Source organism: Suncus etruscus, chromosome 9 (genome assembly GCF_024139225.1).
Source record: "Suncus etruscus isolate mSunEtr1 chromosome 9, mSunEtr1.pri.cur, whole genome shotgun sequence".
NCBI classification, from domain to species: Eukaryota; Metazoa; Chordata; class Mammalia; order Eulipotyphla; family Soricidae; genus Suncus; species Suncus etruscus.
In genome coordinates, this window is record NC_064856.1 from 30,799,644 (window position 1) to 30,919,297 (window position 119,654).

Sequence of the window (119,654 nt, forward strand, 5' to 3'; positions counted from 1 at the left end):
TAAAAGTACAAATCTGAAAGAGTTCTTTTGCTGCTCCTGCCTCTTAGATATTTCCTTGGAAGTTCTCACTCTTTAGGCCTTTTGTTTGTCCCCTCTCCACTCTCTAGTCTCAGTCACCTAAGTTCCAATCACAGGAATTTCTTGGTTATCCACCAAACAGTGAAACCGGCTCCGCCCTGGGGCACCAGCATGTGCTGCCTGGAATGCTGATCCATTAGTTAAAAAGTGGGACAACCCTTTCCACTCCCTTGTATCTGCTTAAATAGAACATCCCTGAAAAGTTCTTCCTATACCATCAAAGAAAATAGCGATTCCCCCAATCTCCCACCCACCAAATCTACATCTTTCTATTTTTCTCCATATCACCTATCACCCTCTAATACAAAATTTGTATTCATGGTCTATATTTCCCATTATAATATGAGCCCCTTGAAGCAAGAGTTTTGTCTATTGTTGTTTCTGGGTTTGTTTTCTTTTGTTTGTTTGTTTTTTTTGGGTCACACCCGGCAGCGCTCAGGGGTTCCTTCTGGCTCTTCGCTCAGAAATTGCTCCTGGTAGGCTCAGGGACCATATGGGATGCCAGAATTCAAACCACGTCCTTCTGCATGCAAGGCAAATGCCCTACCTCCATGTTATCTCTCTGGCCCCTGGGTTTTGTTTTGTTTTTATCACTGGGATCTTTCCTAGAACTTTCCTGGAACATAAGTGCTTGTGAATGAAGGAATGAGTATATGATGGCCAGGGGAAATCCAAGCAGTTTCAGGTTCCCCTTCACTCCCCTTCAGATCCTATTGATTCAAGACCACTTCTTTCCAGTGGTTCGGAAGTCTGGAATGAGAAGTCTCATTAGTTACCTCAGCTCATCTACTTCTCCCTGAAGTACTGTCCCCCAGAGAAAGAAAACACACTGATTGGCCAGCCCTAGGTAACATGCTCAAATTTAAGGGCAGAACTTGCTTCTGGCCACTGGCCAGGCACAAAATGAGCTGAGTAGAGGCCCCAAGTAATAGTACAACACTTAGGGCTTTTACCTTGCATGCGGATGATCTAGTTCAATCCTTGGCATCCCAGATGGCTCCCCAAGCCAACCAGGAGTAATCCCTGAGCACAGGGCCAAGAGTGACCCTGAGCACTACCAAGTGTGGTACAAAAACAGAGTAAGCTGTGAGGCAGCTGATGGTGAGCTGCTAGTAAGGTGGCACTGTTATCGAAAAAGGAAAGTAGATGCAGAAACAATAGCCATCCAGTGCAGACAGGCAATCATTCCCCTGTGTGTCCTATAAGGAGGAGCTTTATTGGATTAGTGTATTTAAGTGGGGTGAGTGGAAGAAACTTCATTAGGACCAAAGATATTGGACCGGAGCGATAGCACAGCAAGTAGTGCACTTGCCTTGCACTAGACCAACTCGGGTTTAATCCTTGGCATCCCCTATGGCCCCCTGAGCCCAACAGGAGTGACCCTTAAGCTCAGAGCCAGGAGTAACCCCTGAGCACTATCAGATGTTGCCTACAAACCAAAACAAATGACCAGAGAGATCCTGAGTATAAGGAACGATAATTCAAGCGATCCCCTGACATTAATTGATCTGTGGCACTAATCTCATCATAGCACTGAAACATTGCTGAAAGAGATGAGAAGTCTGGAGCCAAAAGAAATCTTCGTTTTCTACATGCAACTTCTTACATAATCAGCAAAATATTAATCTCTCTTTTGACACCCTAGAGAAGAAATGTAAAAATAAATCCTGTTGGCTCTAACCTAATCCTGTTGATTAGTTTGAGGTCCCACATGCGCTGACTGCATGACACAACCATAAGGCATCCCACAAACCCCCAGATCAACCAAGGGGGGGCGCCTGAAGTTGGCAGCCATGGTCAGCTGAAATTCTGAAACCATATGGCATAGTGCTGCTATTGGGAATGAGTAATTTCTTTTCCTCCACAATCTAAGTTCAAAATTCTTGAATAATGCATCCTATTGGGAAAGGGAGAGATGCCCCCCAAGATATCCATCACCCTCCTGCGATAACCCAAGTTCCTGAAAAGCTCAGGGGTACTTAGAATATAGACTACATCCCCCAGCCTCCTTTGCAGCAGGACAGCCACGTGATCGGGTGTGGCCAATAGAGTGCGATAAATTACAGGTTCTCAAACAAGGTGGTCACCTCTTGGACGAGGAATGGGGATGACATGCTAATAGGGATGGAGCGACAAGTCAGGAGCCCAACTTCATAGTGTGTGACAATGACCCCCAACTCAGGTTTCCTTATGAAAGAGAAAGGTCTTGCCCATTTCAATCTCATATCTTTGGCATGTGTCATACAACAGAATTTGTATCATAAATAAAACACTTCCAAAGAAGTTGATCTGCCATAAAACAGTAAGCAATGAACAATGCTGGGTGTGGCCAAAAAATAAACAAAAAGAAAATTTATACATGGAATAAATCCTTCTTTTAGTCTGCTGGACTTTTTGTTTGGGGGTTACAGACAAACGTGTTGGGAGCTATTCCCAGTTCTATGCTCAAGAACTGTTCCCTACAGTGCTGAGGGATGGAGCCAGAGTAATTCATATGCGTGGCAAGGGCCTTAACCTTTAGACTAGCTCTCTACCCCCCTCCTTTTCCCTTGAACATAAAAAATACATAATTTGACTTATTAATATCATAGGAATGTCTTATTTTTCTTATCTTTCTTTTTTTTTTTTTGAGCCACACCTAGTGATACTCAGTGGTTACTCCTGGTTCTGCACCCAGGAATCATTCCTGGAAGTGTTGGAGGACATTTCAGATCCCAGTGACCAAACCTGGGTCTACTTGTGCAAGGCATATGCGCTACTCACTGTACTATGGCTCAGGCATCGTGACTTATTTTTCTTGTCAATAAAGACTATCTGGAGGAAGTTCGTCTCCTAGGGTGCTCTTTATTAGCTTTACCAAAGCATTTGTTGGGCCGGGAAGATAGCTCAAATAGTAGAAGCATGTTCTTTGCATGCAGGAGCCTGGAGTTTGATCCTCAGTACTGCAAGATCCCCCAAACACCACAAGATGTGACCCTTGAGCATCAAGCTTAGAGTAGCTCCTAAACACCTCTAGGTGTAGCTAAAAGAACAGAATAAATAAGAAAATAAGTAATAAATACTTGTTGGCATCTTGAAGTCTTCTGAGCCTTGAGTCGCTAAGGTGATTAACTTTCCTGGGCCTGGGTCAGTTCCCTTGAAGAAGCAGAATATTACCAACTTGTCCAATAAAAAACTCTCCCATCTAGCCAGCCCTGTACGACCTTAGGCAAACCTGTGTTTTCCTGTGTTGCACCCTCTGATGAGGAAAGGAGATCCAGCCATGACACTGACCACCCAAGGCTGATATGAGAGTGTAAGTTTATGTTTAATATGCCAGCGCCCAGAACTACCTGGAGAAGCTGCAGTCTCTGGGGGTGCATTGCATCTCCGAGTGGAAATATGTATCAGTGCCGACATGCTGAAGGATGATCCCCCACCCCCCAATATCCCACATGCTAAGAGTCCTCCCTGATTCAACAGCAAGTGGGTCAGACACTTGGCAGCGAGGTACACACAAAGGTCCTTAGCACCACAAGCTCCACCAGCATCATGAGCACCTACCCTGAGCCAGGCTGGGCAGTACCAAACCCCTAAATCCCAGGCACCTCACAAGACAAAGATCTCTGCTTTCAGGTGCAAGTTGAGCTCCTCGGCTTCTTGCTAGGTTGTCTGGGACAGGATGAGTTGAGGCTGGGCAGGAAAGGACAGAGGGGATAAGGACAGAGGGGTTTATTCAGGGGTGGCCCTGGAAGTGACTTTCACCACCAGAGGGGCAGAAATGAACCTCCCAAGTTCTATTCTAGCTTCAAAGCAGGCTGGGAAAGGCAGAGAATCATAGCCCTTGAGTGGCTAACATCTCTGTTATGTTCAGGGGACTAATGAACAAGTTTTCTCCCTTCATAAACTTCCCCTGTAAAATCCACATTCTGAGCCAGAGCTCCGAGCAGATGTCATTTTTCCCTTGCATAAGAGTTACCCAAGTCTTTACTTTCCAGAGTTAGGACCACGGTATTAAAGGGCATCTGTCAACTTGATGGATCTGGTCCAATTCCTAGAATTGGGCACTGTCCACTAATAGGCAATGAGATGGTGTGGCCAGCAGCCTTGTCAGCAGGGAGTTGGAGATGTTGGGATTTTTGCCAATCTGATAGGTAAGCATAGAACAGAAGTAAGCACTGCCAGATGTGGCCTACATAAACCAAAATAAATAAATAAAGGCATGCTTGTGGCATAGCCAGCCTTATTGAATTAAATGCTTAAAAACTAATTGGAGGGGGGGCAAAGAGTGATAGCACAGCTGTAGGGCGTTTGCCTTGCATGCAACTGAGCCAGGACAGACCCGTGTTCAATCCCTTGACATCCCATATGGTCCCCTGAACCTGCCAGGAGTAATTTTTGAGTGCAGAGCCAAGAGTAACCCCTGAGCAACACTGGGTGTGGCCCAAACCCCCCAAAATAAATAAAACACAAATCGAGTTAATATGTGTTGTTAGGGTCCAGAATCAAAGACGATACCACACAAAAGCAAAGCAAAACTTTAATTCATCTATCGCCAGCTCCAAACTGGCTGGGCAGGGTTGTCTCTTGCAGGAGATGAACCCTGCCCAAGGTCACAAGTCAGTTTATATAGGGAGGGGATGAGGAGGTTCTAGTGTCTGAAGATCTTTAAGACTTTTTAAGATCTTTAAGGCTGTTGTCTAGGGTACCTTCCTACCTCTCCCTCGTGTCCTTTCTTTTTGTTTTTTGTTTTTTGTTTTGGGGCCACACCCGGAGGTGCTCAGGGGTCACTCCTGGCTATCTGCTCAAAAATTGCTCCTGGCAGGCATGGGGGACCAAATGGGACACCGGGATTCAAACCAACCACTTAGGTTCTCGGTCAGCTGCTTGCAAGGCGAACACCACTGTGCTGTCTCTCCAGCCCTTCCCTCATGTCCTTTCCAGATAGGCTACCTGGTATGGCCAGGTATCTCAGGGAGGTGTGAATGGAAACTTAGACTTACTAAAGAGAAGCCTAAGAGGTTTACAACATGTGGTCCTTTACAAAATGGTGTCTCTCCTTGTTCAGAATCTATAGCCCTACATTATTAACCATGCAAAAAACTTTATATGTTTATCTAATATATAAAGAGTTCTGACAAATCAATTTTAAAAGATCAGCAAATGGGGCCAGAGAGATAGCATGGAGGTAAGGCGTTTGCCTTGCATGCAGAAGGACAGTGGTTCGAATCCCGGCATCCCATATGGTCCCCCAAGCCTGCCGAGTGATTTCTGAGTGTAGAGCCAGGAGTAACCCCTGAGTGCTGCTGGGTGTGACCCCCCCCCCAAAAAAAAAAAGATCAGCAACTTAGCAGGATACAGCAGAAACATAAGAACATACTTTCAAACATTTAAAAAAATACTTGCATACTCTTTTGGTTTTCAGATAGTATAAATCTTTTGCCTTTTACTAAAATAAATAAATAGACTAAATAAAAATTAAATTAAATTAAAAAATGCTGGAGTGAGAAAATGGAGGGTAGAACATTTTCATTGCACAGGGCCAACCCAGGTTGTGTCCCTGGCAACACATATGGTCCCATGAGCACTACTAAGAGTAATTCCTGAGTGCAGAGCCAGGAATAAGCCCAAGTATCTCTGGGAGTGACCCATCCCCCAACAAAAAATGCTTGATTTCACATATATAAGAAATAATAGACCATCTTCTTCCACCATATTATCCCATATTGATAAGGAAATCCCAGTGTGACAACTTGCTGTATTAGAAAAAAATCTGAGAAAATAAGCATGTGTGCATAAAACGATACAAAGTCACATAAAGATTTCAGCAGAATTCATTCCATTTAAATGGCCCATACCTGTTACCCCCATGAGTCTTTCAGAACTTGATTCATTCACATGCTGAATCATGTAAGCACAGTTAGTCTTGACCACATTCTTTTTAATAGGCAAAAATAGGAACAATGCCTTTGAATAAAGGGCTGGCTAAACTACAGTCCATTCACACAATGAAAGTAGCATTCAACAGTATAAAAGAGGAAGCAGCTATGTATCAGCTGCTAAGGAATACTTGGGCCAAGATGGCAAAAGCTAAAGAAAATTCTGTGCAGAAAGCATGCATGTAGTGTGTACTTACAGGCAAGGAGTGGAGAGGAAGAAAACACAGCTCCCTTCTTGCTTCTCTATACAGAAAGTCCTGGGAATGCTGTTGAAGGATAGAGAATGTGCATAGGGCTCCAAGGTAGAGAGAGGGTAGTATGTTCCAAGAACAAGGAAGGGGTTTGCTGGGAAGGCTGACTGTGGCAGGTGGTGGCCAGATGCTTTTGGAACCTTGGAGACCATTAAGGAATCAGGTCTTGAGTCCAAAAGACATTCCAAAAACGAACATGATATAATCCATATTTTAAGAATATCTTGCTGCCATTTGGCAAACCTCCTTGAAGAAGAAAGCAGAATAGAAGCAGGGAGACCCACTGGGACACTAGCTAGTTGTCAGGGGGGTATTGGTGGGGAGGCGTCTGGGCTGGAAGATGCAAAGTTGTTGAGATTCTCACTAGCATTGGCACTTAGAGGGGTCATGGAAGTGAAGGGAAGGATGGAGGCTGAGGCCAATCACAAGCCATGGGGTGGAGGTTAGAAGTGACCCCTTAAAGACAGGCTTGTTGAGGCTGAGAAATTGGTAAAGTCACAGTGCTAGAGTGATAACACAGTGGGGAGGGTGCTTGTCTTATGTGCAGTCAACTGAGGCTCAATCCCTGGCACTCCATGTGGTCTCCTAAGAACCATCAAGAGTGATTCCTGAGTGCAGATTCAGGAGTAATCTCTAAGTATTGCCCAATGTGACCCAAAAACTAAAAATAAAGAAATCACAAAGTCTCTGCAGCACCATCAAGCTACAGAAGGATGCTTGACCATAGAGGTAGGGTGGTGAGAGAATAAGAACTGAGATGACACATCCTGAAAGATCAGGACAGACCTTCTGTTGTCCCTGGAGAAAATAGGACACATGTCCACCCAGGTCCCATTCCAAAATGTTCATAGCAGCTTTATTCATAATAGCCCAAACAGGTAATAGTCCAAACAGTCAACAGCAGAGAGAATAAATATGGTGTGCAATTGGGGTAGGGTTTAATGCTAAAAGAGCAAAAGATTAAAAAATGAAAGTGCAGCATGAAGGAATATCACAAGCATGATCTGAGCAAAAGCAGGAACAAGCAGAGGTTAGAGTGATCGTACAAGGAGGATGTTTGCCAACTGGGGTTTCATCCCTGGCATCCCATATAATCCCTTTAGTCCACCAGGATTGAGGGAAGAAAAAAAGGCAGAGGCCAAGATCATGTCCTGAGAATCCCACCCCCCCCCTTTTTTTTTGGTTTCTGGGCCACACCAGCAGTGCTCGAGAATTACTCCTCTATTGCTCCAGGACCCAGATTTCTTTTTCTTTTTTTTTTTTTGGTTTTTGGTTTTTGGGTCACACCCAGCAGCGCTCAGGGGTTACTCCTGGCTCTATTATCAGAAATCGCTCCTGGCAGGCTCGGGGGACCATATGAGATGCTGGGATTCAAACCGCCATCCTTCTGATTGTATGGCGAATGCCCTGCCTCCATACTAGATTTTAATTTTAATTACCCTACCCCAGATTTTAATTTTAATGTTTTAATAAAGAGGTGAATTTCATCATCTTAACAAAATCACCACACTCATATGAAAGCAGATATAAATAGCTGAAAAATTATGCTTCTAGCAGCTTGTTTTCACAATTTTTTCTTACTTTTAGAAAAAGGTTGGAGGGCCGGAGAGATAGCATGGAGGTAAGACGCTTGCCTTTCATGCAGAAGGTTGGTGGTTCAAATCCCGGCATCCCATATGGTCCCCTGAGCCTGCCAGGAGTGATTTCTGAGCATAGAGCCAGGAGTAACCCCTGAGCGCTGCCGGGTGTGACCCAAAAATCAAACAAACAAACAAACAAACAAACAAACAAAAAGGTTGGAAACTAATTGTTCTAGGAGTAAAAGTTTTTTGGGGGGAGGCACACCCAGTGGTATTCAGGGGTTACTCTGTACTCAGAAATCACTCCTGGCAAGCTCAGGAGGCCATATGGGATGCTAGGGATTGAACCTAGGTAGCCATGTGCAAGGCAAATGACCCGCCACTGCACTATCACTCTGAATGAAATTATATTTTAGGGGCCGGAGAGATAGCATGGAGGTAGGGTATTTGCCTTGCATGCAGAAGGATGGTGGTTCGAATCCCGGCATTCCATATGGACCCCTGAGCCATATAAAAAGACTATATCTTAAATTTGACATTTAAAAATGACTTCTGTTTCATTTTGGGGCTGGAAGCACACTTGGCTGTGTCAGAGGTTACTCCAAGCTATGTGCTCAGGGATCCTTCCTGGTAGTGCAGGGGATCCAGCAATGCACATGGCACCAGCCCTATAAGATATTTCTCAGCCATTATTTTATGCTTATTTATTTTTTCCTAGTAGATGTTTATTTTATTTATTTCTACATTTACTTATTTAGGCTTTGGGACCACACCCAGCAGTGTTTAGGACTTACTACTGACCCTGTGCTCGGAGATCACTTATTGGCGATCTTATTGGTGTATCCAGGAAACCAGTTGAAATGTAGGGGATGAAACCAAGGTTGGCCACATGCAAGACAAGCACCTTAATCACTTCCTAGCTCTCTGAATCCTGCACAAAAATTTAAATGTCAACATTTTATTCATCACATCATACTGCCAGCTTCGTGGAGGCTAGAGTAATGACAGCAGGTACAGCAATACAGCAGTACAGCAGGTAAGGTACTTGCCTTACACATGGGTTCAATCCCCAGCATCCAATATGGTCCCTGAGCATGGCCAGGAATTATTGCTGAGTGCAGAGCCAGGGTAAACCCTGAGCATGGCTGGGTGTGTCCAATAACCAAACAAACCAACCCAGCCTCAGGCCAGGAGAAGGTTGCTCAGTGGTACAGCCCAAGTCTTGCATGCGTAAGACCCCAGGTTTGCCTGTCACCGCAAAAAAAGCTTTGTGATACCAGATAGTGGCCTGAGAAAGCAACTTTCCCCACCTGAATCAGTCAGTCTGTGTGGTCAGTTAGTCAGTCCCTCACCTTGGCAGGACTGTGGAGCTGTTTGAAGTCAGAGAAGACAGATAATGGGGAAGACAGACATTGCAGAGAGCAAACAAAGGTGATGCAAAGAGCTCAAATCACAATGGTCAGATCGATTTCTTTCCCCTGGCTCAGCGTCCAGGACATGGGCAGTCTGGCCAGGTAGGACCCTGGAGAATCTCCCTGGGAAGTGACCTGCTCAGCTTAAGTCCTGAGTGATGGGGAAGTGTGGAAGCCCGGCCCCCTTTGATCAGCCCCATCGCAGGGAAAACACATACAGAGCCCCAGCCTCTCAAACAGAACATGGAGCCAATGAACTGTGGCAACAGCAAAACTCTGCCAGCAGGAAAGGCAAACTGGCAAGGACAACCGTAGCTGGGATAGGCAGGGAGCAGATTAAAAGGCATCTGGGCAGGAGCATGCAGAAAAGGATCTGCATCCTGGTCTGTCTCTGGGCCGCCATATGAATTGGTGTAAACTTGTGAACTGTGCAACTCCAGCTGGCGCCCTTGACAATAAAGCCTGGGTAAGGGGTGCCCTGGGCTTGGAAGGCTCATGAGACCAGCCCACTGGGTGTCCTGGAGTCACAGCAAGAGAGCACAGAGTGGCCTGAGTTCAGGGCCCACAGCAACCACGTTCAGAAGCCCCAGACCTAAGGTTCCCTGGACTCTCAGTAACTAAGGACTCAGTAAATGGCTGGTAAGTGAGTAAGTAAGCAGAACACCTATGTTCCCCAGGTGCTCAGGGAGACCAAAGCCCTTTTCAGCCCACCTGGGATCAAATCTACTGGAGCATACTCTACAGGGGGTTTCCACTTTAATCTCAGTCACACAACCTCCCAAGACTCTGACCCCTCACCTGGCACAGGGCTGCTTAAACTCACTCCTCCAAACCCCCTTTTTTCTCCAGAGTAATATGGTGCTGTAAGTGCTGTCCTGGGCACCTCAGATTCAGTAGGTGTCAGAAACATTTACTGTTGTCAAATTTTTGGCAACCCTCACATTCAGTTACATATGGTTCCCCTAGCACTGCAAGGAATGACCTCTAAAGTGTAGAGCCAGGGCTAATCCCTGAGCACCACTGGGTGTAGTCCAAAAACCAAAAAATATATCTAGGGGCCAGAGAGATAGCACAGTGGCGTTTGCCTTGCAGGCAGCCATCCCAGGACCAAAGGTGGTTGGTTCAAATCCCTGAGACTCCCGGCGTCCCATATGGTCCCCCGTGCCTGCCAGGAGCTATTCCTGAGCAGATAGCCAGGAGTAACCCCTGAGCACCGCCAGATGTGGCCCAGAAAAAAAATTATATATATATATATATATATATATATATATATATATATATATATATATATATATATATATAGTTTTGGGAAGAGAATGAATATGGGAGGCCCTGGTTCAATGTCTAACACTACTTGGTCCTTGAAGGGCCTGGTGCTTGAAGCACCATCAGGTATGGCCCCAAAACAAAACAAAAGAAATTACTACCTATAAAATAGAAATGAGTGGCTCAAGAGAGATAATCTAGCAGGAAAGGTGTTTGCTTTGCATGTGACTGGCTCAGTTTGATCCTTCAGGCACAGAGCCAGGAGTAAAGCTGGGTATGAATATGGTCCCAAAATAAAACAAAATAAAATGATAATGATGAGGGCTGCCTCAAACAATTGCTTGAAGATAAATTAAGATGTACAATAATCCCATAACTGGCCAACTAAAAATAGATTTGGCACTATAGAACAGAAAATCCATTTGAAATAACTCAAATAAGATAGAGCTCACAGGAGCTGGAGTGAGATAGCACAGGGGTAGGCCATTTGCCTTGCATGCTGCCAACCGGAACTGACATGAGTTTAATTTCCCACATCCCATATGGTCCCCCACGCATGCCAGGAGTGATTTCTGAGCACAGAGTCAGAAGTAATCCCTGAATGCTGTGGGTTTGGGCCCCCAAAAAAGATAGCGCTTACTCTCACTCACACAGTCTCACTCACTCTTACTCTCCCCTTCTACCTCTTGTTCTCCCTCCCCCTGCACACCCAATTAAAATGTGACATCTAGAGTAGATGACATCTAGGGTAGATTGAGGAATACATCGTTATCAAGATACCACACTCTTATCTTTTTGTTGTATCAGGTTCAAGATTACTTCATAAATCAAAATAGCTGAAAGAGTGCCAGCCATCACACCCAAATTCCAGGCAGAAAGAAGGAGGAAGTGAGAGGGGCAAAAAGTATGCATCTACCAACTATTAGTCCCACCCGGTAGTTGCAGGAGAGCACCTCGCTGCTCGGGACAGATTCAGAATCAAGTTTGAAGGATCAGTTATTAGGATGGAAGAAGGCAAGTCCTCTCTGTCGAACTAGGACTTGACATGAGCTATGCCTAATATTGCTGTCATCCTCTTATGTGTTAGGAGAAAAGACACCTTTGGAGAAAATGGGAGAATTTGGCCACATTTTTTTATTCCACTCATGCAAAAAACATCAGTATTGTACTTACTATGTGCTGGTACCTTCAACTAGATATGCTGGCTAAAGACATGAAAGACTTTTCCCGTCTTTCCAGATGGCATGATGAGAACTCTGGGAGAACAAATTACCAGACTAATCACCCATAGTATAGACTAGAGTATGCAATATGAGTGAGTGCAAGAGGTACAGGAACAGGAGAACTTCCTGGAAGAGGTAGCAAGCCTCCTGGTGGGGCTCACTCATTATTACTGACTCCCTAGGGCTGAGCACGAGCTAAATGACTATGATAAACTGAGGGTAGGGCCTATTCCCGTGAGCAGTCACATCACTACCAGAGCCCACGTCCTATCATCAGGCTCACTGTGCTCAAATACACATGGTGGCCCTTATCCACAGGCTATTGGGAAATAAAATGATCTCCAAAGGGACCAACCTCCAGTATTTATCAGAGAACAGGACCGGAAACAAGAACTCTCACTGTTCCTCAGACTCTCAGCCAGAAACTGACCTTGGGGGTGACCAATTTGTCCCTTGAAGAGAGCTGGACTTTCAAAATTGCCATCTGAGTTTTATCTCCCACCCTTAGCTGGCGTTTGTGCCTCAATAATGAGAAAGATGAAGCAAAGTTGGTGTTCTCTTCTTCCTCCCTCCCTCTTTCTCTTCCTTCCATCCTTCCTTTTCTTCTTTCTTTGTCTTTCCTTCCTTCTTTCTTTTTTCTTCCTTCCTTCCTTTCTTTTTTTTTGTTTTTTGTTTTTTGTTTTTTGTTTTTGGGTCAGAAATCGCCCCTGGCAGGCATGGGGCATCCTATGGGATGCCGGGATTCGAACCACCGTCCTTCTGCATGCAAGGCAAACACTCTACCTCCAAGTTATCTCTCCGGGCCCTTTTCTCTCTCTCTCTTTCTCTCATCTTTCTTTCTTTCTTTCTTTCTTTCTTTCTTTCTTTCTTTCTTTCTTTCTTTCTTTCTTTCTTTCTTTCTTTCTTCTTTCTTTCTTTCTTTCTTTCTTCTTCCCTCCCTCCTTCCTCCCTTCCTCCCTCCCTCCCTTTCTTCCTCCTTCCTTCCTTTCTTCCTCCTTCCTTCTTCCTTCCTCCTTCCTTCCTTCCTCCATCCTTCCTTCCTTCCTCCTTCCTTCCTCCCTCCCTTCCTTCATCCTTCCTTCCTCCATCCTTCCTTCCTTCCTTCTTTTCTTCCTCCCTTCCTTCTCTCCCTCTCTCCCCCTTCCTCCTTCCCTCCCTCCCTCCCTTCCTCCCTCCCTTCCTTTCTTCCTCCCTTCCTTCCTTCATTTTGTATTTATTTCTGTATTTCCTTCCTTCCTTTATTTCTTTTAACATGGAAATGGTCTGGTTCTTCTGCAAAGGCCAGAAGAGCTAAAACTCAAATAACGCCCCCAACCACCACCACCCCAAAAAACACCCAAGTTTTCTGGTGTGTTGGAGCTATTTGAAGCCAATTCCAATGAGGGCCACCAAGTGCCCTTTGAAAAATAGCATGGGTCCCCTGAAATTTTGGGGAGTGTCCCGAGCAAAGCAGGGCAGCACCCAAGGGAGGGTGCAGGCACCCGTGGAGTAATGCCTGAGAAATGCACCGGCAGCCTCCCTTGACCCGAGCCCCACCCATCCCCCAGGCTGTGTCAGCAATTGTACAGAAGGCGCAGAGATAAAGGGAGATATTTAGACACCCGGAAACTATCTTCTAATTTAGGAACTGCAAGATATCTTTCACCCTTTAACAGCTCAAACTGGGAGTTCAGATTTTGAATCTTCACTTTTGCCAAGCAGCTCAAACATTTTCATGTATAAATAGAAGCACCAGGCAGGCAGGTTTCGGGGAAGGAGGGCAGCTTGGCACCGATTATCTGGGGTCGTGATATTAGCAGCCTCATTACCTCACAGACAGCTCTGTTTACTCCAGGCTGGCTTTGCTCTGGGCTTATCAGAACCTCAAGCATGCTGCTATTGTTGCGGTAATTATTAAGCACTTTGGTATTGCACAAGGCATGTGCAATCCTTTCATTACGTTTCTCCCTGCATCATTGTCGGGAGTTGAGCTGGAATTGCTCTCCCTGTTTTGCACAAAAGAAAATGAAGGCCTGGATGAGTGAGCAAGTACAGGGTCAAAAATTAGTCAGCACGAGGGAGCTGGCAGGACTGAGGTGGGAAGCACCCTAGTCCTGGCTGCAGCAGGGACTGAAAAATGTTGGAAAAAACTCTAAATTCCAGCCGTGTGCTCCATTCTTGAAGAAACTCTGGCATAATCCCTATTTTAAAAAGTTGTGTTTATACCCCCAGAAGGGTTCAAGAGATAATACAGGGATTCAGGGGTCTCAAACTCTCGGCCCGCGGGCCGTTTGCGGCCCTCCGTACAACATTTTGTGGCCTTGCCCTAGAGGAATCTTTTTTGTTTGGTGTTTTTTTTTTTTAGTTGTTTGGGTCACACCCCGCAATGTTCAAGGCTTACTACTGACTTTGCACTCAAGGATCACCCTGACTTTGCCTCCTGCGGCCCCCAAGTATTGAGTTTGATTTACCCTGCCAATCCTATCTGTTCCTGACACCACATGTAGTTCTCTGAGTACCACCAGGGGTCACTCCTGAGCACAGGAATAATCCCTGATCACCTTCAAGTGTGACAGACACCCCCCCACCACCACCACCAGTTGATCTGGTTACCAGGTTTGGTTTTGGTTTAATTTGGGGGAGTTTGTTTTTTATTTTGTCTTGTTTTGTTTTTTGCCTATGGGCCACATCCTGCAATGTTCAGGGTTTCTCCTGGTTCCTGCACTTAGAAATCACTCCTGAGGGCCTTATGGGTTACTGGGGGTTGAGCCCTGTTCATCGCATGCAAGGTCCCTGGTAACTAGATTTGTGTTGCGATTGCTTTTTTCAATTTTGTTGTTGGGTCACACCTAGCCATGCTCAAGACTTTATTCTGGCTTTTTGCTCAGGAATTCTTTCTAGCAGGTCTTGGAGGACCCTATGGGATGCCGGGTACTGTAGCTGTGAAACATCCAAGGCAAATGCCCTACACACTGTACTATAGCTCTCAACCCTGGTTGACAGTTTTTGCAGATGGGAGGTTGTTGAAGCTGGAGCGATAGCACAGCAGATAGTCCATTTGCCCTACATGAAACAGGGACCCTTGTTTGATCCCCAGCATCTCATATGGTCCCCTAATCCCAACAGGAGTAATTCCTGAGCACAGAACCTGGAATAAACCCTGAGCCTTGCCAAGTGTGGCCTGAAAACAAAACAAAAATGAGGTTGCATATAAAATTCTGGATTTCCAGATTTTTCTGAAATAATTAATCCAAAGTTCAATTCCAATCTCAGTGCCCTTGAGAAAAGTGGGGAAACTCTTCATGGCTGTAATCCCCGCCTGCCCCTATTACTCCTGCACTAAACTGACACTATTCCTATCTTTGGAGCTAAGGCTGCTTACTTGCTACTGCCGTGTGTCATCTCCACCATTTTCCTTTTCATGGGAACCTCCAGGTCCTCACAATTCTAGCTTCTCTTGATTCTAAGTTCCTCCAGTGTTCTCCGTCAAAAGTGATTTTGTCCCCCAGAGACGTTGGGTCACCACTGGGAGGGAGCACCACTGCCCTCTAGTGGGCATAGTCAGGGCTGCAGAGTCAGGGATGCCCCAGAGAACTGTTGGGAGAGGGAACAATTCTTGTGCGTAAACGTTGATGGGGACTGTGTGACTCGTCCCTCTCTGCAGTCCAAACACAATGACCAGGGTTCAAAGCAGGCATTACGGGGTCCTGGCTCCTTTCAGTCCTGCCGCTCCCGCCTCCTGGACCTGGACCTGAGACTTGCCAGCCTCTCTCCGACCTCAGACCAAGAAACCAAGATTGCGGGGCCGGGCGGTGGCGCTGGAGGTAAGGTGCCTGCCTTGCCTGCGCTAGCCTAGGACGGACCGCGGTTCGATCCCCGGCGTCCCATATGGTCCCCCAAGCCAGGAGCGACTTCTGAGCGCATAGCCAGGAGTAACCCCTGAGCGTCACCGGGTGTGGCCCAAAAACCAAAAAAAAAAAAAAAAAAAAAGAAACCAAGATTGCCCACTGTGCCTCTAATGGAGAAGATTTGAAACTCTGAGTTTGCAAAGGAGGGAAAGAGCAGTGAGAAGTAACTGAACATTCTGCTGCAGTGTAGAATGGGAGAGACAGACAGAAGGAATTGACCAGGCAGGAGATTTGGGAAGTAGAACAGAAGGCTCACAGACTACAGTTGCTTGGAACTGATCACCCGATTCCCACATTTAGGAGTAGGGACGTAGAGACAGCTAAGTGTCTGTCGTGCCTTGTTCAACAAGAGTTGAGGAGGCAGGATTAGAAGCTATGAAATCAGGTGGCAGAATAGATTTTTGTGTTTATTTTTTATTTTAATTTTTTGATTCTTGTGTAATACCCATCAGTGCTCAGAAATGACTCCTGGCTCTGCATTGAGGAATCACTCCTGGAGGGACTCAGAGGATCATATGGAATACCAGGGATTGAACCCAGGCTGGTCGCGTGAAAAGCAAACACCCTAACTATCGCTCTGGCCTCAGAACAGGTTTATATTTGGATGAGAACTCTTACTTTGAAAATCAAGTTCTCTCCAAAGAATTTTATCCAAATGGAAGTGGCGATCTTTCTTTAAAGGCCACTGAAATCTGATGGAAATGTGGCAAGGATGTGTTCAAGTTGAACACAGATGAAGGCAGCAGGAAGAGACAGGAGAAAGCAGAACGTTTCTCTACCTTTTCCATTCTAGGGTAGGTGCACATGAGGGAGACACAGTTATCAAAGAGGATATTTGGAAGCTAGAATGATAGTACAGAGGGTTTGGCTCTTGCTTTGTTTGTAGATGACATGATTTAGATCCCTGGTATCCCATATGGTCCCCCAAGCCCACCAGAAATATTACCTGAGTCTGAGTGCAAAGTTATAAGCCTTGAACACCAAAAGGAATGGCCAAAAAGGTGTGGCCCCAAACAAACAAAAAATATGGAGGCTAGAGAGAGAGTACAGCAGAGAGGGCACTAGCCTTGCATATAGTCAAACTTAGTTCCATCCCTGGCATCCCATATGGTTCCCTAAGTACTGCCTAAAGTAATTCCTTAGTGCAGAGCCAGGAGTAAGATCTGAGCACTACCAGGTATGGCATATATGGATGGATGGATAGATGGATGGATGGATGGATAGATTAGGGGGAGGGGAGAGAGTAAAATGAAAACAGGAGAGGGGCCATAGCAATATAGTGGTAGGGCCTTTGACTTGCACACAGCTGAATCAGGACAGACCATGGTTCAATCCCTGGCATCCCATATGGTCCCCAGAGCTTGCCAGGAGTGATTTCTGAGCTCAAAGCCAGGAGTAATCCCCGAGTACCACTGGGTGTGGCCAAAAAATAAACAAACAAATAAATAAATAAAGTTAAAAATAAAAGGAAGCAGGAGAGATAGTACAGGGCTTAAGAGTTTGCTTGTAAAAAAAAAAAAAAAGAGTTTGCTTGTACACAACTGACCCCAGTCTGAGCAACTCTTGAATATTGAGCAGGGAGTAACACCTTCAAGTACCACTAGGGATCGCTTCTCGGCCTTTTGGCTAAGATCAAGTGTGGTATCCAAGTACCACTAGGGGTATTCTTCCTCAAAAGAAAGGTGACAGCAAATAAAAGTTGTTTTATAGTTCAGTCAAGGGTGGATTTGAGATGTTTCAGTGGGTTAAGTGAACATTCTGTCGACATGCCTGCTGCTTCAATGTTTAATTGTAATCTTTGTTGTTTTTTAGAGGAGGTTGGGGCCACACCTGATGGTGCTCAGGGGTTACTCCTAACTTCCCGCTCATATATCACTCCTGGCAGGCTTGGGGGACCATATAGGACCACTGTGCTATCGCACTGACCCCTATTTGTGATGTGTTATGGACATACTTGAAGTTTAAGAGAACACTTTTAAAGTAAAATTTCTTCCTTCCTTCCTACCTTCTTTCTTCCTTTTTCTCGTTCTCTTTCTAGTTCTTTCTTCTCATTCTTTCTCTTTTTCTTTCTTCTTTCATTGTTTCATTTCTTTCTTTCTTCCTTCCTTCCTCTTTCTTTCTTTCTTTCTTTCTTTCTTCTTTTTTTATTTTTTAAGTAAAAAATGGGTTTTATTTAGATATTCTGAGTAAGGGGAAGAAGAGGGGAAGGGAGAAAGTGAGAGAGACGGGGCTGGAGAGATAGAACAGTGGTAGGGCATTTGCCTTGCACACACCTAACCCAGGATGAACAATGGTTTGAATACCGGCATCCCATATGGTCTTTCTTTCTTTCTTTCTTTCTTTCTTTCTTTCTTTCTTTCTTTCTTTCTTTCTTTCTTTCTTTCTTTCTTTCTTTCTTTCTTTCTTTCTTTCTTCCTTCCTTCCTTCCTTCCTTCCTTCCTTCTTCCTTCCTTCCTTCCTTCCTTCCTTCCTTCCTTCCTTCCTTCCTCCTTCCTTCCTTCCTTCCTTCCTTCCTTCCTTCCTTCCACCCCCCCTCCCCCCCCCCCTTCCCCCTTCCTGCCTCCCTCCCACCCCCCCCCCATCCTTCCTTCCTTTATTACTTTTTTTTTTTTTTTTTTTTTTTGGTTTTTGGGCCACACCCTGTGCCGCTCAGGGGTTACTCCTGGCTATGCGCTCAGAAGTTGCTCCTGGCTTCTTGGGGGACCATATGGGACACCGGGGGATCGAACCGCGGTCCGTCCTAGGCTAGCGCAGGCAAGGCAGGCACCTTACCTCCAGCGCCACCGCCCGGCCCCCCCTTCCTTCCTTCCTTCCTTCCTTCCTTCCTTCCTTCCTTCCTTCCTTCCTTCCTTCCTTCCTTCCTTCTTTCTTTCTTTCTTTCTTTTTTTTGTTTTTTTTGGGGGGGCCACACCCGGTAACGCTCAGGGGTTACTCCTGGCTATGTGCTCAGAAGTTGCTCCTGGCTTGGGGGACCATATGGGACACCGGGGGATCGAACCTTGGTCCCTCCAAGGCTAGCGCAGGCAAGGCATGCACCTTACCTTTAGCGCCACCGCCCGGCCCCTTTCTTTCTTTCTTTCTTTCTTCTGTCTTGGGGCAACAGTGCTCAGAGCTTATTCCTGGGTTAATACTCAGGGATCTCTCTTGGAGGGGTTCAGGGCCCCTATATATGGAAATAAAACATAAAATTTCTTGTGAAGAAAACAGAAGAAAATGTAATATTCTCAGACCACATCAGGAACCACCTCACTTGTCCCTGATTATGCTGACTTCCAGCCTGTTTTATTTTTACTTTAATTGAGGTTTAATTGACATAGAATATTCTATCTGTTTCAAGTGTACAACATAATGATTCAGTCCTGGTATATATCATGACATGCTCCCAGAGCTAGACCTGGCCAAATTCTGTCAGCACATATACTCCCTTTTTCTCTACAGATAAGAAGGGAACTTTTGTCATGAGGAAGGCTTTGATGGTCCCATTTAGCCACTTCCACATATGCCACCAATCTCATGAGCCAGATTCCCCTGCTGTAATGCTATTCCAGTGATTCATCGTTTCATTCTGGAACTTTCTACCTTGTGACTCCTTTACCCATTTTCCTTCCCACTTCCTCCTCAGCCTCTGGCAACCCCCAATCTGTGCTCCATAACTATTTCAGAGAATAGAGAAGGGTTTTGCTTAGTTCCCATGCAAAAATGATGATTGAGCACATCTCTACAACATTTATAAGTAGAGAGATTGACTCAAATAAATAAATATTTGCTTAAGCCACTAAGATGTCTTCAGCCAAGTGCAATTTCTTAGTAATTTCTTTTTGTTTTCCACTGCTCAGAACTTGGTTTTTTTTTCCCCTAATTTTTATTATAACACCATGATTTACCAAGTTTCATAATACAGTCACTTTAAGCATTAAATATTCAAACATCGGGCCCAGAGAGATAGCACAGCGGCACTTGCCTTGCAAGCAGCCGATCCAGGACCAAAGGTGGTTGGTTCGAATCCCGGTGTCCCATAGGGTCCCCCGTGCCTGCCAGGAGCTATTTCTGAGCAGACAGCCAGGAGTAACCCCTGAGCAACACCAGTGTGGCCCAAAAACAAAAAACAAAAAAAAATTCAAACATCAATCCCACCACCACCAGTGTGACCTTACCTTCACTAGTGTCCCCAATTTCCCACCCACCACCCTAACTTGCCTTCAAGCAGGTACGAACAATTTTTTTTTTTGAATCATACCCAGTGATTCTCAGGGGTTACTCCTGACTCTTAATTCAGAAATCACTCTTGGCATTGCACAGGGGACCATATAAAATGGTGCACGGAGACCATATGAGTTTGTGCATACAGGCAAGAACCCTACCCACCGTACTATCTCTCTAGTCCAGGCACAAACAAATTGACTTCCTAATGCTTGTTACAACACAAAGACAAATGGAATGATCAAAATTTAGATTGAAAGGGTCAATTTGAAATGATTGCTATATCCCTTCATGGTGTTACAAAAGTCAGTATCTAAGGATTTCCTGGGCTGTGGTTGGTGCTACTTGAGCCTTCTGTGTTACTGTTTAGGCTCAATGAGCTTGGTATTACCATAATACTTTCCCATCACATTTCCTATGACACTACTGGGCTGACACTACTATAAAATATTGAGGGGTCCAAGATTTATATAGCTGAAGCCAATTAGGTGACTTGGAAGTTTGATAAAGTTAAGTTGTGGAGCAGGGCTATTTTTGTCTGAAGATGGAAGATCCTCAGATCTGTTGGGCTGCTGTAGTTTTATGCAGAAAGGGGACTCTACCCCCCACCTCCTTTCTGAGAAGGCCACAGAGAGATCAGGCAGGAGAGGGCTATCTGGGAAATGCAATATAATTTTTTCTTTTGGAGCTTGGTGGAGGAACCTGGCTGTTTCTCTGCTGTGAAGATGGTAGCAGTGCAATTTCTTACTAATTTCTGTCTTTTCCTTATTCTCTACCCAGCAGGGAAAGGGAAAAGAAATTAAGGCGTCTCCTGTTTCAAGAAAGTAGTGAGCCAGAGAGAGAGAGAGATGAGGGAAAGGGGCTATCTTGCACCTGGCCAATTCTGGTTCCATCCTTGGCACCACATTGGGTTCTGAGTCCATCAGAAGTGAGCACTAAACCAGGAGTAAGACTCAGCAACTCTGCGAGTGACTTTTTGTTTTGTTTTGTTTTGTTTATTTGGCCACACCCGGTGACACTCAGGAGTTACTCTTGGCTATGCGCTCAGGAATCACTCCTGGCTTGGGGGACCATATGAGACTCTGGGGGATCAAATCGCAATCTGTCCTAGGTCAGCGCTTGCAAGGCAAACACACAACTGCTTGCTTGTGCCACCATTCTGACCCCTGCAAGTGACTTTTCAAAAATATGTGAAGAGAAGCAACAGAGAAGGAACCATATTTCTTATCTGGCCATGACCCCTTCTGTGTGTTCTTTCTCCTTAGCCCCTGTAGGTCTGAGGGCTCCTGTGCTAGGTCCAGTAACCTCTTATTGAGGAGGCAGAGACAGATGCCTTTGAGTTCAGCAATGACCTGGGGACAGTCACCTATAGTTCCTTTCTTTGCAAAGAAATGCTGGACTTGGGGGTGCAAGAACAGTCATGGAGACACACGACCTGGGTTCAAATAACAGATACCTAGTCTACTTGTCTGGACTTGACTTGTTTATTTTAGGGATTAAGGCAAGAAGGGCCTTTTTGGCAGGAACAAGAACCTGTTTCAGGGACACAGTGGCCATGGGAACCAGTACACCTGCTCTGTTCCCTGCTTCCTTCCAGTCTGCTGACAGGATCTCAGACCCAACTAGAAGCCAGAAAGCCAAAAAGAATTTGCAGCCTTCTGTGACAACCAACATCCAGCCTGAATATTCAGAAAGAACCATAGTGCCTGCCCCCACCACATCCACACTTCCCATGGCAAGAAAGAATATTGATGTGATGGCAGGCACAAAGCAGCCCCTTTAGACAACATCTGGGAGTCACACTGAGTATTGCGAAGGCTGACAAGAAATTCTGGGTCTAAATCCCAGAAATGGTGGGGCACTATGGTTCACAGCATGAGTCTTTTGTGAGTAAGACCAAACTTATTTTGTTCAAGTCAGTTTTTATTTTTAGAATTTTTGTTTTTGTTTTGGTCCATACCTGGCAATGCTTGGGGGTTACTTCTGGCTCTGTGCTCAGGATTTATTCATGGGAGAACTCAGAGGACCAAATAGGATGCCAGGATTAAACCCAGGTTGGCTGAGTGCAAGGCAAACACCCTTCCCGCTGTGCTATCACTCCAATCACTTTTTAAAGGTTTTTTTTTTTTGTTTTGTTTTGTTTTTGTTTTTGTTTTACTACTGTGGGTGATAAGATCTCCTGACCAAAACAAAATTTCAATCTGATATTTACTCCATTTTGGGAACTCTTAGGGTTGAAATTTTAGAAATAAGTGAAAAGTGAGTGAAGCTACAAACTACTGAGGAATCTGCTCTACAAAAGCTTCTGCATAATAGCAAGGAGCAGTGTTCAATATAAAAAATAAACCAACAGGGGCCTGAGCATAGTACATCCAGGATGCCACTTGCCTTGCACACAGACTATCCAGGTCCTGAGCACACACAGGTATGGCCCCAAAACAAATATAAATAACAAACCAACTAAACCAAAAACAGGACAGAGGAACAGCACAAAACTGAGGGTGCTTGTCTTGCCTTGCATCCGGTCACCCCTGGTTTGATATCCAGCCCCAAAGATTGCTCCCCAAGTACTGACAAGAGTGATTCCAGAGCATCATCATCACTCCTGTGCATTGCAGGGTATGCCCCCCAAGTGAAAACAAAAAACACAAAATAAATAAAGTCAACCTCCCAAACACCATCCGGCACCACATTAATTCAGACGGGTCTGGTGAGAGCATTTCTTCTCTCTGCATCATCCCAGAAGCAATCACTGTGACCTCTACACGCCAGGCTTTCTGATTGGCTGGCATCAAGTCCTTTGTCGACCTCACAAGAACACAGAATTCCCAGAAAGGGTGTGTCTAAGGGAAGTGCCGAGTACTTGGTTCAGAAGAGATTGTCCTAGATGCAGGAGAACCTCAATTCAACAGTCTTGAAACCCAGCGGTATGAAGACAAAGAAATCTGAGAAAATGATCAAGTAGGTCCTGGGGTGAAGTTACTGTAGGTCCCAATCAAATTCCTTTTAGGCTAATGGCGGCATTGACTCTTCCCTGCCAAAGTTCAACAAGGGAAACCAGCCCAGGAAAGTGGCGAACTTTAAATCACAGCAAGAGACGCCCCCAGCTGGAGATCCAAGGAATCTCTCCAGAGCTATGGACAAGAACAACTTCTATTTCAGGAACTTTCTGTGAAATTCAGCAAAGGGCTCATGTGAAATAGAGTGGACGATGATGTTCCGAAGAGGGGGGTCTGAAGCTTCTCACTGCAAGGAGAAAGAGGAGGGCCCCGAAAACAGAAACTCTTCTTCCACTCTGGCTTATTATGGGAGCACTAGTCAACTTAAGAGCTGAAAGCTCCACCCTGCTCTTTGAGGGAAATTGAAAGCAAGACTGTTTGCACTGAATAATTGATCATTCTGTTTTGGAAATCCCCAATAGCAGACTTTGTATCTTAGCTTGGGTTTCCCCAGAAGCAGACCAGTAACCAAAGATTGAAAGACAGATAGTTTATTTGGAAGGTAAAGAAATCATCAAGAGGGAAACAAAAAGTGAGCCTGGAAAGGGTGAACAACTAGAAGGAAGCAAGTTAAAAACAAAAACAAACAAACAAACAAAAATAGTACCAAGGACACAGGAATTTAACCCCACTAGCGCCAGCTCTTCCTATCGAAGGGGCTGGGAAGCTGGGGGGGATTCACCTTTGCCTATTTCCCTACATTGCTCAACGGCTCCTTCGGGGAAGGAGGAAACACACACACCCCAATCTCCCTGCCTGACCAGAAGAGCCAAGGAGGAAATCAATGCAAAAGAGATGCAGTTCTTAGGAGTCCGAGTGATGGTACAGCCGGTAAACCCTTTGCCTTGCAAATGGCCTACCCAGGTTCAATCCCCCACATCCCATAGTGAATCCCCTGAGCCTGCCAGGAGTGATTTTTGAGCACAGAGCCAGGAGTAACCCCTGAGTACCACCAGGTGTGACCAAAAGTCAAAAGAGAGAGAGAGAGAGATAGTGAAAGAGAAATAGAAGAGAGAGACAGAGAGGAGAGACACAGAGAGAAATAGAAGAGAGAGACAGAGAGAGGAGACAGAGAGGAGAGACACAGAGAGAGGAGAGAGAAAGGGAGAGAGATGCAGAAGATACTAGAAGTGGGGAGAGTGGTCAGATCTGAAAAACACAGACCAGGGCTGGTGCAATAGTAGGGGATTTGCCTTGCATGCCATGCTGCAGTTCCAGAACAGACCCAGGTTCAATCCCTGGCATCGCATATGGTCCCTGAGCCTGCCAGGAGCAATTTCTGAGCATAGAACCAGGAGTAACCTCTGAGCACCACAGCGTGTGGCCAACCCCACCCCCCAAATAATAAAATAAGTAAAAGACACAGACCGCCATTGGGAGAAACTCCAGGAGAATCAAGAGAGTGGGAAGGGCAGGTACTGAAGGGAAGTCAAAAAAGGGTGTGTAAGGGGGACCAGAGTAATAAATAGCACAGCGGGGAGGGCATTTGCCTCTCAGGCAGTTGACCCGAGTTCCATCCCAGGCACCAGTATGGGTCCCTGAGCGTCACCAAGAGTGATTTCTGAGTGCAGAGCTAGGAAAGTTACCCCCCAGGATTGCTGAGTGTATCCAAAAACAAAACAAACAAATGAACAAAAAATAGATGTGTAAGGAGCTGCTTACCTGGAACTTGGAGGGAATTGGAGCTCCAGCCCAGTGGAGGTCCCTAAGAGATAATCTAGAATAGCTTCCAAATTCTCCCAGTGGCTGATGTTATGCTGGGTACAGCAAGCATCCTGCCCTAGAGTGAGATAAGATGCTGACAGAACTAGGCTGCAAGCACAGCAGTGGGTACGAATATTTCCAGGAAACCCATGAGGAAGATCACAGAGAGAGAAAGGCACAGAATCTGCCAAGAACTTGACATCTATGAGTGCATTTACTCTTGTACCTGTTAATTCCCATCATACAGCTGAGCAAACTGGGGTTCAAGTAGTGGGGGGTGCATTTGCTCTTATTTACTTGGCAACTGAGTGGCTCTACTAGACATTCAGCTGTAATTAACTCAAGACTCCCATCTCCCTCTTTCAGTCTCCCTCTCTCCTTTCCCCTTCTCTGTCTCATTTACAAACATTTTTAAGTGAGTGATGATGTTTGATTCATACTCACTGGTGTTTAGTTAGGGCTGAGTTCTGGTTTTGTGCTCAGAGGTCACTTCCAACAGTGGTCAGGTGCCAGGGAATCAAACCCGGTTAAGCCGTGTGCAATCCTTAACTCCTGCCCTCTCTCCCACCTTCACATACATTTAATTTCCCCCAAGTGTTCAGCAAATCATCAAGAGATATCTCCTGCTGTCCTCAAAATTTAAAAGGTGCTTGATAAAAGATGGTTTTTATTTTTTTCCTATCTTTCAGCACAGTTACTATATGCAATAAGGAACTAGAAAGACACAAAAGCTTTTTCCCATGGTGTTTCTGTCAGGCGATAGAGAATCTAGGGAAGAGAAGGCTGGAGGGAGAGCAGCAATAGAGCAAGAGTATTTGCGGCATAGAGAGATAGGAGTACAGCTGTTTAAATATTGTTTAAATGTCTACTCTTAGCAAGTCTCCAAAGGGATGACACAGAGAGATTTAGATTTAGATAATTTCTGGGAAATTAGTTGTCCCTTCCAAACCCCAAAGTGAATCAGGATTTTATCCTTTCCAATTATCCCATAAACAATAAGGACTAAGAGGTCAATAACTCTGGCAATTTCCAGGCTGTGGTTTTCATCTGATGGCTGCAGGGGACTTCCACAGAACTCACAGTGTCAATTCAGGAACAGGCTGTAAAATAATGGGCAGCAAGGTGGCAGAGCCCGAGACCAATGTTCGTATGTATTTACACTAGTGCAAACAAGTCACATGCTGGCACAAGTTGTGTACCATGGCCACCCTTGGGCCCTGGTTTGTCCCTTTTGTTTGTTTTGTTTTGTTTTGGGCCACACCCGGTGATGCTCAGGGGTTACTTCTGGTTATGCGCTCAGAAACTGCTCCTGGCTTGGGGGACCATATAGGACACCGGGGGATTAAATAACGGTTCATCCTAGGTTAGCCATGTGCAAGGCAAACACCTTACCACTGTTGCTCCGGCCCTTGGCTTTGCCTTTTATGACTGTGTGCCCGAAGGAAGTTCCTTCACCCCTCTGGGTACCAACTTCCTCATTCTAATTGGAAGCAGTTATAGTCCTTGACTTAGAGGGTTGTTATGAGAATTTAGTCTTCTTTTTTTTTTTTCTTTTTGTTTTTGGTTTTGGTTTTGGTTTTGGGTCACACCCAGCAGCACTCAGGGGCTACTCCTGGCTCTATGCTCAGAAATTACTCCTGGCAGGCTCGGGGGGCCATATGAGATGCCGGGATTTGAACCACTGGCCTGATGAGTCTAAGGCAATGCCTGTGCTATCTCTCCAGCCCCTGTTATGAGAATTTAAAAAGAGATCTTGTAAATTGCTCAATAAAGACATTTATCATTTCCTAGGGTTGTCAGATTCTTACAAATGTAGTGGCTTAAGGGGGCAAGAGTGATAGCATAGCAGATAGGACACTTGCCTTGCACGTAACCTACCAGGGTTCTATACCCAGTATCCCATATGGTCCCTTGAGCCTGCCAGGAGTGATTCCTATGCATAGTGCCAGGAGTAACCCCTGAGTGCTGCCAGGTGTGGCCCCCAAACAAATAAAAAAAAAAGTAATAGCTTAAAAGGCAGCAGCTTTATCAGCTATAACCAATCTGGGGACCGTGGTACAGTGGGTAGGGTGCTTGCTTTGTACTCATATAGTCCCCAAGCACCACCAGGAGTGATTCCTGAATGCAGAGCCAAGAATTATCACTGAGTGATCAGAGCCATACTTCAGCAAATAAGGAGTTTACCTTGTATCCAGGTTGAATTCTCTGCATCCCATATGGTCCCCTGAGTACCATCAAGAGTAAATTCAGAGTGCAGAACTAGGAGTAAAACTGAGCATCAGTAGGTATGATACAAATAAAGGAACAAACCATTTTTTCTTAAGTACAGGATATCAGAAAGCAAATGCTGGGTCTTGGTCATGGAGAGGCTCAGAGTGCAAGATCTGCCAATAAAGTTTGATCCCCAGCAATACACAATCCCCCAAGCCACAAGCTGCAAGTAGCCCTTGAATTTTATGGGGGTAATGCCTTCCTTGCCAAGCAAAAATAATCAAGTTGGAGTTTCTGGCGCAACTGCCAGACATTGGCAGAGCCACGTTCTTATGCATGACTCTACCATGATGTGAATTCTGCCATCTTCCCTCTGATGTTCTTGCATTCCCATCATCACCTGACTATCCACCAGTATAGTACAGGATAACCTCCCCACCTCAAAACCCCACTGTTTCCTACCTGCCAATCCCCATTTGACACATGGTAACATACGGTTCAGGGCATGTCTTGGGGGATAGCTCTTTATTTTACCCATCGTTAAGTAGCTATTTATTGCACTACTAGTGAATTTTTCTGGTTCTGAAAGCTATGGCTTGTGGAACAATGATGATGATAGAATGGTGAAGAAATTCCACTTTCTGTGTTTCTGTGGAAAGCTTACACAGGAAAGAAGGGTGAATATATTTCAAAAGCTAATTGTGGGGGCCAAAGCTATCGCACAGTGTGAGGGCATTTGCTTTGCATGCAGCCAACCCAGATTCCATCCCTGGCATCCCATATGATCCCCTGTGCATGCCAAGAGTAATTTCTGAGTGCAGAACCAGGAGTAACCCTTGGGTGTGGCCCAAAAACAAACAACAGAAAGAAAAAAAAAAAACAATTGTGGGCTAGAAAGATTGTACAGCAGGTAGGGTGCTTGTCTTGCTTGTGACTGACTCAGATTTGGTCCGATTTACCCCATACGGTTCCAAGAGCCACACCAGGAGTGATCATTGAGCATAGAGCTAAGAGTAAGTGTCACTAGGTGTAGCACCAAAACAAACAAAAGTTGATTGTGATTGATGTTGAATCTATGTAAGTGTGGCCAGAACTATAATACAGCTGGTAGGGAGTTTGCCTCCTCCGCAGGGCTGACCCATATTTGATCTCCGACATCCCATACAGTGTCCTGAGCCTGCCAAGAGTGATTTCTAAGCACAGAGCCAGAAGTAAGTCCTGAGCACAACCAGGTTGACCAAAAAAATACAATAGAAAAAAGCAAATAGTATTTTCCCTCCATTTCTATAGCACTTTAAAATTACTTTTTAAATAATTTAAAAAGTAATAAATTGGGGGGGTCACACCCAGTAGTGCTTATTGACTGCTTCCTGGCTCTATGCTTGGGGTACTTTTACTCAGAGAACTGTAATGCTGAGGATAAAAGCAGGATCATCTGCATTTAAGGCAAGTGATGAAGCCCTATGCTGTCTATCCAGTCTAACAATAATACTTTTTAATAAAAATATGAATAAGGTCAGGGTTGTGTCTCAGCAACAGAGCCTTTCTTGTATGTCACTCACTCTGGGTTCAATTATCAACACTGCCCTTCCTGATAATAGTAAATCAGAAAACAGAAATACCTTAATGATATATGACATAGTTATACTGTTCCCTGGCTAGTAATTGAAAACCATATAGCACAGTGAGTAGGGTGTTTACCTTGCATGTGCCCAATCAGGTTTGATTCTCGGCATCCGTACGGTTCCCCCAACCTGCCAGGAGTGATTTCTGAGTACAGAGCCCCGAGTAACCTCTGAGCACCACTGGGTGTGGCCCCAAAACCAAAAACCAAAGGGAAAAACCCCCCAAAACCCCAAAACATTGGTTATAAAAGAATTTGCTAAAGTTACAACAATTAGGACATTTTTAACAATTAAAATTTAAATATGCTACACAAATCACAGCTCTGTGGGGTGACTCAGAAGATGTTCTGTTTTTGCTTTTCTTTGGGGCCACACCCAATGACACTCAGGGGTTACTCCTGGCTCTGCACCCAGGGAACAATATAGGACATTGAGAATCAAACCCAGATGAGCCACATGCTAAGTAAGCACCCTTCCTACTGTGCTCTCTCTGGTCCAAGAGGCCAAGATTTTTTTGCCTTCTGATTCACAAGCAGTTTTTAGGTCATAACTCCTGGGGTTGATACCATCTTGACTTGAACTAAACATCCAAAAGGGCTTCTCATGAGCTACCAGTGTAGATGTCTGAATTTCTTCCAAGTTGGCTTAGAGCTACATGAGGCAGGAGGCTCGGAATAGACCCAGCATCACTTTCATCATGCTCTATTGTCAAAAGAGATACAAGATTAAGACAATTCTAGATGCAAAGGAGTGAAGGAGACCCTTCTCTCAAGGACAAGAAGAGATTGATAACAACCATCTTTTCAGGGTGATGATGCTAGGGAAGAACCCAGGTCCTCCCCCAAGGCAAATACTCTGCTACTGAACCAAAACCTGACCTAACAGCCATGTTTGTAGTCAAGCTATCCTTCCTCTTTCTATGATTCCTTCACATCAACCTCAGATGCTTTCCACTTCCCTCTATCATTCTGGAATAGTATTGACAAAACTTATCACATTTTTGGGAGTTGCAGTTAGGACATAAAATGTGTTGCCATAAGAGTTAATTTTTTTGAGAAACTGAGGTGGGTTTGTTAGGCTCAGCTTGTGTTCACATCTTTCCCACTCAGCAGCATCCAATCTCTCTGTGGGGGGTACTCCTGGTCAACCATGGTGCTTTAAATTCTCTTCAGCCTATGAGTGGGCAAGAGAGACAGGCCAAGTCAAACAAACTTGGAAATTCGAATCTCCAGAGGAATCTGGGGAAAGTAAAGTTTGCTAAGAGCACTCTGAGTGACTCCCTAACATCTCGTAAATGCTAAGGAAGGTCTGATCAACCTGAAGTTTAAACCAAAGTGTCTTGACTTGGAAATAGGTCATTTTCTGGAGTATAAAGTAGTTCTGGGCATGATAGGATATTGTGCTGCATGCCTGACATGCCACTCTTGATGACTCCATACCTTCCTCATTGCTATAGCCCAAAATACCTACCAACATTGTCAAATGTCCTCTGGAGTCTATGTATGTCTGTGCTTTTTACTGGTGATTGGTTTCATTTGGCCAATGACACAGCAAGATAGTCTCTGTAGGTTTTTGGCAGCAAAACTTGCTCACTTTTTAAGAGTTCTGGGCAAACCACTCTCTCTCTCTCCCTTCACCCACCGGATGGCAGCAATTTTATAGTGTGATTTCTATTGGCAGCCAGTCTGAAGCCACAGAGGAAACCAGCTTTCAAATGAAGCCCACATGTGAATGGCAGAGGAGAAAAAGAGACAACTGGGTTCTCCATTACATTCTTGAACCCCTGAGTCAACCAAGCTTGGAGCTGTCAGAACAACCAAATCCCTTACCACTGACTCTAGTTTCAGTAGCTTTTTCTTGTAGCCAAAGATCTAAAGGGATGTATCATGAAAGATGAAGAGAACTTCACTGGCCAGTTTATGTAGCCAAGATCCTTCAGATATCCAGTTTCCCTCCCAACCAAACCTGCTTCTGGAGATTTCTCTCACCATGTCTATAGTGTCCATCTGTTGCCACAAATGTTTCTTCTTTTCCTATTGGCCAAAACCAATTTTTGCGATGTACAGTGGGTGAATTGTCTTACCTCAGCTGACCTCTCGCTTCAAGAAAAGACCCTCATTGCTAGAAACCATCCAGAACCCCAGGCTCCCTTTGCATCTGGCTTCGGACTCTGAACCACTCACCAACTATCCCCCAACCACATTTTAGAAAGACCACAAGGAGGATAAGCTGTGCACACAACTCAGTGGGAAAACCAGCACTGACAACATTCCAGTAAGTTCCAAAATCAGCAATGCGTGGGATGAGAGGTAGCCTCATGGGGTAATGCTAGGGTGGGCTAGTTCCTACAGGAGATGAGAACTAGGAAAAGAAGGACTGTGGTCAGAGAAGGCTTGCTGCCCACACCTTACTCCATAACCCTGAGGGAGTTACTTCTCCCTGGGAGACTCAGATGCTCCATCTGTGAAATGGGCATTTTCCTACTGACTTCTTTATAGGCTAAGTCAAGATGATGCATGTCTAGCTGGCTCCATGATCTGTCCCAACTTGTCGAAGTGCAATGCTGAAATCATTGTATTTTTATACTAATGACTACCATGTAGTCATTGTAGAATTCTGCATTTCTCTTCTGGGTAATTAAAATTATAAAATGGTAGTGTTGGCCATTGAGATAGGAGGACACATAGCACCGAGCTTTCCCATAGTGCTCCCCGAGTTTCTCCCAACTCCAAGATGGCTGCTATTATTCTCATGGGACAGAAACAAGAAGTGAAGCCATTTGTCTAAAAGTTCTGCCATATTGGGGGCTGAAGTGATAGCATAGCTATAGATATGTAGTAGACCCAAGTTTGTTTTTGTTGTTGTTGTTGTTGTTGTTGTTTTTTATTTAAGCACCATGATTACAACATGATTATGGTTGGGTTTCAGTCACAAACAGAACACCCCCTTCACCAGTGCAACATTTCCACCCCCAATGCCCCCCTCCCTCCTTCCCATCCCCTGCCTGTATTCCAGACAGGCATTCTACTAGTTATTTTTTTTAAGTTCAATAAGCTGTTTTTTTCTTTCTTAAAGGATGTGTTTAGGGAGCCGGGCGGTGGCACTAAAGGTAAGGTGCCTGCCTTGCCTGCGCTAGCCTTGGATGGACCTGGGTTCGATCCCCCGGTGTCCCATATGGTCCCCCAAGCCAGGAGCAACTTCTGAGCACATAGCCAGGAGTGACCCCTGAGCGTTACCGGGTGTGGCCCAAAAATCAAAAAAAAAAAAAAAGGATAAGTGTTTAAAAAATATACAGTAGTAAAGGTGTGAAAGTGGCAATCGCTGTTGTTTGCATAGGCCCAGCAAAGTATGGGGAAAACAAGAAAAAAAATCCTTGGTCTGATTATAAGAAGGCCTCACCCCTGAAGTTTATTAGCATAAGACTGACTCTGGGCTCCAGGCATACCAGTCTGTCCAACCCCTGAGTCATTTCCATGGTCCCGGTGAAACTTTTTCACACTTTAGCTGTTGTTGGTGTCAGGTTCCTGTATTTAGAGATTCTGGCTTCTGTGCATTTCCTTCATCGAAGTCAGGCTGATGTGGAGCATCCTCTAGTTTCACCTCACCATTAGATGAAGAGACCTGCCCTGTAAGCAAGTTGTTGCTAAATCATCTGGGTATTGAGAGCACTCTTTGGAGTAAGTTAATGCCAGAACAGTGGTAGAGACCCAAATTTCATCCCCAAGATCCCATACACCCCCTCCCAAGACCTCCAGGCATAATTTCTTTTTGTTGTTGTTTATTTTGTTTTGTGGTTTTTGGTTTTTGGTTTTGGTTTTGGGGACACACTCAGCACATTCAGGGATTAATTCTGGCTGTACACTCAGAAATCATTTATTACAGGCTCAGGGGAAGGACCATATGGGATGCTGGGGATAGAACCCTGATCAGCTGCATGCAAAGCTAACACCCTAACCGCTGTGCTATCTCTCTGGCCCCTCCAGGAGTAGTTTCTGAGTGCAGAACTAGAAGTAACCCCCGAGCACTGCCAGGCGTGCCACCCCCCAAAAAGTTCTGCCTTTCTTTGGCAGCTTGTTGGTGGCACCAAGGGGTCAATACCCATCCACAAAGAGGAGCATTGAGGCACTCTGCTGACCAAACACGAGTCAGAGGGATAGAGCAGTAGGTAGGGACTTGCCTTGCTGACACAGGCTTAATTCCCAGCATTCATATGGTCCTTCAGATCACCAGAAGTGATCCCTGAGCAAAGAACCAGAAGTAACCCCTGAGAATAGCCAGATGTGGCCCAAAAGTCAAGCAATTTTTTTTTTATTTTAAAAGAAGGGGCATACACCACTCATGAACATTTCCTGATATGGGACTCCATATCAGACTCCACAAGGCCAAATTACCCTCTTTGAAATAAGTTGATGCCAGGGGTTCTCTTAACACCCAGACAACTTAGCAACAGCAACAACCTGCTTTCTGGGCAGGGCTCTCCGCATTGCCCTCTAATGGTGAGGTAAAACTAGAAGACGCGCCACAGCATCCTGACTTTGAAGTAGGATATGCACAGAAACCAGGATTTTTAACTACAGAAACCTGACACCAACAACAGCGATTGTTTGAAAAAATTTTATTGGCACCACAGAGAATGACTCAGGGGTTGGACAACCTAGTATGCCTGGAGCCCAGAGTTGGTCTTATGCCAGAAAACTTCAGAGGCAAGGTCTCCTTGTATTTAGGCCAAGGCTTTTCCTTTCCATTTCCCCCATATTTTGCACCATTCTCACACAATTTTTACTGTATTTCTTTAACTCAACCTTTTTTTTGTTTGTTTGTTTGTTTTTTGTTTTTGAGACACATCTGGCATGCTCAGGGGTTACTCCTGGCTCTACACTCAGAAATTGGTCCTGACAGGCTCAGGGACCATATGGGATACCGGGATTCAAACCACCTTCCTTCTGCATGCAATCAAAAGCCCTACTTCCCTGCTATCTCTCCAATCCTAACTCTTATCCTTAAAAAATAAAACAAAAGAAGAAGAGCTTATTAAACCTTCAGCTAGTGCTTTAATGAGTTCATTGGTGATTCAATAATTTTCAAAATATACTTGCTACTGAGCTTTTTCTTCTTTCCTTTCTCTTCAGTTTTTTTTTCTATTTTCTATCTTTTAATAACTTTGCTTCTGGTCATCTTGAAACAAATGTATTATGATCAGTTACGTCAACTATATGATGCATTTTCTTTAAATAAATTTAATTAAAAAAAAGAAGGGCATATAGAACACACATGGTTTCTCTTACATGAAGTTTCCAAAGCAGGCAACACCCACACCTGAGGTTAGATCTTGGAATGCTGAGCAACCTGAAGGAATGGGTGCTTTTAGGGGAGCTGATGGAGTTCCCTGTCTTGATGGTGGGTTTGTTGAGTATGTCAGTTTGTGGAAATTATTAAGTCTAGGTCATTATTATTATTATTATTATTATTATTATTATTATTATTATTATTATTATTAGCTTCTGGGCCACACCTGGTCGCACTCAGGGTTTACTTCTGACTCTGCGATTGAACCTGTGCTATTGCTCTGGTCCCACCCTCCATCCTGCATCATGCATCCTCAATCCTCCATCTTCCACCCTCCGTCCTTCACCTTTCACCCTTCACCCTTCATCCTCCATCCTTCCACATCCTCCATCATTCATGTTCTACCTTCCATCCTCCATCCTCCATCCTCCACCCTCCATCCTCCATTCATTTTCCTTCCTTCCACATCTTACAACTTTCTTACAATTTACAATTTTTATCCTTTCACATCTGCCATCCCCATCCTCCATTTTTCCACCTCCTCCATCCTCCACCCTTTTATTCTCCATCCTTCATCCTTCTACATTCTCTATCCTCCATTCTTCCAGACTTTTTTTTTTTTTTTGGTGTTTGGGTCACACCTGGCAGTGCTCAGGGGTTACTCCTGGCTCTACAACTCTGAAATCGCTCCTGGCAGGCTGGGGGGTGGGGGGAACCACATGGGATGCCAGGATTTGAACCACTGACCTTCTGCATGAAAAGCAAATGACTTACCTCCATGCTATCTCTCCAGCCCCCTTCTAGACTCTTTTTTTTTTTTCTGGTTTTTGGGCCACACCCTGTGACGCTCAGGGGTTACTCCTGGCTATGCGCTCAGAAGTTGCTCCTGGCTTCTTGGGGGACCATATGGGACGCCGGGGGATCGAACCGCGGTCCGTCCTAGGCTAGCGCAGGCAAGGCAGGCACCTTACCTCCAGCGCCACCGCCCAGCCCCAACCCCCCTTCTAGACTCTTGATTCGAGGAGAAAGAGAAAGGTAGGAAGGAAATGGAGTGTCATTCTGCTCACATGACTTCATAGAAAGCCTGGAGAGAGGTAGCAGGTCCTAGTTGTTGAGTAACTTTGGACTTAGCACCACTCTGAGTGTTCTATCATTCCTTCACTCAGCCCCCAATTCAAAGGAGTAACAGGAATTCCTTGATGGAAACCAACACACAGCATCAGCCTGTTCTGGTTTCTGTTTTCCTTTGAAATACCAGAAATTGACTCATGTGCAAAGTGTGTGCTTTACCACAGGGCCACTTTCCTGGTCATAAGTAAAGTATTTTATTTTATTTTATTTTATTTTGGGGTGTCACACCCAGTGGCACTCAGAGGTTACTCCTGGCTCTGTACTTAGAAGTCGCTTCTGACAGGCTCGGGGTACCATATGAGATGCTGGGATTTGAACCACAGTCTATCCTGTATTGGCCACTGCTCTGCTATTGTTCCAGCCCCTTAAAATCATATTTTATTTCTGAAAGAGGCCTCAGACATTTTTCTTCTTCTCAAAAGATTGGTGCTTACTGACATTAACATATATGTATATATTTGGTAGTAAACATTCCATGAGAGATGAGATTTAAGCTGCATGACCATCGGTATACTTTAGAGCTCTTATGTAAAGGGAATATAGTTGCCAGAAATTTTCTTGAAATGGCTTGCATTTCAAGGTAAGCATAATATAAATCATCCAATAATAGAGCAGAAACGTGTCATGAAGATTATATTTATTTTATTCCAGCATGATCTCTCATTTCCTTTCATTTTTCAACAATGGTTTCTAGGCAGAGACCCAATCTTCTTGCTATCTTGAGGACTGGAAGTTGGAGGTCATGCTCTTGGGAAGATGCCATGGGTCTATGGATCTGTGGTTGGTTGGAGACTGAAATCTTTCAGACAAAAAGAAGATCCAGAAGCCTGGTGTTAGACAGGAGTTCCTCCTGGGGCCCTTGGGAGTTAAGGACCCCACTACTTTGAGGGGAGATCTTCTAAAGTATCCCTTCACAAAAAGGGCTAAAGAAAAAGGGCTATGAAAAAAGAAGTAGTAGGTTGCCACTGTGACAAATAAGGTCCCACTCCTTTTAGGGGCATCTGGAGATTCAATAGGCACCTTGAACTGCCTGACCTGAGGAGCCATAGTTAAGTGTTTCTTCCCACAATGTCTGTTTGTCAGTGATTGAAGGCTGGACTCACTCCCAGGCTCTAGGCCTTTCAATCCCTCACTAAAGGCATTCATACCCTCTCTCTAGACTCTCAAAGTCTTTACTCCCTCATCAGTCTTTTACTCTAGGCTTTCACTACCTCACTCCCTCATTCTCTCACTCCTGGCATTCACTCCCTCACTCCAGGTCTTCCCTTCCCCACTCCAGGTAGTCACTCCCCTACTCCAAGTCTTTTTTTTTTTTTTTTTTTTTGGTTTTTGGGCCACACCCAGCAGTGCTCAGGGGTTACTCCTGGCTGGCTGCTCAGAAATAGCTCCTGGCAGGCATGGGGGACCATATGGGACACCAGGATTCAAACCAACCACCTTTGGTCCTGGATCGACTGCTTGCAAGGCAAACGCCGCCGCTGTGCTATCTCTCCAGGCCCATTACTCCAAGTCTTTACTTTCCCCCTCCTAGTAATTATTTCCTTACTCCAGGCCTCTCTCCATTTCTGGCACTCACTTCCTCATACCCTGGTCCTGCTCTCAGCCCTTTCCCCCCAGATTTCTAGGCACCAAGATGAACAGAGGGGAAGTGATCAGGCCATAGTTAGGCCAGAACTCATCTACTCTTCAACTTACTCTGTGGGGTAAAGAAACACTCATCTGCTGAAGTCCTTTTAAACTTAAATGGAAGCTCAATAGCCAGCAGTGACAGTAGAGGTGGAAGAAAGAGAAAGGACAGGAGCTGAAGGCACAGGCCTGAGACTTTTTCAGGAAGGAGGGTCAGAGAGGGAACTTCTATTCCAGCTTCTGGAGAGAGGGAGCAGAGGCTGTGGTGGGGTGATTACAGTGGGGGCACTGCTAAAGAGTGAGAACTTTGACAGAGAAAGAGAGAAAAACCCAGAGACCAACAGAAAAAAGCAAGTGATAGGCTGAGGTAAAGGTGAGGCTAGAGATAGAGTGGAAAGAGGAAGAAGAGGAAATGAACAATAACAAAACATGGGGCCGGGAAGGTGGTGCTAGAGGTAAGGTGTCTGCTTTGCAAGCGCTAGAGTAGGACGGACCGAGGTTCGATCCCCCGGCGTCCCATATGGTCCCCCCAAGCCAGGGACGATTTCTGAGCGCTTAGCCAGGAGTAACCCCTGAGTGTCAAATGGGTGTGGCCCAAAAAACAAAAACAAAACATAACAAAAACAAAATCAAGAGAGAATAGCACAGGGGTTAAGGCACTTGACTTGCATGTTACTAACTTCATTTCAAATCCCTGGAACTACATAGGATCCCTTGAGCAGTGATCCCTTGAGTAGTGGGACATCATGTCGGAGTGATGTCTGAGTCATGAGTGATGCCTGGGCACTACTAGGTGTGGCCCAAAACCAAAAGCCAAAAACCAAACAAGTGTGGAAATAATTGTGCTATATATTAGCAGCGACCATCACAAGAGATGTGGCCAATAAGACTTTTTTTTTGGTTTGTTTTCTTGATTTTTGGACCACACCTCATGGTGCTCATAGGTTATTTCCTGACTCCGCACTCAGAAATCATTCATGGCAGGTTCAGTGGACCATATGGGAATCTCAGGGACAGAACCTCGATAGGCCGAGTGCAAGGCAAATGCTCTACTCACTATGCTATTGCTTCAACCCCAAGTCTGTTTTTCTTTCATGTATACTTACATTTAAATTGTTTTATTATTGAGGCCGAAGAGATAGCATGGAGGTAGGGTGTTTGCCTTGCATGCAGAAGTACGGTGGTTCGAATCCCGACATCCCATTTGGTCCCTCGAGCCTTCCAGGAATAATTTCTGAGCATAGAGCCAGGAGTAACCCCTGAGCACTGCTGGGTGTGACCCAAAAACAAAACAAAAAATTGTTGTATTATCATTTTTGTAATGTGTTTATAATAGTGTTAATACATGATCTTATGTACCCAGTGACCACACCTAGCCTTTTATGTGCACTTTTCTTTTTTTTTTTTATAATTTTTTTATTTTGAATTATGAGAACAAAAGATGCAAAGAAAGAGGACAAGGTAAAGTCACAGTGGAAGGACAATCAGCCATAACATAATTCTCAGAAGAAGTCCCCTTGCTGATATCTTAACTTTGAACTTTCACCAAAGAAAGTTAAGATAAATAAAACAGAATCCATGTACAATTACTTTGTCCCTCAAGTCCCCAGATTGTAGCACATTATAATATTTCTTAACAGCACACAAGGCAATCTAAAGCCATCAAACTTACGTAACTCCTTAAACATTAGAGGCATAGTACTTTTTACATTTCCATGTACATGCATATTAGCTTAAGTTAACCTCAAATTTTAAGTGGGTGCGTTTTAAGGATTAGAGTCAAAGGAGCACAGTAAAAACGGTGTTAGAGTGGCAATTGTTGTTTGCATAGGCCCACCAAAATATGAGAGGCATGGAAAGGAATAACCTTGGCCTAAATACAAAGAGATCCTACCCCTGAAGTTTCCTGGCATAAGACCGGCTCTAGGCCTCAGGAAAGTTATCGTTCGCTCCAAGACATTGTCCGTAGCGCCAACACACTTATCACACAGTCTCTGTTGTTGGTCTCATGTTTCTGTATTAAAGATTCTGGAATCTGCATGTCCTACATTGAAGTCATGATGTGGAGTGCCTTCTCATTTCACCTCACCATGAAAGGGCAATGCAGGAAGCCCTGTCCTGTAAGCGGGTCGTTGTTGTTAAGTCTTCTCAGTGTTAAGGGAAGTCTCTTTTGAGCAGGACGATGTCTGAGCAGTGGTAGGGTCTTCCGTGGTAGAGGATTGCTTCCAGGTGATGTTAAGACAAACCTCACCATAAAGGGGCAATACAGCAAGCCCTGTCCAGTAAGCAGGTCATTGTTCTTGTTGTCTTCTCAGTGTTAAGGAGTGTCTCTTTTGAGTAGATCGATGTCAGAGCAGCTGTAGGGTCGTCCCTGGTACAGGAATGCCTCCGGGTGATGTTATATACAACCTTGGATGTTTTGTAAATGTCTTCTGTAGATCAAGGGGTAAATGGAGAATGCCCATTCTTCTGAGGCCTGTGCCAGGTCTTTATGTCAATGTTCAGGGTGTAAGGTCTCATTGCACTACAAGATTTGTGTGTTCCCATTTCTATTAGATAAGAACTTATTGGTATGTATAGTATTTTCCCATGTTAGTGTGCCTACGCAAACAAGATATAAAGCCACGTGGTGCTATCAGATATATGGGGGCATAAGAACATTTCCAACAAGACCCATGACTTGGTTCAAACATAAGTATTAAACTGAGGGATTCTTTCACACCAAATTCCATATTGAGCAGTTCACAAAGAGAAGATAAAAAACATGGGGGGGATCATCACTGTATAAGAAAGTATTTAGCAAAAGTTATAGCCGTCAAAGAAAACACCCATAAAATGTTGAAAAGATATGTGTCCTTTTTATGCCTTTTAAAATAGTTGGGTGGGTGTTAACTCTAGGGCACCCCTTTGGTATGTGCACTTTTCAAGATTTGTTTCGACTGTTTTGGTTTTGTTTTTTTTTTTTGTTTTGTTTTGTTTTGTTTTTGTTTTGCTTTAGGGACACACCCGGTAGCTCTCAGGGGTTACATCTGGCTCTGCACTTACAAATTGCTCCGAAAGAAAGGTAAGAGCAGTTGCACAAGCAGTAAGGTGTCTGCCTTGCCTGAACTAGCCTAGGACGAACCTCGGTTTGATCCCCCGGAGTCCCATATGGTCCCCTAAGCCAGGAGCGATTTCTGAGTGCATAGCCAGAAGTAACCTCTGAGTGTCACCGGGTGTGGCCCAAAAAACAAAACAAAACAAAAATTGCTTCTAAAAGAGTCAGAGGACCATATGGGTATGCCAAGGATTGAACTCTAACAGGCCACGTACAAGGCAAATGCTCTACCCACTGTGCTATCGCTTCAACCCCAAGTTTGTTTTTCTTTCATGTATACTTACATTTAAAATTTGTTTGTGCTTGAATATAGCACAGCAGTAGGGCATTTGCCTTGCATGCAGCTGACCCCCGCCCCCCCCCCCCCCCGAGCCTGTCAGAAGTGATTTCTGAGCACAGAGCCAGGAGAAACCCCTGAGCCCTGCCAGGCATAGCCCAAAGATCAAAAAAGAGAGGTAAACGAGAGAAAATTTAAAAGAAATTGTTTTATGAGAATGTATGAGGGAAATGAAGAGCCTGTTTAGAGTACAGGCGGGGGTCGGGTGGGGATGAGGGAGACTTGGGACATTGGGTGATGGGAATGTTGCACTGGTGATGGGTGGTGTTCTTTACATGACTGAAACCCAAACACAATCATGTATGTAATAAAGGTGTTTAAATAAAAAAAATTGTTCTTACATTTATGTCACATGTTATAATAGTGTTAACAAACACGATCATTTTTGGGGGGGTTTGGGTCACACCCAGCGGCGCTCAGGTGTTAGTTGTGGCTCTGCACTCAGAAGTCTATCTGGCAGGCATGGGGGACCATATGAGATTTCAGGATTCGAACCACCATCTATCTGAATCAGCTTCGTGCAAGGCAAATGCCCTACCACTGTGCTATCTCTCCAGCCCCAACATACATGATCTTGATGTACCCAGTGGTCACACCTCACCTTTCATGTGAACTTTTCAAGATTTTTTTCATCAAATGTACTACTTTTGTGATTAGACAGAGAATAAATAAGAACAAAATAGTTTCCTCTCCTAGAATTTATAACCCTGTGAGAAGACAGATAGAAGCCCATTCTCTATCTCCCACTTTAAAGTTTCTTTTTGATTCTCTTTCCTTTTCTTGGGTTTTGGGCCACATTCTTCACTGTGCTCAGAGCTGACTCCTGACTCTGTGCTCAGAAATCATTTCTGATGTACTCAGGGGACCACATGTGGTACCAGAATCAAACTCAGATCTGCCAATTGTAATGCAAATACTTGACTCCCTCACTTATCTCTCAGCTTTCTTCAAAGTTTTTTGAAATAAATCATTTTAGAAGAGAGCTTACTTTTCTTCCTCCTTTCTTCTTTTTTCCTTTGCGAAGCCCTGGCTCAGAACCTTAGATGAGGTTGGTGGGTGGATGAAAGGTAACTTAAGCAGAAGGATTAGAAGCAGCTTTGGAAATGAGAATTGGATTAGCTTCTTCCTGAGCCCATTCTACAAGAACTGGCTTGTTCTGAGTCATGTCACAGGGCAAGAGGGGAGGGCCCTGAGCCCTGGTTAGGGAGGTGGAAAAAATTGGGTATTGATGATTCATTATTTCATAAAGACATTCAACAAAGATTCAGTGAGCACCTTTTGTAGCCCTGTCCAGAGCCCTGTAAGCAGGCACAGTACATGCCAATGAGGCCTCCTCACAGGCCATAGAAAGGACATGTAGGAGATCTCTACAAAAGGATCAGCCAGGTCAAAGGGAGTTTTGCTCAAAGATAAACCTTAGTTTAGTCACTCGGATGCATTTCTTGCTCCAGAATTAAAGAAGAGGTGACCAGTGATATTCTTGTTAAAGGGCCATGGTGCTGTGCCGACACTGGTAGTTTTCTGAAGTACTTAACTTCTTTTTTGTTGTTGTTGTTGTTTTTTGTTTTTGTTTTTGGGTCACACCCAGCAGTGCTCAGGGGTTACTCCTGACTCTACGCTCAGTAATCGCTCCTGGCAGGCTCGGGGGACCATATGGGATGCTGGGATTCAAACCAATGACCTTCTGCATGAAAGGCAAATGCCTTACCTCCATGCTATCTCTCCAGCCCCAGTACTTAACTTCTAAGGTGATTGGGGCTCCATTGAACAAAGGTATGGAGTGAAGGTTGAAATCCAGAGGGCAAAATGGAAGACAGATGGGGTGCTTCCAACTATAAGTCACAAAGATGTAGCACCAAGTGGCTTTCCCTACAAAACCCAAGCATGAGATAAGCAAAGCAGTTGAAAATGGGGTGGTTTGGGGAGTCCAGCACCTCTATGATATGACAGGACAAGAGGCCAGTCTCTTCTCTATGTCTCTCTCAAGAGTGAGCAGCTCCTAAGCAGCTCTGCCTCCTGCTCACTGGCCAGTATCAAGTTCTCTCTGAACTCTAAGTTCAGAGGTGGCCTGGAAAAGTAGCTTGTAATTTCTCCAGTCTCTCTAATAATCAGGGGCTCCCTGATTATTAGAAAGGGGAGGAGAGTGATAGGAAGTGGGTGACCAACCGTATCTCTATTGGAGGGAATTAACATTCACCAAGTGCCTTTTATAATCCTTGCCGCCACCACCCCCCCCCAAATTTCCTCTTTAATGATGGACGAGAGGACCCCATGACTCTATAACCAACTTTTTCCTTTCACCCAAGAAGACCAACTTTTATTAGGTTCTTTCTATAGAATATTACTCAGACTCTTTGGGGGATATTCATTGGTCCTATGAACCATCCAATGATTGCTTGTCAGCATCAGTCAACCATCCTTTCCTGGGTCTGCCATCTTTAAATTGCAACAGGCAATTAACTCTGCCCATAATACCATTCTGAAGACAGTAACCAGACCTATTTCTTAACAGTCCCCTACCCCCCTACATGCATGATTGGGCTAATTTGAGTATAATTCAGTTACTGTAACTGAGACAGATTCCCACTTATAGTGGTTTTAACAAAGCAGTTTACTTCCCTTTTTGTTTTGTTTTGTTTTGGGGCCACAGTCAATGGTGGTCAGGGATTATTCCTGGCTCTGCACTCAGAAATCACTCCTGGCAGACTCGGGGGACCATATGGGATGCTGGGAATTGAACCCAGGTCAGTGGCATGCAAAGCAAATGACTTACCTAGTATGCTATTGCTCCAGCCCCAGAAGTTAACTTCTAACTCTTGGATTATTAGTCTTAGAATGATGCCTTTAAGCATGAGGATGACTAGACCCATCCATATCAGTAAAACAATGTTTGTTTTTTTTTTAATGCTCCCTGTGCTGCAGTTTGTGTGATCAGTCTGGGGATGATGGGGCAACTCAGTGGAGTCACAGTCTAAAGTTCCTTCTAGCTTGCTTTTAACATCTTAGCCTACTACCCTTGTCTGTACAGTTCAAGTTAAGGTTCATCTTTCAGGCAGCAGGGTGAAGGAGAAGGTGAAAGAAAGAACTTCATTTTGATCCCCAACTCCACTGGGAAAGATGTAAAGGCTTGAATTTAGAATTGGGCCACATCACTTTTTTTCTTTCTTCACCTGCATATTCATTTGCTGACCTAGCTGCAAGGGAAGCGGGGAAGTGTAGCCTTTAGCTGGGCAGCCAGGTATCTGGCCACAATTCTATTTATATGAAAGAATAGAAAAGTTGATATTTGAGCACTATTTGAGCCAACTGTTAAGATGAGCCCCTACTTGGTACACAATTATATTGAATTATTGGAGTTAGCAGACAGAAAACACAATGTAGAAAAGAAAAACACAAAATGAAATGGTTAAACAAATGTCTGGAGGCATATATAGCTGTTACTGACTTTTTCTTGAGCTGCTCTTTACTTTCTTTTCCCTCTATGCTGCCAGCAGATGTGGAAGCCCCCCATTTTTTTTGACCCTCTTTCTCCAGAGTATAAAGCTCACCTTCCCCCATCTTCAGAGGAGAGCTTTGCCACCCAGGAAGCCTAGAGTTGAGGTCAGAGGAAAACTGTAATTCATATGGAAGAGTCAGAATTGAAGGTTATTTTCATCTTTAAATACCGAAACTTCTATAGCTAATACTTGACCAAAAGATGCACATCTTCGGCCTCAGTGTTAGTATAGCAAGTAGGGGGCTTGACTTGCAAATGGCCGACTAGAGCTCAATTCCTGACATTCTATATAGTCCCATATGAATACTGCAGGTATGGCCCCTAAGCAAACCAAAACAAAAAAAATTGCACATCTGACATGGAAACTATTATGCTGAGTGAAATGAGTCAGAGGGAGAGAGATAGACACAGAATAGTCTCACTCATCTGTGGGATTTAAGAAAAATAAAAGATAGTATGGTAATAATACCCAGAGACAATAGAGATGAGTTTTGAAAGGACCAGCCATGATATGAAGCTTACCACAAAGATTGGTGAGTGCATTTAGAGAAATAACTATACAAACAACTATCATGATAATGGTAGTGAGTGAGAGAAATAGAATGCCTGACTCAAAGACAGGCAGAGGGTGGGGGAGGAGGGAGATGAGGGGCATTGGTGGTGGGATGGTTGCTCTGGTAAAAGGGGCATACTAAAACCCAACTACAGGCATGTTTGTAATCATGGCACTTAAATAAATATATTAATAAAATTTAAAAAAAAAAGAAGAGGGCCCAAAGTGATAGCACAGTGGTAGGGCGTTTGCCTTGCATACAGCCAACCTGGAATGGACCCAGGTTCAATCCCCAGCATCATATATGATCTCCCAAACCTGCCAGAAGCGATTTCTGAGTACAGAACCAGGAGTGAGCTGTGATGTCACCTGGTGTGACCCAAAACCAAAAAGAAAAAAATGAAGAAGAGGAGGAAGAGGAGGAGAAAGTAGTGGAGGAGGAGGAGGAGGAGAAGGAAGAGGAAGAAGAAAGAAGGAGGAGGAAGAAGAAAAGGAGGAGGAAGAAAGGAGGAGGAGGAAGAAGAGGAGGAGAAGGAAGAAGAGGAGGAGAAGGAAGAAGAGGAGGAGAAGGAAAAAGAGGAGGAGAAGGAAGAAGAGGAGGAAGAAAGGAGGAGGAGGAGAAGAGGAGGAAGAAAGAAAAAAGAAGGAAGAAGAGGAGGAGGAGGAAGGCAGAAAATGGACAGGAAGGAAACTGGGGGCATTGGTGTTGGGAACTACACTGGTGAAGGGTATTGTATATTGCATGACTGAAAATCATGAATAACTTTGTATCTGTGGGGGGAAATCAACTATATTATGAATAACCTTATAACTATGGTATTTTATGTTATTTAAATAAAGTAATTTTAAAAATTGTACATCTCTTCCAACACTTCTATATAAATGTAAACCTAAGACTTAGTTACTTTTCTTCAAAATGCTTCGTCCAGCTTCACACGCTCCCTCTTCCTTGCCCTACTCCACCCACACACCTAAGTTATAACCACAATGGTGACCCCTCTGGGAAGTGGTGTTAATGACGGACTATCTCTCAGCATCCTCTGAACATGTGAAGCGCTGACTTAGCCTGGAGCAGGGCCCATAGTTTCTACCTAATATGCAGCTATCACCTTTCTATCTCTAAGCAAGTCCACCACTGTTGTTGGCAATCAGTTTGGGCAATCTGGATCAGGATAATGTCATTGTTTTCAGACTTCCCAGGAGCTGTAGCTCCTTCCAGAATAAAGTGGGGGATATGTTTGGGTTTTTTAATTTACTTTTAATTTTTAAATAATTTTATTAGAACACTGTGATTTGTCAAGTTGTTCATAATACAGTTGTTTCAAGCATTCAATATCCCTCCACCAGTGTGATCTTCCCTCCACCAATATCAAAAGAGAAAATGTTTTGTGTCTTCCAAAATGTGAACTACTGGGTGGGAGTGATAGCACAGTGGTAGGGAGTTTGCCTTGCACACAGCCGACCCAGGACGGATGGTGGTTCGAATCCCGGCATCCCATATGATCCCCCGAGCCAGCCAGGAGTGATTTCTGAGCTCAGAGCTAGGAGTAACCCCTGAGCACTGCCAGGTGTCACCCAAAAACAACAAAAAATGTAAACTACTATATATATATATATATATATATATATAAATATATATACACATACATACATATATATAATATATAAACTACTTCTAAGCCCTTTTAAGAATTAGAAAATAGGGGGTTGGAGCAATAGCACAGTGAGTTGGGAGTGTTCCTTGCATTCAGTCATCCCTGGTTTAATTCCCAGCATCCCATATGGTCCCCTGAGCCTACTAGGAGTAACCCTTGAGCTCCATCAGTTGTGCCCCCCCAAAAATATTAATTTAAAAATAGAGCTAGAGTGTTAGTATAATAGATAGAGCATTTGCTTTGCACAATGCTGACCTGGGTTTGATCCCTAGCATCCTATATGGTCCCCTGAGCCTGCCAGGAGTGATCCCTGAGTGCAAAGCCAAGAATAACCCCTGAACATTGATAGATGTTTCTTCCCTAAGACAAACAGAATAAATAAATAAATAAATAAAAAGAAAATAATTTTAAAATACCCATTATATGTTCAGAACCATCTACAACATCTGTGAAGTCCAGCAGAATATGCTTGGCCCTTGTTATACCACTTCACAATCTGGGGTTACCATTGTGGCACAATGGATAGAGCACATGCCTGCCATGTGTAGATTCCTAAATTCTGTTGTTTATTTTTGAGCCACGCCCAGCTGTGCTTCAGGGATCACACTTGGAGGGCTCGGATGACCATGTCGGGTACTGGGAATCAAATCTGAGTTGCAATGTATAAGGCAAGCACCCCTCTCGATGCACTATCACTCCAGCTCCAAAAGACCCAAATTCTGTCTCCAATATTGCATGGCCCCTAAGCACCAGATGCAGCCCTGGTGGCCCCAGGTACTGCCAGGAGTGGCTTCTATTAACATATATTTGTATGTGTAAGTCAATGGAGAATTTCAAACTGCAAGAGCTGATTGTGAAAGCAGGCCCAGGGCCCGCCTGAGCACGGGGCTCATGTGAATGATTGTCCTGCACCACCCACACAGCTGGCCTGGTTCACCTCCAGGGGCAGGACAAATCAGAGACAGAAAATAGCAGGTTGCAACAGGTACCACGAGAACATCTGGAGACAGGCAGGAAGTGACTAGTGAACTGCACCCTGGGACAATTACTGTGCTCTTCCTGTGAACCAGAGCACAGATCTGTGTCTGGTCTTCTGGAAACAAGGGAAGCAGTAGTGAGAGAGGAAAGAGATTGTCCAAAGGCACCTCAATTCATGGTACCGGAGCAATAGTGATAGCGAGGGCTTTGCTCAGGTTCAATACCCGGCATTCCATATGTTCCTTTGAGCCTGCCAAGAGTGATTCCTGAGCACTGAGCCAGGAGTAACCCCTGAGCACCAGCAGGTGTGGCCTAAATAAATAAATAAATAAATAAAAACAAAGGCATCCCAATTCAGGACTTAGGAAAATGGTGGAGGGGTAAGAGTCCTCCATTCCCACCTTCTACATTGAAAGGCACAGGGATCAGAGAAATAGCACAGGGGGCAGGGCATTTGCTTTGCCTGCAGCCAACCCAAGTTTGATCCCTGGCATCTCATATGGTTTCCTGAGACATTCAGAAGTAATTTCTGAGTGCAAAGCTAGGAGTAACCCCTGAGTACCGATGGGTGTGCTCTAAAATAAAATAAAACAAAAAATAAATCTGAGGGTGTAGTCATCTCTGAACACTCCTACGCCAGACTTCGCAGATGCAGAAGATGCTCCCAGGCTGGGGCTAAGTTCCCTCCTCCATCCCACCACCATTTCCCGGAACCCACCTGGTCTCCTGCCAGCCTCTCTTCCCTAGCTGCCCCGTGGGACAGGCAGATCAGAACCTGATTCCAGCATTCATTTCTACTTTAGATGTCGTGGTTTGGCAGAGAGTCTAATATGTTCTGGGGGCAGAGAGGTGGCGGTGGGTGGGTCTTTAAGAGAATGGGGAGAGTCCAGTGCAGAGGAGCTACAAACTCCCAAACCGTCCAGAACTTCAGAGCCGGAAGCAGCAGCTGTGATTTGAGTCCTGGCTCTGCCATGTCTGAGCTATGTAGCTCTGGTTGCTTCACCTGTGCCTTTGTTCAAATGGTGCTCTTGCAGGGATAATGAGCAGCGGTGGCATCAGTATTTCCTCCTTGTCATTGTTCAGAGCTTCTGCAAGTTAGCAAAGAGATCCCGTGGCATTAGGCAGGAATTCGTGGAACTGATGCCAGGCTGCCTAGCTTGAAATTCCATTTCACTCCTTACAGCTGTGCAACTGTGGTTCCAAAATCACCCTCCCTGAGTCCTAGTGTCTTTCCAATATTTTCTTCCGCAGAGGGCCCAGCTCAGAGCTGGTATGTGAAATTCAATTGGAGTCACAGGTCCAGAGGATGGTACTATCCTATACAGCAGGTAGGACGCTAGCCTTACATACAACCAGCCTGGGTTTGACCTCTGACATCTCATATGATCCTCCCGAGCACTGCCAGGAGTGATTCCTGAGTGGAATAAGTCCTTAGCACTGGAAGGTGTGGTCCAAAAACAAACAAAAAAATTAATCAGAGTCACAAGATTAACAGCCAGACCTGTTAAGCTCCAGGGTAATGGAGCTTCAGGGGTGAGCCTATAGCATGGGACCCTGCCTGAGGGTAAGTTCACTCTAGGAAGCAGATAAGAGAGCAGCAGACAGTGCTCTGCCTGGCACAGCTGCCGCATAGTACTGTAGACCCCATGTTGATGGTGAAAGGTACATATTTGGATTTTCTTTCTTTGAGGTCTCTGGCCTGATAGCAGGCAGTGAAGCACTTGCATGAGAGCAGATCCAGGATTCAGAGGGTGTCTTTCTCCAGGCCAGCATTTTGTTGTGGAGTTTTTGTTTGGTTTTGTTTTGTTTGGTTTGGTTTTTGGGCCACACTCAGTGATGCTCAGGGATTATTTCTGGCTATACGCTCAGAACTCACTCCTGGCTTTGTGGAGGAGGAACCATATGGGATGGTGGGGGATCGAACCGTGGTCCGTTCTAGGCTAGCACGGGCAAGGCAGACGCCTTACCGCTTGCGCCACTGCTCCGGCACCTAGGCCAGCGTTTTGTATTGGGATGTCTAATATCCCACCCCATTAGCCTCTCCTCCCTGTACCATTTTCTCCCTTGTAGAATGGGAGAAGAGTCGGCATGTTGTGCTGTTCCCCAAAGCTGTCTGGGCCATAGCTCAACTCCAAGCACCCAGGGTTCAGGTTCTGGCCCCTGTAGTAAGTCCTCCTAAGACAGCAGCTTCCAATCATCTATTTATGTTGGGGGTCAGAGTAGCGTTACCTCTCTTCCTGCCTGGTGGTGATGGACAAAAGGACTAGGTGACTGAGACTCGTAAGCTTCTCCTTCCAGGAGAAGGAAGGGAGCCCTGTTAACTCAGTTTCTGGAACATTTTAAGGACAAGTGGATGCCCAGGACAGTATCAAACAACATCAACTCAGTCTTTTTTTTTTTAATTAATTTACATTAGTGGTGGAGAGGCAAGACTAACACCTAAAATAAATACAGAACATAATACCATGCAGGAGAAGCTGAGAAAAAAATATGTATCCAGATGTCTGGTCAGTAAGAAAAGGGACAGAATGACAGGGCACTGTTTATTTTCAGAGTCAAAGGGGTCACTCCCAGGAAGTGACATTTCATCAGTTTGGACAGTTTTGCTTATGAATCCCAAACTCTGAGCTCTGTGTTTGCTCCTAGGAAAGAAAATAGGACCTCTGTCACCAGGAATCTTGCTGATGTTGCTAAGTGATGGGTATGATCCACTGAAGACTTGGTAACTAGCCGCACTTTTCCGCTGTCAACTCTTTGGGACCTTTCACAAAGTTTAATGGGTCACTGACTCCCTCCAATAGGTAAGTCCAGAAGGAGAGGCCAAAGAACTCATGTGAGAACATTGCTTAGACCTGCCTGCCAGGAAAAGGCTGGAGCCAGCAAGACACATACCCATTTGTTCAGTTTGAAGCAGTCATAACTCAGAGATTCCCAATTACCACCATCCCAATTCAGGGGACACTCGAACGTGGCTGGTCTAGGCAAGGCCTTGCCAGGAGAGCAGCAGCATCACAGAGGAAGCCAGGCCTAAAAGCTGTTGATTTAGGATGGCAGAGTCCAGCTCCCATACAAGTATCAGACCAGCAGTCTGATATAGGGGTAAGGGAAGAGGCCAGGAAACAAAGGACACACAAGAATTCTATTTTATTTGTGATGGCCTTTGGGGCCACACCCAGATGTATCAGAGTTTATTCCTGGCTCTGAGCTCAGGGGTCACTTCTGGCAGACTCATCCCCTGCACTATATCTTTGGCCTTATTTTTTTTATTATAATAAAAACTGGAACAGGGAACTGTACAGCAATTAAGGCACTTGCCTTGCCTATGACTTACCTGGGTTCAATACCTGGAACTCCTATATGGTCTCACCAAGAGTAATCTCTGATCCCAGAGCCAGGAATAAGCCCTGATCACCACCAGGTATGGCTGAAAAAACAAAAATTAAATTAAATTAAATTAAATAGAAGAAAAATATATTTTTCAATGCAGGGATTGAACCTGGTGACTCACATATACAAGCAAATACTCTGCCCCTGATTACATTCATTGTCAGGACAATTTTTCTCTGGGGAAGGTGCTCAAAAGTCAGTTGCTGGCAGTGTTCAGGAGCCATGCAATGTTAGGACTTGAACCCAGTTTTTCCACATGTAAAGAGAATAAATCACCTTTTAAACTATCATTGTCTATTGGCATGGAAGCCAGGATGCAAGGCCAGGATTTAAGTCAACCGAGGGCTTGCTTTTGAGTCATTTCCCTGGCCCTGGCACTGAGCTTTTTAGATGGGAAGGTGCTGTGGGACAAAAAGCAAGTACTATGATTGGGGCCAGAGCAATACTATTGCTGGTAAGATATTTGCCTTGCATGCAATTTACCTTGATTGGATTCTTGGCATACCATCTCATCTGGTGTACCAAGCACTCTCTGAAGTAATTCCTGAGCACAAAGCCAGCGGTAGCCCCTAAATGTTGTGAGACAAAAACAACAAAAACAAAATTAAAATCTATAGCCAAGTGGCATGTACAATTTTAAAAGAGTTTGAAGGCCTGCTTATAGAGGTGATGTTGGACTCAAGACCTGAATCTGTCTGATTTACTCACTACCTTAGGGTTAGAAGTGAAGGTTTCTTGTCAAGGTGTCTTGAAGAAGCCTGGTCCCAATCAAAGGTCCAGCTGAATCCAAGTCCTGAAGTGGAAACTTGTGCTGTTTTAGAGGCCTGGACACATGTGGCATACAAAGAGAGGAGAGATACTGGGGACCTGAAAATGAAACTGGGGTTCATACTGTCAGTGGCTGGAGTACAGTGGATAAGGTGCTTGTTCTGTATGCAGACAACCTGGGTTTGATCCCTAGCATTTCATATGTTCCCCGAGCCTACCAGGAATGATTTCTGAGTGCAGAGCACTGCTGGGTATGGCCCCAAAATAACAATAACCAAAATATAGGCTGAGTTTCATTCAGAAATGGCTGGAAAGACATTGGCTGTAAACTTTCATGAAAGAATTGTATAATCTAAATACTAGAGGCTTGACTCTGACTGGAGAATAGGGGACATGGGTGTTTTGTTGGGCCTCGACATTTAGGACTTCACTCAAGATCAGTATTTAAGACAAAGTTTCACCTTCTGTCTCTGCAGTAAGTTGACTGGACTCCTGCCCAAACAGATGGCTTCAGATCTGAACCCGCAGCCCCTGGAAGATGACCTCAGCTGAGGAAGAGTCTTTACAGATGAAATTCACGTCTGGCTGCTAGGATGAGCTCATCTTGGCTCACCTAGGTATGCTAAATTGTCCCAGACCAAGGAGATCCTAAAGCCTCTAGCAGCTGTTCTGATCAGAGTGATGCAGGGGGAATCCAGAGTGAAGGAGGAGAGGGGACAGGAGAGAAGCTACAGAAAGACAGAGATAAAGAGGAGAGAGAAGCCACTACAGACTAGGAACCACAGAATCTGTGGGATCAAGGCCCTGTAAACACCCTAACTTCAGATTTCTTTTTCCAGGAGTGTTCAAAAATATAATTTCTGTTGTTTTAAGCCACAAAATCTGTGGTGAGATGTCCTAGCAGGCCTTGAAGTAGCCAGAAAGCAGCCTAAACTTGAACCCCACAGTCTCTCACTCAAAGATCCTGGGCACAGATCTGGCTCCATAAAAACCACTGCACTCTTAAGTGATACTCCAGCTCTTCTGCATGGGCATCTGACTGATTTACTCACTTACCTTAGTCTTCAGGGCTAGAAGTGAAGCAGGCTTGTTTTCTGTCTCTACAAAGAGCTCTCAGTTCTGGGTCTTTCAGGCAAACACACAAATAAGCTCTGGGAGAGAAGACGACTTGCAAGCCTGGAAAAATCAGCATTAAGGATGTAAACCTTTTAGCCAGCTTCCCAGGTGAGCTGTCAAACCTCACCAGTCTGGGTGGTTGTCAATTTCCTCTCCATGGGACACCCCATTTCCAAAGATAAAGCTCTCAAGTCAATTCCATGTCTTCCATATGAGGGTAATGAAGTTGATATTTATTGATCTACTCTACTAAAAATACGGTTAGAGTGGAGGAGGTAGTTCAGGGGTGTGGAGCACAGGATCTGTGTTTGATTCCTCAACACTGCATGATCCTTCCTTCTCTACAGTTCCATTGAGTATGGTTCCAGAGGCCCCTGAGCCCTGGAGTGATGACCTCCAACACTGCTGGGCCAAACCAATGTCACTTCACTAATTCCTAATGCTCACAACCAGGTCAGTTAGCCAAGTACCCCTAATACTTCCTCCGCCCCACCCTCTGCCCCTGCTTGAAAGGCCCTTCCTCTAATAAAGATTTTATTTTTTTGGTTTTTGGGCCACACTTGGTGATGCTCAGGGGTCACTCCTGGCTATGCGCTCAGAAATCACTCCTGGCCTGGGGGACCATATGGGATGCTGGGGGATGGAACCGCAGTCTGTCCTAGGCTAGAGCATGCAAGGCAGATGCCTTTATGCCCTGCGTCACCACTCCAGCGTCTAATAAAAATTTTATGTATCAATAAAGATTTTATGTCTTCACATTATCTCTATGAAGTAGCTTCTATCTTAAATCCTCATTTTACAGAAATAGACAAAGATTAGGTGTTTTGCCCAAAGTTGCACAGTTAGTATTAATAATAGAGTTGGAATTTGGACTCAGGTAGCCAGGCTCTAAAGCAAGACCTCCCTGGACTTAGTCTTGGCTTCGCATACTAGCTTCCATATCAATATACAATGCACTCTGGAAAAGTGATTTTGCCTTCTGTGCCTCAATTGTTATTTCTATAAATTGGAAATAATGGGTTGGAGAGATAGTACAGCAGTTAGGGAACTTGCCTTGCATGTGGCTGAACCAGGTTTGATCCCTGACATCCCATAAAGTCATTTGAGTACATGGAATTACCAGGAGTAATTCCTGAGCACAGCAGGGTAAAATCAAAACAAACAGGAAGGAAAGATTGTACACAGTTAAGGTACTTGCTTGGTGTGGTCGCAAACAAACAAATATAAACTTGCTATGGGAACAGATCACTAATACAGAGGGTAGGGTGTCTGCATTGCAAGGGCAGATCCAGCTTGGATCCCAGTACTTTGTAGAGTTCTCCAAGTCTGCTAGGAGTGATCCCTAGGCACAGAGTCAGGAATAATCCCTGGGCACTGCTGGGTGTGGCCCAAAAAACTAACCAAATAAAATAAAATAAAATGGGAGTAATAGCAGGCTCTTCAGTTTAGGGATAGTATATAAATTAAATGAGAATATGTACAATGCCAGGCAGTGTCTATCTGATAGTCAGGAACTCAAGGAATGAACTGGATGAACAATGTTAGGTTCTGCTTTTGTTACTCTTATTGGTTTGGGACCACAGCCAATGGTGCTTAGAGCTTATTCCTAGCTCTGTGCTCAGGGATCACTCCTTGAGGGACTACATTCAATGCCAGATATAAAACTGGAGTCAGCTACATGCAAGGCAAAATGCCACATCCATTGTATTATCTTTCTGGTCCCCAAGTTGCTGCTTAGCACAAGCTGGGATGAAAAAAGAGAACCGAGAAGATTAGGTCCTCTGAGTTCCTGAACCCCTAGAGTTCACACAATTTATGTTCCAGAGAAATGGGGGCTTAAACTAGAGCTGCTAGCAGGCAGGCATGACAAGCCTTCCCCTTCTGCTTCAAGGATGTGTGTGTGTGTGTGTGTGTGTACACGTATATATATATATATATATATATATATATATATATATATATATATATATATATATACATACATACATACATACACAAACATATGTTTGGGGGTCACTCCCAGAGGCTCTCGGGTTACTCCTGGCTCTGCACTCAGGGATCACTCCCGGATGCTCAAGGGACTGTATGGGATACTGGGAATTGAACCCGGTTGGCCTGTGCAAGGCAAACGCCCTATCCACTATGTACCACTCAGGTTCCCAGATTCCTGATATTGAATCTTTGGGAGGTGAACACAGAAACTTTCTCTTTTTTTATATATATATATTTTTTATTTTGGGGCCACATTGGACGGTGCTCAGGAGTTCCACCTGGCTCTGTGCTCAGAAATCACTAATGGCAGGCTTGGGCACCATATGGGATGCTGGAGATCGAACTCAGGTCAGCCGCTTGTACCTGCTGTGCTGTCACTCTAGCCCCCAAAACCTCATCAATCAACAAATTAATGTACTATGTAATTCATGCTCCATTGAGTCCACCTTGAGTAATATGTCTGGGAAATATCAAAAAATTATCCCATATCCAAATCCCTTCATTCCTGAAGGAAACAAAACCAGAAATTCCAATGAAAATCGTGCATTAGCAAACTAGAAGAGTACATTCAGAGAGCAGGTGAGCATAAAGATGAATTGGGTAGCCCCTCAGCTCATTCTCAGGGATGGGTCTGGGGCCATAGAGATAAAACATCTTGGGGAGAGCAGATGCCTTGCTTGCAACCGGGTTCAATTCTAGGCATCCCATATGGTCTCCTGAGCACCACTAGGAATGTTCCTTGAGTATAGAGCACCTTGAGCATTGCTGGGTGTGATCCTAAAAAGCCAAAAACCATACAGAACCCAAAACAAAACTGAAGAGCAGTGAGCCTGCCAGGCCAGCAGACTTGGTGAATCAAGAAGTTTTTCTTTATATGACTGAAACCCAACTACAATCATGTCTGTAATCAAGGTGTTTAAATAAAGATAGAAAAAAAATGAATAAGAAAAAAAGAAATATGTTGGAACATGTTTTCTATCTAATGCCATGGGAAAAATCCTTACAATTTAGGAAAAAATTAAATTATATAAAATATAGTTTAATATAGATTTTATATCTATATGTAGTCACGGATGAGTATAAACATTCACATATGTATGAATATAATTACAAATTTTCAACTGTCAATGCGGTTACTTCTTATTCTAGAAATCTAAAATAAAAATTCTCTGGATTTTCCAAAGGTAAAACCAAAAAAATAAATAAATAAAATTTTGGGGGGCTGGAGAGATAGCATGGAGGTAGAGTGTTTGCCTTGCATGCAGACGGAGGGTGGTTCGAAACCCGGCATCCCATATGATCCCCCGAGCCTGCCAGGAGCGATTTCTGAGCAGACAGCCAGGAGTAACCCCTGAGTGCTGCCTGGTGTGACCCCAAAACCAAAACTAAAGACAAAAAATAAGTTTTAAGAATCAGAGAAAATGGATGAGTTGCAAGGTATGAATCAGCCCATTCTCCGGTTTGGGTCACTGAGACTTGCAAAAAAAAAAAAAGGCTTTTGCCTTCCTTCAAGGTCACCCTGTGACTCAAGCAGGCGCCTGGGTGTGAAGGCCCAAAAACTCCCATTCTTTAGGGGCTCGGGGAAATTCATGCATTGTGGGCGGAGCTCCCTGGGGTCGCCTAGGCAACAGGCTCGCGCCACGCCCACCCGGCCCGTAGCCCCGCGGGGCGGGGGGAGGAGGAGAAAGAGGAAGAGGAGAGCGCGTGCGCAGCCGGAGGTCTCGCGGGGCTGGGGCCGCTTCCCTCGAGCACAGCGCCTCCCTCCGGCCCCGCCTCGCGGAAGTGCTCGGGGCGGGGGGAGCTCCGGCGGCGCTGATTGGTCCTCTCGGCAAGGGGGCGGAGCCAGCCGCCGAGCGGTGCGTATTTCCGGCTGCCGGCTTGACATGAAGAAGCAACGGCTGCTGGGGCGGCGGTAGCGGCAGCGGCAGCGGCAGCGGCGGGAGCTTAGTTGATCGGCGGGTGTCGGGGCCGAGCTGTCTCTTGAGAAGACGCGGCCTAGGGCGGCAGCAGCAGCAGCAGCAGCAGCAGCAGCAACAACCAGCGCGGCGAGGCCGTGGAGAGGGTCGAGCCGCCGTCCTAGGCTCAGCATGGAGATGGAGAAAGAATTCGAGCAGATCGACAAGGCCGGGAGCTGGCAGGCCATTTACCAGGTGCTTAGGCCGCGGGGACCTGCTTTCTCCGCGGACCCGACCGGACCCGCCGTGCCTCGCTCAGCCCCGGGGCGGGGGTTCCGATCCACGGCCGCCGAGTGGCTGGTCCCGGTGCCTTTGTCCCCGCGTGCATCCCGGGCCTCGCACCCCCACGCGGGCGGCCCAGTTTCTCCCCCTCAGTCCCGGGCTGCCCGAGATCGGGGCTCCCCCGGCCCCCCAGCCTCGCCCGCCTTTGTCCCCGCGGCCGGGGGGTCGCTGGCTGGCAGCCCCGCCGCTTGGCTTCCTCTTCTGGAAGGAAAGGGACCACCCCAGGCGCGCTTCCTTTGTCTCCCAGGAGGAAAGGGTCCCCCCACCTCCCTCCTTCACGCTTCCTTCCCCCCCCCCCCGGCACACACACCCAGCCCCCGTCTGCGGGCTCGCCCTGTCGCGACTTGACAGCCGCCGACACTGTCCCCCTGCCTGTTCATTCATTGAGCGGCTCTGGATTCGGCGCACCCCCCATCGGCCCTGGAGGGGGTCGGAGTTGGGATCCCCCCACCCCTGGCTTTGTAGCACGGGGTCAGCGGGATCCCATTGGCCGTGCTGGGCTCAAGCTTTTGGGGGAGATGGTTGGTGTTGGTGGTGGTGGAACTAACTGGACCGTGGTGAGCCCCAGCTGGTCCCTCGCGCGAGGGGTGGTGATGTGGGGGCTCCCTCGGTGCAGAGGTTTTGGAGGAGAAAAAGCTCTCATCAGGGGGGGAAAGAGACTTTACATTTGCAGTCTTGAGGCCCTGACGATCGCGCCCCTTCACCACCCCCCCCTGGGTTTGGAACCCTTCTTCCTCCCTTCTCTTGTTTGTGCAACTGAGGCACAGTTCCCAGGTGACAAAGTTGGGGGGGGGTGCTCACCGACCGGTCTCCTGGAGCCCCCAGATCGCCAGGACATTGAGGTCTGCTTTAATGGACACGCGAAAATGTTGTCAAATGCGCTCCCCGGTAAAGGCCCTCGCTGGCATCTTTTGCGGGGATGACCCCAGAGGCAAGCCGAGCTTGGTGATGTCTTGCAGCGATGGGCAGAACCGGGAGGTTCTGTTTTCAGCTCTTGAAACTCCAAAGGCTAATCGGGAGGGAAGCCCATCAGCTGGTAGTATTAAAAAGCTATTTTTGAGCTCCACTTAAAAAGGGAAAAAGCTCTAAGCCGTTGTTTGGTACGCTCGACAAACAAGCTTTTTTTTTGGGGGGGGGGTTTCTTCATTTGCTTCTAGCTTATGTGACAGCATTCTTTATTACTAGAACTGGAATGTTATCCGGGCTAGATTCTGATGGAGTCACTTTTGTGACCCCTCTTATCTTTTTTCTCTGATCAACCAGTATATTCTATCCTCCTCCTGTCTGTGGTCCTCAGTTAATCGGATGAATTTCTAGGTGACTTGCAGAAGATGGAGTTGATTTCCTGCATTGGGTTCCATGCTATAAAGTCTACAGTAGCATTAGATGAAGAAGTGAATGGCTGTGTGACTCCCGTATAGATCTTTCTGAGGAAATTGACTTGGCAACAATTTACAATTTACATACATTTATTTTCTTGGTTGAATCTGATTTCTTTCTTAAATGTTTTAGACCGGGGCCGGAGAGACTGCATGGGGGTCAGGCATACTACGGAAAAAAAAATAGTTGTTGGGGCCGGAGAGATAGCACAGCAGTAGGGCATTTGGCTTGCATGCAGAAGGATGGTGATTCGAATCCCCGCATCTCATATGGTCCACCGAGCCTGCCAGGAGCGATTTCTGAGCATAGAGCCAGGAGTAACACCTGAGTGCTGCCGGGTGTGATCCAAAAACCAAAAACCAAAAAAAATAAGAAAAATGTTTTAGACCAAAATATCCTGCCTGTCCCTTAGGCAGGGAAACCTGTGTTCAGCCACCAGCCTGGAGCTTGCTTGTGTCTTTTCTGTTCTGCTATGATTGACTCTCCAGAATTAATCAAGATTGTTGTATGGTGTTGTGTTTCTCCAGCTTCTTAGTGGAGTTCAATGTTTCTGAAGGTGATTTCTTTTGAGCTCAAGAGAATTGTCCACCAGGGACTTTCTCATCGCTGTACTTTAAATTTCTTTCTGAACATTGAAATCAGAAGTTCTTTTCCTTTTTAAGTTTACAGAGTGGCTTTATATTAGTCATCTGTGGCATTTAAAAAAAACATAGTTTGGATGACTTGATGTAAGGTGGCCAATTTTCCAGTGTGTCAATTTACCAGAACCACTATATTTCAAAAATTCACAGAAATGTGTTTGTTTATAGTGGATATAAAATGGACCTCGAAAAAGGTAAATTTTTATAGCATGTCACAAGAGGTGGATACCATATACAAAGTCATCTTGAGCTTGCTTAGACTATTGTGATTACGAAAAGTATATGTGATTTTTTGTTTAAAATGTATAAGCAAGAGTGTGTTTCTTGCTATATTCTCATCCAACAGGAACAAACATGAAAAACCTTGGAAGCAGTTGGGAAAAGAAGAGTGTGAAGGAGATTTTTGTTTGAGTGCTGAAGAATGTGGTCCCTTGGTCCTTAGAAAACAAAGGTATCAGGCAGAAATTCTAGGTGAGCTCAAGTGATGAAATGAGCATTTGTGTGTTTTTAATAGTTTATGTTAATAAATTTGCAGATACTAAGAATAAAAATTAAGACTATACCAAGTCCACTTTAGGTGACATAAGTACTGTAGATGTTTGGTGATTTGCTGTCTGCTTTAAAAAATGGAAGTAATAGTGACTGGAGTTTTGAGTTGACTTCCTGGCAGTTCGAAGGGAAGAGAACAAAAGCTGGAAAAGAATTGGTTTCTGGAGCTAAAATGAGAGAACTCTGTAGAGGTGGTAGAGGACTTGAATGAGTGAGAGCTTTCCCTCCATCAAGATTGGGGTCAGGTCCTTTGCTGTCTCTGGTCTAGTTATTGACTTCTGACATTTAGTATGTTTCATTGTCGATGGTTTAGTGGTTTAAGATTAAGGAGATGGCAACTGCAGCTTGTGAATTGAAGGCCGACTTTGTAAAATGAACCACTCTTCCAAATCGACATCTGTTTTTATAGCTGTTTTCAGTATGAAATATGATCTAATGCTTGATAAGGTTAAAACCATGTTAATTATAGTTCACTAAAATCCCTCACTCATGCTCATGCTCATGCTATTAGAGCCCAAAAGGGAGAATATGAATATTTCCCAGTCATGTTTCATTCAGTACCGTTCCCTTCATATACACTGTGACTCAGGATACTTGGGGTGGGGTTGCTGGTGGGGGAAAATGGGAAATGGCTTGGGGGAGATTGGAAAGTTAGAGTCATCTTGAATGTGACCCAGTCCGCCTAAATGTTCTTGTTTAGCCTTGGTTCAAATGAACTAAATTTAGGAGTCAGATCACCACTTTGGAACTGGTTTTAAAGACTTGAAATTGTTTGGACTCGAATGAACTGAGCACAGGTAAAAAGCAGTGGCAAGAAGATCTTACTAGGTCACACTCAGAGGTGCTGGGATGTGGGGATTACTCCCAGTAAGTGTTCAGGGCTTGGGGACCATGGGGTGTGCAGGAGGGAATAGAAGGGGAAAAATGATCTTGGGCCTCCTGTATGCAGAGCGGGTACTTACTCAGACCTTGAAACTCTTTCCCACTCAGGCCCCCATGGAGGAATTTTTGCGATCATTATTTGTTTGACATCCTGGCATATTTATAGGAATGCATCGAGACTTCTAGAAATAAAGTGAAACCTTAATAGATGGGCTTCATGGCCTCTTCCTGCTCTTTTCTTTTTAGCATCAACATAACCCTCTCCTTCTAAATTGATCATAGTACCTGGTATTGAATAATGTATCTTGACTATCTTGATTGAAATGAATCATAAATTTTCTGTAAGGGAGTTTTAGACTATAAACTGCTGAAGTGACAACCATACCTTCTTTCTTTTTTCTTTGCATTTTCCCTCTTTTTGAGCTTACTTTTGGAAGATGATCTTTTTTTTTTTTTTTTTTTTTTTTTTAACAGTTTTGGCTCTGTATTATGCTTCTAATTGCAGGTACTTTTTTCTAGGCCTTCCCTGAGCACATTTTTGTAGCGACTGCCACTTCCTATAGTGCTCCTGCAAATTTGCTCCTGCAAATCAATACTGATTGATGGTTGGACCCTGTTTCTTCTGCCCCTTCATGACGATGCAAAATCTGGACAGTGTAGTGTGGTACCTGTCTCTTTGGACTGGGAAATCATTTTGGGTTACCTCTGATGTTTAAGTTTTCCCAGTTGCCTATATTATTGCTATTTTAGTTGCATGCTAGAAATGAGGAACCAGTGATCTGGGAAAATGGTCTCTTAATGCATATACCCAAACACATATACCCTTCATGTTATCGCAAGTGTAATGCATTAAACAGAACCAGTGACTCTGGCTGCCTTCTCATGTTTTCATACTGCTGGAAGGTTCTATTTCCTTAGCACTGTAGCCAGGTTCCAGACATCCCCTCATGTGTACCTTTGGCTCCAAACACATGGAGAGGCATCATAGTCCACACTGTGCCCTTCTCTTAACTCTAAGGGGAGTGCTTTGCACTGGCGGCCTTTTTTCACTCCCCCAACTTACTCACATGCCTTTTCGTTGTGGAGTAGGCTTGTTTTTTGTTTGTTTTGGTAACCCATCGATGCTTTGGTAACTCTGCACTCAGGAGTCATTCTTGGTGGTGCTTAGAAAACCATACGAGATGCTAGGGATCGAACTCAATTTGGCTGCATGCAAAACAAGTGCCGTCCTGCTGTTGTCCTATCCTCTGCACCCAGGAGTTGGCTTTCCCCTCTGTGTACCCAGGCACCATCATGATACCTCTTCTAAAGCCCTGTGCTTGATGAAGCTGGTCTGCATACTGGATGACATCTTGAGAACTTAAGAAAGATTGGGATTGAACTGGTTGTCCACACCAGCTAAATCCTGATGATATCAAGGCATATCTTCCACATAGCACCCAGTTATTCCCATATTAGTGGGAGGAATGATAGAACTAGATCAATCAAAAGGAGTATGAATAACATGAGGCCAGCGAGGTGGCGCTAGAGGTAAGGTGTCTGCCTTGCAAGCGCTAGCCAAGGAAGGACCGCAGTTCGATCCCCGGCATCCCATACGGTCCCCCCAAGCCAGGGGCAATTTTTGAGCGCTTAGCCAGGAATAACCCCTGAGAATCAAACGGGTGTGGCCCAAAAAACAACAACAACAACAACAAAAAAAGGAGTATGACTAACAGAGCCATGACAGTTTTTTGTTCTGGTCCTGAGGAAATTGTTTTAGTATTGCTGGCTGTGGTGGCTTGAAAGAAAGGTTTTAATTTCTTTATTTGCTATTGTTGTTTTGGGGTTGCACCCAACAGTGCTCAGGGATCACTCCTGATGGAGCTTGAGGGACCATATATGGTGTTGGGTATTGAACCCGGTTTGACTGCATGCAAGGCAAGTGCCTTGCCTCCCTACTATTTTTCTCAACCCAGATTTGAATCTTACCCATTAGAAACTGCTAAATCCTCTGTATTTTCCAGAGACTAGCAACAAGTTTGTCCTTGGCTGAGGTGAATGTAATAGGAAACGGGTGTGTGATGTACCTTGCTGAGAATTGTTGAATTATTCTGCCTTCCTTGTTCTCACATGCCTTCTAGACGGGCTTGGCATGTCCTAGGTTTGTCAAATAGTTTTGTTTGTGTTCTGTAAAGGATGCTTCTCTCTAAAATAATGACCCTTAAAAAGTTGTGTTTTTTTTTTTTTAATACAAGGGTAAACTTGAACATTTTGGGCTTTCGAGCAGACCACCCTCTGACCAAGAGAATCTTTCATCTGGCATTTCCTCTAGCCTCAGCTCCCCCACTAATAGCAGAGTAAGATCCTTCCCGTTTTTTGGCTGACCATGATCAAAAAGATCTAGGATTAACTGGTCACTGAGTTCAGGTCTAGTAATAAAGTCTGGAATGTACTCACTAAGAGAATTTCACCGATCCTGAAGGGATCCTTGCAAACAGGGCAGCAGTGAACTCAGTTTTCTGTGGGGTGTGAGTGTTGGGTTTAGTGAGGCCTAGACATTTATAGGCATTTTTTGGGTAGAGTTAGACCCAAAAGAGATGTCTTTTTTTGTGCAGAGGAACTACCTTTTCAGTAAGTGGGGTTCATTTGACTGATGTGGGAGAAGGGAGGGGTAGGGTAGCTTGGCCACATGACTGACACTTGTTTTTTTGCTAAGTAGCAAATGGGTGGTTTTTCCTGTAAAAGATAGAGGAACTGATTCTTGAGAATTTACGAAAGATTCAGCCCAGGCAAGGTACTTGGAGAGTAGTTACCCTTTATGTTGTAATTTTATAAAGAAACCTACAGCTGCTGTAACCTAACCTTCATTTGAATACTGGGATCCTTTCCCTGTCTGTGGTATTGGAAAGGAAAGTACCGAAGTCTCCAGCTGTTTAAAGGGAGTGCTTGACTTTGTGTTTAGTGGATTTAAAGGAGGCCTGGTGAAAAGGCAGCTTCCCATACTACCATTAGCCTGAGTTTTGTATGAAGGCTGTAAACAGGACAGTGTTACGTGGAAGGCATTTTCCCTCCTGAATCAATAGCCAAAGTCAAGTCTAGCTTCCCTAATCAGTTGATCTTTGGCATGTTTTACAAGCCATACGACAGCCCAAAAGAACGAGTAGATGATTTTCAATTTCTTTCAAAAGGTCATTGTGTTAGAATTCAGTTTGCAGTGTGCCTTCTAATGATTCTACCAAGGCCTTTAAATTGTATGGGTACCGCTGGGAAGTTGGCTAGCCTTGGGTAGATGTTAACTCACTTTATAGACTCAAGAAGGGCCCAGTGCTAGAAGCAAAGTGATATGTAAGGGCTATGCTTTCTCTGGAAAATATCCACGGTTATTTGTAAGCTAGTAAGTACTGTGCTTAGAAGTTACAAGTTTCATCTTAGGGTTCAGCAGGGTTGACAGGACCCTCTGGGCCCAGGTCTCATGTCCTGGGCTCCTCTTCTGCTTGTAGATATCTCCTCTGAAGACAGAGGTAGGTAGATCTCCTACAGAAGGAAAAGCCTCAGCTGTATTTGTGGCTTTTGTGGGTTAGCAACACCACTTGCAAAGATAAGATGAGCTTAGCAAAATGACGTTTCCAAAATTGTGTTTTAAACGCATTAGCGAATGATTAGAGAAGGAACACTTGCCCATATCTCTCTTGCTCAATTATGAACCATTCCCCTCCCCCTTTTACTTTCATCATGGCTGTTATTGACACATCTCTTCCTTTTCAAGAATCTTATTTAAAAGTTGCCACATCAAGTTCCAGCAAATGGTTTAGAGAGTTTTTACTCTGATGTGTACAGATTACTCGGAGGATTATCCCACTGTTGTGAATTGCTTACAGTAAAGTGAACAATAAACAATCCAAGAAGTATGTCCTGAGAATATGGGGTTTCTTAAACACATTTGCAGGCGAGATCACTTTTGAATATAACTTCACTCCAGAACCAATAGGCAGTATTGAGAATATGGCCTGGGTCCGGCGAGGTGGCGCTAGAGGTAAGGTGTCTGCCTTGCAAGCACTAGCCAAGGAAGAACCGGGTTCGATCCCCCAACGTCCCATATGGTCGTCCCCCCCCCCAAGACAGGGGCAATTTCTGAGCCCTTAGCCAGGAGTAACCCCTGAGCATCAAACGGGTGTGAACCAGAAAACCAAAAAAAAAAAAAAAAAAAAAAAAAAAAAAGAGAATATGGCCTATTAGCCTGAGATTCTCATGCTAATCCAGCCCTGGTCACTGCTGCATTACACCATGTTCAATAATGTTCTGCTTACTGTTGAGTCACAGTGGGGTGGGGAACAGTGGGAAATGTTGGTGCAACTTCCTTTTGCGCCGGGGAGTGGATGCTAAGAAGGTATTACTTGGGTTTTGCAGGGGCTGAGTGGTTATTTTGTTTTGTGGCAGTGGTATTATTGGTAGTCTTTACCTGGATGAGAACTGCATATTTACAACATTTGGGAATTAAGAGCTTGGCTAGTACTGCTCTCCACCACCTGGACATCACCTCATTGCTGGGGTTCAGAACATCCCTGAAAGTGAAGAGACAGGGTGAAGCAGCTGAACAATGTCACGTGGGTTTCCAAGCACAATGCCACATTTCTGGAGCATTCCCCAGCATTCCAGCGCCATCTCTGGTGCCCCTTTCATTGAGAACTATATCCCTGCAGGATTTTAGTGGTTACTGATCCTGGTGCCATTTGTGGAAGTACTGCCCAGCCCATTTCTGCATGACTCCCACAGTTTACCTCCTATACCTTAAGGGTGTGTCTGTTAGGTCATTCTGTTTTCCCAAGAACCCAGGCTTGCTTACTCTCATTTTTTCTGCCTTTTAGTACAATAGAAGTAACTTTGAGATAGGGTTTTTTTTTTTTTTTTTACTTTGCTTTATTTCTCCACTGGTTCTCATCTTTTTCTTTTCTTTATTATTATTATTATTGTTATTATTATTTTTTTTTTGTTTTTGGGTCACACCCAGCAGCGCTCAGGGGTTACTCCTGGCTCTATGCTCAGAAATCACCCCTGGCAAGCACAGGGGACCATATGGGATGACAGGATTCGAACCATCATCCTTCTGCATGAAAGGCAAATGCCTTACCTCCATGCTATCTCTCTGGTCCTTTTATTTTTGGTTTACACCCGCTGTTGCTCATGGGTTACTCCTGGCTCTGTGCTCAGAAATCGCTCCTGGCAGGCTCGAGGGACCACCCTATGGGATGCCGGGATTCGTCCATCCTGGATCGACTGCTTGCAATGCAAACGCCTTTGCTGTGCTATCTCTCTGGCCCTGATTCTCATCTTTTGACCCTGCATTTTCCCTGGAAAACATCGTATTGTACAGAGGGAGAATTAGTTGAAGTTCAACAAACCTAGTTTTTTCTTTCTGGATGTGAACTTCCTTTTGCAATTGTTCTTTTACTTGCTGGTGACAAATGCTGTTTCTCAACAGACTTTGTTAGAAGAAGTTACTTTTGAAAGTAGGAAATGAATGGCTCTCCAGGCCTGCAGGAGAGGCCTGGGCTCTGCTAGCAGCCTGCTTAGCATGAGGCCCAGCTGGAGGTGGGTGCGGCTTCCAGCATCTAAAATTTTCTAGCTGCAGTTTGAGCAGGTGTTACCATTCTGACCGCTTCAGAACTGCACTCTGTGTGCTGTTTCATTCCCTGGGCAAGCTAACAGTTTCTCTTGTACATGCCTTCAAATGAACAAAATGCTTTTTGAGGAGGTTTATTTATGTTTACAGGCCAGGTCCATTTTGGAAGGACTCAAAGGATTAAATTGGCATCACCTTTAGTTTTGGAAAGGCCTTTGGTATTTGATTTTTGTAGGTCAATATAAGGAAGTGATAAGTGTGTTAGGTTATTTGTGGTTTTGTGCTAATTTTAGTTGCCTGCTCACAGCTTGCTGTATATCCTTTGACATTAAGACATGCTTTCTAGAAAGCCATATTTCAAATGTAGGACATAACCTATATTCTCCTCTTGGCTATATTTCAAAATGACTTTCTGAGTACTTTGGTAGTTGGACCAAGTTTGAATAGTAACATTCTTCTAAAGTCATTGATCCTAAGCTGGAGCCATAATACAGCAGGAAGGTCCTTGCACACAGTTGACCTGGATTCGATCCTCGGCAACACATATTGTCACTTAAACCCTACCTGAGCACAACCGGATGAGTCCCTCCCCCAAACTAAATAAATAAAATCATTGGTTTATTTGCTTGAGATGAGACATTTGGGGCTGGAGAGATAGCATGGAGGTAAGGCGTTTGCCTTTCATGCAGGTCAGTGGTTCAAATCCCGGCATACTGTATGGTCCCCCGAGCCTGCCAGGAGTCATTTCTGAGCATAGAGCCAGGAGTAACCCTTGAGCACTGCCGGGTGCAACCCCAAAACAAAACAAAACAAAATAAAAAAGAGATGAGACATTCATCCTTATCCAAGTAAGTTAGCTTATCTCATAGAGATTTGGAATTTCTGCCCCATGCCAAGGGCTAAAAGGACAGAATTGATAGTAGAGATTTGGGGATGGGTGGTTGTTTTTGTTTTTGGATCACACCTGGCAGTGCCATGGGGTTACTCCTGGTTCTGAATTTATGAGTCACTCCTGATGGACTTAGGGGCCCATATGGGATGCGGGGATTGGACCTAGGTCTGCCACATGCAAGGCAAGTACCTTACCTACTGAACTATCAGCTCTGGCCCAGGTACTAGAGATTTTATTTTAAAGATTCTGCCAAGACTGAGACTTTTTCGGGGGGGGGGGGGGAATTTATTTTTTATTTTTTTATTTTTTAGCCACACCTGGTGACACTCAGGGGTTACTCCTGGCTATGCGCTCAGAAATCGCTCCTGGCTTGGGAGACCAAATGGGATGAAAGAGGATCGAACTGCAGTCCGTCCTAGGTTAGCATGTGCAAGGCTGACACCTTACCACATGTGCCACTGCTCTGGCCCCTTGAAAACTTTTTTTAAACCATTACATCCTGAGATGGTATTGAAGCAAAATGATTGGTGGGGTGTAGGAAACATGAATATTTTGCTTCTAAGGACTGACCTTTAGTCTCCACTGTAGGTAAATTGACAAAACTGGTTTCAGAATATTCTCCTGGGATTTCGTTTCCCTCACCAGCCTTGGACCATGGTTTCCTCCTGGGACTTGTGGAGTCATGGGAAGGGGTACTCTAAAAATGGGGTTGGGTTCTGAGTTTTCCATGAACTGTTGGGGAGCTTGAAGGTAGTCTCAGATGTATGTCAGATGTGGTCAGATCAGAGTCGAAACAGTTCCATCTCCTATGGCTGGACCATAAAAAGCCAGTGTGGAGTAGCCTTGTTAGACTAAGTTTGGTGACCTACTTCCTGGGGTTCCTCTATTTTACAAGTTGACCAGCACTTTAAAATTTCATATTAGTTCCAGTTAAAACTGACAAAGTTCTTTATTTTTATTATTATTTTGAGGGGGCATACCCAGCAGCGCTCAGGGGTTACTCCTGGCTCTGTGCTCAGAAATCATTTCTTTTTTTTTTTTTTGGTTTTTGGGCCACACCCAGCAATGCTCAGGAGTTACTCCTGGCTGTCTGCTCAGAAATAGCTCCTGGCAGGCACGGGGGACCATATGGGACACCGGGATTCAAACCAACCATCTTTGGTCCTGGATCTGCTGCTTGCAAAGCAAACACCGCTGTGCTATCTCTCCGGGCCCCAGAAATCATTCCTGGCAGGTTTGGGAGACCATATAGGATGCCAGAGATTGATCCTGGGTTGGCTGCATATAAAGCAAACACCCTACCCACTGGGCTATCACTCTGGCCCCAGACATTCATTATTGTGCTCTGAAAACTAAACCACCCTCTGAGGGCATAACTATTAATTTGAAAAAAAAAGTACCACATGCTACATTGATTGATGCCTTTTCGTTTTTTTTTTTTTTTGTTTTTTTTTGTTTTTGGGCCACACCCTGTGCCGCTCAGGGGTTACTCCTGGCTATGCGCTCAGAAGTTGCTCCTGGCTTCTTGGGGGACCATATGGGACACCGGGGGATCGAACCGCGGTCCGTCCTAGGCTAGCGCAGGCAAGGCAGGCACCTTACCTCCAACGCCACCGCCCGGCCCTGATTGATGCCTTTTCATTGGCCAGTCTTCTCATGTCTAAAGATTAATGTGGTTTGAAATTGAACTAATCTCCCTTTCAAAGGAGATCTGCTTTGCTTGCTTCTTCTCCCATTGAAGCCCCTTTCATAATAAAACTCCAGAGTGGTGGTACACATAGATTGGATTGTTCTGTGCTTTGGGTACTGTGCAAAGTGCTTTACCTGCAGTGACATTTATTGTTCCCTATAAATTGTTCTTTAGTGGCAGGAAATGGGTTAGTAGGACAATTTGGTGTTGAGCCTTGGTGTACTTCGCAGTCTGGTTCCTTCGGTTCCCTGACTCCAGCTTCAGAATACTATCCCAGGCCTGCTCATGCTCAGGGTAACCCTTGGCTGCAGGAAACTCAAGCTGAGCAACCCCTTTGGTTAGAACAAAAAATAGTTTGTTTAGTTTACCCCTTACCATGTTTGTTTTCTATTTATTTATTTTGGTTTTGGGGCCACACATGGTGGTGCCCAGGGATTACTACTGGCTCTGCACTCAGAAATCGCTCCTGGCAGACTCTGGGGACCATTTGGGATGACCGGGGATAGAACAAGGGTCTGTTTTGGGTCCGTCACGTGCAAGGCAAACTCCCTACCGCTGTGCTACTTGTCTAGCCCTCCATGTTTGTTTTCTGACCTCTTACCTAGATGTCACACATTGGTCACCCACAGTCATATTTTGTTTGGTCCACACATTGTTTTTAAAAAGAGGAGTTTTAAGCTTTTAACCATTGTTTACAAATTATGAAATCACATGCCAACTTAGACTTTGGCCTTCTTTTGAGAGCTTTGAAGATCCTGCCTCAGTCTGAGCTGAGGGCATTACATCTGTTGGCTGGACACACACGCCTTCACACTGTGTAGATTGCTCAGCCAGTGGCACCAAACTGGGGTAGACTCCTTCTGGCTCCCAGCAGCAACCCCAGTTTTAAGCTGGCTTTTTTTCTTGGTGTTTGGCATGACTATTAATTAGAATTAAGATAATTTTAAAACTATTTAGCTAGTTTTATCGAAGTGCCTAAAATCAAGGCAGCCAAGCTGGAGGTTTAGTGACCAGTAAACATATCTACCGACTACCCTGGACTATATGATTCTGCATGAAGTTCTCTTTCTTCAGCTGCACTTTCCTTCCTACCTTGCCCCTTCATTCCCTTCTCATCCTTGGTCTGTTTCTGCTGTGACATTGCCACTTTGTTTTTCCTCTATAAGACACTGAGTGTTTGATTGTGCTTTGCCCAGTGTTCAGTTAATTCCATGAGCTATTTTTAATGCCACCTTAGAAATTTTATTGAGTGCCTTTGGGAATTGCCAGCACAGATACTTGTGCTAACAACACAAGTTGTTTGCTAACAACACAAGGTGGTGTTTGAATGACTTGCTTTGTGCCTTGGTTAGCCTCTTGTCACGTGGCTGAGCTCATGATTTGATGGTTTCTCTACTTAATCAAGAGATGAAATAAATGATAATCATGATTCTTCTAATAAATCATTGATGTTGAAAGGAATATGAGCTGTTTCAGTTCTCTTTGTCTAACAACACAAGTTTTATTGATCCTTCTTGAACATTTATTATTTTTGTTTTGGTTGTTTAAGGACTCTTTCCAGTGGCTTCTCAGGGGTTACTTCTGACTCATAATACTGGAGGGAACCATGTGGTGCCTGGAATTAAACCCAGGACTTTTTTTGTTTGTTTGGTTTTGGTTTTGGGCCATACCCAGTGGTGCTCAGGGGTTACTCCTGGCTCTGCACTCAGGAATTACAGGAATTACACCTGGCAGACTCAGGAGAACATATGGGATGCCAGGGATTGAACCTAGGTCAGCTGCGTGCAAAGCAAATACCCTAGCCACTGTGATATCAGCTATCACTCCGGCCCCAAATCCATGCCTTTCTGCATGCAAAGCCTCTGTTCAGCCCTTTGAACTATTTCTTCAATCTCAAACATGTTACTTTATTTTTGTAGGACAAATTAGAACAAGCAGTAGATAAGGGAGATACCTTGCCATCAAACAATCATGGTCTTTGTTCTAGACTTTGTTACCCCCCCAAAAGCTGAATGCTAAAAAGCACAAAGCTAGCTCAGTGATAATTGTGACATTATGGAATTGCCACAAGATATTATTGGGGGCTGGAGCAATAGTACAGTGGGTAGGGCTGACCTGGATTTGATCTTCAATATCCCATATGACACCCCTCCCAGAGTGCAGAACCCAGGGTAATCCCTGAGTATCAACGTGACCCCAAAACAAAAATATATATACAATACATTATTATTGTACATATTAACTGAAAGCCAATTTCTCCATGGAGCTTTTCACCTGCCCTCCATGTTTCTTCTGTTGTCTCAGTCACGTAAGTGCAGGCAAACATCATTCCTTAGGAAAATACGGGCAACTGCTTTAGTGAGTGCCAGTCTCTGTATTAAATATTAAAGAGTCTAGCCCAGTGTTCTCCAACCATTTCTACACCTGCAGACTGGCACCTGTCAAGCATGCCAGCTTTTTTTTTTCCCCCACCACTTAAAAAACAAAGCATGCCAACTGTGGACCAACAGTGAAAACCACTGTAGCAGACCAGTGGTTTTTCAACCTTCACACCTGTGAGCCACCACCTGTCTGCAGACCAGAGGCTGAAGACCACCTCTGTAAGCAAAGAGGCTGCCTTGAGACAATCCAAGTGTGGTGTGATTACTTTCAGGAAGAGTGGCTACTTAAATCTGGGCCCAGGAAGCACAGGTGAGGGCATTATCATATCAAATTAATCTTTGCTGCATTGGAGTGCAGAATCTAAGGGTCAGCAGGGGTGAATCCCTGGCCCTGGTCAGACCTTGATCCAGGGCTTGCCCTTCCTTGATTTCTGGCTCTTTGCTGTGGCCACAGTATAGACTGGAATGCCTGGCTCATTTATTAACTTTCTTCTTGGCATTTCTTCTTCTCCTACCACCTTCCAACCCCCACTCATATCTGTGGAGGTATTTTGTCTCAGTGTTTATATTTTCCCTTCCCCCTGCTGTTGCTTTTTTTTTTTTAATTTATTTAAACACCTTAATTACATACATGATTGTGTTTGGGTTTCAGTCATGTAAAGAACACCACCCATCACCAGTGCAACATTCCCATCACCAGTGTCCCAAGTCTCCCTTCGCCCCACCCGACCCCCGCCTGTACTCTAGACAGGCTCTCCATTTTCCTCATACATTCTCATTATTAGGACAGTTCAAAATGTAGTTATTTCCCTAACTAAACTCATCACTCTTTGTGGTGAGCTTCCTGAGGTGAGTTGGAACTTCCAGCTCTTTTCTCTTTTGTGTCTGAAAATTATTATTACAAGGGTGTCTTTCATTTTTCTTAAAACCCATAGATGAGTGAGACCATTCTGCGTTTCTCTCTCTCTCTCTGACTTATTTCACTCAGCATAATAGATTCCGTGTACATCCATGTATAGGAAAATTTCATGACTTCATCTCTCCTGACAGCTGCATAATATTCCATTGTGTATATGTACCACAGTTTCTTTAGCCATTCATCTGTTGAAGGGCATCTTGGTTGTTTCCAGAGTCTTGCTATGGTAAATAGTGCTGCAATGAATATAGGTATAATGAAGGGGTTTTTGTATTGTATTTTTGTGTTCCTAGGGTATATTCCTAGGAGTGGTATAGCTGGATCGTATGGGAGCTCGATTTCCAGTTTTTGGAGGAATCTCCATATCGCTTTCCATAAAGGTTGAACTAGACGGCATTCCCACCAGCAGTGGATAAGAGTTCCTTTCTCTCCACATCCCCGCCAACACTGTTTATTCTCATTCTTTGTGATGTGTGCCATTCTCTGGGGTGTGAGGTGGTATCTCATCGTTGTTTTGATTTGCATCTCCCTGATGATTAGTGATGTGGAACATTTTTTCATGTGTCTTTTGGCCATGTGTATTTCTTCTTTGTCAAAGTGTCTGTTCATTTCTTCTCCCCATTTTTTGATGGGGTTAGATGTTTTTTTCTTGTAAAGTTCTGTCAGTGCCTTGTATATTTTGGAGATTAGCCCCTTATCTGATGGGTATTGGGTGAATAGTTTCTCCCACTCAGTGGGTGGCTCTTGTATCCTGGGCACTATTTCCTTTGAGGTGCAGAAGCTTCTCAGCTTAATATATTCCCATCTGTTAATCTCTGCTTTCACTTGTTTGGAGAGTACAGTTTCCTCCTTGAAGATGCCTGTAATGTCTGGAGTGTTTTGCCTATGTGCTGTTCTATATATCTTATGGTTTTGGGGCTGATATCGAGGTCTTTAATCCATTTGGATTTTACCTTCGTACATGACATTAGCAGGGGGTCTAAGTTCAATTTTTTGCAAGTGGCTATCCAATTGTGCCAACACCACTTGTTGAAGAGGCTTTCCTTGCTCCATTTAGGATTTCCTGCTCCTTTATCAAAAATTAGGTGGTTGTATGTCTGGGGAACATTTTCTGAGTATTCAAGCCTATTCCACTGATCTGAGGACCTATCCTTATTCCAATACCATGCTGTTTTGATAACTGTTGCTTTGTAGTACAGTTTAAAGTTGGGGAAAGTAATTCCTCCCATATTCTTTTTCCCAATGATTGCTTTAGCTATTCGAGGGTGTTTATTGTTCCAAATGAATTTCAAAAGTGTCTGATCCACTTCTTTGAAGAATGTCATGGGTATCTTTAGAGGGATGGCATTAAATCTGTATAATGCCTTGGGGAGTATTGCCATTTTGATGATGTTAATCCTGCCAATCCATGAGCAGGGTATGCGTTTCCATTTCCGTGTGTCCTCTCTTATTTCTTGGAGCAGAGTTTTATAGTTTTCTTTGTATAGGTCCTTCACATTTTTAGTCAAGTTGATTCCAAGATATTTGAGTTTGTGTGGCACTATTGTGAATGGGGTTGTTTTCTTAATGTCCATTTCATCCTTATTACTATTGGTGTATAGAAAGGCCATTAATTTTTGTGTGTTAATTTTGTAGCCTGCCACCTTGCTATATGAGTCTATTGTTTCTAGAAGCTTTTTGATAGAGTCTTTAGGGTTTTCTAGGTAGAGTATCATGTCATCTGCAAACAGTGAGAGCTTGACTTCTTCCTTTCCTATCTGGATTCCCTTGATATCCTTTTCTTGCCTAATCGCTATAGCAAGTACTTCCAGTGCTATGTTGAATAGGAGTGGTGAGAGAGGACAGCCTTGTCTTGTGCCAGAATTTAGAGGGAAGGCTTTCAGTTTTTCTCCATTGAGGATAATATTTGCCACTGGCTTGTGGTAGATGGCCTTCACTATATTGAGAAAGGTTCCCTCCATTCCCATCTTGCTGAGAGTTTTGATCAAGAATGGGTGTTGGACCTTATCAAATGCTTTCTCTGCATCTATTGATATGATCATGTGGTTTTTATTTTTCTTGTTATTGATGTTGTGTATTATGTTGATAGATTTACGGATGTTAAACCAGCCTTGCATTCCTGGGATCGTAGTGGATGATCTTTTTAACGAGGCATTGAATCCTATTTGCCAGGATTTTGTTGAGGATCTTTGCATCTGCATTCATCAGTGATATTGGTCTGTAATTTTCTTTTTTCATAGTGTCTCTGTCTGGTTTAGGTATCACCTACTGTTGCTTCTTACAGGGATGGTGAACATGGCTAGAGGCAGCCTATAGCTGTGTGCTCTCTCACTATAGGGACAGCAGCTTGGTGCAGGTATCTTCTGTAGAAGGAACTTAATGCCAGTTTTACAACTGACCACTCTAGCTCCCCATCATTGCTCTTTAGGCAGGTTGACTGCATGAGTTGGTTGTGTTTGTGTCAAGGGTTTTCTTTTCTTTCTTTCTTTTTTTAACTAAGTATGCCTGTACAAATAGCAGAATTAAGAGCACTTTAATATGTAACATAAAGAGTTTGAAAAATAACCTTTCCGGGTAAACCTGACTCACGATGAGAAAATTGAAAATAAGCAGCTAGCCCCTGATTTGCAGCTGATGCTATGAGGAGAAAGGGCTCATTTATCAACTGTGAGGTTTAAAGGATATTTTTAATGATGTTGGCTGACGGACCACATTATGTGGTCTGCTGTTAGCACAGAGATGGCTTTGTTTGAATGGTGCTTTCAAGTCAAGTACCTTGTATAAGAACAAGTTTACTGTAATTTTCTTAACTTTTCTTAACTTTTAAATGACTGGTAGGTGCCCATTTTTAGACAGTGTAACATTTTAGAGAAGATTATAAATGTTGATGCTTTATGATTACAGAATTTTCTTTTTCTCTCCTTCCTCCCCACCCCAAGGTGACTTTGGTTTACAAACCGTCGTGTCTTAGGTGTATAGTTTCCCACCCTAAGGAATGTATGTTATCAGACCATACCACTAAAGTGCCTAGCCTTCTCCTTGTCCATGAGCCTCCACTCAAGTCAATGCAAGAGGTCACCTCAGTTCTACAGAGCCCAAGAGTTTGTTTCCATTGAATACTGTGTTCCTATGTTCTGTGTCTATTCTGTATCTATCCCACATATGATACCCACAGCGGTATTTGTCTTTTGATTTAGCTCACTTGCCCAACCCCTCCAGTTCCATCCCTATTGTTGCAAAAATAAGAGCTCGTCTTTCTTTATGGTTGAATTGTATTCCATTGTGTGTATTAACCTTGGCTGTTGTAAACAGTGCTGACACAGGTGTGCATATTTATTTTCAGATTAGTGTTGTATTCTACAGGTAGATGAACCTAGGAGAGGAATTGCTAGATCATTTGGTAGAACTGTTTTGAAAAATCTGACTTTTCCATGGAGTCTGGATCAGTTTCCATCCCTACCATTAATGAGGATTCCTTTTTACTGTTTACCTCTCCAGGAATGGTTGTTTCTAGCTATTTTGAAACAGGCAGCCTCACCTCACTGGTATGAGTTGATAACTGTCATTGTCATTTATTTCCCTTACAGTAAATAAGAAACATTCTTTCATGTACCTCCTACCAGGATTTCTTAAGTTTCAACACAAAAAATTATAACCAAGGAACTGGAGAGATAGTACAGTGAGTAGAATGCTTCCTTGCACATAGCCAACCTAGATTCAATCCCTGGCACCCCGATGGTCCCCCTAGTTCTGCCAGAAGTGATCCCTGATCCTCAGTGCAGAACTAGGTATAAGCCTTGAGCACTGCCAAGCGTGATCCAAAAACAAAACAAAAATCACCTTGAGTCATTCTTAAGATTATTATATCTTATTATTATATCTTAAGATTATTATGCTGATTATTGCTTATTTCTATACTTGTTTGTACTCAAATCATTCCTTGTCATATAGTAGCTATTTGCATCCTAACTTGTGAAAAAATATCTCTCCCAAGGCCTCTAATTTCAGCTATGAAAATTATGAATAGAAATAGTCCAGGATTAGATTTAAATAATTGTGGATCACTGATCATATCGATGTGAAAAGTAAGAGATGAGGAAATAATTCAAAGGGCTGGAATATTTGGTTCTTGGTACTGCATGGTCCCTATGATATCATCAGGGGGCCTCCACAGCTAGCTCCCCCAAAACAATTGGATGACTCCTGACAGTTCTTAGAAGATCCTGTGTGGTGCTGAGGTTAGAACCAGGGTTGGCATTTTGCAAGGTAAGCACATTAAACCCTGTCCTACTACCCCAGTAGTTGCATTTTAATTGTGCCTCTCTGTATCCTTTCCAATTAATTTTCCTGTTAAAGGCTGCTGTCTCCCCCATGCTTGTTACTGTGCCTCCCATCGGACTTCTGTCGTTGGTATGTCATCACACCCAGGCCTTCCCCTCTGCCCACTTCTCTTCCCACTCCTGCCTCAGAGGCCATACATAGTCAGGCATTGACCTGACCTGTTTCCCCAGGCATTTTATTGCTCTGTTAAACTCCTTGCTATCTACATGTCTGGCACATACCTGGTCCTTGCCTGCCTCCCTCCTCCTGGGCCCAGACTCATGATTGCTATAGGAAATGCAATCTTTTTTCATATCCTTAGCTAGGTGCTTGGGATGGGTATGGAGGGAACAATGACCATACCATCTCAGATCTCATGGGTTTTAGCTCTTGAAGCTAGCTCCTGGGCCCTGAAATCACATCCTTTTTGTTTGGTTTTGTTTTAAGGGTCACATCTGGTGATGCTCAGGGGTTACTCCAGGCTCTGCATTCAGAAATTACTTCTGGTAGGCTCTGAACTCAGGTCCGTCCTGGGTCAACTGCGTGCAAAGCAAATACCCTACACAGCGGTGCACAGATCTGTGTCTCCCTCTGCTGCTGGTTCAGATATCAAACTCCACCACCAGGCTCCCACCATACTCTCTCACTAAACAGTCTCCTGGGGCCAGAGAGATAGCACAGTGGTATGCATTTGCCTTGCCTGCAGCTGCCCCAGGACAGATAGTGGCTCGAATCCTGGCATCCCTTATATTCCCCTGAGCCTGCCAGGAGCAACTTCTGAATATAGAGCCAGGAGTAACCCCTGAGCACTGGCGGGTGTGACCTAAAAACAAAAAAACAAAAACCAAAAAAAAAAAAAAAAAAAAAAAAACAGGCTTCTTCATCTCATTGCACAGACCTTGTGTATTTGCACTTGACACCTTTTCCTTTACTTCTTTATGCATCTGTTAATTTAGTTCTTGGTTGGGGCCACACCTAGTGGTGTTCAGGGTTTATTCTCTGCTTGTACCCGGTCAGTCATGGTGATGCAGGATGGAGGGGATTTTGTTTGATGCTGGGCCGTGAACTTGGGTCTCCTGTCTGGTATTGGCCCTTTGAGCTTTCCAGGCCTTGAGAGTACCTCTGTCTCTAAGAGAGTGTGGCTCCCTCGATTATGTGTTACTTCATGTTTTGTGACCATCTTCCAATACCATTTCTGTCTTCTCAGGCTTCTGCAAGGCCCTTGCTGCTGTCACTGTGTCTTAGCCTCTTCCTCCATTAGAAATGGCTTTTATTCATTTTTTAGTGTGTGCTTTGTTTTTGTTTATTTTGTGGGGGTGAAAGTCAGGTCCTCCACATGCAAGTCATTTGCACCACTACCTGTAGAAATGCTTGTAACAAGTGGGTCACTGTGTCCTTGTTCATATATCCCAGCCTCTGCCCACCCCAGAGGGGTGAAGCTTCACCCTATCAAGTCTCTGAAGTAGTACTTGACATGGCCACTTTCATCTGCTTTATAGCTACATCTTTGTCATCACTGTTTCTCATGGTTAACTTCTATGTGCAGCTTGATTGTTCTCTACACTGATTTTTAGAGCCCTTTTCCTGTTTCTTTTCTTGTCTTCTGAATCTCTAGCCCTAGCTGCACCCTGGAGCATCTTCTCTGCTTGTTGGTCTGCAGGTGGGTGGTCTCCTCATGCTGTCCAGCTTCATTTCTGCTCCCGGAAGCAGCATTTCCCTTGAATTCCCAGCATGTCCAAACACATTTCTCCACCACAGCCTGGAGAAGCACATTTACTTCCTGAAATGGTAATGGTCTCTGACTCTTCCAGAATCTTTCACAGGTTGTTTCCTCAGCCTAGAACATTCTCATACATTCTTCTTCCTTCCAGTTACATCTTAGGCCTCCTTTTTGCATGTTCTTTCTGATGTCCTCTTTCCCCAGGTCATAGGTGAAGTGTTTCATTGGCCCTCTGTACCTTCTCCATAGCTCTTTGTGTAATTATCCTGCATTTATACCCATTGTTCAGTAATTGACTGTTTACTTGCCCATTACCAAGCAACCTGGCAAGCTCTAGGAGGTGTAGGGCCACTTTCCTGCCAGGCATTTGCATCTCTGAGTATTCAGAGAGTGTTTGGCACATAGAAGATACCCAGAAAATAGTTCCTGAAGGGAAGAAACTAGCTGTTCTCTTGGAGAAGACTCTTGAATTGGAAACTATAGAGCAAACCGTAGGTTCCTGAAGTTAAGTGCACATTTGATTTTCTCTATTTTCTTATTTTGATTTTCTATTTGACAACCTCACACCCCCTTCACCCAAAGACTGTAAAGCTATCATGTGTAAAAACCATGTCTCTCAAAGTTTCTTTCATGTAGTTGGTCTTCATTTCAGTAGGCCCTGTCCCAGGTGTGGTGTGTGTGTGTGTGTGTGTGTGTGTGTGTGTGTGTGTGTGTGTGTGTGTGTGTGTGTGTGTATGTATGTGTGTGTGTGAACTAAGTCATCTATAGTCAGCTCTTGTCTTCCTCACCCATCATGCTTTTCATGCCATGAATGAGCCATCCCATTCTGGAAGGCCAGTTTCCCTGTGGTTTCTGAGCACTTGTGTTCCAGTGTGGAGGCCAGTGAGAGAAGCCAATGATGAACGACTCCATCCTTCAAACTTAGTAGGTTTGATAGAGCTGGGGCTGCCCAGTGCTGACAGGAAATGGAGGCATTTATTAAAAGCCAGAGTTGTCGACTTGCAGGAAGCAAAGCTCTTGTTAGCATCTGATTCTGTGGTTGCTTTGGGGTCCTCTGTCAAAGGAAAGACCTGGTCATGAAAGGGAGGAATGGTTTTAGTCTCTGAGGTTAGTTACTTTTCCTGAAGTAATTTGCCTTTAGAGTTTCATTTCTTTGGAATTTTCTGAGATTTTAATCTTGCCAGAAAAGCTCACAGCAAAAATATTCTGGGCAGGTGAAGCATCTACTGTTTTATTTTCAATGTTTCCTTTTTTTTTTTTTCTTTTCTTTTCTTTTCTTTTCTTTTTTTTTTTTTTTTTTTTTTTTTGGTTTTTGGGTCACACCGGCAGTGCTAAGGGGTTACTCCTGGCTATACACTCAGGAATCACTTCTGGCAGGCTCAGGGGACCATATGGGATGCTGGGTTTTGAACCACCATCCTTCTACCTCCATGCCATCTCTCCGGCCCCATTTCAACGTTTTCTTAATGTAAAATCCTTGGTTCAGCCCTTGGTTTGTTACACGCAAAGCTCAACTTTGCCCTCATCTTTGGAATCTTACAAAATGAGCTATAGTACTTGGATGGTGAACAGAAGAGGGATAAAATAAACGTAAAACTATGTCTCTTGCCCAGGCAAGCCTAGCTTTTTAAGGCTTGGTGCTCAGTAGCTCATCTAGTCTGGCTGAGAAGCAAATATATTGGGGGCGGTTTGGTTTCTCATATTTTATTTTTGTTGTTGTGGGTTTGCCTTATAAGTGAAAAAGTGTGTGTGTGTGTGTGTGTGTGTGTGTGTGTGTGTGTGTGTGTGCTTAAAGTTAGAATAAGATGGCATTTTACTTCATTATTTTTTAGAACACTTTTCTGTGTCCAATTTTAGTGTAAGTTTTGGTAAAGGACATGGGTTAAGGATCGTTGCATTGCGCCAGGATGAGTGGCTGTCTTAGACAGAATAGAGGAAGATTCTTCCCCCATCTCAAGCCCTCATACCACTACATTTTTGTCCAGATTTTTTTCCTCTCAAAGAACCCCGTGGCTATCTGCGTTCTCTTTTATTCAGTTGCTGAACCAGATTTTTACACACGAGCATGCCTTCTATCAAGATAGAAGGCCAGAGGTGGCAGCAAGATAGAAACAGTTTAAAGACGGTTGTAGGGGTAAGTCCCAAATGGCTTGTGGGGGATGGCAGGGAAAGCAGCCAGTGCTCATTTTCCAGAATGTTGGTCCTCTTGTCATGTGTTTATCAGTTGTTCTCATAATCATACTCTGTCTTGTTTTTCCCCCTGTTGGTTCCCTTACCTCACCACCCTCTCCCTGCACCCCATGCCTACCACAGCCACCACCAGCAATTCCGGACATGTTGGATCTTGGGGCTACTTCCATATAAGGGTGCATAGGGCAAGTGGTATTGGCTTTAGAGCCAGTAACCAAACTGTGGGTTCTCAGCCTATGTGCCTCATGACATTTGACTGACTGTAAAAATAGCAGTAAACTACTATGTCTCTGACTTGTCTGTTTCCCCAGCAGTCACTGTCACCTCCCAAGGCCAATTGAAGAGTGTGGATGTTAGAAGCAAGCAGGCCAGGAAAGATGGTTAATAAATGCCAGCAACCTACAAAATGGGGCTCATTTCTAACAAAACTGCATTTAAAAGTTGTTGTTTTATATAACATTTCTCTCATATGGTCCTTTTACATGCACAGCATTTAGATAAAAAGCCTTTGCTTTTATCATGGAATATCTGGCCTATGAGTGTCATGGAGTATTTGGCTTGTGAGGCTCAAACTTCACTGCTTTCTAGAGTATTCCCTTAAATCTTACTTGAACCACCTCACTGGAACAATGAGTATTTTTGGTTGGCCTGGCATCAAAAATGGTAACCAAGCATGAAAGTACAGGCAGTCCAGAGGTATGCCTGCTTTGGAGGACTGGAAATGAGTTCATTGACCTCTGAACATGTTTTTCTGTACAATCAACATTGTGAATGGTGGTTGAGTGCCAAGCTTACCCAGAAAACCTGTTTGTTTGCCCTACTGCATACCTGTGGTACCCCAATGAATATAATACGCAATTTCCCCACAGAATGACTCTATAGGATAATGACTGCTACTGTAATACTTAATACTATCATAATTGTGATTTTATGAGTAAAAAACTGTAGTCAGGATCATTTAGAGCCTAATATGCTTGAGGCATGTCTGCCTGTGGGAGTGAAGCCTTATCCCTGGGGCTTCACTAGAGGGGTTCCTCTTTACCTCCAAGGAGCCCCTAGATTTGGGGTATAATGAATAAATTCTCCCAAGGGCATTAGGGGCCTGACTCTCTTATTTCCCCCTTATGTTACCTTTTCCACAAATCTCCATGCAGTAGTCCTTTTTTTGTATGGGTTTTTGCGGGGGAGGGTCAGACCCACACCAGTCATTGCTTAGGGGTTTCTTTTGTAACTGTGTTCAGAAATCACTCCTATAGGCTTGGGGGACCATATGGGATGCAGGGGGATTGAACCCAGGTCAGCCATGTGCGAGGCAAACAGCCTACCACTGTGTTATTGCCTTTGTCTAAATAGTCTTGTTTTCTTACTTTGCTCCTTTTTTTTTCAACTTATAACCAAGATTTTTGACTCTGCTCTATAACTAAATAGTCCATTGAAATATCCCATTTGTGAAATAAATTTATTGTCCTTTGAGGGGTTTTTTAAGGGGATGGAGACATACCCAGCAGTACTTAGGGGTCACTTCTGGCTCTGCACTTAGAAATCACTCCTGGCAGGCTCAAGGAACCATATGGGATGCCAAGTGTTCCGGTTGGCTGTATGTAAGGCAAAAGCCCCTACCTCTTGAGCTATCGCTCTGCCCACCTCCCCTTTGAGTTTTTTTTTTTTTTAAGCTGTTTCATGAAGCTATGTGTTATGGCAAGCTATAACATAAGCCGGGTTAGTTGTCTTGCCATCCCAGATGATTCTCCTTCTTAATTGACTCATCTACAAAACACCAGCTTGTTTTATTTGCATTGCTTTTCTGGACTATCTTTCACATTTAAGGTTAGTTTGCAGACCGAACTTGACAGTGTGCTTTATATGGGAACCCTCTAAAACTACCCACCACAGTAGCAGTCAGGGCCTAACCACCTCATCTCCCATCCTTTTAGGATATAGGCAGAGAGGGTCTGAGTGGCACAGCACAGCCTGGCCAAAGTGTGTTGGGAATAAATGGTTTGTCTCTTTGATTCTCGTCATCCATAAATACCATAACTCCTCCCCACAAACTAGACTTGGTTTCAGTGATCTAGTTGGCTACCTGATTGGATAAAGCCAGCAGGTCTGAAGCATGTCCGTTCAACTACTCTTGCTTCCAGCTGGCATGTGGAGTCTGCATAGCTGGGGAGGCCTGGTGTACTTGCATGATCCTTTTTGTCCTGGACTTGACAGCTTCTGTTTGATTTCTCAGCAGGACACCTATGCACCCCCCAGAAAGGAGGGCTGGATATGCCAATTTTTCAAGTTTCAGTCTGGCATCTTGTGGCCACAAAGATGAGTCAGGTAGGGCTGGAGGTGGGCCATGGCTGCGCAGAACCACAGACTATTCCACAAGTTCATTCTGGCATAATGTGATGGAAGCTTCTGGCATTCCCCAACCCCATAATGGTTCTGAGCACAGAAGGGGGTAAAGGGTGTTGCCTGGGCATAGAAAGTATATTAAACAGCACTTTTTGCTTTTAGCAAAATTTTATCCAAATGAAACTTTAGACTTCTCTCTTTAATTTACTGGCAGTTCTGGAAACGTCTATAATTTTACCAGAAAATCACTCAAGCACTTAAGCTATTTTTCACCTATGCAAATATGCTACAGTCTTAAAATATATCAGAAATGTGTTGCCTGTAAGGTTTTATATATTATGCATTATTTTTCTATTAAATAGGTTGCTGTAGATGATTTCATACTTTTGTTTAGAAGTTGCATTTTGTACTATGGAATATTGTATATACTTACAAGTTAACATGTGGATCTCTCCTTACTTGCACTGACTCAGACCCCCAGTAATTGTTTTGGGGGTCACACTGGGCAGTGCTCAGGGGTTACTGCTGGCTCTGCACTTAGAAATTATTCCTAGCAGGCTCGGGGGACCAAACTGGATGCCGGGGATTGAACCCAGCATGCTGCTTTCAAAGAAAATGCCCTACCCATTATGCTATCACTTCGGCCTTATCTACCAGTAATTTTATTTTATTTTATTTTATTTGGTTTTTGGGTCACACCCAGCAGTGCTCAGGGGTTACTCCTGGCTCTACACTCAGAAATAGCTCCTGGCAGGCTCAGGGGACCATATGGGATGCCAGGATTTGAACCACCGTCCTTCTGCATGCAAGGCAAACACCCTACCTTTATGCTATCTCATCCGCCACCTACCAGTAATTTTTAACTATTTGGTTGACCTTCTTGTGTACTTGTCTGCAATTCTGCAGCTTTAGTCTCAAGACAGTATCTTCTCTTTACCTTGCCCTCCTCCTGTTCCTCCCATTCCACCTGCCTTATGATTGAGTTTCAGGTATGCATTGTTCCAACACTAATCCTTCCACCAGTGTCTACTACTTTCTACCAATGTCCCCAGTTTCCCCACAGTACATTTCCCCTCTGTGGTTGTCCTAGTGTTCCCTTCCCTAACTTATTCCTGACCCTGCTCCAGTGGCAGTTTCTTACTGACGACCCTTTCCTCTGCCATTGGGCATATGATTGATAGTCCATTGGGAAGTTCCTTTATATGTTACATATAAGAGAGGTCATTGTGAATCTGTTCCTCTCCCTCTAACTGATTTCACTCATCATGATCTGATCTCCCCCAAATGATGTATTTCTCTTTGAAAAAAAAACTGGCTCTGAACTGCTACGATTTAAGTCCCCAGATTCATGGTCTTCCCAAGAACAACATGGGCTGCTCAAAGCTGGTCTGGCCCAAAATTGTGCCCCTTCTTCCCCTTCACAAAATCTGCCCTTAATAATACTGTGTATCATCTACACCTGAGCCCCCACCACTCAGGCACCCCACATCAGTGGAGCACATGACACCCCCCCCCCAGGACTACACCCCATCTACCATCTGAATGTTTCTAGTTGGAAGAACCATATAATGCCTTTCCTAGTGGACTGAGGTCTCATTAGTGACTGAAAAGATCCTCCAGGGATATCAGTATTTAGGCTACATCGAACCAAAATAGAGCCAAGTAAGGAGGACAGACAAAGTTTCTGTAACAAAGAGACCTCCTCCTTCATGCCCAGTGGAAGATGGAATCCTGAGTGAGTCTCAGGCTGTGAGACACTTGTCCCTCTGCTCTGACTTTACTTCTGGAGCCAGAAAACCAAGGGGACTCTTACCACCTTGACTGTACAGCCATGGTCAGTGGAATTTTAGTGAATGCATGATTTCTCATCTGTAGTCTGCTTTTCCATATGGTTTTCATTTTGTGACTCATTCCCTTTGTCATCAGAAAACACCTCCTATTTGCAGTTCTGAGGTGAAAAAAAGGAAGAGGCCATTGATAGAAAAAGAAAAGATGAAGACAACAAGAGAGAAACCAGAGTGAAATTGTATGGGGTAGCTAAAAAGTACATTTTAAAAAAGAGAGAGAAATGAGAAAGACAAAAAACAGGAAGGTAACTGCCTGTCAACTTGACTTGGGAAGGAAATGTGGTCCTTTGCACCTGTCAGGGCTTCTGGCAACAGGAGTAGGCAGTACTTTCTGTCTGGAATCACTCTCCTTAATAGGAAGGGACAAGTCCTGGCTGGCCGTGGTCAGCTGCCCTGAGTAATTAAATTCTGAACATAGATGGAAGCTTCCTAAACAGAAGAACATGTTCATCAAACTCATCAAGTGCTGATGCTTGTAACTTAATCCAGTTTTTATTGAGCATTGTTTTGGAGGTTCAGGATAAAGTTGTCAGACATGAAAACCAAATTATTGCTAAAATATCAGGAAAGATTTCTTCTGTTTGACTGTGATTGATACATTTAGAAAACCCAGCTTAAAAACAGCCACAAGAGCAAACAAAGGTATCATGACTGTTAGGTAGCATGATTAGGTTGTAAAATAATGCATGCTTCTAAACATCTTTGTAAAATCCAGGAAAATCATTCACTAATGTTTACACATTCATGGAGAAGGGTGAGCACTACTAGATGGTCTACATTGGTTGTATTTCATTGTGTGTGAAGGGCTTTTTTTTTGGAGGGGGGGTGGTTTTGGGCCACACCCGGTGGTGCTCAGGGGTTACTCCTGGCTCTGCTCAGAAATCATTCCTGTCATGCTCAGGGGATCATATGGGATGCTGGGGATTGAAGCCGGGTCCGTCCCTGGTCAGCAGCATGCAAGGCAAATGCCCTACCGATGTGGTATTACTTTGGCCCTGATTTCTTTGTGTGTGTGTGTGTGTGTGTGTGTGTGTTTTATTGTATGCCCAACACATGTTTTGGGTATTTTTTGTTTTTGTTGGGGGATATACCAAGCAGTACCCAGAGCTTGCTCCTGGCTTTTTGCTCAAGGATCAGGAGCCGAAAATCAAACATTGGTCATAGTTGTATCTCCCACCCTTTACTGTTTTTCCCAGCTGAATCACCTTGATTTTCATGTATGTTTTTCCTATGTATCTTTCACCCTTTCCCCCTACCCACTTTTGACAAGGCTAGATCACTTTGTGTTGTTGGCCATTGGTGTTTCCCTAGCTCACTTGGCACCAGGCCATCCTCCATGATCTCTTATCCTCAGTTTAGGAAAAGGGGCATTTCCTATATACAGGAAAGGAGCTAGGGGTCCTTGCCTCAGCTCTCAGACCTCTCTCCAGTCATCTTTGCGAAGTGACTTAGAAACTGGCTTTGTGCTTTCTAAGATCTCCCGTCCCCTACCTCTCATTGAACCTTCCTGATATTGGCCCTGAGTCTGTTTTCTTCTGCTCTATAAATTTCTGCTCTGAGCTTTGTCCTGAAAAGTGTGTATGGTTCCTTTGTTCTTAGAATTCCTGGGGCTTAGACTGATGGGTGTGTTGTGGGGAAGGGAGCCCCATCTGCGCTGTTTGGCTGCTGGCTCAGTTGCCCTTGATAGTGTGTCTGGTATTTGAGGTGCTGATCTGAGGGTGCTGTGCAGGCTTTCCTCCCACACCAGTGCTCATCCACCGAGTCCCCTGAGAACCCTCTCCACTTGGACTATCTGGCAGGAGGGTAGTTGGCCTGCTTTGTCGTTAGTTGTTATCTCTGCTCTGTTCTCTTTGTTCTCCATTGTTCTTTTGCTGCACTGCCTGTTTATTTTTATGAAGGAATTCAGGGAGAGTCCAGAGCTATGTCTCTGTTGCCACCAACTTCCCAGAATCATAGAGCCAGAGTAATCTTTCAGAAACACAACACATCTGTCACTTCCCCTCCTTGCAAAAGAGGCATTGGTGAGTGTCGGACTCATGGTCAGTGTGTGCAGACTAGAGAAGGGGCGATCCCTGCTAGCTTGGGAATCATTCCTAGCCATGATGTGGGGCCATATTCAGTGGTGAAAGATCAACCCAGGTGGGCAACATGCAAGGCAAGTGCCTTCCTCAGCTGCCTTGAATGGAGATGACAAAAATCCTCCTCTTTTCAGAAAGGAAATACACTTAGACACCAGATTGAGTGCATATCAGCTTGTTCCAGTGGGGCTGCTAGCCCAGGGTTGTGCAGGGCTCAAGGGGCCAATAGCCAGTGCTGCTTTGCCTGCCTGTGTTGATGGCTGGAGGGTGCCTGCACTGTTCTGGATCTCTTGGGCTTGGCTGGGATCCTTGTGGAAAAGGCAGTCTTTGACCGTCTCTCCCTATTTTTTAGGGTGGAGAGGAGCTTGTTCTAAGGAACAGAACCTACCACAGACCAGAGCCAGTGCTGCCTGTGGGATCAGGGAAGAGGCAGGCTTCTTCCCAGAAGTGTTTCTCTCCAACTTGCCATTCCCTGGGTATCATTGCAGGGAAGGGCTTGATCCTGGAAAAGTACCCAGAGCTTTCTTTTTAGGGGTCCAGGCAAGAAGAGAAGTGGCTCGGCAGGTTTCTCCCTGATTCCTTATGTTGCCTGGGCTTGGTTTTCTATTCTCTTCCTGCTGTTCCATCTCTGCATTCAGTGCCTGCCCCTGGGCAGCTAGGTCCTTTCCAGCCTCTGGCCTTCATATGTGCCATGGTCAAGTCCCTGCTGAGGGACTGACTACATGACCATCCTGGCTAGTGCTGCTCCTAGCAGGGTAGACAGGCCCAGAGAGCATCTCTTTGGGAAAGTTCCCAGTGGTGAGAGAGAAAACATGCATGTGCTCACGCACACAGCACCCCAATGTGAGTGTGGGCACCCAGCCCAGCAGCTAGTCCATCACAGTCAGGGAGCAGCCATTCCTTCACTCTGCCTAGTCTGCTGGCACTTACCTCTTGTGAAAAATAGCTTCTCCACACTGCAGGAAAACTTCTAATAGTGATTCTTTTTTTTAAGTTAATATATTGTGATGACATGAAAATGTGATTAGGTTGATTTTTTTTTCTAAGATTCTTTGCAAATTCTTTGATCTATTTTATCCTGAGAATTTATTTTTCTGCTGGCCCATTTTGTGAGCCTTGGGAGAAAGAGCAGGTCTGGCTAATTGGAGAATCTTTAAAGGCTATTAGCTCTGCAGCAGTTTCAGTTATTTATGTAATAATAGTGACCTGAGGTCTGTATCTAGCAATCTCTATATGGATTTTGGCTCTATATAGTTTTAGTTGTGGCGTTGAGGTATTGAGCAAACCCTCTTGAGGAAGGATTCGGCATCCGTCAGCCTTCGAAAGCTTCTAAAAATTGATCATATGTTATTAGCAAAGGTTTCCTGCCTTTTTGCATTATAGAGTAAATGTATTTTTTATGTGTTTATCTCTAACAAGGCAGAAGGCCAAAAGCTCATGCAGTTATTATCCAAGCTATGGCTGAAGAGGAGAGAGGGCAAAAATTTCTTAAAGAACCCCTCTTACTTTGTAGAAGCAAGAGATATGCCTACTTAATTTCTGAGTGCTGTTGCTTCTTTGCCTTTGCTTTTTTGGGATCACTGCTGGTGGGGTTTGGGGGATACAATGGGGTGCCAGAGATTGAATCCAAGTCAGCTAAGTGCAAGGCAAGTGCCCTAACATTCTAAGGAACAGAACAGACCAAATGGGATGCTGGGAATCAAACCCGGGTCTGTCCCAGGTTGGCAGCATGCAAGGCAAATGCCCTACCACTTTGCTGTCTCTTGGCCCCTAAAAGTTATTTTAAAGCTAAAAAACATATAAGGAAACTGCCTTTTTAATGCAAACCAAAAAAAAATGATCTGCTAATGAATATGGTGAACAGAAATGTTGTTTTCTCTGTCTTTTATTACAAGCTTATATAAACACTAAATCCTACCAGATATACCTGGAGGAAAGAGATACTGCTTAAGAACCTCCTGCTCATTTTTCCTTAAAAAACCTCAAAATGCTTTTTTGGGCCACACCCAGATGTATGTAGGGCTTACTCTTGGCTTTGCTTGGGGATCAAATCCTAATGGGCCATGTGCAAGGCAAGCACCTTACCTACCTTACTGTGCTTTCTGCTCCAGAAATACATTTTAGCTTTAAGATTCTGCATATTTTAATCTTTTGTTCTTGATTCTTTTAATTTTCTAAATAGTGGTAAAGAAGGAGTCTGTATCATACTAAAAAGCCAACACCATGATTCAATTAAAAGTTTATTAAAATACATAAAAATATTTTTAAATTCCCCAATTGTAATGGTTCCTCTGCCTTTAAAATACAGTGATTTATTAATTCTGAGATCAGAATGATCAGATGAAGTTGTTTTGGTACTCTGAATTTAGAGAATAACAACTACTCTGATATACAATGATGACATGAAATCAAGAAAACTATTAACAAGTGAGCAAACCGGCACAAAAATCTTTTCGGCATTATGTATGAAAGTTCTAGCTTTGTTGGTTTTTGTTGTGAGTTCCATATCTGTGTACCTACTCAATCATGGATGCAGTGCCAGAGCTCAAATCTGGTGTCTCATACATGCGAAACTGTGCTCTTCCACTTGGGCCACATTCTAGACTAAAATGAGGGGTTTTATTGGTTTGGGGTTTTAAATTCTTTTTTTATTTACACACCGTGATTCACAAAGTTGTTTATATCGGGGATTCAGGCATACAGATTGAGTGACTTTAATTTTAAGATGATATGTCATGTTGAGGAAGATGCTTTCTCTTTGGTCATCAGTAAAAGAATTTGCAGAGGGAAGTTCGCTGGGTTTGAATACATTCAGACTGAGGTAATGTGAGCAGAAGAGAATTCGCCATTCATGAACCAAGTAGCAGTAACAGCCTTGCTAGCTAGTGCTATGGTTGATGGTTTTAGGATTATTCTCCCATGCCAATATATAACTATCCATACATTTAAATAGATAATGTATTAAATATTAATATCGATAAATATGAAATATTAACAAATATGTATAAATATATTAAATATATTGGCTTTGGGGCCACACCCACTGGTTATCAGGGATCACTCCTGGTAGGACCAGGGTGTGGGTGCTAAGGGATCAAACACAGGTTAACCATATGCAAGGCAAGCACCCACCTCATACATAAAAAATTTCTAAGTGCAAATAAATGCACTTGAAAAGTGGTTTCTAGCAATAGACAAAGAGTTGATGACTTTGAAACGTGTAAAAAGCTTTCAGTTATTTTTAAGTATTAATTCTAAATCATCGTTAGGCAGAGCATAGAGGCAGTGCTCTTCGTTCTCACAAGTGCATGGCTCCTTCATCCAGTGAAGGATGAAGGAATCCACACATATTGGTGGATTGGGCACCCCAATTGTTTTGTGTCTTACTGCAATATTTTGAAGTATAATAAGATACAAATAGAAGAGATCCTTAACATTAGGTTTTTGACAGGAATAGCATCAAATTCCTTCCAGGCTTCTATAACTTACTCTGAGTCTCACTCCTAGATGAGGCAGCTTTTGGGATCCCTAATCCTTCCCAGTACTTGCAAGTTTGGAGACCACTCTGGCTACATGAGTCCTGGAAGAATCATTTTGGAATTGGTGCTTGGCCCTATACTTTGCTTTGACTGCTTTTTTGATGACAGGGACAGAAGCCTTACAAGTAAGGCTATGGCTTTGTTTTGCTTTTTTGAAGATTTTGCAGATTGCCACACTCTTCATCAATAGCCAACCATACACCAAGTATGTGCAGTCACTGGTGGTCCAGCAGCAGGTTACACATGCACATGTGAGCCCAGCATAGTCACATGGACTGAGACGAGCCTTCTCAGCCCAGGCAAACCCAAGGGCCTGTTTTTGGAGCCAGGTGCAGATAAGTAGTAGTTGAATCTGGAAGGAAGGTGTTTTGCAATAGTACACAAGCAGAAGTCACTTGGTCAAGATACTGTATCAAAGAACTTTGTCCAGGATTTCATAAGGAGTTCTGAAAGTCATTAAAGAAAAAGTAAAGCACAGTATAGGAAGAATGTGGACTAATCTGATTCCAGCTATATGTTGGGTCCCAGAGAAAGGCAAAACTACTAAGTTACTTGTTACTACACCGTAACAAGATTAGATTATTGGGTATTTGAGGAGAGGGAGAGGGAAACAAATGCCTTTTGGGCATATAGGACAGAGAAAATCTTCTATGTGAAAAATGACTGTACCGGTAGATAGATGTCCAAGACCTTTTTAAAAATATAAATCTGCCTGCCCAGTACTAAGAGCAGGCCCTGCTTTAGAACACTACCAGGCCTGCCATTCAGAATAGTAGCCTCTTGCTCATTTGTCCAGATGTCTTATGAGCAGGTGTGATCCTGCTTCAGTGCTTTTGCTCTGGAGAGTTACTTGACCATAACTGAATTTTCAGATGTTATTTACTTGCATCCAGATCTGCTTTCTTGAGAAGAAATGACAAATAAACCAAGTATAGAAAACCACAGACTCTGGGCTCATAGGTATTTTTGTCCTTTAGAACCTTGGAATAAGACAGGCATATGTTGGCAGAGGAAACATTCACCAAATGGAGGGGTTTCGATTCTTGTCAGTAAGCCCTCTGCCACCAAATTGATTTCAAAAGATTTTTCTCCTGCTACCCTAGTTTGAAGCCTTGCTGTGCAAAGTGTCTGTGGATTTGTGCATATAGCCTGGTGCCATGTTCTCAGGCCCATTTCAGTGGAATATGATATTCAGGAAAGAGGGCAAGAAAGGTGCAGTGGGGCCGGGCGGTGGCGCTGGAGGTAAGGTGCCTGCCTTACCTGCGCTAGCCTAGGAGACGGACCACGGTTCGATCCCCCGGCGTCCCATATGGTCCCCCAAGCCAGGAGCGACTTCTGAGCGCATAGCCAGGAGTAACCCCTGAGCGTCACCGGGTGTGGCCCAAAAACCAAAAAAAAAAAAAAAAAAAAAAAAAAAAAGAAAGGTGCAGTGGAGGTAAAGATTAGGGCTCCTAGAATACTCCTTCCTACCTTCTCCAGAAGGAGAGGTCTTTGGTGTGGGTCTGGGGTGCAGGTGTGTTACAGGCCAATTTCAAGAGACTCTCCTGTATAGAGTTCTCACCCCTTTATAGACCTTAACTCACAAGAGAAATGCATCTTCACTGATCCAAAGCTAACTCAGGATGTAGCTAAGCAACAGCCCAGGCTCCTGCTCCTCAGGAGAAGGCTTTCATCCTTGGATTTCCTGTGAACCCCATAACCTTGCAGACAAGTCATGGGTGCTGGTTGCTGTGCTTAGAGCAACATCTGCTGAGGTGTGGGATTGGTTCTCCAGGGAATCTATATCTTTCATGACAACCTTCATCTCCTAGTGTCTGCTGTTCTGTTGTGCCTAGTGAATATCTAAATGAACTTGGTGCCTTGAGTCTAGGACTTACTTCCCAAACCACAAACACAGTTTTTTGTAAAGTCTTGTTTGAGAACTTGGTCTCCTGCTTCCTCTCCTCAAATTGCCGTTTTCTCTTTCGTGGCCTCACTTGAGAATTATCGCTGCATGTAAGTTGAACAAAATTTGCCAAGTATAGCTCTCAGGTATTTTCTGAATGCCATCTGGGTTCTTTAGGTCCCACCCAGTGACTGCTGAGCTTAGGAATGAATTTGGAGGAGGGGAAGAGAGGGAGCTGGAGGCTGGCAGGCCGGGCTCCTTCAAATGGATGGAAGCTTTGTCTGCTCTCATGCCCATCGCGTTCTGGGCAGCTGGTCCTCATTTTCGGAGACAAAACTGTTTCTAAGTAAATGAAACAGAAGTGAAAGTGGATTGTTTTTTACACTGTTCTCTTACAGGAATGGTTTTGTGGTTCTCGGCATTTAAAAACATACTGGTTCCAATAGGTTTTATTGACATCAATTACAGTAAGTCTGCTTCATTCATTTTCTGCTTATTGATTTCTGCCCAAGGTGAAATTCATGACATTTAACAGAAAACATAAGTGGTTTTTAAAAAGGATACTATTATGGATGGTAAAATATGGTTTAAAGTCAGTGATACTTGAGAAAGCAATTTTTGTATCTCTTTTTAGTCTAAAGAGTTCTATTGTCCACATAGTAAGGCTTTCAGTAGCTTGATTTTGATGAACTGAGATGCAATTTCCAGATTCTAGCTTCAGTCCCAAATTCTCTTGAATCTGCTTTAATGTATTTCTGTAGTAGAACACCTTGCAATAAAGCTTTCTCAAATCACACAGTTATTTTTGAAGTAAAATTCTTGGGGCCAGAGAGATGGCTCAAAGGACTGGGATGCAAGCTTTGCCACATGGTCCCACAGGCACTGTCTGTTTCATTTAAAAAAGTCTGATCCTCCATTTCCAACAAATCCGTACAATAATAACTGGAAAACAGATTTATTAGCCACAAATGCATAAAGTGATTTTTGCTCTTCCTAGATTTAGAGTGATCATCAATGATAGAATTCTCTCTCTCAAAAAAAAAAAAAGAATTCTCTCATTGTGGTTTATAGAACTTTATTTTAGTTGTGTTTTTTTTTTTGGGGGGGGGGCACACCTTGAGGCACTCAGGTTACTTCTGGCTCTGCTCTCAGAAATCACCCTGGCAGGCTCTGGGGACATATGGGATGCTGGGAATAGAACCAAACTTTGTTGGGGTTGGCCCTGTGCAAGGCAAACACCCTAATGTTATGCTATCGCTCCAGCTCTAGGACTTTATTTTAAATGGCAGTATCTTCTTAGTTATTTTAAAAATTAAATTCTGTTAAACAAAACAAAAAAAGGGAAAGTGAGTAATCTGGAAGAGTCTCTCTGCTGATCTGCAGCTTTACCTATGTTCTTGACTGTCTGGATTAGGGACTTTTCTATCTTTCCTCCCTGTGTCTAAAACTCCTTTCTGCTACCTTTTTCTTTGCTCCATTGTTCTTTCCTCCTTCGTTTACTACTCCTTGGGGTTCCTTTCATTTTATTTTCTCTTTTAGGCTTTTTTTCTTCTTTCATTTTTTTCAGCTAATGTCAATTACATTTCCCAACTTGGATTTGTATTTTACTTTCACCCTTTTTTTTTGTTTGTTTGTTTTTGGGCAGTGCTCAGGGGTTACTCCTGGCTCTCTGCTCAAAAATCGCCCCTGGTAGGCACAGAGGACCATATGGGATGCCGGGATTCGAATCACCATCCTTCTGCATGAAAGGTAAATGCTATCTCTCCAGCCCCTGTCACCCTTTTTTTAATTTCAGAAAGAAAACTATTTTGCAGATGGCCTTTATTTATGATGACTTTTCTTTTCTTTCTTTTCTTTCTTTTTTTTTTTTTTTTTTTTTTTTGGTTTTTGGTTTTTGGTTTTTGAGTCACACCTGGCAGCATTCAGGGGTTCCTCCTGGCTCTATGCTCAGATATCACTCCTGGCACGCTCGGGGGACCATATGGGATGCCGGGATTTGAACAACCGACCTTCTGCATGTAAGGCAAATGCCTTACCTCCATGCTATCTCTCTGGCCCCCTAACGTTAACATGGACAATAGGCAGGAATAGCTTTACAAAAAGAATTGTTTAAAAAGAAAAAAAAAGCCACTTTCTATAGAGAACCAACTCACACTCAATTGTACTCGGAGCAGAGAAAAAAAATCTTCTGAGCAAAGAAAGTTGGCCAGAGGCTTGGCTACACTCAAGACTACATATGCAGGCACTGTGGTATTATAGCTGATTTGCTGCAACACTTGTCTACGGTTTGCCTGATGTTAAGTTTTAAATAGCTCAGTGTAGCCAGAGTTAAGAATGCTCCTTGCAGTGTTGGTTGGGGTTAGGCCCAACATTTTACTCCTCCAAACCCTGCTGGATCTCTCTGTGGACCTTCATTTTCTCTTCTTTGGTAAAGTCCTTTTTGAAATGGTAACACTTCTGAACTTCTTTTTTCTCTCTTGGTTAGACTGGCAAGTCCTGAATGTCACAATAGAGCAAACCTTTGCTGTGAAGCTATCTTCAGCCAGAAGGACTGCTGCTGGAATGTTTGGACCCAAGCAGGATATTTGTGCTTTCTTCTTTCTCACCTTCCTCAGGAGGACAGTCCTTGTGACAGGGCCACCTCTTGTCTCCGTGTTGCCGTCCCTGCATTAACATTAGGGAGAGGAACTGGGCCACCATCTCCTTCATCATCTGTTCCCAAATCTTCCAGCATGATCTTCATAGTTGCACACAGTTTGACAATTTCTGCGTCCCCTCAAGATCTTTCTCTACCAAAACCCTGCAACTCAATTGCAGATAGGACATTTAGCCTCAAGGAGAGGGTGGACTAAACTCTGAGAGTGGGGGCCACGGCCTCTTTCCTGCTTATTCTTCATTTCTCTGCTTTATTCATAAGTCTCTTTTGGTTTGATTTTTGGGGGGATCACTTCTGGCAGCATTCGGGACCATATGCGGTACCAGGAATCGAACCCAGCTGACCACAAGCAAGGCAAGCACCTTAATATAATTTTTTCTTTTTATGGACTTTTGGGCCATACCCGATGACACTCAGGGGTTACTCTGGCTATGCTCTCAGTTCCTGGCTTGGGGACCATATGGGATGCTGGGTCCATCCTGGGTCGGCTGTGCGCCATCACTCCAGCCCCTAAATATAATTTCTTCACTTATCTCTGATCTAAAGTGCCTGACAGGGCAGGAGAGATGGCTTAATAGACTAAGTGTAGACTTTGCATTCCGGAGGCCCTGATTACATCCGCAGCACCTCTCAGTCCACTGAACATGGCTAGGAATGACATCTCCACCAACTGAGCTAGGAGGATTCCCTGAGCACCAATAGGTATGGGACAGAAACCAACTGTGGGCCGATTAAGCCTCACATATCCAGTTCACATTAGTGTTTATTTTGCTAGTTGATGGCCTGGTCTTGCTCAGAACTGTTGGTCTCTGTATTTAGGGCAACCACCACACTTTGGGGCCACATGTGCAAGGCAAGAGTCCTCCCTCCTGTGCTATTTAAGAGACATTTAACTTCTGGTTTTGATGATGTGCTTCTTCTGATACTCCTGTATGATACTCCTGTATGTGATCTGCGGTTTTTAAAAACTGATGTGGCATACCTTCCTTTGAGGATTTAATGTCTGAAATTTTGGCCACCCACTCCTCCATTTGTGTGTGTGTGTGTGTGTGTGTGTGTGTGTGTGAATGTGTGTGTGTGTGTGTGTGTGTGTGTGTGTGTGTGTGTGTGTGTGAGACACACCCGGCGGCGCTCAGGTTACTCCTGGCTCTGTGCTCAGAAATCACTCGGACCATATGGTATGCTGCATGCAAAGCAAATGCCCTACCACTGTGCTATCTCTTTGGCCTCCCTCCATTTCTGTATTTGGGTCTGGTGTCACTTGTGCCAAAGTTCCAGGCAACGTGTATGCCTGGGAACAATATGCCCTGTGTATTCTCTTCTGCTGCTTCAAGTATTGTCTTTACTGTACTTCTGCTTTTCCCTTCACTTCCACTCTAATTCTGAGATCCAGCAGCTTCTGTGCAGCACTATGGGTGAAGACTTGCACAATGAAATGGTATAGAAAATTGCAACATGGTGAGGAGCTGGGGTGGGGGGATGGGGAGAGGCACACTTGGATGGTGTAAAGCGCCTTTGTTAATAGGTGTCTGCAGTTCTGATGATTGGAGCAATGAATGGTAGACATAATTCTCCCAATCATTCAGAACACACTGTTATAACTAATTGATGATCGTATGGGAAGCCTGTATGACCCAGATGCAAAGCAAAGTAACACTGGCAACTTCCACTTTCTAACAGTGAGGGATTGAAGTGAGAAGGGTGTGAAACCAACATTCTATGTTGAGCTTCACAAAGTGCTTACTCCAAACCCAAAAATAATTCCATAAGACTTGAACTGGCTTTCACACCTGTGCATTTTCTATTTTCAAGGAAAACAGAAAGCTTAATAAAACATTTCAGCTTTTACCCCTATATCTGAATTGCTTCAGTGGGTTTAGAAAGTGTTTGAATAATGGGCTGTGAATTGTTTTTCTGAATACATACAAAAATTGATTTGCTCTGGGCCCTAATTCATTCTGTTATAAGTTGTTAGATGTAGTGTTTCTTGCTGTTCATTGCACAGTACTTGTTACCTTGTTAAATGAGGGAGGAACGGGACGGAAATACTGGCATTGAAGAAGTGAATCCTTTCACAGTTCTTTCTGCTCTTGCTTGCCTCTTCTTCTGACTTCTAGTTTAAACTTGATCAAGCACTTCTAGCCCAACTATATCAGAACCTTGTAAGAACATGCTTTTTTCTCTCATAAGTGTTTCACTAAAGAGATGATTCAGATTCTGTTGTATGCCCAGTGCCTTTATAAAATTATACAGTTTAATGAAGACCTGTATGTTTTCATCAAACCTTGTCCTGCTTCATTGGAACTTTCTCCAGCTTCTTCTTTAGGAGGGCAAGTATTTTAATATTATTCTGTTACTGTTCTGAATTAAGTACTAAGAATAGTAAAAAAAAAAAAAAAACAAAAAAAACAACAACAACAAAAAAAAAACCACCAAAACCTCTTTAAAACTACTAAAGAATTGGCAAGGGATGGAGAGAGTAGGCAAAGAATTTATGTTGGTTTTATTTTATTTAGCTTTTCTACAAGCAACATTTCTTCTTTTTTGAGAGGGGGTCACACCCAGCAGCACTCAAGGGTTACTCTTGGCTCTATGCTCAGAAATCGCTCCTAGCTGTCACATAAATTTCATGGCTTTAGATTGCTTTGTGTACTGCTAAGAAATGTTATAATGTACTACAATCTGGGGACTTTTGGACAAAGTAATTGTACATGGGTTCTGCCTTATTTTTCTTAATGTTCTTTGACTGTAAGTTCAATATTTAGGCATCATCAAGGGGATTTCTTCTGAGAACTCTGTTTATGGGCGATTGTCCTTCCACTGTAACTTTACCTTGTCCTCTTTGCATCATTGTTCTCATAATTAAAAATTAAAAATTAAAAAAAAAAAAGAGGGCCCGGAGAGATAGCACAGTGGCATTTGCCTTGCAAGCAGCAGATCCAGGACCAAAGGTGGTTGGTTCGAATCCCTGTGTCCCAGATGGTCCCCCATGCCTGCCAGGAGCTATTTCTGAGCAGACAGCCAGGAGTAACCCCTGAGCAATGCTGGGTGTGACCCAAAAACCAAAAAAAAAAAAAGAAATTGCTCCAACCATGCTCAGGGGACCATATGGGATGCAGGATTTGAACCAACGTCATCCTGCAAGGTAAACACCCTATCTCCAGGCTATCTCTCCAGCCCCTACAAGCAACATTTCTTTTTCTTTTTCTTTTTTTTTTTTTTTTAATTTTATTTCTTGTGTCACACCAGGCAGCGCTCAGGGGTTACTCTTGGCTCCATGCTCAAAAATGACTCCTGGCAAGCTCGGGGGACCATATGGAATGCCAGGATTCGAACCAATGACCTTTTGCATGAAAGGCATATGCCTTACCTCCATGCTATCTCTTCAGCCCCACAAGCAACATTTCTAAAGTGATTCCTTTCTCTGAAAAGGAGTGATTGGTATATTTGGAATGATTCTTTTTTCTCTTTCTTTCTTTCTTTCTTTCTTTCTTTCTTTCTTTCTTTCTTTCTTTCTTTCTTTCTTTCTTTCTTTCTTTCTTTCTTTCTTTCTCTCTCTCTCTCTCTCTCTCTCTCTCTTTCTTTCTTTCTTTCTTTCTTTCTTTCTTTCTTTCTTTCTTTCTTTCTTTCTTTCTTTCTTTCTTTCTTTCTTTCTTTCTTTCTTTCTTTCTTTCTTTCGTTTTTGGGCCAAACCCAGCAGCGCACAGGGGTTACTCCTGGCTCTGCACTCAGAAATTGCTCCTGGTAGGCTTGGAGGACCTTATGGGATGTCAGGGATCAAACCTGGGTCAGTCCCAGGTCACTGCATGCAAGACAAATGCCCTACCACTGTGCTATCTCTGTGGCCCCTGGAATGATTCTTGATATGTTAGGTATTTTTGCTTGGGATGCACTGTTGGAAACCTGCTTTACTACAAGTTTATTATTTCCTCTTTGGCTTGACTCCTAAAATTACTCAGCATTCATTTTTCTATAAGATTTATTTACTCTTATTTTCTTTGCTTTCACTGTGGAAATTTTACGTAGTTGTTGGCTTAATCTTTGATCAGCACCATAATAGATCTAAGAATATTTTATTGTAATGGAAGTCTCATTAAACTCAAGCAAAAGCTATAAACCTGGTTTTCTGCAGCTTTTGGAAAGTTACCTTCACAATTTTATTTGTTTGCTTATTTATCTTGGGCTTGTTCCTCACCCAACATTGTTCAAGAGTTGTTCCTGGCTCTTCACTCAGGGATTACTCCTGGCAGGTAAGATTTTAATTCTGGCATGTTATTTTATTAAATGAAATTTAGATACTTATTCCAAGCACATATATATTTCCTCACAAGCCATGCTAAATAAACACGAAGCATTTATCAAAAACAATTTCTAACAAATTACCCAGAAAATGACCTCTTCTCACCATCTGTTATTGCTCCTATAGCACAAGTCACCTCATGCTTTATTTGAATTTTGCCAGATATTCTTTTTTTTTTCCCCTGTTTCTTTTGGGGGGTGTTTGTTTTTGGTTTGGGGTCTAGTCAGATTCCTGGCTCTGCACTCAGGAATCATCCCTGGAGGACTCATGGGACCATATGGGATGCTGGTTGTTCACATGAAAATAAGCATGTTGTGCTATCACTCCAGCCCTTGCCTGATATTCTTTTTTTGGGGGGGAGGTGGGGGCACACCCAGCAGCACTCAGGGGTTCCTCCTGTCTCTATGCTCAGAAATTGTTCCTGGCAGGCTCGGGGATTATATGGGAAATTGGGATTCGAACCACTGTCCTTCTGCATGCAAGGCAAATGCCCTACCCCCATGCTATCTCTCCTGCCCCTTGCCTGATATTCTTAAAACCATCCCATTGCCATCTCTGGTGCATGTAATAACTAAGAAGAATGCTCTCAAAATTCCTCTGATGCAAAAAAGAACATAAGATGATCCTTATGCTTTGCTTTCTGCCTGGCAGTCCTCACTTAGTGTAGGAGGCAGATTGGATAGAAGGAGATCAAAATAGCTAGAATTTGCCTACAATAGAAAGAGTGAGGCAGAGAGTGAGACTTCCGAGAGAGAGTCTCACTTCCGAAATTGAGACTTGGAAGCTTTGCATCTTTGGCCTAGTAGAGTGAGCACATTGAGGGGTGAACGTTGTGTACAGTGTTGTGGGAAGGACAATGAATATTCATTCATGTTCTTTCCAACAAGAATAGAAAGACATGGGAAATTCAGTAGAGAAACAGCAAATAAAAATGATTTGATAAGTACTATCAGACACAAAAATAAGCAGAATGATATCACTAAGAGCTAGAAAAGAACAGAAGACCCAGAGATGGCAGATAAAGACATTAAAGTAGTCATAATAAGTATCAAGCTTTTAGAGTTAAAGTAAAACAACATAAGAGGATTAAATGGCAGATAATAAAAATAAATACTTTCGGGGATTGGGGAGCCAATCCTTGGGGACACACCAGCAGTGCTCAGGGCTTACTTATTCCTGGCTCTGCTCTGGGCTTACATCTGGCAGGTCTCAGAGAACATAGGTGATGCAGTGCCAAGGTTGAACCTGAGCTGGCACATGATGCAAAGCAATTTTGGTCCTGGGACCAGAATGATAGCACAGTGGGTAGGGAAATTGCCTTGCACACAGCCAACCCAGGTTCTATACCTGACATCGCATATGGTCTCCTGAGTCTGCCAGGAATGACTCCTGAATGCAGAGCCAGGAATAGCACCTGCGTACCATTGGGTGTGACTCAGTCCCCCCAAAATAAAGAGTGCCTTATCTATTATCTACTGTTTATCTCAATGACACTCTAAATACTGTTTTGGGTTTTTATTGGTTTTTTTTTTTTTTTTGGTTTTTCGGGCCACACCTGTTTGATGCTCAGGGGTTACTCCTGGCTAAGCGCTCAGAAATTGCCCCTGGCTTGGGGGGACCGTATGGGATGCCGGGGATTGAACCCTGGTCCTTCCTTGGCTAGCGCTTGCAAGGCAGACACCTTACTTCTAGCGCCACTTCGCCAGCCCCTAAATACTGTTTTTAAGAGGGAAATATTTGGACTTTAGAGATAGCTTAGTGGGCCAAACACTCACCATATTATGACTTGCCTGTGCACAGAGTCAAAGACAGAATCAGACTATACTGTTTCCTTTCCTTTTTCTTATTCTTTTTTTTTTGTTTTGTTTTGTTTTTTGTTTCCTTTTTAAAATATGTTCCAGAGTGGGGCCAGAGCAATAATACAGTGCTAGGGTATTTGCCTTGCACACTGCCGGCCCCAGATCAATTCCTGGCATCCCATATGGTCCCCTAAGCCTGCCAGGAGCGATTTCTGAGTGCAGAGCCAGGAATAACTCCTGAGCGCTGCTGGGTGTGACCCCAAAAAAGAAGAAAAAATGTTCCAAAATGGCCAAAGTGATGGCTCAAAGGAGTGATATGCAGATCTTGAAGTGGGACCCTGAGTTTGATCACCAGCCTCACACAGTACTACCTGTGCCTTCTCTTCCTTGATACTGCCAGATGCAACTCTGGCTGTCCTTTCTAAGCAGCAAAACTGCCAGGGATGAAGGTGGGAGCAAGTGTTGGACTGTCAGGCCAGCACTGTCTTGATGGAAGTGGTTTCCCAAAACTACAAACTTGGCTGCTGATGCCCCTGTGAAAAAGAAGATAGGTAACAGATGACTCCCTGTAGTTCATCATTGTCTTGTATTATTTGCAGAATGTTCTTTTACTGTTGCTGTGCTCTGCTGATAGCCTCACAGCCAGGTCTGCCCAGAGGCATTGCAGTACAACCCATTGGGCCATCTTTCTTTCTAGTAACCACAGTGAGAAGCAGGTGAAGTGGGTTATGTGGTTTGCAATATGTGCAGAGTGTTATTTCAACACGTAGAGAGCATAACTTTTTTTATGCACTATGTCAATACACTGGGATTTGGGGGTAGGTGGGTTTTTGTTTGTTTGTTTTGGTTTTTGGGCTGCTCCTGGCAGGCTTAGGGGACCATATGGGATGTGGGAGATCAAACCCAGGTCTGTCCCAGGTCTGCCACGTGCAAGGCAAACGTCCTACCACTGTGCTATTGCTCTGGCCCAACACACTGTATACAATCTTTCTTCACACTGGTGTCATTGTAAGTTTAAGCAGCTGATGGCTGCTGTCTTTGACAGAAAGGATTCATGTAATCTCTCAATTTCAGTTTTATCTTTGAACTCTAGAGTTCTTAGAAAGATTGCCATCCTCCTGGTTGGCTTACTTAAACCTGCCCCCTTCTCCCTCGGGTGTGGTGTCTCCTTCACTGTCAAGGGAACTTTGCTTTCCTTTTTTTCCACAAGTCTCCTTATTCCCTGCATCTCCATCTGGTGGCCTAGTTTAACCCCAGTGTGGTGGACAAGGCCTCTTGGCTCACACACTTGATATCTGAGTCCTGTGGTTCCAGGCTCGACCACTTGCCTACTCCCTGCTCCTGGTTGTTTTCAATTGGAGGCAATTTCCTTTGCCCTTTCTTATGGGCTCTTCTCTTTGTTGTTTCTGGGATTAATTTCCTCACACAGGTGGAAGATAATCCCTAGTAGATCAAGTAATGGGAGTCTGGATGGTCAAGTTTGGGGGAGCTTTTGTATCTGAATGTGTTTTTGTTGTTGTTGTTGTTGTTGTTGTTGTTGTTTTGGGTGGTGGATTGGGTCACACCCAGCAGTGCCCAGGGGTTATTCCTGGCTCTACGCTCAGAAATCGCTCCTGGCTGGCTTGAGGGACCATATGGATATCGGGATTCGAGCCACCGTCCTTCTGCATGTAAGGCAAATGCCCTACCTCCATGCTATCTCTCCAGCCCTATTTGAATGTTTTTTATTATTTCCCATCTCACTTGATTATTGGCTGGGTATAAAATTCTTGATTAGAAGTCATTCTTTCCCTCCCCAAATAACTGAATCAATTTCTCCTTTGCTATCTGGATTTTTAATGTTCTTGCAAAGTCTAGGGACATTTGAATCAAATAAAGTGAACTGTTTTGTTTTTATTTCTTTTTAGAAACTTAGAAAAAGTGCTCTTTGCAGGATTCTGTAAGCAAAAAAAAAAATTTAGGGGGGTGGGTCTACACTGAGTGGTACTCAGGCGTTTACTCCTTGCTCTGCACTCAGAAATCACTCCTAGCAGGCTCAGGGACCATATGGGATGCCGGAAATTAAACCTGGCCAAACACATACAAGGCAAACGTCCTACCGCCATGCTATCACTCCAACCCCTAAGCAAATTAATGTACCCAAGAATATTTTTATTTATTTATTTATTTTTGGTTTTTGGTTTTTGGGTCACACCCAGTGGTGCTCGGGGGTTACTCCTGGCTCTATGCTCAGAAATCGCTCCTGGCAGGCATGAGGGATCATATGGGATGCTGGGATTCGAACCACCATTGGTCCTGAGTTGGATGCTTGCAAAGCAAACACCCTACTGCTGTACTATCTCTCCGGTCCTGAATATTTATTTTTAGAACCTTTTTATAACTGACTTCATATTACATCTTAGGTATCATGATCACAGTATTGACATATTGTTAATGTATTGATGTACCCTAGTATTGTCAAAGTGCCCCAGGTCGTCATCACTCTCTCCATGTAATATCTAGTCCACCTCTTTTTTTTTTCCTCACCTCCCCCCACCCTCACTGCTTGGTAATCTGAATTTTGTAATCCAAGGCTAAGGATTGGTCATCTCTTAGTACTGTCTAGTCCCTGGTTTTGTCCACCACAAAAGAATGACATCATCTGATATTTGACCTCCCTCTTAACCTTGACCTCACTTAACATAATACCCTCCAGTTTCATCCACATTATTGGGGTAAATTGCAAATGTTCATCTTCTCTTATTAGCTGAATAATACTTCATTGTGTGTGCATGTGTCAGCTTTATCCACTCACGTGTCATTGGACACGTAATTACCATATTCTGCCTATTGTCCTAAGTACTGTAAAGGACATGGGTATGCAAGTATCTTTCTGAATTCTTGTGGTTTGGGGGTACATACCAGAATCCTTTTTTCTTTTCTTTTTGTTTTAGCAGTACCAGGGATCAAATGTGGGCCTCAGATGTGCAAGACATGCACTGTATGAGTTGTATTTCTGGCCCTTAACTTTGTCTTTTGGATGATCACTTGAGGGATCTGGGAGGTTTCCTTGAAGTAACTCTGATGTTTTTCATATGATGGTCTTGTGGGTAGTCTTTTGCCTTGATTTTTTTTTCCTTCCCCAAACTTGTCCTTGGAAGCTGTGGGTGATGGGGAGCAGGGATTTGACAGGAGAAAGGAGAGCTCTGATTGGGTGCAGAGGGGCCTGCTGTAGGGCCTTTCCTCAGCTCCTCCTCTCATCTGCTCACGTCATTGTCATCTCTAGAGCACTCTGCCCCCAATGTTTCCAGAAGATAAAGCTCCAGATTGCTCTGAGGCAGGTGCAAGGTGGCCAGCAACACAGATGGGGCGGGTATGTTCCATCTCTTCTCAAACAGCCCTCATAGCCCTCTTGATAGAATTCCACCTCCACTCTACCTCTATGGGGATCCCTTCCTCAACCTGTGGAGGCTTATCTGGTGGGAATCAGGGTGGTGCCTGAGGTCCTCACTGCTGGTTCGTGTGATTGCCAACTTTGACAGTTCTGGGGCTTTTTGTCTTTGCTAGGGGGTGGGTCCTTTCATTTTTTTAGTTGCAGTAAAACAGGCTAGCATATAAATTTAGCATTTCTGTATTTTAGGTGTGCAGATTAGTGACTTTGAGTGCTTTCATTCACTTTGGTTTGTGGCTTTGCCTCTTAATAATAAAATATGAATTAAACATAAAAGGTTTATTGGCGGGGATATGGCTTATTCCTAAGTCACTTTGTGGGAGGTCCTGACACCGCCCTCCATGACTGGATGTGGACTCCTCCATTCCTGAAACAACAGGACAGAAAAGAACAAGGATTTCAGTGTGAAAATGCTGTTTCTGAAGGGCAAACTTTAGTGCAGGAGCAGCTCACAGAGGCAGTGCAGCCCTCTACCCTGGACACTTTCTCTCCTGACAGTTGTGTCACGGGTTCATTGTAGTCTCTTAGGGAAGTATTTTTATGGTTGGTTAGCATAACAGTGTTTTCTGTACGCTCTCACTCCCTAAAGTTTTAGGAAGGTTCCAGATGGAACCCCAGATCTGGTTTGCTTGCCTCTCCAGACCTGCCCTGCCCACCAGTGGGCCCTCACCATCTTTCATGCCCCACACTACATACTCTCTGCTCCTTGCATGAGATGTGAGCTCCAGAACTCTAGCTTCCTGTGCTGGGGGCTCCTAAGTGGAACATTCAGGTTCACATCTTAGTTTCTACCCTTATCCACATCTTTGTGGGGTTGGGTGCGTGACCACTCCTGCAGTATTGAAGGCTTACTCTTGGTTCTACACTGAAGGATCCCTTCCCTCGGGGCTTAGAGGACATATGAGGTGCCTGAGCTTGAACGAGGGTGACACATGCAAAACAAGCTCCAACCCCTATGATTATTTACACATGTTCCAGGGAGCCATTGTTGAGGCTCTTCTGTGCCCCCACCTCTTGCCCCATCCCCAAATGTCACCTTTCTTTCCCACACTACCTGACTCTCACATCTGCAAAGGCTCCTTCAGTGCCTGGCACAACTGCCTATCTCAATCGGTCCTAATGCCAGAGATTTCAACAGAGACTTTCTCCTTTCCTTGCAGGATATCCGACACGAAACCAGTGACTTCCCATGTCGAGTGGCCAAACTTCCCAAGAACAAAAACCGAAACAGGTACAGAGATGTCAGCCCCTGTAAGTATTCTCATTGCCATCCTGCCCCAGGGTTGGGGGAAATCAGAGCAATTGAGGCTTCTGATTGATTTTCTATAACAAAAGCACACATGAGGGACTTGGGGTCAGGTTTCAGTTTCTGGAAAATTCCACTAAGTTCGAAGCCCATTACAAAAAAAAAAGCATAGACTGTTTTTAATGAGTCATTTTCCTGCCAGCTGAAGGGGAGTGTAGCAGGCATAATCTAACCTTTTCTGGTTGACTCAGCAGCTGTGCCATCAGAGCCTGGAGTATGGAATTGTGCTGGAATGCTTCATGCAAGCACCCAAGGGGTGGGAGCAGTTCCCGCCCTCCGCCAAAAGGGCCCTGCAATGGAGCCCCACCTGCTCAGCTCTGCCTGTTCTCCTGGGCAGCCGCCTCTGCTTCTCAGGCTGGCTCACAATCTGCTCAGAGCTGTCAAGTACAGAACCCCACCCCACTGAATGTACTAGAGTATGTGTGAAACAGGAAAGCTGTGCACAGGACAGAGACTTGTTGTTTTCTCTAGCCCAGAGACCTTCTGACTTGCCTCCTGGCCTAATGGACACTCAGGGATGGGTAGTAGCTTGCCATCACCTCTGCATCATGTCATTCTACCAGGGACTTTGAAGAACCTGAGTTATGTCCCCCCCACACCCCTTCCTATACTTCCTACAACTGCATTATTCCCCCAACTGGAGAACCCCTAGCTTCATAGGGTCACGATGCCCCAACACCTAATACCCTTGACCTATTACACACCAGAATGGAATAAAACCATACCTGTTGGTGATTTACCCACGCCAAGGTTCTGTTGTAGTTGCATTTTGCACCCATGTCACCCTGGTTCTCATATTTGTGCTCACCTGACTCTGAACTAGATGACAGGACTTTTTTTTTTTTATTCCTGGAATGGACTTTCATTTAATACTCATTGGTCTGGGGGTACCAGTTTTACATAGAGAACAGCAAATTTTTAGCCACCAAGGAAACAGATCCCAAACTTCCCCATGCCCATCTCTTAGTGTTCTGTTTTGTTTTGTTTTTCTTTTATTTGGGGGCCACTCAGGTTGGTTATTCAGGAGTAACTCCTGGCAGTGCTGGGGTCCATATAGGATGCCAGAGATCAAGCTGAGTGCAAGGCAAAGACCCTATCTGCTATGCTATTGTTCCAGTCCTGCCCTGTGTTTTTCGTTATCGCTCATCTACTTTTCAACAGAAAAAATTTATTTGCTTTTAAAGTTATGGGGTCTCTGCAGGATCTGTCAGAATCTTCACTTAGCTGGTGGAAAAGCCAGCCTGGCAGCTAAGTTGTCTACCCAAAATCACCCAGGACTGTTTGAACCCACTGCCTTTGCATTATTCAGTGATCTTTCATCTGCACAACTCGACTGAGTATTTTCTTTTGAACAAAAACCCTCCATTCCTCCCCCCCCCAAAAAAAACCCACCCCATACATTATTATAGATGCAAGCTCATTTCATCATCTTGCCCTACAATCAGAAAGTCCCAAGTCTCAAACCACTTATCTCAATTAAATCCTGTGGAGAAGATACTATTTAGAGGTGCAACCTCCTTGTGTTGTGCCAGAAATACAAATCCCCGCTGTCTCCAAGAGTATCAGCTGCTCTGGGGGAAAGAGCCTTAGCTTCTGGGACCATTGACAGGGACAGCAATGTCCCTTCCAGGATGCTTGTGGGGCTGAGCCTCCAAAGGAAGGTTCCATCTCTTTCATCTCTTACATTTTTAGTGTTTCAAATTCTCTTCATACCCACCCACCCCCAATTTGTGATCCTGACAGATTCTGATTTTTTACAATTTCAAGTCACTTTTATTCCTGATATTAAACTTCAAAACCAAAACTTGTTGGAAGCAATTAAAGTTAGGATCTTAAGGACTGGAGAGATAGTATAGAGGTAGGGCATTTGCCTTGCATGCAGAAGGATGATGGTTCGAATCCTGGCATCCCATATAGTCCCCCAAGCCTGCCAGGGGTGATTTCTGAGCATAGAGTCAGGAGTAATCCCTGAGCGCTGCTGGGTGTGACACAAAAACAAAACAAAAAAGTTAGGATTTCAGGCTTACTGCCTTAACTCTTAACTCTTCTCTCCAAATCATTTGGGTGAAGTTTAGTGTAATCAGAAATCCTACCTGATCACTTAGCATAGCTTCTCAGGCTGAGGGATTGAGTGGTTTTTGTTTTGTTTTGATTTATTTTTGTCTAAGTTTTGGATCAACATCTAGTAGTGCTCTGCACTTAGGAGTTATTCCTGGTGGGCTGGGGGTGGGGAGGGGAATATGGGATACCAGGGATTGAACCCGTGGTTGACCTTATCCATTGTACTATCTCCATCTCAGGAACTGGGTTGATTTTGTTTCCTTTAAAGATTAAAGCCATTCCTCTGTTTTTCCAAACAGATCCCACAGCTGCCAATCCCATCCAGGTTGCTCTTTGTTCCACAAGCCTTCTCCCAGATAGGTTGGGTTTTGGCTTGTAACATCGCTTCTTTCTCTTTTTTTTTTTTTGTTCGTTTGTTTTCAGGCCACACTCGTTTGATGCTCAAGGGTTATGCCTGGCTAAGCGCTCAGAAATCTCCCTTGGCAAAAAAAATTGTACCTGCCTTGGGGGGACCATATGGGAAGCCAGGGGATCGAATCACGGTCCTTCCTTGGCTAGCGCTTGCAAGGCAAATGCCTTACGTCCAGCGCCACCTCACCAGCCCCTCGCTTTTTTCTCTTGCTGTTTATCATTCTGTAATGAAGCCTTCAAGCTTCTCTGAAAATACTAATGACGAGTCTCAGTTACAGCAGTACAGCCCTCATGCCACCACCACCCTCCCCACCCCTTGTATTGTCCCAGAGTTGGGGCACACTGCCTGTGTCAACACCGGGGTTCTAACCACTGGGGCCTGCTTTGCCTTTCAGTTGACCACAGTCGGGTTAGGCTGCATCAAGAGGACAATGACTACATCAATGCTAGCTTGATCCAAATGGAAGAAGCCCAGAGAAGTTACATTCTTACTCAGGTAAATACAGCCTGAGCTTTCCTCACTCACTATCAGCTTCAAATGTTTCTCCTCCACAAGTAAATCCGCCGCATAGGTGGGTTTTTAGGAACCCAAAAAAGCATCAAGGGGAAAAAACTCTTCCTTCCAAGATTTAATTTGGCAGGGCTAGGGGAACAGTGGCAGCAGGATGGTCTGTGGTCAGGGCCATGCAGCGCCTGTGGAGAGCAGGGCTTGGAGCCAGAGAGGCTCTGTGGACTCTTGTTGTGCTGGTGGGGAGGAGGAGCAGCAGAAAAGGAATCTTGTCCAGGTGTCCATTCAAATCCCTCTGGCCGAGACATACACTTGGGGTCACAAACAAGCATGCTTAAAATTCTCCGTGACCTCACCTGTGTGAGCACTGTGGCTGCTCTTAGTTGCATGGCACTTCTTCGTTGCCCCATCTCTGCCCTACGTCTGCCTTAGGCTCCATCCTGTGAGGGGGTGCATTCATTCTTACTATGCAAGAGCAGCTGGCTTATTCAGGCCCTCACTGCTTGATTCTTAGGCCAGGGTGACAAGAAAGTCCCTGATGGTGATGAGTTGGTAGGAAGATGTCGAGAGTGAATATCTTCTTGGAGATTTCTCTTTTTAGACATAGATTTCTCACTTCCTGGCTTCAGCCCTGCTGCCGAAGCCTGGGGTCAGGAGGCCGCGGCCAGGTTTGAGATGGTCCTGATGGCAATTGGAGTGCTAGAAATGTATACCCCATTATCCACTGCCCCTGGTGGTCTCATTCACAGCAGGAACCATTCTGATCCCACAGCTGCATCCTTCATTTAGCCAACTGAAACAAAACCAAGAGAATTTTTCTCATGTTTTTATTTTTGATATTGGTCATTGCCTCTTTCAAAGCCAGAGGTGTGAAAGTGTGAAGAATAATGTCAGAGGCGCTGGCCTATGTCCCCTAAGAAGTGTCAGCTGCATTTGGTGTATTATTTTCTTTCAGATCCCAAATGATAGTGGATTTCTCAGGCCCATCAGAACCTTAAGAACTGCAGCTGCCCTGAGCACCGCCGGGTGTGGCCCAAAAACCAAAAAAAACAAAAAAAAAAAAAGATAAGAGAATTTGTCTCTTAACAGAGAGCCAGGCAGCAGTCAGCCCTGAAAACCATGGGGCCGGGCGGTGGCGCTGGAGGTAAGGTGCCTGCCTTGCCTGCGCTAGCCTAGGACGGACCGCGGTTCGATCCCCCGGCATCCCATATGGTCCCCCAAGAAGCCAGGAGCAACTTCTGAGCGCATAGCCAGGAGTAACCCCTGAGCGTCACAGGGTGTGGCCCAAAAACAAAAACAAACAAACAAACAAAAAAAAAAGAACTGCAGCTGGAGGCTGGAATATAGCACAGTGGTAGAGCATTGGCTTTGCACGCTGTCAACTCAGAATGGATTCAGGTTTAATATTTAATCCCCGCCATCCCCAAGCCTGCCAGGAGCTCTTTCTGAGCGCAGAGCCCAGAGTAACCCCTGAGAGCCTCCAGGTGTGGCCCCAAAACAAAAACAAACAAACAAAAAAACCCTGCTGCAGCTGTAGAAGATTTTCTAATTGGTCCTTGTTCCCTGAGTGGCCAGCCAACAGGTGGCAGGAGTCTTTCTTTCTGTTGGGGGTGTGAGGTAATAACATCTCTACTGCCTGCATTCTAGCAGCACAGGACTTAGGTTCAGACTTAGGTCCAAAATACGAGTTCTAGAAGAAAATGAGAGTCCCAAGGGCTTGTGTGGTAAGATTTAAGGGAAGTGAGGGAACACCGAAGGATGCACCAGGTGAACCTGTGTATTTTCCATGTGGTGCCACTGGACCAGAAAAATCCTTTGATTCAGTTCCCTGCTATGGGCTGGAGTGAGACAGTTCAGCTGCTTTGCACACTAGTCCTGGGCCTGCCCCTCTTCAGCACCAGGTGGTCACTTCTCTTTTTTGGTTTTTGGGCCACTCCTGGCAGCACTCAGGTTACGCCTGGCTCTACACTTAGAAATTACTCCTGACAGGCTCTACTGAGGAATTTGGGGTGCCAAGGATCAAACCAGGGTAGGCCGTGTGCAAGTCAAATATCCTACCCACTGTGCTATCACTCCAGCCACAAGGTGGCCACTTCTTGCTTTTTAGGGTTTTTGTTTTTGTTTGTTTTATTTTGGGGTGGGGATTGGGTCACACCCAGCAGCACCCAGGAATTACTCCTGGCTCTGCGCTCAGGAATCGAACCCGCCCCCGTTCTAGGTCAGCAGCATGCAGGGCAAATGCCCTACCTCTGTGCTATTACTCCAGCTCCACTTCTTGCTTTTTTGGTCCAGGCTCTACAGTCAGGCTGTCCTGTTCTTGGCCACCACAGCTGGGGTCAGGGGTGGGAGCACACTATGATGCAAATTTGAAATCTCTGAACATTGTTGATGTCCATGGCTTGGTGAATAGAATCTGTGAGATTATAAGGAAAACTGAGGCATGGGACAGTGAGATGACTTGTCCAAGGGTCCCCCAATCAGGCACGGGGATCCTTATCCCCAGCAAGGCCACTGTGAGTCACTCCCACACCCTGATCAGTAACCAGAGTGGTGTCCCATATGCCACTCATCCCCTCAGAGAGCAGAGCTCGCATTTCTCTTCTCTGGTCAGCCGTGTGCCACGCAGAGTTGTGAAAGAGACCCCTCAGCACCTGGTAATGCATAAAACAGTTGGGTCCTGCTGGGGTGGACTCCATGAAGTGGTGCTGATGACTTGGCTGCTATTCAAATGCCTGCCCTTTGTGGACTGTTTGCAGGGGCCTCTGCCCAACACATGTGGACACTTCTGGGAGATGGTGTGGGAGCAGAAGAGCAGGGGCGTAGTCATGCTCAATCGGGTGATGGAGAAAGGCTCGGTAAGTCCCTCCAGAGCTCTCATTCTGCCCGATGTCTTCTAATCCTGGGTGCCTGTGCTGCTTCTCTTGTGGCAGGGAGAAGTGGGGGCAGTTTTGATATGTTCCCCAACATTACTGCTGCCAACTGTGACATATCTGCTTTGCTGGCTCACCTCGGCATGCCACATGAGTCAACCCAGGCTGACTTCCAGGGCCTCCTCTTGACAGCCTACTTGTCTGCCTCTTGACCACATGTTTTGTAGCTATGAACATGTTTTGTAGCTGGGACCAGGGGTGGTGGTTGTGGTTGCTTGGGCTCCCCCCCTGCCCCCCCATGTCCCTCTGTCCCAGACCTCTCTACCTGTTCCCCTGCCTCCAGAATGATCAGAATGGCTCACCACTTCTTCCTGGCTGAGTCCTGGGGTCCCTCCACAGATTCCTTCTCTCCTTCCTTCCAAACTGCAGACAGCTTGTTCATTTTCTGGTTGATATTTCTTGCCCTGTTCCCTGGGTTCAGGAGCAGACACCCCTCACCACCCTCAGATTTTGTCTGTCAGGGTGGCTATGGCAGGCCTGTCTGCTGACCCTCCACCCCCTCCTGAAAAGATAACCAGAGGCACTGATCTTGTGCTTGTATGTATAGCAGAGGTTTCTCCAGGAAATGGCAGCACAGGGCATACACCTTAGACACACAGCATTCTTTTTTTTTTTTTTTTTTTTTTTTGGTTTTTGGGCCACACCCGGTGATGCTCAGGGGTTACTCCTGGTTATGCGCTCAGAAGTCGCTCCTGGCTTGGGGGACCATATGGGACGCCGGGGGATCGAACCGAGGTCCGTCCGAGGCTAGCGCAGGCAAGGCAGGCACCTTACCTTTAGCGCCACCGCCCGGCCCCCAGACACACAGCATTCTTAAAGGCAGGCCTCAGCTGATGGGCACTCCATGTGCCACCTTATGGAGCCCGCAGTCTTGAGCATCACAGATCAGAGGCGGATACTGGTGCATTTTAAACTTGTGTTTGCCCTTCAGACCTGACACTTTAGCCTCCTCTGCAGTGACACCTGCCTCATGGCTTTGTCCCCACTGCAGCACATATGCTCTGAGCCATCTCAGTCTCATTCCTAAAGGCCTCTCAAGACTTCATATGGTTGTCATGTGGACCCATGTGGGAACTGTGGCTTCCACTCAGTGGGTTCCATGCCACTTTTGTTTTTGGTAACTCATTCTCCATGTAGGGAGGTGTCAGGAATGATGGTGGCCAAGTTATTCAAACTGGCCAGTGACTTGTGTGGGGACCACTGAGTTAGCCTCACACTACAGTGCTTGTCTCTCAGTTGTTTGGGCCAGCAGGAATTTTATCAAGTGGAGTCTCCTAGGCATTTGTAGTTTGTCTTCACCCTGTCAGGCCCCCTGACACCTGGTGGCCACAGGTGACACTGTGTATTGGTCCTCAAGTAGACTTCCAGTGAGTACTCAGCCTCCCCAGCATCCATCACCACAAGCACCACCACCCCGTAATTCCTGGGCACATCCTCTTGGCCTGCTATGCAGAATGCCACACCCTACACAGTTTGGCCCTAATGTTGCCCACAACCTGCTCACAGAGTTTGCATGGCTGTGTTGTGTTGGATCTAGGTTGTGTCCCCTTCTCCCGGGTCTCCCTGATGGCAGCTGTAACTAACGCCCGGCATCTGGCACAGAATCCTGGCAGAGGCAGCACATGCCACCAGTCCCAAGGGAGACTTCCTTAACGCCCAAATGAAACCGGATATTTGATGTTCACTTGCTTTAGAGAAACAAGTTTTGGTGGATTACATTTAAATCCAGTCTATCAACTAGTTTCTGGAATGAAAATAGAACATAGCCAAGAACAGATTGTCTGGGAGGGTGTGGGGTAGTGGCAGGGGTTTGCTGTTCCCTCTCAAGAATGTTCTCCCAGGCTATTTCTTGTTTCTGGTCACATGCTGCCCACCACATTCACCCTCACCCTCAGGTACACCAAGCCAGGAGCACAAGTGGAATGTGTGAGACAAAATGGTCTTGCACACCAGCTCACTTTAGGGATGATGGGAAAGTAACATGGTGGGGTCAGGGAAGCGTATTCTCTCACGAGGAGGCAAGGCTGTCCCACCCATATGACAGTCTGCATACTCTGGTCATGAGAGCAGTAAGAGTGACTGCATGTGCTTCCCTCAGTTAAAGTGTGCACAGTACTGGCCCCAAAAGGAAGAGAAAGAAATGATCTTTGAAGACACCAACTTGAAACTGACACTGGTCTCCGAAGATGTCAAGTCCTACTACACAGTGCGGCAGCTGGAGTTGGAAAACCTGACGGTGAGTCCCACATCCCTGGCTGCCTTTTGTTGGGTGACATCACCTCATGCTAGTTTCTTTGGGCTTTTGTCTCTGCTGAGCAAGGTGGCAGGTGTTCTGGGCACCAAGGTGAACACAGGAGGGTGTGGCCTGCTGGGTGTCGGGTTCAGTGGTGCATCTCAGGTATCATGTTGGTAGTGGCTGGAATGTCCTGAGCAATGATGCCATCCATCGGCTTCTTACGTGCTCTTGAGCATTTGCGAGAACTCTGAGCCATTAAGAGGGACTTGGCCAACTTAATGATTACTCCTGCTTGTTGAGGGAAATAGAATTCAGACTCCACAAAGCTTGGTGACACTTCTTGGCTGAGTGCAGACACTTGGTTGCAATGTTAAGAGATGTGTTTGCTCTGAGCAAGCTGGTTTTCAAAGTCCTTTCTCAGATATGTTCAATCCCTGAGTGAATTCAAGGCAGGGTGGAAGTGATGCAAGCAGGAGCAAGCTCATGCTGTATTAAGGATTGAAAGAAAAGGTTCCTTTGGCCATGTATTCTTCTGACTGTTAAATGCATCTCAGAGTGCTTTTCTGGAGTGTGGTGGGGATGGGGTACAGACATAAGGTCCCTGCTCCATTCTCAGCTCTGGCCCAAAGTGATCATTGAGTGGAGAGTGCACGGAGGGTGGGAGTTAGTGCTCAGGTCTGCAAGATCCACCCGTGATTGTCAACCAATCAGGGTAAGAGGCCATTGACCCCTTTAGTACTGAGGTGCTCATGGTGGGGGGTGGTGTCCAACCTAGTGAGGTTCAAAGGGACTACATGGTGTCAAGAATCAAAACCAGATTGGGACCTGCTCAGTGTGACCCTCCCTGCTGTTCTGTCTGCTAGTCCCCAAGAGATTATTTCAGAAGGAAGAAGGACTGGGGTTCTGTGCCTGATCCTGCAAGTCCTGGCTGGAGTAAGGCCAAAGGTGCAGAAAGAAGATTGGTGCTTTCATAGAGTGTCACACTGGGGTTCCAGGTTGGTTTTCTGGCACCACTTGGCATCACTGTGTGCTTAGAGGCAGGTCTGGCTCATGGTTGCCAGTAGATACTGGCCAGTAGTAGAGAACATTACTCTGGCCTGAAGCACTTTGCCAGCAACAACTGGACATAGGAGCTCCTGGGGGCTGGTGTGGGTCCTGCACTTTCTGAGGTTCCCCACACTGGGTGCCCTAAGAGAAGAAGAACATCTGCTTGCAGTTCCGAGGTCAGGGAGTTGGGAGGGGCCTGAGCTTCTGTCGAAGTTCTTGGAACTTTCCCCAGAGCCCCTACTCTCTGTTAACTGGGAAGCAGCCAGGGCTCTCAGGAAAAAATTGAAGGCAAGTGATCCCCTGCTGATTGAAGAGTTTCTTGTGCCTCTCTTGCTTCTTCTAGTACCTTGGGGTAGAGCCATCAGCTCTGAAATGGGGAGTTAGCCCCAGTTTGTGGGGCCACTTTGCTGTTGATTTTTCCAGCTTCTTCCTCCAGGCTCCCACCCTGTATCTCTTTCAGTTTCAGAGCAGGTTATATGGGTTATGTCTACAGAGGCCTAGTTAGTTCCTTTCCTCACCCCAATGACTTTGTGGATAGGGCAAGACTTTTCTCTGGAAGTCAAGTCTCACAGGTGTTTAGTGCGGTTTCTCTCTCTTTCCCAGGCGGTGTCCACACAAGTGTGTCTCTTCTTGTCAGTGTGTGGGAGGTGGCCTGATAGGGTAGAGACAAAGCAGTAGAGGAGAGGGGCACCCTGGAGAAAGAGGGCTGCAGGTAGTTCTGACTACAGAACAGTGATATCTAATGGGAACCTGACAAGGCAGCTGGAGTCCTGAGAAACTGGGAGACTCAGACCACTTGTCATCAGATGTGGACATGGCCCAGGCTGGTGGCCATGAGCTTCTCTGGCCAGACATACGGACTCAGGCCCACTCTCCTCTTTTCAGACTCGGGAAACTCGCGAGATCTTACATTTCCACTATACCACATGGCCCGACTTCGGAGTCCCCGAATCACCAGCCTCATTCCTAAACTTCCTTTTCAAAGTCCGTGAGTCTGGATCCCTGAGCCAGGAGTACGGCCCCATCGTGGTGCACTGCAGCGCAGGCATCGGCAGGTCGGGAACCTTTTGTCTGGCCGACACCTGCCTCCTGCTGGTAAGGAACCCAGGAACCGTTTCAGCCTCTACAGCCTTTCATGCTTGCCCCCCCACACCCTTAGTCCCTTACTCGCATGTCCTCCTTGAAAGCAATAGAGCAAGCAGGCCGGGACCAGCTTTCGTGTTTATTGAGTTCAGCAAGAGCCAAATAATGACTCTCTCTCTCTCTCTCTCTCTCTCTCTCTCTCTCTCTCTCTCTCTCTCGCTCTCTCTCCCCCCTCTCTCTCTCTCTCCCCTCTCTCTCTCCCCTCTCTCTCTCTATTTCTCTCTCTCTCCCGCCCTCCCTCCTCTCTCTCTTTCCTCTCTCTCTCTTTCTTTTTCCCTTTTTCTCTCTTCCCCCTTCCTGTCTACTCCCTCACTCACCCCCTCTTTTTCCCCTCCTTTCTTCATCCCCTGGCCCTGACAAGGCAGAGCGGCTCAACTGTCTCTAATCTTGCTTTCAGATGGACAGAAGGAAAGACCCTTCATCTGTAGACATCAGGAAGGTTCTGTTGGAAATGAGGAAGTTCCGAATGGGGCTGATCCAGACTGCGGACCAGCTCCGCTTCTCCTACTTGGCTGTGATTGAAGGTGCCAAATTCATCATGGGAGATGCCTCTGTGCAGGTCAGTGGAGCTGTTGCTGTCCCTTAAGAGGGCTGGGGTCTCTCAGTTCTTTGTACAGCTCAAACACTGCCCTGTGCCTGACATGGCCACTGAGCCGCATCCATGCACCAAGTCCCAGTTCCCTCGTGGTAGTGCTGGGAGTCCTTGCCCATTGTCAAACCCTGTTCTCTAGAGGGGAGTGGGCTCCCTAGTCAATCAGCCAGGGGCAGCACTGGTGGGATCTGCCTCTGGCTTTTTCTCTTTTATTGGGGGTTGGCCACACCCGTGGGTGCTCAGGGCTTACTTCCTAACTATGCACTCAGGGATCATTCCAAGTGGGTTTGCGTGCCCTTGCAGGTTGTCTGGGTAGAACCCAGGCAGTGTGCCCTCTCCTTCCCCCCTCCTCTGTCTTCGCCCTCCAACCGCTCTTGCTCTTTGTAAAGGAGCAGTGGAAGGAGCTCTCTCATGAGGACCTGGAGCCCCCGCCTCAGCATGCGCCCCCTCCTCCCCGGCCACCCAAACGCATCCCGGAGCCAAACGGCAGATACAAGGAGCTCTACCCAAACCACCAGTGTGTAAAGGACGAGCCTGAGGACCGAGTGGACGGCCCCCTCGAGGAGGAAACCAGAATCCCCCAAAACTTCTCCCCTAGCGTGGAAAGGTAGCTTGGGGTGGGGGAGGGGCAGGGCAGCCTAAACTTGAGGCCCTGAACCAGGGCTAGGCAAACTATGAGGTTCGAGCGCCACCTTGTGGTACGAGCGGGATCTGCTTTGACAGCCCTGCTTCTGGCCTCTGAGGCTGTGAGGGCAGGCCGGGGCCTCCTGGATGGAGGTGAGGGGTGGGAGGTGAGAGAAGCCTCTTTTGACAGCCCAGGAGCTAGAGTGAGATCGTCCTTGCTGCTGAGTGCTGCAGGCCTGGGTGGTGTGTGGCTGCAATTGGGAGGCTGTGCATTTCTGCCAAGGGCAGGAGTGGTAGGTAGCAGGGGGTCAGTGGGCAGCAGGCCTGGCCAGCCTCGCCATGTCCCCTCCTATCCCCCCTCTCCTTCCTCAGCTTGAGTCACGACACTGAAGTCCGAAGGCGGGTCGTGGGGAGCGAGTGCGCTTCAGAGGAGCCTTCGGCCACCCCGGAGGAGCAGGAGCAGGCGGCGGTTCCCTGGAGGCCCTTCCTGGTGCACATGTGCGTGGCTGCGATGCTCTCGGCTGGCACCTACCTCTGCTACCGGGTGTGCTTCCACTGAGGACGGACAAGACCGAGTGCGGGCACAGCTCTGGTGACAGCCCAGCCGCAGCATCAGCGCTGCAAGGATCTGAGCCAGTCTCAGAAGCGGCAGCTCCAGGGCAAAAGGCAGGACTGCGAAGGGCTAGCGGAGGGGACGCGATTGACACGGGGGAGTGCCCTGCGGTCCCAGGACACACGTGAGACTGATCTCAGGGCCTCACCTTTCAGGTTGAGTAGGGACAATGCCAAATACATCTCTGTCTCGCCTTTTATTCTTTCTTTCCTCTTCTCTCTGTCTCTTTATGGTTTATTTTGTCTTGGGGTTTTTTTTTTTTTTTTTTTGAGAAAAAATAGTTACAACACATTGTTGTTTTTAACCTTTATAAAAAAAAAAAGTAGCTTTGGGTTTTTTGGGGGTGGGTGGGAGGAAGTTAGGCACTTAGGAACTTTCTTTCTTGTACCTGGGGTGGTATCATGAGAAAGCACCTTTCCCAGGAAAGACCGCCACCTTTGGATGAATGTCAGACCCTGGGAAGGTTGAGGGGTGCGGCCTCACTCCATCACAGCCTCTCGCACCCTCAGAATCCAACCTGGTTCTGCTGTGCTCAAGGTGTCCTCCCGTGCTGGCTTGTTCATCTCTCTCTTCGTGACAGCTGCTCGCTCACGCCCCATCCTCTTCACCCCTTCCCACACTTGGGGCTCCTCAGGGCCTTTGCTCAGGTTCCAGTTGCTGCAGGGGGCAGCTGCCAGCCGGCACACCAACCCCACCCCCACCCCCACCCCCACTAAAGTCTAGTAGGAACAGTTTGCACTTAGTTCGGAGTTTCTGTGCCATCACTAGCTGCCACTGTCAGAAACCTGCTGTTGGTGCAGGAAGAGGGACAGATCCGTGCATCCACACGCCTGTCGCCCAGGATGGTCTTGGAGCCTTTTCAAGGTCCTCTCGTCAGGTGACCGGCCTTTAAGTGCATCTGAGAATATTTGCTTTCATTCCAGTTTCTGCTCACCCACACCCAATAATCTGGCCCACTTCTGCCCTGCCTGCACCCCACTGTCATCTTCTACTCCTAGAACCCACCCCCAACTAGCAGACATGCCGTGGTGGGTGCACGGACATAGGCTCTGCTTACTTCTCTTTTCCTCTCTCTGCGACCTGCACCCCAGCACCCAGTCCACAGCCCTGTTTGGCAGGAGTGAAGGAGCCTTGTGCTGGGGGCCCTGCCTGGCCCCCTCTCAAGTGCTCCCCCTGGGGATGACCTGGTGCATCCTGGGTGGTCATCACCAGCGCCCTCCCTGGAGTGAGAGGGAAGGAGCCTTCCACTCTGTATTTATTCCCCTCACCGCCACCCCTGAAGGTGTCCATAGTGCACTAGCATTTTCCTAAACCAATAATGTATTAAGACTTTTTTGATGTCAGCCTTGTATCAAGGGCTTTATCAAAAAGTACAATAGCAACCCTCAGGTAGGGCCAGGCAGGAAGGACTGGACCATGTGCCCATTGGTCTGTCTCATGGGCTAGGAGGGCGCCTGTGAGTGGGCGTGTTGCGTGGGGCACAAGCTTGTAAAACAGTGGAATCATGTATACTGAACATTTGGGTGTTTAAAGACATATACTATGAGGTTCCTTTGTCTCAATGGGTCCCACCCCATCCAGAATCTGCAAGAACCTTGCTTCGTCTCCGCTTTCCCTGTGTGTGAGAGAGAACACAAATGCGTCCTCTGGTGCCCCAGTCCCATCCACATGCTTCAGAAACTTCGAGAACTTCAGCTCTGCCTGCTCACGTGTCCGTGACGGTCCCCTCTCCCCCTGCATGGTCAGCCCATCCATGGCTGCGGTGCCAGAGCTGGGCTGAAGCAGCCACCCGCCAGGGGACCCATGTTTTCCAGTGACCAGTATCTGCCGAACATGACACCCTGGTGACTCCCCAGCGATTTCAGCCTGGCCTCATCCCAACATTCCATGGGCACGGTCACACCTCACACTCTGGTTCCCACCCCTGCACTTTGGGGACCAGCCTCCACGCCCACATTCATGCTCTTCTGGAGCAGCCGGGGATCTAACACCAAGGCAGCTGTTGAAACCACATGCCTGGAGATGGCCTGGCTGACAGCCCCCTGCTGCCCACTTGACCCAGGGGCTCTGGCTGAGAGACCCCGGGCATGGTGCTCACGACTCTTCCTGCGAGGGAACTTCGAACCTCCACCTTCAATAGCTTTTTTAATTCAACACGAACAATAATGTGGCGGCCGGAGCTCCCGAGCTGCCCTGGGCCAGCATTTTCACCTTTTGCCTTTCACGTGCAGAGGAGCATTCGAGACGGCCCTCTTCGGAGCTGGGTGAGGTGTGGGGGGCTGAGGGGCTGAGTCCTGATTCCAGGTGTAGATCCCGGGTGTGTACATATATCTAGATTTCTCTAGTAGCATTTCAAATGGACATACTGGTTTACCCTCGCGTCAGTGGGAAGCATGGGCCCCCCTCCTGATCCACGTCGGTAGAGAAGTATCGGGCTGCCCTGCTCTATGCCTTAAGCCAATATTTACTCAGCGGGTCATTCTCTACAGCGGCCATGGAATCAACCATTTTTACGCAAACAGAAATAAACGGAGTGTGCGAGGTGTCAGCAGCATGTCTGTCCCGTGCCTGTCCGGGACGTCTGTTGGGGGTGGTGGTGCTGGGGTGCTCTCAGGGTCTTCTGTGCCCTCACAGAACTGTCCAGTGCCCGCTTCCACCTTGTGTGTGAGGGACGGGTTTGCTGTTCACTCGCAACAATAAAAAATGTTTTTCTAAAGAATGTGGATGTGGCCTGTGTGTGTGTCCCCCTTGGCTGTGTGGGTATTGACAAGGTAGGCCACATACAGCCTCTTACCTCGCTGGGAAATTGGTGTGGTGGTCTGGGGGTTCAGGGAGTGCCATGGAACCCCCTTTACTCTAGCCATTCAGTAATGCCAGTTCTATTCTCACCCCCAAGGGTGATTTTCATATTTTAGGTTCTAAAATTATTTCAGACTTGCTGTGTCAAAAAATAGTTCAGGAATGAGCCCTGGCATCTTTCCAGGCTTTGGCTTTGGGGCTGACTGATGACTAAACTGAGGGTGCCTACACCTCAGAGGGAGCCATAGAACCTGAATTGTCCATCCACTGTCACTCAAGCCTTGGCGTGGTACTTAAGAGATGCCTTCTCATTTGTGGGATTAAGAAATAGTAT

General features: G+C 45.1%; 1 protein-coding gene across 2 annotated transcripts; it reads left to right on the top strand.

Moving 5' to 3' along the window:
• The first annotated feature begins 55,692 nt into the window (after positions 1-55,692).
• PTPN1 (protein tyrosine phosphatase non-receptor type 1) lies at positions 55,693-116,755 on the top strand. Of its 2 annotated transcripts, XM_049781341.1 has the most exons (9): positions 55,693-55,926; positions 104,211-104,301; positions 107,224-107,324; positions 110,093-110,191; positions 112,365-112,502; positions 114,435-114,644; positions 115,090-115,251; positions 115,674-115,891; positions 116,281-116,755. In XM_049781341.1, exons 1-9 carry the CDS (start codon positions 55,864-55,866, stop codon positions 116,465-116,467), a joined length of 1,269 nt encoding a protein of 422 aa, XP_049637298.1. In that variant the 5' UTR covers positions 55,693-55,863; the 3' UTR covers positions 116,468-116,755. The 2 variants fall into 2 exon arrangements, with proteins under 2 accessions (XP_049637298.1, XP_049637299.1); XM_049781342.1 differs by lacking the exon at positions 110,093-110,191.
• The last annotated feature ends 2,899 nt before the right edge of the window (positions 116,756-119,654 follow it).

Coding starts and splice junctions, on each gene's coding strand:
- PTPN1 (XM_049781341.1), top strand. CDS start 55,864: ATGGAGATGGAGAAAGAATTCGAGCAGATCGACAAGGCCGGGAGCTGG. Junction 112,503..114,434: donor TGGAGTTGGAAAACCTGACG/GTGAGTCCCACA, acceptor TCCTCTTTTCAG/ACTCGGGAAACTCGCGAGAT. Junction 115,252..115,673: donor TGGGAGATGCCTCTGTGCAG/GTCAGTGGAGCT, acceptor CTCTTTGTAAAG/GAGCAGTGGAAGGAGCTCTC.